The sequence below is a fragment of the Lepidochelys kempii genome, unplaced genomic scaffold, assembly GCF_965140265.1.
Source record: "Lepidochelys kempii isolate rLepKem1 unplaced genomic scaffold, rLepKem1.hap2 scaffold_61, whole genome shotgun sequence".
Lineage (NCBI taxonomy): Eukaryota > Metazoa > Chordata > Testudines > Cheloniidae > Lepidochelys > Lepidochelys kempii.
In genome coordinates, this window is record NW_027333641.1 from 261522 (window position 1) to 398665 (window position 137144).

At 58.4% G+C, this 137144-nt stretch overlaps 6 protein-coding genes across 11 annotated transcripts; 4 read left to right on the forward strand and 2 right to left on the reverse strand.

Moving 5' to 3' along the window:
* The first annotated feature begins 18083 nt into the window (after positions 1 to 18083).
* TPP1 (tripeptidyl peptidase 1) lies at positions 18084 to 31716 on the forward strand. The gene is given in 14 exon segments (XM_073327095.1): positions 18084 to 18185; positions 19193 to 19270; positions 19621 to 19760; positions 20105 to 20255; positions 25905 to 26026; positions 26785 to 26981; positions 27260 to 27458; positions 28541 to 28729; positions 28985 to 29057; positions 29809 to 29929; positions 30155 to 30199; positions 30201 to 30314; positions 30400 to 30537; positions 30856 to 31716. Coding segments are annotated over 14 exon segments (1719 nt in total). The 5' UTR covers positions 18084 to 18174; the 3' UTR covers positions 30997 to 31716.
* A 3554-nt stretch (positions 31717 to 35270) lies between these two features.
* On the forward strand, positions 35271 to 38289 carry TAF10 (TATA-box binding protein associated factor 10). The gene is made up of 5 exons (XM_073327129.1): positions 35271 to 35513; positions 36181 to 36338; positions 36722 to 36786; positions 36950 to 37064; positions 38103 to 38289. The coding sequence occupies exons 1-5, from the start codon at positions 35330 to 35332 to the stop codon at positions 38190 to 38192; spliced, it is 612 nt and encodes a 203-aa protein (XP_073183230.1). The 5' UTR covers positions 35271 to 35329; the 3' UTR covers positions 38193 to 38289.
* Positions 38290 to 39045: 756 nt separating this feature from the next.
* Positions 39046 to 50830, reverse strand: ILK (integrin linked kinase). Of its 4 annotated transcripts, none has more exons than XM_073327124.1 (13): positions 50721 to 50830; positions 47535 to 47631; positions 45147 to 45312; positions 44655 to 44750; positions 44437 to 44533; positions 42534 to 42617; positions 42165 to 42250; positions 41396 to 41505; positions 41198 to 41325; positions 40361 to 40482; positions 40189 to 40288; positions 39935 to 40065; positions 39046 to 39767 (listed from the first exon to the last, which is right to left on the reverse strand). In XM_073327124.1, the coding sequence occupies exons 2-13, from the start codon at positions 47621 to 47623 to the stop codon at positions 39618 to 39620; spliced, it is 1359 nt and encodes a 452-aa protein (XP_073183225.1). In that variant the 5' UTR covers positions 47624 to 47631; positions 50721 to 50830; the 3' UTR covers positions 39046 to 39617. The 4 variants fall into 4 exon arrangements, with proteins under 4 accessions (XP_073183225.1, XP_073183224.1, XP_073183226.1 ...); XM_073327123.1 differs by having other exon boundaries at positions 50691 to 50814; XM_073327125.1 differs by lacking the exon at positions 50721 to 50830 and adding an exon at positions 48709 to 48880.
* Positions 47406 to 57903, forward strand: RRP8 (ribosomal RNA processing 8). Of its 3 annotated transcripts, none has more exons than XM_073327127.1 (9): positions 47406 to 47461; positions 53109 to 53256; positions 53466 to 53757; positions 54232 to 54664; positions 54805 to 54934; positions 55069 to 55175; positions 56221 to 56346; positions 57258 to 57354; positions 57785 to 57903. In XM_073327127.1, the coding sequence occupies exons 2-9, from the start codon at positions 53158 to 53160 to the stop codon at positions 57896 to 57898; spliced, it is 1398 nt and encodes a 465-aa protein (XP_073183228.1). In that variant the 5' UTR covers positions 47406 to 47461; positions 53109 to 53157; the 3' UTR covers positions 57899 to 57903. The 3 variants fall into 3 exon arrangements, with proteins under 3 accessions (XP_073183228.1, XP_073183227.1, XP_073183229.1); XM_073327126.1 differs by lacking the exon at positions 47406 to 47461 and adding an exon at positions 51988 to 52047; XM_073327128.1 differs by lacking the exons at positions 47406 to 47461; positions 53109 to 53256 and adding an exon at positions 53264 to 53349.
* A 4856-nt stretch (positions 57904 to 62759) lies between these two features.
* Positions 62760 to 104953, forward strand: LOC140904662 (F-box/WD repeat-containing protein 7-like). Its single transcript, XM_073327106.1, has 13 exons — positions 62760 to 62967; positions 71126 to 71293; positions 93499 to 93825; positions 96728 to 96810; positions 97148 to 97286; positions 97539 to 97673; positions 97775 to 97898; positions 98161 to 98297; positions 102803 to 102916; positions 103137 to 103318; positions 103494 to 103719; positions 104018 to 104228; positions 104427 to 104953. Exons 1-13 carry the CDS (start codon positions 62836 to 62838, stop codon positions 104693 to 104695), a joined length of 2247 nt encoding a protein of 748 aa, XP_073183207.1. The 5' UTR covers positions 62760 to 62835; the 3' UTR covers positions 104696 to 104953.
* Positions 104930 to 106947, reverse strand: LOC140904668 (dynein heavy chain domain-containing protein 1-like). The gene is made up of 4 exons (XM_073327121.1): positions 106932 to 106947; positions 106623 to 106775; positions 105738 to 106462; positions 104930 to 105627 (listed from the first exon to the last, which is right to left on the reverse strand). The coding sequence occupies exons 1-4, from the start codon at positions 106945 to 106947 to the stop codon at positions 105265 to 105267; spliced, it is 1257 nt and encodes a 418-aa protein (XP_073183222.1). The 3' UTR covers positions 104930 to 105264.
* Between the last annotated feature and the right edge of the window lie 30197 nt (positions 106948 to 137144).

Sequence of the window (137144 nt, forward strand, 5' to 3'; positions counted from 1 at the left end):
TCCAGTTTTGGGCCCCACACTACAAGAAGGATGTGGATAAATTGGAGAGAGTCCAGCGAAGGGCAACAAAAATGATTAGGGGACTGGAACACATGAGTTATGAGGAGAGGCTGAAGGAACTGGGATTGTTTAGTCTACGGAAGAGAAGAATGAGGGGGGATTTGATAGCTGCTTTCAACTACCTGAAAGGTGGATCCAAAGAGGATGGATCTAGACTATTCTCAGTGATAGCAGATGACAGGACAAGGAGTAATGGTCTCAAGTTGCAGTGGGGGAGGTTTAGGTTGGATATTAGGAAAAACTTTTTCACTAGGAGGGTGGTGAAAAACTGGAAGGCGTTACCTAGGGAGGTGGTGGAATCTCCTTCCTTAGAAGTTTTTAAGATCAGACTTGACAAAGCCCTGGCTGGGATGATTTAGTTGGGATTGGTCCTTCTCTGGGCAGGGGGTGGACTAGATGGCCTCCAGAGGTCCCTTCCAACTCTGTTATTCTATGATTCTATGACATGGGCTGGCACCGCAGGGGGTGGGCAACATGGGCTGGAATGGCAGGGGGAGGGGGACACGGGTTGGCACGGCAGGGGGCAGGGGACAGATGCTGGCACTGCAGGGGGTGGGGCATATGGGCTGGAATAGCAGGAAATGGGGGACACAGGCTGGTACCACAGGGGTGGGGAACATGGGTTGGAATGGCAGGGGGGACACGGGCTGGCATGACAAAGGGCAAGGGACACGGGCTGGCACAGCATAGGGCAGGGGACATGGGCTGGCATAGCAGGGGATGGGAGACACCAGCTGGCACAGCAGGGGACACGGGTTGGGATGGCAGGGGGCGGGGAACACGGGCTGGTACCCCAGGAGGCGGGGGAAACGGACTGGCACAGCAGGGGATGGGGGAAACAGGTTGGTACCACAGGGGGCGGGGAACATGGTTTGGAATGGCACGGGGCGGGGGACACGGGCTGACACACGGGCCTGCACGGCAGAGGGTGGGGGACACGGGCTGGCACTGCAGGGGGTGGGGAACACTGTCACAGAGTCTCTGGGCGATAATCTGGAACTGCTCCCCATGAAGCCAGTCAGGACTCTGGGAAGTCTCCTTCCTGTGAGCAGCCTGTCTCCAGGACACACAGCTCACACAGCTTCCACCTTCCTTGGTCTGACCTCGGAGCATTTAGCCTCCTCTACCCCTCCATGCGCTTCCCCCAGCGAGTCCACCCAGGCGGGCTCCTGGGGAAGCCAGAGGGTCCTGCCCCCCAACTCCGCAGTCAGACGTGACTCTCAGCCAGCCAGTAAAACAGAAGGTTTATTAGATGACAGGAACATGGTCTAACCCAGAGCTTGTAGGTGCAGAGAACAGGACCCCTCAGCTGGGTCCATTTTGGGGGGCAGTGAGCCAGACAACCATGTCTGCACTTCACTCCATGTCCCAGCCAGCCCCAAACTGACTCCCTCCAGCCCCTCCTCCTCTGGGCTTTGTCCCTTTCCCGGGCCAGGATGTCACCTGATTCCTTTGTTCTCCAACCCTTTAGCTCTCACCTTGCAGGGGGGAAGGGCCCAGGCCATCAGTTGCCATGAAACAGGGTGTTGGCCATTCTCTGTGTCCAGACCCCTGCACACACCTGCCCTCTAGGGCTCTGCAACAATCATACGCCCTTACCCCACCCCCTAGATACTTAAGAACTGCTGAGGGGAAACTGAGGCACTCACACAGTATTCAGAGGAAACATTAAGAACAGTCCCGCTTCGTCACAAACATGGGTTGGAATGGCAGCGGGCGGCGGACATGGGCTGGCATGGCAGGGGGCATGGGAGACGGGTTGGAATGGCAGAGAGCAGAGGACACGGGCTGGCACAGCAGGGGGCAGGGGACACGGGCTGACACGGCAGGGGTGGGGAACACAGGTTGGAATGGCAGGGGGCGGGAAACACGGGTTGGAATGGCAGGGGTGGGGGACATGGACTGCCACGGCAGGGGGTGGGAGACACGGGCATTTTTGACATGCTCTTGGTAGGGATCTTCCTCCATGCTGAGGCCACACAGACCAAGGCCAGTCAGTGGCTGTATAGGCAGGTGTCTAAGCGTGTGCTGGTGGAATGACTGAAATATAATAGTCACCTGAGATCCAGTGTTGAGCCCTGCTTTACACTCGGCCCCTTTAATCCTCACCGTGACCTCTGCTCGAGGCCCTATCAGTCCTGGGGGGGATCCCAGCTGGACAGTCTCTTCTCGGGGAGCCCGCAAGTCCTGTGGGTCTGGGTGGCCCCCATCCCCAGACCCTCCGGCAGTTCCCCCAGCCCTCCCAGCTGGTCCTCAGTTTTCCCTACACTAAGGAGGGATTTTCTTCATTACGGCACTTGGCAGCACCGTGCCCATCCTGACCACATTGGTAGCAGAAGAATTGTCCTTTCCCCCTTTGCCTGGGTGGGACTATGGCTCTAAATGCTGAATTCTCCATTGCCACAGCCAGAGGCCTGGCAGTCTTACTCCGATCAATGGTGCTTTGCAGCTCATCTGTCTTTTCTGTCAGGGCCTGCCCTTGTTGGGCAAGTATCACAAAGTGTGGGGGAGTCCGGGCCCTGCACCCCTCTTCCTGGGATTCACCGTGACTCTCAGCCAGCCAGTAAAACGGAAGGTTTATTGGACAATAGGAACACAGTCTAAAACAGAGCTTATGGGTACAACCAGGACCCATCAGTCAAGTCCTTCTGGGGGGCAGGGAGCTTAGACCCCAGCCTTGGGGTTCCCTGCATTCGACCACCCAGCCCGAAACTGAAAACCCTCTCCAGCCCCTCCTCCTCTCGGCTTTGTCCCTTTCCCTGGGCCAGGAGGTCACCTGATTCCTTTGTTCTCCAAACCTTTAGCTCTCACTTCGGAGTGGGGAAGGGCCCAGGCCATCAGTTGCCAGGAAACAGGGTGTTGGCCATTCTCTGTGTCCAGACCCCTAGACACACCTGCCCTCTAGGGCTGTGCAACGATCATACACCCTGCTCCCACCACCTAGATACTTAAGAACTGCCTAGGGGAAACTGAGGCACCCCACAATATTCAGAGAAAACATTAAAAACAGTCCCACTTCATCACAGCAAGTGCCTCTCTGGCTCTCAGCATCAGTATACTGGCTGTCGGCAGGGGTGCTGTGCTGGCTGGCCCAGATGATTGGGCTTCCCAAAACTTACTGGCAGCCTGCCTTTCTTCCTCCTCTCTGACCTCTTTTATCAGTGGGGAGGAACTAGGGGGACATTCCTGTCATTCTCTTAACTGGAGATGAAGTAGAATCAGGCTCTGATATTGAGTTCCTCTTACAATCTGATCTGGTCTGGTCTGATCCATCTGCTCAGCAGTCACTGCTCCCCTCTGGACAGCTCTCTGAAGTAGCCTCTCTAGCTTCTGTATGAAAGGCTGAAACCTTCTCATCCCTTTGGTGTCAGGAATTAAGGAACTTACAATAAATGTCCTCAGAGCCCTCTATGCTCCCAAAGGTGTGATTGAGGGCCTCCAGGCAGTCCTTCACACTGTCCCCAGGGTTAGTGAGCTTCAGGGTGCAAATCACATCTAATGTGGGGGTCCCTGAGGCTCTCTACTAGACATCTTCACTTCTCAGCATCTGGTATGGCCCACTCCTGCAGCAGTTCAGTGGTATGTTCCAACCAGGGTTCAAACTCCTCCTCCCCAGGTATTAGGATTGGAGCCCCAGCAAATAACCTTAACTTATGATGGGAGCTTGACGTAGCATGGGACAACACAACCTTTTCCAGTGCTTGTCCCAGTGCTTTTGCCCACTCATTGGCCAAGGCTGCAGTCCCCAGGCTAGGGGCTTCTAAGTCAGGACCCAACAAACCTGACATATTTGCCATTATACAAACTATGATTTTGCCAAAATATAAACACAATTGTTTTTCCAACATAGTGGATCTCTCAAGATGTGCTTGCAAAAGGTACTGACCCAGAGATCCTGGATGAGCCCCCAAAATGTAACCCTTCTGCCAGGTGGAGCCGGCAGCAACTAGGGACAGGGTCACTACCTAGGGGTTCCTCTTGAACAATTCAACACAGAACCCACCCAGTAACCTGGGACAATTACTTCCCACCCCCTGGGTGCCTCTGAGAGGAAATACTTCCCCTCTCACAAGCACAGAGTCTGAATGTAGCAAAGAAAATTTTAATGAAAGGAGGGAAGTCACCCAGCGTTAATTAGGGGAAATGCCACAAGCAGGATTCAGACACACAACACTGTGAGCAGGACACCCACACCCAGAGTGCATGGGGCACAGCCTTCCGCCTCGTGTTCCCAAGTTCTACAACCAACCGTTCCTTTACTGTGCCCCTCCCTTCTCCCTCCACTGCACCCCACTCACAGTGGTTGTCCTGGGTCAGTGAGGACCCAGGATTCAGTGGTGCATCCATGTGAGTTCCCCTCCCACCCGGGGAAGATGGCACCTGGCTTGCTCTGCCATTTGAGCACTTGCTCTGGCTGGCTCCCTCACCAGCCACTTGTTCCACTGGTTACCTGCCAGTCGCCTCTCTGCTGTGACCTCTGCCGGTCTGCCGGTCAGTCTCTTAAAGCAGACTTCGACTCCCTCAGGGGACGGATGGGTAGGATCCCCTGGGGGATTAACATTAAGGGGAAAGGAGTCCAGGAGAGCTGGCTGTATTTCAAGGAATCCCTGTTGAGGTTACAGGGACAAACCATCCAGATGTGTCGAAAGAATAGTAAATATGGCAGGCGACCAGCTTGGCTTAACGGTGAAATCCTAGCGGACCTTAAGCATAAAAAAGAAGCTTACAAGAAGTGGAAGGTTGGACATATGACCAGGGAAGAGTATAAAAATATTGCTTGGGCATGTAGGAATGATATCAGGAGGGCCAAATCACACCTGGAGCTGCAGCTAGCAAGAGATGTTAAGAGTAACAAGAAGGGTTTCTTCAGGTATGTTAGCAACAAGAAGAAAGTCAAGGAAAGTGTGGGCCCCTTACTGAATGAGGGAGGCAACCAAGTGACAGAGGATGTGGAAAAAGCTAATGTACTCAATGCTTTTTTTGCCTCTGTCTTCACGAACAAGGTCAGCTCCCAGACTGCTGCGCTGGGCATCACAACATGGGGAATAGATGGCCAGCCCTCTGTGGAGAAAGAGGTGGTTAGGGACTATTTAGAAAAGCTGGACGTGCACAAGTCCATGGGGCCGGACAAGTTGCATCCGAGAGAGCTAAAGGAACTGGCAGCTGTGATTGCAGAGCCATTGGCCATTATCTTTGAAAACTCGTGGCGAACGGGGGAAGTCCCGGATGACTGGAAAAAGGCTAATGTAGAGCCAATCTTTAAAAAAGGGAAGAAGGAGGATCCTGGGAACTACAGGCCAGTCAGCCTCACCTCAGTCCCCGGAAAAATCATGGAGCAGGTCCTCAAAGAATCAATCCTGAAGCACTTACATGAGAGGAAAGTGATCAGGAACAGTCAGCATGGATTCACCAAGGGAAGGTCATGCCTGACTAATCTAATCGCCTTCTATGATGAGATTACTGGTTCTGTAGATGAAGGGAAAGCAGTGGATGTATTGTATCTTGACTTTAGCAAAGCTTTTGACATGGTCTCCCACAGTATTCCTGTCAGCAAGTTAAGGAAGTATGGGCTGGATGAATGCACTATAAGGTGGGTAGAAAGCTGGCTAGATTGTCGGGCTCAACGGGTAGTGATCAATGGCTCCATGTCTAGTTGGCAGCCGGTGTCAAGTGGAGTGCCCCAGGGGTTGGTCCTGGGGCCAGTTTTGTTCAATATCTTCATAAATGATCTGGAGGATGGTATGGATTGCACTCTCAGCAAATTTGCGGATGATACTAAACTGGGAGGAGTGGTAGATACGCTGGAGGGGAGGGATAGGATTCAGAGGGACCTAGACAAATTGGAGGATTGGGCCAAAAGAAATCTGATGAGGTTCAATAAGGATAAGTGCAGGGTCCTGCACTTAGGACAGAAGAACCCAATGCGCAGCTACAGACTAGGGACCGAATGGCTAGGCAGCAGTTCTGCGGAAAAGGACCTAGGGGTGACAGTGGACGAGAAGCTGGATATGAGTCAGCAGTGTGCCCTTGTTGCCAAGAAGGCCAATGGCATTTTGGGATGTATAAGTAGGGGCATTGCCAGCAGATCGAGGGACGTGATCGTTCCCCTCTATTCGACATTGGTGAGGCCTCATCTGGAGTACTGTGTCCAGTTTTGGGCCCCACACTACAAGAAGGATGTGGATAAATTGGAAAGAGTCCAGCGAAGGGCAACAAAAATGATTAGGGGTCTGGAACACATGACTTATGAGGAGAGGCTGAGGAAACTGGGATTGTTTAGACTGCGGAAGAGAAGAATGAGGGGGGATTTGATAGCTGCTTTCAACTACCTGACAGGTGGTTCCAGAGAGGATGGTTCTAGACTATTCTCCGTGGTGGAAGAGGACAGGACAAGGAGTAATGGTCTCAAGTTGCAGTGGGGGAGGTTTAGGTTGGATATTAGGAAAAACTTTTTCACTAGGAGGGTGGTGAAACACTGGAATGTGTTGCCTAGGGAGGTGGTGGAATCTCCTTCCTTAGGAGTTTTTAAGATCAGGCTTGACAAAGCCCTGGCTGGGATGATTTAATTGGGGATGGGTCCTGCTTTGAGCAGGGGGTTGGACTAGATGACCTCCTGAGGTCCCTTCCAACCCTGATATTCTATGATTCTATGATTTTTAGCGCTGAGCAGACTGGGCAGAAACATGCCCCACCACAACCGGCCTCAGTTCCCTTTGAACCTTTACAATAACAAAAAGGCTCCTAATAAAGCTTATTTAGCTGTGTCTTTGAACCGTGGGGAGAAACAGGTTAAACCAGACCATGGACTGGGCGCATCTCGTAGCTGGAACCCTTGTCCCCATCCCTCTTACTGTCACCGGGCTCTGGCTTTCAAGTCCCTGGCTTAACAAGGTCCTTTCAGCTGAGGGTGACCCCCTCATTTGGGACAGGTTAAGCACAGTTCTGCCCCCCTTTACTCATACAATAAATCAACAACATTGATAACAGCATTTCATACTCCTGCATTTGGTACTAAAGTGATCTGTGACCCAACACCAGCTAAAGCATCGCTGCTCTGTCTGCTAGATACCTACGCAGAGTAGGTGTGTTCACGGAAATACGGTTGGCTCCTGAAGCCTCTTCCCGGCCCAGCCAGGGAATGTGGCCTTTTATGCTAGCTATACTACTACTACTAGGCTTCAAGGTAACTGCTAGGCCTCAGGCTCACTGAAAGCCTATGCTGAAGCAATCGTTAAGTGTCTTTGCTTACTCCTACTTGCACTGGCTCTTTCTTGCCTTTGCACTAATTTAGCAACGCTCATAACTCTTTCTAATACATAAATGATTATTTACCAGGTCACCCGAGCTCAGGTGATGGGACAAAGGTCAACGTCCTGTACAAACAGGTCAGACTGTACATCAGTGTACTGAGAGTTGGTGTCCTTTGTTCTGGGGAATGGTCAGCCAGAACCCTGACCATCCCGCTGCACAGCAGGGCCTCAGTTGTCCGACAGTCCATTCATGTTCTAAAATGGAATAATTCCATTCCCTGGGGGTTCATTTTTAGCTCAGAAAGTCAGTGGGATGCTTCTCATTACCTTCCCCTGCTTGCATCAGCACCACTCCCAATCCTGTGTTGGATGCGTCCACGCCCACTCCAAACATTTTGTACCAGTTTGGACTACACAGAACCAGCTTTCCTGACAGAATTCTCTTGACATCATCAAAGCCTTCCTGAGATGCCTCAGTCCCTGCCACTTTATCAGGTCCGACTGTTTGTAAAGGTCTGTTACAGCGGCCAAATGGTGCTGAAATCCTCCACAAACCTGCAGGAAGGACAATAAGAAGGAGATTTTTAACTATATTAGGGACAAAATGAATCCTGACAATGGTACTGGTCCACTACTAGATGGGAATGGTAGGATTATCAATAATAATACAGAAAAGGCAGATGTGTTCAATAAATATTCATGTTTGTATTTGGAGAAAAATAAATGATATAGTCTCATATCATTTTTTCCATTTCACTAGTATCTCTGGATGATGTTAAACTGAAACTAATCTTGTTAGGCATTTTTAAATCAGCAGGTCCAGATAACTTGTATTCAAGAGTTTGAAAAGAGCTGGCTGATGAACTCACTGGACCATTAATGTTGATTTTCAATATGTCTTGGAGCACTGATACTGATCAATGTGGATCACTTGGTAAACAGGGCGCAAGCAAATGATATGCATTTTAATACAGATAAATGTAAATGTATGCATCTGGAAATAAGGAATGCAGGCCTTTCTTACAGGCTGGGGGACTCTATCTTGGGAAGCAGTGACTGTGAAAAAGATTTGGCATCATGGTGGATAATCAGCTGAACATGAGCTCCCAGTGCGACGCTGTGGCCAAAAAAGCTAATGTAATTCTGGGACACATAAACAGAGACATCTCAAGTGGGAGGAGAGAGGTTATTTTACTTCTATATATGGTACTGGTGTAAGCACTGCTGGAATTCTGTGTTCGGTTCTGGTGCCCACAGTTCAAAAAGGATGGTGACAAACTGGAGAGGGTTCAGAGAAGAGCCATGAGAATAATTAAGGATTAGAAAACCTGCCTGATAGTGACAGATTCAAGGAGCTCAATGTAGTTAGCTTAACAAAGAGAGGCTAAGGGATGACTTGATCGCAGTCTATCAGTAACTACAGGGGGAACAAATATTTAGTAATTGGCTCTTCAATCTAGCAGAGAAAAGTCTGACATGACCTAGTGTCTGGAAGTTGAAGCTAGAGAAATTCAGACTGGAAAGAAAGCCTAATTTTTTAACGGTGAGGTAATTAACCATGGGAACAATTTACGCAGGGGTCATGGTGGATTCTCCATCATTGACTATTTTAAAATCACAATTAGATGTTTTCCTAACAGCTCTGCTCTAATAATTATTTGGGGATGTTCTCTGGCCGATGTTGTACAGGAGGTCAGACTAGATGATCACAACGGTCCATCCCTTCTGGCCTTGGAATCTAGAAATCTTACATTTGACAATTTGACTGTCAGACTTGCATCTCTGAGTCACTTCAGCACATTTCCCATGTGAGTCTTATGATCTGCCCAGGTGTAAGCAGGGTCTGAATGAATGCTTCCCTGACAGCTAGCTGGGAGCGGAAGAGACTATGGGCATGTTTATGTAAATACAGTTTGCTCCTGCTCTGTTTACATATTCATCAGATATGTCTATGTCAAAGGATCAACTTTGGCTGGTGCTGGGCACAAATGACCTTAGTACTGAATGCAGGGGTAGTGAAATATGGTTACTAATGTTGTAATTATTTTAGGAATACAGGAAAACAGGACTGTGCTTAACCTGTCCCAAATGAGGGAGGCCACTCTCAGTTGAAAGAACCTCATTAAGCAGGGGCTTGAATGTCAGTGCCCTGTCAAAGTAAGAGATATAGGGGCAGGGTTAGTAGCCAGGAGGCTGCTCTGGCTCAAGGCCTATTCTGTAGGCTAGTTTAACCTATTTCCCCACTGTTCAAAGACTAGAGCTAAATGGGCTTTATTAGGAGTCTCTTTTGTTATTTTAATTGCTTAATCAGAGCTAAAACCACTTGTGGTAGGACTGCGTTTCTGCCCTACCTGCACAGAGCTGGAAATCCCTGAGAGCTGAAATCACTTGTGGCATGACTGTGTTTCCTGCACAGAGCTAAAATCACGAAGAGATGGGGCAGCTGGTGGGAGCGGTTGGCAGGAGCAAGCATGGTGGTGTTTACCCTACACACACACACACTTGCGGTGGGAGGAGAACTCACGCAGCTGTACTTATGACCCCTGGGTCTGCACTGACCAGGCACAACAACTGTGAGTGGCGTGTTGGAGGGGGCACACTACAGGGACTTGGGTGTTGGACTTAAGAACCTGAAGCAAAGGATGTACTCGGGGGCAGGGGGGGTGTTCTTGCTCATGCTTTTATGTTTATGAATACCATGTGTGCTGGTTTCTCAGACTGATGCTAGGTTACTTTTATTAAAGAAACTCTTTCTACCTCTGAATGCATCCGATGAAGTGAGCTGTAGCTCACGAAAGCTCATGCTCAAATAAATTGGTTAGTCTCTAAGGTGCCACTAGTTTTGCAGTACTCCTTTACATCATTCTGGACAGCTGGAAAGCTTTTCTGCAGACTCCCAGAAGTTCTCTCCTTCCCAGGTGGCCAGCAAGCAGGCAGTCATGGGCTAGTAGCAGTAGCTCCCCACAGTGTTTAGTGGGCAATATTTACTAACTGTAGGGTTCCCTGGGGCACCTGTTTTTCCCAGCTGGGGCTTCCCTGTGTATTCTGCCCTCCACCATAAAGAGCCTCCCCCTGTTTTGTCTGTCTGAGGCATTACTAACGATATCCTCCCTTATGCAACCCAGAGAACTGTCTTCACTTTGTCCACAGCAAACTCTGCTTGGCTTTTGCTTGCACTGAAGGGCTGCCTCAGGTAAGGGGGCCAGCTCCTCACCCCACTGCCCTGTGGCCATATTGCAATTCTGCTGCTAAGTGTATGGGGGTTTCACCTCTGCGTTCAGCTGCCTCCCCCTCGGCAGGGTGTGTGTCTGGGGCCCCGGGACACTCTCCCTCTTGCTGTGGGTCACAAAATTAACAGTCCTGGACAGCGAAACAATAGAATTCCCCACCAATACAGCTGCAGGTATTTTATTGTAACCCTTCTGCCAGGTGGAGTCAGCAGTGACAAAGGTTGGGTTCAATATTTAGGGGTTTCTCTTAACAATACAACACAGACCTGGCTCAAGTGCAGTTCAGTTGAGGGTAAACCCCTTGTGACGAAGTGGGACTGTTCTTAATGTTTCCTCTGAATAGTGTGGGGCTGCCTCAGTTTCCCCTAGGCAGTTCTTAAGTATCTAGGTGGTGGGGTAAGGGTGTATGATCATTGCACCTGGAGGGCAGGTGTGTGCAAGGGTCTGGACACAGAGAATGGCCGGCACCCTGTTTCCTGGCCACTGATGGCCTGGCCCTTCCCCCCGCAAGGTGAGAGCTAAAGGGCTGGAGAATAAAGGAATCAGGGAAAGCCCAGAGGAGGAGGGGCTGGAGGGTAAGTGAGTTTGGGGCTGGCTGGGGACGAGAAGTGAAGGGCAGACCTGGTTGTCTGGCTCACTGCCCCCCAAAATGGACCCAGCTGAGGGGTCCTGTTCTCTGCACCTGCAAGCTCTGGTTTAGACCATGTTCCTGTCGTCTAATAAACCCTCTGTTTTCCTGGCTGGCTGAGAGTCACGTCTGACTGCGGAGTTGGGGGGCAGGACCCTTTGGCTTCCCCAAGACCCCACCTGGGTGGACTCGCTGGGGGAAGCGCACGGAGGGGCAGAGGAGGCTGAATGCTCCCAGGTCAGACCCAGGAAGGCGGAAGCTGTGTGAGCTGTGTGTCCTGAAGACAGGCTGCTCCCCAAAAGGAGACTTCCCCAGAGTCCTGACTGGCTTCATGGGGAGCAGTACCAGAGCATCGCCCGGGGACTCCAGGACACCCCTCAATTGGGGCATGCCAAGCACAGCTCTGCTCAGGATAACACCCTTTATTACCCCTGCCCCCAATAACAAAGTGACTTGCAATCCAACACCCACCACAAGTGATACTTGGGCAAAGCAGCCCCACCACACTGCGCACCTAGGCAAGGTGGGCGTGCCCATGGAAACAAGGTCACTTCCTGAAGTCGTCTCCCCCAGCTCATCACTAGATGTCAGGGGAGAGCTCATGCAGACCCTGCTTACGTCATGAAATACCCCCTCTTCAAAGTACCTTTTAAACTGTCCCGCTCTAGTTCCATGCAAGCTAAAGGCAAGGTGGGCTTGAATTCCCCTAAGGAAAGGAGCTTTACTTTCTCTCCTGGGAGCAGATCAGATTCCTTAATCATATCATTCCTGGCCACCAGGATCTGGGCCCCTGAGTCCCTTCACCCTGTGCACATTTTGCCATTTACCCTGACACCTTTAAGAAATCCTTTGCCCACCTCCAATAGGTCCAATTAGACAAAATTAACTGGGACCCCCACAGGTACCTCTGGGGGCTTTGGATTGAAGGTAGCCACATAAACCTGGGCAAATTATAGACTGGCATCTGGATTCCAGCTACAGAGCGCATTTCAGGGTGTGTGGGAGCTAGGCTGGCACGGCAGGGGGTGTGGGACCAGGCTGGCATCACAAGAGGCACAGGACCCAGGCTGGCACAGCAGGGGATGTGGGGCCCAGGCTGGCATCACAAGGGGCACAGGACCCAGGCTGGCACAACAGGGGGTGTGGAGCCTAGGCTGGCATCACAAGGGGCACAGGACCCAGGCTGGCACAGCAGGGGGTGTGGGGCCCAGGCTGGCATCATAAGGGGCACAGGACCCAGGCTGGCATGGCAGGGGGTGTGGGACCCAGGCTGGTATCACAAGGGGCACAGGACCCAGGCTGGCATGGAAGGGGTGGGGGACACAAACTGGCATCACAAGGGACCCAGGCTGGCATGGAAGGGGTGGGGGACACAAACTGGCATCACAAGGGACCCAGGCTGGCATCACAAGGGACCCAGGACCCAGGCTGGCACGGCAGGGGGTGTGGGTCCCAGGCTGGCATAACAAGGGAGACAGGACCCAGGCTGGCACGGCAGGGGGTGTGGGTCCCAGGCTGGCATAACAAGGGAGACAGGACCCAGGCTGGTATCACAAGGGGCACAGGACCCAGGCTGGCATGGAAGGGGTGGGGGACACAAGCTGGCATCACAAGGGACCCAGGCTGGCACGGCAGGGGGTGTGGGTCCCAGGCTGGCATCACAAGGGAGAGAGGACCCAGGCTGGCACGGCAGGGGATGTGGGACACAAGCTGGCATGGTGCTGGGCATGAGATGCTGGCCGGCACCACAGGGGGCTGGAGCCGCAGGGGATGTAGGTGGCCCCTCCGGTGCAGGTGAGAACCTCTGAGCTCTTGGTGACAACTGGCTCCAACGCTGCCAGGAAGAGCTCCCTGATTAGCCAACAAGCTAATTCCCTATGGCCCCTGATATGAGTTTCCCCCTACACTTGGTGAGGGCTGGTTCCAAGGCCACACACTGCTTCCCAGAAATCATCTCCTCAGCCACAGCAGCGCTGTTTGCCAGATCAACCCCCCTCCCCAGTGCCGGGCCACAGGAACCTGCCCTGCTCTGTGGCTTCCTGGCAGGGGCCTGTCATACCCCTCCCTGCACAAGGCTTTGGAACAGGCTGCTCACATCTGTGCCATGCCCCTCACACTCAGCCGGGGGCGCTGCAGGGAGCTGGGCAGATGTGCAGACTGCGGGGTGGGCTTTCAGCTCCCCGGTTTGGCAATGCCCCTCAATCCAGCTGCCAAAGCCCTGTCTGCGATCCCAGTGGCCTGCACCACCATCACCGGGATGGGACAGCATCAGCTGCTTCCTGCTCTGGCCCAGGGTGTCGCTGGTGCCATGGCTCTGGCCCAGGAGTGCAGAGGGGGCTGGCTGGGTGTGGTGATCGGGGGGTTTCCCAACACTAGGCTGTTCCAGACGTTGGATTCTGCTCTGGCCGACACAGGGAAGTGACCGGAGCAGCTAGGGTCACAGCTCAGTGCCACGCTTTGGGAGGGGACGAGCTGTGGAGGAGCAGAGCAGGACCACTAGCCATTCCCCTCACTCCTTTCCCACCCCAGTTTGCAGCCTCTGATCCACTCGCTAGCAGAGCTGTAACATTGCTAAGGCAAGATGCTACCTAGTTCTTACGCTCCCCTCCCAGAGCCAGAGATAGAACCCAGGAGTCCTGGCCCCCACTCCCTGCTGTTTCACTAGACACCGCTCCCCACCCAGAGCCAGGGATAGAACCCAGGAGTCCTGGTTCCCAGCCTCCCCCCCCCACTAAACCCCACTCTCCTGCCAGAGCCAGGGAGAGAACCCAGGAGTCCTGGTCCCCACTCCCTGTTGCTTTCACTAGACCCCACTCCCCACCCAGAGCCAGGAACAGAGTCCAGCAGGCTCCTGCTGTCACCGCTAGCCCGCACTATCAAGGGCATTCAACACCCCCTGCTGGGCTGCGCTTGCAGGTTTGGGGTCAGGGTGAAGCAGACACAGTGTCTTCGCCTGGGAACACGCTTTAAATATTCAGTCCAAGTCTCCCAGCCACCCTTAACTCTGACCCCAGCCCATCAACAGTCTCATCCGCCGCAACGCCCTGGGCTGTGGGGGGAGCTGCAGGGCTTGTGCTCTTTGCATGCAGGGACTGCATCCTGCAGAAAACGGTGCCTCTGCAGGTTAGAGGGGTCCTAGCCCTGTGCCCTCCTGTGTCCTGACCCTGCCTGGCTAAAGCCTGGGAAGCCGCTGTCCCTTAATGGGCTCCCTGGGCCATGCAGCGGCCTCTGCAGCTGTCCCTGCGGGCGTGCCTGGCCGCGCATGGGTGTGAGTGGGGGCAGCAGCAGACAGACACACACCGGCCCTGGCAGAAGCAGCCTTTGTCACTGGAATCCCAACTGGCTATTTGCCTATCAGCCTGGCTCCTCTTGGACACATCAGCCACTGTCCTGGCCCCGAGTGCTGCCCATGGGAACGTTTCACTCGTGCTCAGAGCCTGCCTGCCCTCCACATCCCACAGCTGGGCTTAACGGGGTCTGGGTCTCAGCCCACGGACCCCCATGCAGTGCTGGCAAGGCCCCAATCCCTATCTCTGCACCATCATGGTCTGGTCAGTGCGTGGGCTGCTGAGCACACGGCTCTTCACAGGCAGGCCTGCCCCATGGACACCACTCCCCATGCAGCAGGGTGCAGACCCCACCTAACATCTCCCAGCTAGGCCCCTTCTCGATGCAATCCCCGCCGAGTGTCTCCTTGCCAGGCCCTGATGGGCACAGCCCTCCGCCCCCAGCAACCCCCCAGGCTCTGCACTCCCCAGACTGTCTTTCCCCCAAAGCCCTGGCTGGTGCCGCCCCACCCACAGGAGTGCAGCAGCAGCTGCAGCCTCTCACAGCCAGGGACCAGGGCTGTTTGGGTTACTGCTAGAACAGCTTCGTAAATATTTATCCCGGGAACCAGTGGAGGGCAGCTCCCCCCCGCCCACCTCATCCCGCAGGCATCTGCAGGGGGGTCCAGCCGGGCACCATGCTCCAGTGGGGCCGGGGCTCTGCACGCTAGCAGCTTGGCCCCGCCCCTCCTGGCCAGACCCCTTTGTGATTCAGGGCTCTCCCAGCTGGAGCAAAAGGAGAGCTCAGGCTTGACATGAAGCCCCTGCAGCCCTGAGCCCATACAATGCATTGATCCACCACTGCCAGGCCCAGCACTTTCCCACACAGTCTAGTCCTCCCCTCCAGCGTCCCCCACCCTCCTCCTGGCCCTGCTCTAACCACTACACACCCCCACCCCGAGATGGAACCCAGGAGTCCTGCCTTCCAGCCCCCCTGCTCTAAGCCCTGAACATCCCTTCCCCCACCCCGCCCAGGGATGGAACCCAGGAGTCCTGCCTCCCAGCCCTCCTGCTCTAAGCCCTGAACATCCCTTCCCCCACCCCGCCCAGGGATGGAACCCAGGAGTCCTGCCTCCCAGCCCTCCTGCTCTAAGCCCTGAACATCCCTTCCCCCACCCCGCCCAGGGATGGAACCCAGGAGTCCTGCCTCCCAGCCCTCCTGCTCTAAGCCCTGAACATCCCTTCCCCCACCCCACCCAGGGATGGAACCCAGGAGTCCTGCCTCCCAGCCCCCCTGCTCTAAGCCCTGAACATCCCTTCCCCCACCCCGCCCAGGGATGGAACCCAGGAGTCCTGCCTCCCAGCCCCCCTGCTCTAAGCCCTGAACATCCCTTCCCCCACCCCACCCAGGGATGGAACCCAGGAGTCCTGCCTCCCAGCCCCCCTGCTCTAAGCCCTGAACATCCCTCCCCCCACCCTGCCCAGGGATGGAACCCAGGAGTCCTGCCTCCCAGCCCTCCCACATGTTCCGACCACTTGACCTTCAGTGAGGGCAGCTACAGTTCCCTGGAGATATGCAGGAAAGGGGGGAGTGCAAGGGCAGGCTTACCTCAAACTTTCTCCCTGCCCCTGCCTGTCACCCCCACCCCCTCACTGCTCCCGCACCCTGCTCCACACCCTACTCCCCTCTCCCGACCCCTGCTCCACCACCCACCACTGAGCAGGACTTTGCATCCTACCTCCAACAGAACAGATCCAGCAGCCAGGAGGAGATGGAAGAGATGAGGGGAATGTGGGCAGGGAGGAGAGAGAACAGTAATAGGGGAGGGTGTGCAGAGATGGGGGTGGGAGCAGAGTTGTTGGAGGGGGCACAGGAATGGGGGTGGGAGCAGAGGTGGGGGTGGGAGCAGAGTTGTTGGAGGGGGCACAGGAATGGGGGTGGGAGCAGAGGTGATGGGGAAAAGATGGGAGGTAGAGGTGAGAGGGGCAGGGAGGGGGCTGGGGCTGAGGCCTGGAGCCCTCACCCTGGATCACCTGGGAACCCCGGCCCAGACCCTGGAGAGCGGCTGACGATTCTGCCCCACCCTGGGCCCAGCGCCCGCAACTGGAGCGTTCCTCCCGCAGCAGCCTGAGCGCCCCCTCCCCACCGCTGCCCCCGAGCAGAATTAGCCTCCGCTCCCCTCCCAAGGGAGCTGCTCCGCCCCACTCCACCCCACCACCTGCCACGCCAGGACCCCTCCCTGCCCAGCCCAGCCCAGCCTCCTGCACCATGCCCCCTCCCCTCCCGCCCCCCAGCCCACTGCACCATGCCCACCATTCCCGCCCCCTCCCCACAGCCCACCGCACCATGCCCCCTCCGCTCCCCCCCAGCCCACTGCACCATACCCCCTCCCCTCCGTTCCCGCCCCTCAGCCCACCGCACCATGCCCCCTCCGCTCCCCCCCAGCCCACCGCACCATGCCCCCTCCCCTCCGTTCCCGCCCCCCAGCCCACTGCACCATGCCCACCGTTCCCGCCCCCTCCCCACAGCCCACCGCCCCATGCCCCCTCCGCTCCCCCCCAGCCCACTGCACCATACCCCCTCCCCTCCGTTCCCGCCCCCCAGCCCACTGCACCATGCCCCCTCCCCTCCCGCCCCCCAGCCCACTGCACCATGCCCACCATTCCCGCCCCCTCCCCACAGCCCACTGCACCATGCCCCCTCCCCTCCCCCCCAGCCCACTGCACCATGCCCCCTCCCCTCCCCCCCAGCCCACTGCACCATGCCCCCTCCCCTCCTGCCCCCCAGCCCACTGCACCATACCCCCTCCCCTCCGTTCCCGCCCCCCAGCCCACTGCACCATGCCCCCTCCCCTCCCGCCCCCCAGCCCACTGCACCATGCCCCCTCCCCTCCCGCCCCCCAGCCTCCTGCACCATGCCCCCTCCCCTCCGTTCCCGCCCCCCAGCCCACCGCACCATACCCCCTCCCCTCCGTTCCCGCCCCCCAGCCCACTGCACCATGCCCACCGTTCCCGCCCCCCAGCCCACTGCACCATGCCCCCTCCCCTCCGTTCCCGCCCCCCAGCCCACTGCACCATGCCCCCTCCCCTCCGTTCCCACCCCCCAGCCCACCGCACCATGCCCCCTCCCCTCCGTTCCCGCCCCCCAGCCCACCGCACCATGCCCCCTCCGTTCCCGCCCCCCAGCCCACCGCACCATGCCCCCTCCCCTCCGTTCCCGCCCCCCAGCCCACTGCACCATGCCCCCTCCCCTCCGTTCCCGCCCCCCAGCCCACTGCACCATGCCCCCTCCCCTCCGTTCCCGCCCCCCAGCCCACTGCACCATGCCCCCTCCCCTCCGTTCCCGCCCCCCAGCCCACTGCACCATGCCCACCGTTCCCGCCCCCTCCCCACAGCCCACCGCCCCATGCCCCCTCCCCCCACCGGCCGCCCCGCCCGGCCCCCGGCCCCCGGCCCCGACCAGCGGCCACCCGACGGCGCAGGACCCGGGGCGGGAGACGGCCCCTGGCCGCGGGGCTCCCAGCGGGGCCTGGGACCCGGTCCCCGCAGCGCCGGGCGCCATGGCTCGTTCACTCTGAAACCCACCGACGGCCCCGCCCCCCCCGGAGCGCCCCGTGGCCCCGCCCCGGCTGGGCCTCTTGTCATGTGACCCCAGCAGCGGGTTCGTCACGTGGGTTCATCGGATCATGTGACCGACTCTGCTCGTGACCTCGATTCGGGCTGGGGGCAGACGGGACGGGATGGAGGCGCGGTAACGGGGGGAGGAGCGGCGGGGGGAGGGGGAACGGGGTCCCCCCGGCGGGGGAGGGGGAAAGAGCTGCGGGGGGAGGAGGAACAGGGTCTCCCTGGCGGGGGGGGAAGGAGCGGCGGGGGGGCGGGGCCTTCCCGGCGGGGGAGGGGGAGGAGCTGCGGGGGGGCGGGGCCTCCCCGGCGGGGGAGGGGGAGGAGCTGCGGGGGGCGGGGCCTTCCCGGCGGGGGAGGGGGAAGGAGCGGCGGGGGGGCGGGGCCTTCCCGGCGGGGGAGGGGGAGGAGCTGCGGGGGGGCGGGGCCTCCCCGGCGGGGGAGGGGGAGGAGCTGCGGGGGGGCGGGGCCTCCCCGGCGGGGGAGGGGGAAGGAGCGGCGGGGGGGCGGGGCCTTCCCGGCGGGGGAGGGGGAGGAGCTGCGGGGGGGCGGGGCCTCCCCGGCGGGGGAGGGGGAGGAGCTGCGGGGGGCGGGGCCTTCCCGGCGGGGGAGGGGGAGGAGCTGCGGGGGGCGGGGCCTCCCCGGCGGGGGAGGGGGGAGGAGCTGCGGGGGGCGGGGCCTCCCCGGCGGGGGAGGAGCGGTGGAGGGAGGGGGAACGGGGTCTCCCCGGTAGGGGGAGGGGGAGGGGGAACGGGGTCTCCCCGGTAGGGGGAGGGGGAAGGAGCTGCGGGGCGGGGTCTCCCCGGTAGGGGGAGGGGGAGGGGGAGGGGGAACGGGGTCTCCCCGGTAGGGGGAGGGGGAGGGGGAAGGGGAAGGAGCTGCGGGGCGGGGTCTCCCCGGTAGGGGGAGGGGGAACGGGGTCTCCCCGGTAGGGGGAGGGGGAGGGGGAGGGGGAACGGGGTCTCCCCGGTAGGGGGAGGGGGAGGGGGAAGGGGAAGGAGCTGCGGGGCGGGGTCTCCCCGGTAGGGGGAGGGGGAACGGGGTCTCCCCGGTAGGGGGAGGGGGAAGGGGAAGGAGCTGCGGGGCGGGGTCTCCCTGATCCAGCCCTGATGCTGTCCACTGTGCTTTCGGTGGCAGGTTCCTGCTTGTGGTCGCTGTGAGTCTCGCGGGCTGGTGCCTCTCCCAAGCGGGCCCAGAGCCGGACCAGAGTCTCCAGTAAGTGCTGCCCCGTGGGTGGGAACTGAGCACCCAGTGCTGGGTTCTGCTCTGCCTGAAGGCCACCCCTCCCGCCGCTCCCTTTTTCTCACCCATGCACCTGGAATATCTGGGGGCAGCGCCCTGCTGGGTGGGGCAGAGTCCTGGCTCAGGGGTGGCTGGAGCTCCCAGCGTAACTGAGTTTCCCCGCACCCTCCCAGAGGGGATGCTAGCCCATTGCGGCCTCTACACAGGAATATTTTGGGGGGCCCCCGTGAGTCGCTCTACTTATGCCTAGCACCAGCTCTGCTCATGCTGTTTGGGCCCCACTCCATCCTGCTGGGTCACCACAGGATCGCTCTTCCCCTCAGAGTCCCTGCTGGATGGAGCCACGTGGGCCGGGTCGCTCCCTTGGACGAGCTTGTGTTGACCTTTGCCCTCAGGCAGCAGAACATGGAGCATCTGGCGAAGCTGGTGGGAAGAGTCTCGGACCCCGATTCACCTCAGTATGGTAACTGCCCCGGAGACAGCAGGGACTGAGGGCGATCTTTCAGAGGGCCTTGGGGCTGTTCATGCAGCTGGCCCCTGCTTTCCCCACCCCCTTGCCCGGGGAGCATATCTTTGCCCAGCCAGTGCAGTTGCTTCTGGGCGCAGGTGCTGTGAAGAGCAGAATCTGACAACATGGGGGAAAACATGCTGTGGTGGGAGTCCAAGGGCACAAATATGGAGATGTTTCACTGGGACATCGGGAGTGCTGGACTCCTCCACAAGAGAACTGCCTTACTGCCCCCCCCCTTCCCCCACTCGCCTCCTGGGTGGGGGCCAACTAGCTGTTGCCTCTGCCCTATGCTGCAGGAAAGTACCTGTCACTGGAGGAGCTGCGCACACTTATCCAGCCATCTCTCCTCACGCTCAGCACCGTGCACAAGTGGCTGGGGGCCTACGGCATCAAGGGCTGCAAGACCATTAGCACCTTGGACTTCCTAGAGTGCGTGATGCCAGCAAGGTGAGTCCCTTGGCCGGGGGGTGGGGCTGGGGCTGAGCTGTGTGGAAGTGGTCTGTGGTCTGTGTCGGGTCAGGGATGTAACCCTGCATAGGGTCCCATGCTGTGTGCTCGTTGACCCCTGCCCAAGTGGTGGGGGCTGCGTGGCATTGGGCCATCTCTGCATCAATCTGGGGCTGGATTGTTCAGGGGAATTGCTTCCTCATGTTTCCGGTGTTGGCCAAGAAATGCCTGCAGGTCTCAAGTGTCACAGAGTTTAAGACCAGAAGAGACCACCAAATCTTCCAGTCTGATCTTCTGCATATTGCAGGCCACCGCCACTCTGTCCTTGCGGTCTGCCTTGTGGTCACTCATAAGCCTAAAATAAAGCGGCTGAACCTATGTTTCCAGGCATGTTGTTTGGTCCATCGCATGTCACCAGGGATTTGGGATTTTACATATCCTTGGCATTTTGTTAGCCAGGCTCCAGGCTGATGGTGATTATGAAAATGCTTTTGTAAATCCACAGTATTGTTTCATCAAAGCACTTGGTGCTAGGTCTCGTCTGAGTAGATTTAACTGGTCTGATGTACATCCATACGTAACTGGTGGTATGTCGTTCCAAAGCACGTCTCATACTCTGTCAGGTAGCTCTTAACAACACAGCTGTACAGGGCATTTGTTAGTGGCTTGGCTTCTCTTCCCAGTGTCACACGGTACTTCTCAGTTGTCTTATTGCTTCCAGTATCAGCTCCTGATACGTAAACCCTAATTTCCCCATCTGTACACAGCTAGCTATCCCTGGGTCACTGTGCACCCTAGTCCAGCCATCCAGGATTAATGTGACTACTTTTCCATGCAATTTGTTGCATGCTTCCACCCTCAAGCCGTCAGTAGCAACATCTAATAGTTCCCCTTCTGTCTGCTTTCGATTGGGTAGTTTGTAGCCTAACCTTCGGCAGCTGATCGTTGCTTGAAAAGTTGGATGCTCAGTGTGATGAAGTGGGGATTTTCCCTTGTTATGTTGTATGTGAGTCTTACTGTTTTGCATGAATGCTATGTGTGCCTCAGTTTCCCTGTGTATTGTGTCAATGTGTAGGTGGTGGGAATGAGGGGGTGTGACTCTTGCAGAGGCTGCTCCAGCTGCCTGCACTGATGCTATGACCGCCCCTTCGTAACTTCAGACCCAGGAAGGTCAAAGCTGTGTAAGCTTCTTGCCCTGGAGACCGTATGCTCAGAGAGAGGAGGCTCCCCCAGAGTCCTGACTGGCTTCGTATGGAGTAGTTTCAGAGCATCGCCCTGGTGACTCCGTAACACTCAGTAACAGAAAAGGGAATATTACAATGGTAAAAAAATTCTGGAATTTTCATGTCTGTCTTTTGTTTCAGTTCTGGAGTTGGTTTTGCTACAAACATAGCCATTTGTGGTTGAAGAACAGTGGTACTTCCTCCTTGTTGTCTTTGGCCGACTGAGATCTGGCTTCCTTTTGATGTACTTGGCAATGTGATATTATCAGTACCTACAGCCACAGTTGCCAAGGTGAACTGAAAAGAATGTCTAGGTTGGAGGGAAACTGGTGCTCAGATTTCTCTGGTCAGGGAAAGCATGGTCAAAGAGACTGACATATATTACCTGGCATAGGGAAAATATGGAATTTCTGTGACTTTGGCTAACGTGCATTTGGAGTGGGAAGTTCTGTAGAGTAGCTTAAAAGTTGGGGAGTTGAATTGTATTCCAATAGAAATGCTGGTAGGAAATGATATTTTGAACATGTCCAAACAGTCATACTGGGTCAGGTCAATGGTCCATCTAGCCCAGTATCCTGTCTTCCAATAGTGGCTGGTGCCAGGTGCTTCAGAAGGAATGAACAGAACAGAGCAACTTCTCAAGTGATCCATCCCCTGTTGTCCAGTCTCTTCTGGCAGTCAGAAGTTTAGGGACACCCAGAGCATGAGGTTGTGTCCCTGTCATGTTGACTAATAGCCATTAACTGACCTATCCTCCATGAATTCATCTAATTCTTATTTGAACCCAGTTCTACTTTGGCCTTCCCAATATCCCTTGACAATGATTTGCACAGGTTGACTGTTCGTTGTGTGAAAATGTGCCTCCTTAAGTTTGTTTTAAACCTGCTGCCTGTTAATTTCGCACTGATGGCCAAATCAAACAAGAGGGGTGGTATGGTAAAAATGCTTGTGACTGATCTTTTGACGTGAGGGCTGTGGTACTGGTGCTAATCCCTGTGAAAAGATACAAAATGCAGAACTCTCATGAGGGACCTTTTGAAGTGGTAGAAAGGTGCATTTGTTCACCCTGTCATTTTAAAAGCCCTCACAGTAAAACTGCCCCACGAACAGTACGTACAAATACGCTTAAAGCCAGTCACAGTAGGGAAGCAGGGCCAAATTAACCATTTGTGGGCCCAGCGCCAAACATGCTTGTGGGCTCCATGGGGGCAAAGGCCGGGGGAAATGAGTCCCTTGAGCAAGGGACCGGCTAGAGGCAACAGGCGGGGCATGGCAGGGGGGCTGGTCCGCTCAGCCCAGTGCAAGGGAACTGTTTACAAACTGGCAGCTGCTAGACATACGCAGGCCTGCCCGGTCCTGTGCAGCTAGCGTGCCCCTTCCCCTCGGGAGCGGGCCCATGCCACACCACAGCCCTTGCCCCCATCCCATTATCACCCAGACCTGCTATGCCCAGAGCCCCCCCCAGCCCTCCCACCCAAATGCACAGTGCCCTGCACATCACCACAACTGCCCAGCACCCTACACAGAACCCCCACTCCCTAGCACCCCAACACACAGATCTCCCCCACCTCCCAGTGCCCTTCCTCACAGCCCTCCCACCACAACTACACAGTGCCCTCCACAGACCCCTCAGAGACCCACTCCCCCACGCCCTGGCCCCTGGCCGCACTTATCAGACCTGCTGGAAGGTGACTGTGTCTGCCAGGCTGAGCTGCCAGCGCAGTTGGGGCCGGTCCTGATCCCAGGGCAGGGAATCGCTCCAGCCCCTCGGAGGTGGCACAATCAGCCAGGCCAGTGCCTGCTCCCAGCCAGGCTTCCTCAGGACCCACTTGCCTGGCGGGGCCCAGCCAAGCCCCCCGCATTGGCCGAGACTGGCCAGGCTTCTGCACCGGTCCCAGGTGGCTCAGCTCTGGGGAGGCAGGCGGGACCCCACAGGTGGTGAGCAGCAGAGACAGCCTGGAGCTGAAGCTGCACTGGGATGGGGTGGAGAGGAGCTGGTGGGGTGGCCAGGGGGCTGCCGGGGCCTCGGTGTGCAGCGTGAGCGGGCCAGGCCGGGGCCCCTTCTGAGTGTGGGCCCAGCGCCATGGTGCCATTGGCACCATTGTAAACCCAGTACCGCAGGGAATCAATGGTAAATGTGATTTGTTGTATTGAAGGAGAATCTGAGGTCTCCAACCTCATTGATTTGGTTACTGAATTCCAAAACGACTCATCCCGTGAAAGCATTGAGGTACGCCATAACATAACACCACTTGAACAGACAGAGGTATTGTCTGTACTGCAAGTATACAAGCAAATGTTCTCTAGCAAACCAGGACAATGACCCATAAAATCATCACTTTGACTGTTATAATTCTTGATCATAACATGAATTATAACATTCAAAAAGCAGTCGGAGAACACTTTAATGTTCCTGGTCACTCGATTACAGACCTAAAAGTTGCAATATTACAAGAAAAAAACTTCAGAAACAGACTCCAACGAGAGACTGCTGAGTTGGAATTAATTTGCAAACTGGACACCATTAAATTAGACTTGAATAAAGACTGGGAGTGGATGGGTCGTTACACAAAGTAAAATTATTTCCCCATGCTTATTTTCCCCCCCTACTGTTACTCTCATCTTCTTGTCAACTGTTGGAAATGGGCCATCCTTATTATCACCACAAAAGGTTTTTTTCTCCTGCTGATAATAGCTCACCTTAATTGATCACTCTTGTTATAGTGGGTATGGCAATACCCATTGTTTCATGTTCTCTGTCTATATGTCTGTCTTCCTACTGTATTTTCCACTGCATGCATCTGATGAAGTGGGTTTTAGCCCACGAAAGCTTATGCTGAGATAAATTTGTTAGTCTCTAAGGTGCCACAAGTACTCCTTTTCTTTTTGTTCTGTCTGTTATTACTTGAAACCACTTAGATCCTACTTTTTATACTTTATACTTTTGTTTGTTAATGAACCCAGAGTAAGTGATTAATACCTGGGGGAGCAAACAGCTGTGCATATCTCTCTATCAGTGTTATAGAGGGTGGACAATTTATGAATTTACCCTGTATAAGCTTTATACAGAGTAAAACGGATTTATTTGGGGTTTGGATCCTACTGGGAACTGGGTGTGTGGTGCCCTTGCCCTTGCCCTAGTCCATCACTGCTCCAACTGGCCCCAGCCCCCCGTTGCTGCACTGTCGGTAATGGGGAAGTCAGGCAGAGGCGTGCGTGTCTCTGTGGTGTCAGCCTTCTGGGCTACCAGCACTCTGGTGTCAGCTGGTGCTGATTCTAGTGCCTCTGCTGTGGGGAGCAAGGGACAATGTCTGTTTCACTGCTGGTAGGCTCCCTGCTATGAAACTGAGCCCTGCGCCGGGCTCCCAGCTGCCAGCTCGGGCTGTCTGCCCCGGGGTAGGGTGTGATTCCAGCTGTGAGCCCCGGAGCCAGGGGGGGATCCAGCTATGAGCCCCGGGGCAGGGGCAGGGGGCCAGGTTCCAGCTGTGAGCCCCATGCTGGGTTGACAGCCAACAGGCCCTGACTACATCGCCCTAAGCGCTGCGCCTCTCGCGGAGGTGGAGTTGTCTACGAGGCAACTTCCCTTGGCGGGAGCACCATTGTGGTGTAGACACTTACAGTTAGGGCAGATCAGCTGCCTTACCGCCCTAACTCTGTAGCATAGACCAGGCCTGAGAGTCAGCAGCCTCCAATTCCCTTCTCTCCTCCTCCATCGCTGCTCATGACATCAGCTGCTCTCAGAGCACTGAGCTAAGGGGAGGAGACCCAGCATGTGGTGAGACAGAACATTTGCTTTTCAGTTCACTTAGCTTGTTAAGTTAGGGGTGAGCTTGCGCTTTGCGCCTTTATTTTCATTTTGTAACAATCTTGAGCATCATTCCTTGAAATCACTTAAAATCTGTCTCTCTGTTGTTAATAAAAGTGTCTTATTGTTTTATCTTAACCAGTCTGTCTGGATTGCATGTGGGAAGCTCTGTTTGGGATAGCAAGGCTGGTGCATATCATTCTCCTGTGAAAGGATAGACCTTTCATGTGCCAGACGCACATTTCTGGGAGACGAGGCTGTGGCTAGGACTTTGCGGATGTCTCCCTGTACGTAGTTCATGAGGGACTGGTCAGAGGGCTCCTGTGTCTAGCGGGGAGTGAATGCACATGCTGATGGCTTTGAGCAGGCACGTGCTGATGGCTCTGACAAGCGCTGCAGTATAACAGGCCCCAGGTTTGAGAATTATGGGGACACAGCTGTTCGAGGGTCTAGCACGTACCCTGGGGAATGTCACAGTGTACAGAGTGTGAGCCGGGCCATGCCTGGGGGAGGGTAGTGTGGGGAGGGGCAGGGCTGCCTGAGTTCCAGCAGCCGCAGGGATGGAGCTGGGAGGCGGTCCCCCTCTACCCCAGGCTGATGGGTGGCGTTTGATTCTCGCAGCACAGCAGAGCGTCTCCTGCCAGGAGCCCGGTTCCATCGCTATGTGAACGGCCAGCGCAGCGCTGTGCGCTCCCCTGTCCACTACACCCTCCATGAGGAGCTGGCTGAGCACATTGACTTTGGTATGAGCTGGCCTGGGCTGGGGGGAAGGGCTGCGTGTTCCCGGCGCTGTGGAGACCTGGAGAGCTCATGCAGACTCACCTGGTGTGTGAGATGTGCTAACCCAAGCACCTGCTGCTCCCGGCTGGCTCCTGCAATTCCTCAGCCACTCCACTCTCCTTCTTGGCCGGTCAGGCCCCTCCTACTCCCAGACATGGTACCAGTGTCCCTAGGCCTGTCCTGGGGTCTCTACTCTGCAAATGGGTAAACAGGCCACGCATTATTAACTAGTGTTAGCCAAGCCTGATGCTCCCACCCCCGCCGTGCGAGGTGAAAGATATGGGGTGACGTTACCTGCCACTACCATGCAGCCACCTCTAGGGTGGGAAGCAGCAGCTACTCAGCAACCACACAAGAACACTAGGGAGCATTTTGGGATAGGAGGTGAAGAGGAGTCTTAGCTCTTCCCTGCAGGGAGGCATGGAAACGGTTTGGTTGTAGGGGTATGCTGACTCTGGGGAGCCTGCTGAGCACTGACCCCAAGGGGAGAGCGCCCATCTTGCAACACCTGGCTCTTTGTGGGTGATCTCTCATCCGCACATGGGCCAGCCCCGCCCTGCTGGGGCAGAGGTCTGGGAGGCTCCCAGTGCAGAGTGAATGAGCTTTCACTGCTCCCAGGCAGACCAGAAAGGAGGAGGGGCTAGAAGAGACCCCCCCACACACCCCCCACTGGAGACGCAGGCCCTAACCCTGCCTCTTGTGCTTTCTCCTCGGCATCCAGTGGGCGGCCTGCACCGGTTCCCTGCGGAAAGGAAGATGGTGACCAGAGCTTCGAGGAAGGAGGAGGTGATGGCACGGCACCAGCAGAGGAGGGTAGCTTTCCATCTGGGCGTGACGCCCGCTGTCATCCGCAAGAGATACAACCTGACGGATGGGGACATCGGGGCATTGCCCAATAACAGCCAGGCCTGTGCCCAGGTAACCGTGGTGACACCCTTCCGTGACAATAGCCATGCTTGAGCCCAGGTAACCATGGTTACACACACACCCCATAACCGTGGCCTACCTGTGCCCCAGGATCTATGGGAACCCCACCTGTTGACAGCAGAAGCGAGGCCAGTGTGGAGGCACCAAAGCCGGCTCAGGGACAGCCAGTGGGGATCCCAGCAGGGGGTGCGCGCTTGTCCCAGGCCTGGGGGATGGATAGTGCTCTGGGTGGGGGAGGAATGTCACACCGTCCCTGCCTGTCCCCGCAGTTCCTGGAGCAGTATTTCCATCCGGCCGACCTGGCGGAGTTCATGTGGCTCTTCGGAAGCAGCTTTGGGCACCGTTCCCAGGTTGACCAGGTGGTCGGGCACCAAGGGCTGGGCAAGGCAGGGCTGGAGGCCAGCCTGGATGTGGAGTACATCATGAGCACAGGTGCCAACATCTCCACCTGGGTCTTCAGTAATGCAGGTACTGACCCCACCCTGACACAGGCCGCGCCTTTGTGCCCCCCCTCGCATCCTCCCCATACACATACAGGCCTCCACGCAGGTACTGACCCCACCCCGACACGAGCCTGTGATCTCCTCCCCTCCCCCCCCACCATGCAAGTACCGACCCCATCCTGACACAGGCCTGTGCCCCCCAATAAACCCACGTTGATTGGCATTAATTGTTATCCTCCTTTACTTCTTTACTAATCGAGTCCTGTATCTGCCACTCCATTATCTTAACTTGGGGGTGAGGGATAGCTCAGTGGTTTGAGCATTGGCCTGCTAAACCCAGGGTTGTGAGTTCAATCCTTGAGGGGGCCGTTTAGGGATCTGGGGCAAAAATTGGGGATTGGTCCTGCTTTGAGCAGGGGGTTGGACTAGATGACCTCCTGAGGTCCTTTCCAACCCTGATATTCTATGATTCTGTGATCACCAACAAACCTATAATTTCCCAGGCTGTCCCGTTTACGGTCTCTTTGAATATTGGCACAATGTGAGCTTTCTTCCAGTCCTGTGGATCTTCCCCAGTGCTCTAGAAGTGATTGAACCACTTATGTTGGATTTCAGGAAGCTGCTTGGCCAGCTCTTTTTATCTCTCTTGGGTGCAAGAGAGATTGAAACGACTGGGAGAAGTGATACGAATGAGAGGTGACATGAGAAAAGTCTATCACTACTGATTGATCAAGAGAAGGGAGATTGTGGGCTTCTGTTTTCCCGGTCTCTCAGCAACGGGACAGGGGGACAATCAGTGACATGGAAAGGAAATATGTTTTCATGGTATATGTAATTAGCCTGTGGAACTCACTGCCATAGGATGCATCTGAGGCCAAGGACTTGGCAAGATTAAATGAGGGACGGGCCATTCGCTGACTGCAATGAGTATAGTGAGTAACAGTTCTGGCAGGCATGTTATATCGTCTCTATTAGTGCCCAGGATGAGACCTGGGGGCTAGAAGTACTCTAACCCATGTTATGTTCCTTCTCCTGGGCCTTCTCTGCTCTGCCCCATGGGGATGGAGGCTCCAGATGGGGCTGATCCTTCTCTGCTGCCCCTTTCAGGGAGGCATGAGAGCCAGGAGCCCTTCCTGGCCTGGCTGCTGCTGCTCAGTAACACGTCCTCTCTGCCCTCGGTGCACTCGGTGAGCTACGGCGACGATGAGGACAGCCTGTCCAGGGCCTACATGAAGCGTCTCAATTGGGAGTTCATGAAGGCTGCTGCACGGGGCTTGACTCTGCTCTTTGCCTCAGGTACACACAGCCTGCCTGCGCCTCTTGCCCTCAGCTGCCTTCCTCCCTGGGAGCGCGTGGATCCTGCTGGCTGTGCCCTATGGACACTGCTGAGACCCAGGAGTTCCCCTGGTCACTCCCTGCAGCACTCGGGTGGGGAGGTGGGTGCCTGGCTCCTGGCCCCAACAAGGGTCCAGGCCTCACCGGCCATCCCCTTCGGCCCCGTCTGTCACCGCCACCCATAGGCCAGGCTGACCCAGAATTCCTGCCTTGCAGGTGATGAGGGAGCTGGCTGCAGAAAGCTTGCTGGAGGGAGGCACACTTTCCGGCCCAGCTTCCCAGCCTCCAGGTAAAAGGGTGGGGAGGGCTGGGAAGTCTTGGGCAGACAATGCTGCAACCCTGGCCTCAAGCTCAGCATGCAGTGCCCTGGCCAAGCGGCATGGGGGGGCGCAGCCTGTTACAACTCCTGGCCCTGCTTGCCCTGGGCTGAGTGCTCCTGGCAGAGCCCCAGCCAGGAGGTTTGGGGCTGCTGTGGCAGAGATGGGGAGAAGCAACACAGACGAGATTGGAGGGTGAGAGCAGGGGAGGTGGTGAGAGAAGGCCGGACGGGGGCGGGCCAGGTGGGGCAGGCAGGAGGGGAAGGCTGGAAGGGTAGGCGGGTCAGGGCAGGCTGGAGGGGAAGGCGGTGGGGGCAGGCAGGAGGGGAAGGCGGGCCGGGGCAGGCCAGGTGGGGAAGGCAGGGAGGGCAGGCCTGGCTGGGAAGGCTGGAGGGACAGGCGGGATGGGGCAGACGGCAGGGGCAGACAGGAGAGGAAGGCTAAAGGGAAGGCCGGTCAGGGCAGGCAGCAAGGTTCCCCAGGGAATGGAAAGGGGCTCAGAGACCAATGCAAACTGACTGAGAACTGGGGCCTGAGCAATCCCAGGGCCATGCGGGGAGGGAGCCCTGAGAACTGCCAGCACTAGGGGGCAGTGGGGCCTGGAAGGCCCGAGAAGTGGGGGCTCCTGCAGTATTTGTGAGAGCTGTGGGAGCTGCTGGCCCCACAATGAGAAGCTGTCTCTGGTGGCCTGGCCAGTGCAGCTCCCCACACCTGTCCCCACAGCCCCTATGTGACTACAGTGGGCGGCACAGCCTTTAAGAACCCCTTCCGAGTGACCTGGGAGGTGACAGACTATATCAGTGGCGGGGGCTTCAGCAATGTCTTCCCTATGCCTGACTACCAGGTACGTGTGGCTGGGCCGGGGTGTGGGGCTGGGTGCGGGAAGTGCAGCGCAGTAGCTGCAGGTTGGGTGGGGGCTAGGTTGGGGGGGTTACTGGTGGATGGGTTAGGGGAAGAGGCAGGATGGTGGCTGGTGGGGTGGTGAGGGGCAGGATGGTGGCAGGTGGGGCGGGAGCAGGGGCAGGGCCCAGGTGCGAGGTTTCCCTCCCCATCTGTCTGTCTCTTCCAGGCTGCAGCTGTCAGGAATTTCTTGCACTCGGCCCCAAAGCTGCCACCCCCGCTCCTACTACAACAGCAGCGGCCGTGCCTACCCCGACTTGGCTGCCCTGTCCGACAACTACTGGGTGGTGACCAACCGCATCCCCCTGCCCTGGGTGTCTGGGACATCGGTAAGGAGCAGCCCTAGGCAGGGCCGTGGGCGATGAGTTCCCTGACATCTCCAGGGCCCTGACGCACCTTTCCTCCCCCCGCCAGGCCTCCACCCCTGTGGTGGGGGGCATTGTGGCCCTGATCAACGACCGCCGTTTGCAGAAAGGTCTGCCGCCCCTGGGTTTCCTGAACCCTGCGCTCTACAAACTGCAGGAGAAGGGACCTAGTACCGCCCTCTACGACGTGAGTGGGGCTGAGGGGTGAAGTGTCAGCAGCTGTGGGCTCTGTACAAGGGGAGGACGCAGGCCTGGGAGCTGGAGAGACGAGCCCTATCTGAGGGTGGAGGAAGAAGGGATCCCCCCTGGTTTGCCCTGGATCCAGGGGAGGGACGGCCTGGCTGGGGCTGCTCCAGCCCCAGCCTTGGAGTGTCCTGTAGCTGGAACTCCCCCTCTGCAGGGCAGTGATTCCCCGTTGCCTTGCTCCTGGCTCTGTGCTTGTCTGCATGCGGTCGGGGCAGCTAGCGACTGCAGCGTGCACTTACTGAGCTCTCTGACTCCCCAGGTCACCATGGGCTGCCACCTGTCGTGTCTGGATGCAGCAGTGGAAGGGCAGGGGTTCTGTGCTGGCCCCTCCTGGGACCCCGTCACAGGCTGGGGTACCCCCAACTTCCCACAGCTCCTGAGAGCTCTGCTCAACCAGTGATGCCGGCAGCAGGAGGAAAGACCTGGGGCTAGACGGGTACACAGTGGGCTAAACCACAGGACCACCCCCATTCTCGCCCCCTCCCTCCCTCCTTCCCATCACATCTATCCTGAGCAGGGGCACCTTCCTCTGAGCTGTAGGGCCAAGGGGCAGGTCACTGCTCCTCCTGCCCCTTTACCTTAGTGAGCAGGTGGGGATTCAGGGCCTCCTGGAAAGAAACAGCTCAGGCTTCCCCCTACCTCGTGCTCAGGCCTGCTGGTGCCTCCCTCCAGTTATCTCAGGCACTGCTACTCTGCAGCCCAGTGTGGCAGCTGAGCTGTGCATTCCCCTGCCTGGCCCCAGGCCCCCAGGAGGGGGTGACATGGTGGGAGCTGCTTTGGGGGAGTCCCGCGCAGGGAGGGGAGATGCTCTCACATGAACTTTCCTCAGGGGGAGCAGCGACAGCGCAAGGAAATAAGGGTCTTGGCGCTGGGAGTGTCCCCAGTAGTGCAGTGGGGTGGGCTGATTCGGGGTTGGAGCAAATAAAACACCTGGCTGCCGCTATTTACTGCTTCATGGACTCGGGGAATTTTGGCCTGCATTTTGGGATTCCTAGGTGTCTTTCGTTTCCCTCTGTGCTGTGCCCAGTTATGGACAAGGTAAAGCAGAGCTGGAGAGCTGAGGCCTGTGTGTGATTGTTTTGTGCTATGAGTGGGTCATTAAAGGACTGGCTGAAACAAACCCTGTCGCTCATGGAGTCAGGAGGTCGGGTGATTCAGCCTAGCAGGTTTCCCCATCCCTGGTACTGCCCCCAGCCAGAGAACAAAGTGGGAAGGTGTCAGTGGCTGGCTTATGAGCTGGCCTTGGGAGAGACATGCATGACTGAGACCAAGGGCTTGTTACACAGTGGTTCTCCCAGTGGTGCAGGTAATCCACCTCCCCAAGAGATGGTGTAGCTGGGGTGACAGGAATTTAGGGTGGCTTAACAATGACTCTCAATGTGGTGGGTTTTTCACATCCCTGAGGGATGTAGTTAAACTGAGTTAATATTCTAGCATAGAGCAGACCTAAGAACAAAGGGACAGAGCCAGATTGCCAAACTGGCTTTGACAGCAGCCTGGCTCAGGAGACCTGGCCATGTATGGGCCTGGCTGAACACTAAGGGCATGGCTACACTTGCAGATGTAGAGCACTTTGAGTTAAACCAGCCTTCGCAGAGCACGGCAGGGAAAGCCCTGCAGCCTGTCCATACGGACAGCTGCAAGAACACTGGCATGGCCACATTTGCGGCACTTGCAGCGGCATTGGGAGCGGTGTATTATGGGCAGCTATCCCAGCATGCAAGTGACTGCAACGTGCTTTTCAAATGGTGGGGTGGAGTGTAACAGGGAGCGTGTTGTGTGTATGTGGCGGGAGACAGTGGGTTTTTGGGGGGCTGAGAGCATGTCAGCATGCTGGCTTGTAAGTTCAGACAACAGCAGACCCCCCCCCCCAGCATTCCACACTAATGGTTGCTTTGTCTCAGAGCAGATAAGCAGCCAGCTGTCAGAAACAGAGCTTTCAAAGGGCATATCCGCGTTCCTGTAGCAGTTCAAAAACAATGACAAGAGGGGCCATGTGACTTAAGGGGATTATGGGATGTTTCCAGAGGCTGATCAGAGCGCAGTAATGCAACACCTCGTTCACACTGATGCTCGGGCGTTTCAGCTAAGACGCAGCAAGCGTCAGTCTTCTCGCCGAGGTGGAGTACCAGGAACACTCTAGCTGTGGGTGCCTTGCCAGTGTGGATGGGGAGTGAGCTGGGGCGCCCAGGGCTGCTTTAATGCACTCTAACTTGCAAGCGTAGCCAAGCCCTAAATTTCTGAGTGCTAACCTAAGGGCTCAGATGCTGTAGTCCAGGTGGAGAACAACAGTAATTTGTTCCCATGTGTGAAAAAACCCTGGGTGGGGCTGCAGCATTATGCAGTATCAGCCTCCCCCAGCAGCCTAGATTTGCTGCAGGGAGCCCCTGAATGAGATAGGGATCGCAGGTACCCAGAGGCCCTCTGGGAGCCCAATGGGTCTGCCCTCCCACCTGCCTGGAACAGGGAACCTCTCCCTCACTCCTCTGGAACAGGGTATGTGCACGGACAGGGTGCTCCCTTTCACTCCCACCTGCCTAGGGCAGGGTACCCTCCCTTTGATGAAAAGGGAATTTTGGGTAATATTTCTAGGACCTCTGGGTGTACCTCAGTTTCCTCTGGACATTGCATTGTTAATCTAGTCACCAGTGTCACCTGGCACCCAGAGCCCTAGAAGGATGACTCCCCACTCTCTGAAGAGAAGCTGAAAATAACCCAGCTTGAGAAGCAAGGCCTGGGAAGGTGTGAGTGGGGGATGGGAGTTGGGGGCTCTCACCTGCAACCTGACCAAGGAGGTCAGTTTGGGAGAGACTCAGGGCCTGGACAAAGGGTTTAAAGTAGCCTGTCTGGGCTCTGGGCTGGCCAGCGTGGTCTGTGCTTTTCTTTTCAGCTCTCTAGGCTACCCTAAGGACTCCCCCAAACCCCATTGTGTCGGCAATGCTGTGCAAGCATCGCTGCTCAGACCTGCATATCCCAGGCTTGCCCTTGACACTGCCTGCTTGGGCCTACCGAGCACAGCTCAGCCTGGCATGCAGAGGTGTTGGAGGCCAGGGCTCAGGCCGGGAGGGTGGGTGGCCTGTCCTGAAAGGAGAGGGAGACGCCAGGGGGTCTGACACATCACAGGGGCTCTTCCTAGGGACTGGTCCAAAGCTGAGGTGTAGTGCCAATCCTGGGGATCCCCAACACTCCCTCTCCCCCACCCAGAACCTCCCATCAGGAACTAGGGGTGCCCCCTTCAACCTTCCCCGCCCAGAACAGTGCAGACCCCTTTCCCCACCCAGAACAGGGTGTCCCCTCTTTCACCCTGCCCCAATTACCCTCTATCAGTGGGAACAGCTCCCCCAAAAAACAGCACACTGCCCCCCACCTGGACCAGCCCCCCCCCAAAAAACAGCACACTGCCCCCCCATCTGGAACAGCCCCCCCAGAACAGAGAACCCTACTCCCTGCCCCCACCTGGACCAGAACAGAGAACCCTGCTCCCCTTCCCCCCCCCGGAACAGAACATCCTGCCCCCACCCCTACCTGGAACAGCTCCCCCACCCCCACCTGGACCAGCCCCCCCCGAACAGAGAACCCTGCTCCCCTCCCCCACCTGGAACAGCGCCCTCACCTGGACCAGAACAGAGAACCCTGCTCCCCTCCCCCCCTGGAACAGAGCATCCTGCCCCTGCCCCCACCCCTACCTGGAACAGCTCCCCCGCCCCCACCTGGACCAGCCCCCCCCCGAGAACAGAGAACCCTGCTCCCCTCCCCCCCTGGAACAGAGCATCCTGCCCCCACCCCTACCTGGAACAGCTCCCCCGCCCCCACCTGGACCAGCCCCCCCCCCCGAGAACAGAGAACCCTGCTCCCCTCCCCCCCGGAACAGAGCATCCTGCCCCCGCCCCCACCTGGACCAGCCCCCCCAGAACAGAGAACCCTGCCCCCACCACTACCTGGAACAGCGCCCCCGCCCCCACCTGGACCAGAACAGAGAACCCTGCTCCCCTCCCCTCCCCCGGAACAGAGCATCCTGCCCCTGCCCCCCCCCGGAACAGCCCTCCCAGAACAGAGAACCCTGCTCCCCCCCCCCCCCCGGAACAGAGCATCCTGCCCCTGCCCCCCCCCGGAACAGCCCTCCCAGAACAGAGAACCCTGCTCCCCCCCCCCCCCTGGAACAGAGCATCCTGCCCCTGCCCCCCCCCGGAACAGCCCTCCCAGAACAGAGAACCCTGCTCCCCCCCCCCCCCCCGGAACAGAGCATCCTGCCCCTGCCCCCCCCCGGAACAGCCCTCCCAGAACAGAGAACCCTGCTCCCCCCCCCCCCCTGGAACAGAGCATCCTGCCCCTGCCCCCCCCCGGAACAGCCCTCCCAGAACAGAGAACCCTGCTCCCCCCCCCCGGAACAGAGCATCCTGCCCCTGCCCCCACCCGGAACAGCGCCCCAGCCCCCGGACACGGCACCCCGGACCCCCGATGCACTTCCGGTCTGCGTCACGTGGGGGCCGCCCGGCTGCGGCGCCATGTAAGGCGGGTCCCCGCGACTCTATGGTTCCGCCGGGCGCCGCTCTGCTCCCGGCTCGAGAGCGGGCGGGAGCGGAACCCGCGTTCTCCAATCAGAGAGCAGCAGGGCGGGAGTTGCTTTGTGTGACAGCTCCCTTGGCCAATCCAGGCGGCAACGCTGCGCAAAGCACGTAGCGCTACGCACCCGGCGCAGGCAGGGAGGCGCGCGAACCCCGCCCGGCCCCGCCATGAGCGGCAGCGCGGAGCCTGACCCCGCCCCCGCGGCCCCGGCGCCCCCCGCCCCGGCCCCGCTCCCGGCCGGCGAGAGCAAACCCAGCCCGGCCGCCGCGGGCAGCGCGGCCCCGGGGCCTCCTGTGCCGGCGGGGGGCGGGGCGCGGGGGGCCGAGGGGGGGCCCGGCGGCCGGGGGCCCGGTGAGGGGGGACTCTGGCGGGGGGCCGAGGGGGGGACCGGGCTCCCGAGGGGGAGGGGCCTGGCGGGGGGGGACTCTGGCGGGCGGCGGGGGGCCGAGGGGGGGCCCGGTGAGAGGGGGCAGGGACCGGGCTCCCGAGGGGGAGGGGCCTGGCGGGGCGCGGGGGGCCGAGGGGGGCCCGGTGAGAGGGGGCAGGGACCGGGCTCCCGAGGGGGAGGGGCCTGGCGGGGGGGGACTCTGGCGGGCGGGGGACCGAGGGGGGGGCCCGGTGAGAGGGGGCAGGGACCGGGCTCCCGAGGGGGAGGGGCCTGGCGGGGGGGGACTCTGGCGGGCGGGGGACCGAGGGGGGGCCCGGTGAGAGGGGGCGGGGACCGGGCTCCCGAGGGGGAGGGGCCTGGCGGGGGGGGACTCTGGGGGGTGGGGCGCGGGGGGGGGACTCTGGCGGGCGGGGGACCGAGGGGGGGCCCGATGAGAGGGGGCGGGGACCGGGCTCCCGAGGGGGAGGGGCCTGGCGGGGCGTGGGGGGCCGAGGGGGGGCCTGGGGGCGATCCCCGGGCGGGAGGGGCCCGGCGGGGGGGCTCCCGAGGGGTCGGGTCCCGGTGTGGGGAGGGGCGCGGGGTGCTGCTGCTTGTCCCTGGCTAGCCCTGACCTGTGTGTGTATCTCTCAGGGCCCATCTCCACAGTGGTGGCTGCAGCTGCCTCCGACGGGCCCATGGCAAACGGGGTCTACGTGCCCCCCAGCGCGGCCAACGGAGATGTCAAACCCGTCGTCTCCACCACTCCCCTGGTAGACTTCCTGATGCAGCTGGAGGACTATACCCCCACGGTAGGGGCTCTGGGAGCTAGGACTCCTGGGTGCCATCCCTGGCTCTGGAGGGGGGTGGGATCCAGGACTCCTGGGTTCTATTCTCAGTCTGGGTCTGGGGATTGGGTGTTTGAGCCGTGTTAGTCTGTATTCGCAAAAAGAACAGGAGGACTTGTGGCACCTTAGAGACTAACACATTTATTGGCGCATGAGCTTTCGTGAGCTACAGCTGAACTGAGCTATAGCTCACGAAAAGTTATGCTCCAATAAATGTGTTAGTCTCTAAGGTGCCCCAAATACTCCTTTTCTTTGAGCCTTGTTAGTGCCACTGTGTGAATGGTTTAGGGCAAGGGGTGGGAGGTAGCTAAAAGCTGGTCCCTTTTAATGCTTTCCTGTCTTCCCAGATCCCAGATGCTGTCACAGGCTACTACCTCAACAGAGCTGGATTTGAGGCCTCCGATCCACGCATGTAAGTGATGCATGGTTCTATTTGGAAAATCCCCAACCACCCTGAGTAGGAGACCCCCTGTGTCAGGTCTTTGTGTTGTGGGGTCCAGCAGACACTCCTCAGCCCTGGCTGCTTATGCTCGGTGTTCTGTCTCAGGCTGCTCCGTTGCTTTCTCTGACTGCAGCATTCGACTCATCTCACTGGCTGCCCAGAAGTTTATTTCAGATATTGCCAACGATGCCCTGCAGCACTGCAAGATGAAGGGCACAGCTTCTGGCAGCTCCCGCAACAAGAGTAAGGTGAGGGTCTGCCCTGGGAAGGGGATGTGAGGGGACAGTCAGCAGGGCTGGGTATGACCCTGTCCCAGGGGGGCTGTTCCTCTGGCTTGGGCGCAAGGCCCTCCCACAGTGGTGGCCAAATTAAATTCAGCAGGGTTAAATGCAGAGTAAAGCCACTGGAGAACAGTACACCTCACAGGGTTTAAATTGTATTGGCTCAGGGAAGGGAGCTGGGTGTCAGTGCAGGCAGTGGAATGGAGACCTCTGCTTCGTGTACAACTGCAGGCAAAACAAGCAAACCATGTTCAGCTGTATAAGGAATAGGATGGAGAATATTCTAATGCCTTTGAAACAAGCTGTGATGTGGCCCCCTCTGGATGCTGCTGGACTGGTACCCTGTCTCCCACAGGGTAGGGCGGAACGAGAGGGGCTCAGAAAAGGGCACCAGGAATGGCCAAGGGCCTGGAAAAACTCTTCTTTCTAGTATGCAGTGTTGGTCCCAGGATATTAGAGAGACAAAGATATTAGAGAGGTAAGGTTTTTTATTGGACCAGCTCCTGTTGATGAGAGAGTCGAGCTTCCACAGAGCTCTTCTTCAGGTCTGGGAAATCCAAACCAAGCAAAGCTTGTATTTAGCCGTGACACTTGGAGTTCATGTTAAATGGCTGTCATCAGGCTGGTTTGGATTTCTTGCATGATTTCCAGGTAACTTTCCTGACTCACTTTCTTCCAGTGTGTGGGAGCACGTGGTGATTTCTTGTTGGAGTGTGTGGTTCCTTAGGCTTTCTGAAGTCCAGCTGCAGAGCTGTAGGTAGTGGTCAGAGGGGTCTAGCCACTGAGATCTCTGGGGACGATGTGCTGTTTCTTGCCTTTGCTCAGGAAGTAAAGGTCACTGTTAGAGCTGTTGAGCTCTGTGTAACCTGGATAGCTTGTCTCTCTCCAACAGAAGGTGGTCCAATAAAAGCGATACCTTCTCCAAGGAGAGACAAGGTTGGGGAGGGTGAGGGTACCTGGCAGCAGCTCCCCTACTTTTGCTGACCCTGCCTCCTGTCCCTACAGGATAAGAAGTACACACTGACCATGGAGGACCTGATGCCGGCGCTTGCAGAGTATGGCATCAACGTGAAGAAGCCGCACTATTTCACCTAGTGCCTGAACTGAGCCTGCAGGCCATACCTTGGGCCTAGCCCCTCGTTGGGTGAAAGCAGGAGCTCTTCTCTGGTCTGTTATTAAACAGTTGATTTTGGCTGGTGGTTTGTGTGTGAGGGGCTTTTTGCTTCCTCTGGCAGTGATAATGCCCTGCCCTGGCCCAGGGGTTGGTGTCAGGGGAACAGCCCTCAGGCTCTGCTCTGGGAATGGATATGCCATTCACTGGGCCTGTGGGGGGGCTGCTTGTGCAGGTGCTGTATGTCAATGCAGGGAGCTAACCTCATCCCCACACACTGGTGGGGGGAGGGTAGTGGGCTGGAGAACTCCCCCCCCCCCCCCTTGGGTTCTGTGTCTAACACTTGGGGGCAGCAACTGGGCGTGTTCAACTGGGGGTGGCCTTGGGCTGGGACTGGGAGGTGGGTGCACTTGACCTCTGGATCCTACAGATGGTGCTGCTGTTGTGGGCCTGCAGGCCAAGTGGCTGAACTTTGGGGGCTCCCCATGCCCTGCATTGCTTGGCGCCGGGTATGTGGAATGAGGGGCTGGCCCCACCCCGTAGTGGGGAAAGGGTTGTGCGAGCTGTGTGCATGGCTAGGTGCTCCCATGGCCCACAAGGGTAAGCAGTGCTCGAGGTTCATGGTGCGGCAAGAGCCCAGCTCCTCCTTAAAACTCCTGCTGAGCTCCCTGGCCTGTGATCCTTCCCTAGTCATGTGTCCCCCTAGCCAAGGCCAGACAGGCCCATTGTGATCACTAGCCTGACCCCCTCTCTAACAGGCCTGAGCCCTTCCCCCAAGAACTCCTAGAGCTTCTCTTTGGGAACAGTGTTGTCGCCAGGTGAGTGACACAGGGCCAGTTTTCATAACAAATGTTTATTTCAGATGCTGGCAGCTCTTCTGTGTGGCCTGGCTGGAAATGACTTAAAAAGGTGAAGCACAAAGCCAGAGCAGCACTAGGTGCAGGCAGACAAGTGAGGCCCTGTCCTAGGGGGAGACCACGGGGACAGGGGTAATTTATATATAATATAAAGAGGGGTGGGGCATTGTTCTGGGCCCGTGAGAGCGAGGAGAGGCATAAGGTGCTGGGTGGCTCCAAGGCCTGACCCTAGCCCTGCGGCTAGTAAAAGCCACCCTCACCCCTTAGCAGGTGCTGGCTCAGGCCAGGCCTTAAGGCCAGCCTGTACCCACAGCTGTGGGGGAGGATGGAGGTGGCTGCTGTGCAGTGGGTCCTGGAAGCCTCAGGGTTGGTGTCTGGAGCAGGAAGCTTGCAGGGTAGCTCCAGGGGAGATAGCACCATCCGTACCATGGGTCTGTGGCCGGCTCAGGTTTGCGGGGACTGGGAAAGCACCAGCACCGCCTGCTGGGAAGGGCGGGGCACCTCCTGAAGGCACTTGGAGGGGGCAGCAGCAAGCAGCAGGGGGCCTGGCCCCTATTTCTCCTGCATCTTCTCCAGAATGGGGACGATCATGTCGAATTTGGGCCGTTTCGCAGGGTCCTCATTCATACAGATCTTCATCAGCTTGCAGATGTGGGGGGAGATGCCAGGCGGGATGGTCGGGCGCAGCCCCTCCAGGGCCACCTGGGGGCAAGCAGGATGAGAGCTGGGGACAGGCATGCACCAAGGCCACAGCCCCCTGCTGGATCCTTCCCACCCACTCCCCGTGGGCGACATGAGGAGCTGGGCCTGTCAGACACCCCAGCCTTTCCAGTAAACGTCGGAGGGCCGGGCCCTGCCTTCCCACTCACCTTCATGCCAATCTCCATGTTGGACAGGTCTGCGAAGGGCACCTCACGGGTCACCAGCTCCCACAGCAGCACCGCAAAGCTCCACATGTCAGCTGAGCGCCGGTTGATGTCCTCGGGCTTCTTCTGCAGTGCTGCAGGGGAGCCAGCGGGGGAGCGATGAGCATGGGGGGAGGGGTCGGGAGCACGCACCTCAGGAAGGGGCAGCACAAGGAGACAGCAGCCCCCGGCTACCCCCACAGGTGCTTGGCACTCACCCTCAGGCGCCACCCAGGCTGGGGCATACATCCTGCCTGGGCACTGGAAGGAGAACTTCACATCAGCCATGCTGATACGCGCTGTCATGTCCTCGTCAATCTGCGGGGAGAGAGGTGGTCAGCCAGCAGCCTGGCCCCCGAAGTGCTAAGAGCCCCGTCCCTCTGCACTCACCATGATGCTGCGGCTGTTGAGATTGTGGCGTGGGATGAGGGGCTCCAGCGTGTGCAGGAAGGCCATGCCCCGGGCAATGTCCAGAGCAAACTTCACTGCTTGCATCTGATCCACCACAAAGTCTGCAGGGAGACAGTGAGCATCAGCGCTGGGGGGTGGGATGTGGGGCTGGCGATGGACGGACAGACAGATGGACAAGGGGAGCGGATACAGGACTGAGGCTGGTGCTGGGGAAGGTGGCGAATGGGAGGGGGGCATGCAGGGCCATCCCTAGCTATTCTGGGGTGCTGGCAGACCTCTGTGAGGGGAGAGCGGGGTGTTGGCCCCTGGACTCCGTGGGAGCATGGGGCTGGGCTGGTTTGGGGAATGGGGGGAACCACCCCTCAGCACTCACCGGCAGTGCGGCTGGGGCCGGGTTGCTGTACTTCCCGCTGCCAGTGAGTGCAGGCCCTGTCCTACTGCAGAGTTATGAGTGGGGGGCGGAGCAGGGGCGGGGGCTGGAGCAGCATGCTGCTGCGCAGGGCACCAGGAAATGTGGTGCCCCAAATTTCCTGGTGCCCTACACAGCTGCATACTTTGCGTATGGCTAAGGACGGCCCTGGGGGCATGTCTGTGCTGTGTGTGTAGAACACAGGGTGAGGCGCCGGAGGCTGGGCCTGGATAAGGCAAGTGTATCATGGGCTACGACTCTTCCCCCACCCCCAGCACTGAGGACCAGGTAGGACAGGCCCCAGGGGAGAATTCTGGGCCAGTTCTAGTACCAAAGTTGTCCCCCTGCCCCCAGTAGCGATTTTCATTAGCACTTCCTCTCCCCGCGTTCCCTGCCCTGACACTCACTCGTCCCCTCGTGTAAGACATTGTAGAGGGAGCCGTAGGGCATCCAGTGCGTGATGATGATGGGGTGGGGGGCAGGGGGCGACTGGCAGGCCCCTAGCACCGGCAGAACATTGGGGTGTGAGAAGATCCTGGAAGAGAGAGGAATGTGAGAACAGTGGGCTCCCTGCCCCTGCCAGCCCCAGGCTCCCCAGCACCTACCGGAGCTTGGGATGCTCCTCATTGAAGTCTCGGCTTTTCCGCGTTGTCCAGTCCCGAATTTTCATCACTTTGATAACGATGTCATTGCCCTGCCAGCGCCCCTTCCACAGCTGCAGGGGGACAGAACAGAGTCAGCTGGGGGTGGGGTGGAGCTGGGGACAGAGCAGAGACCAGACAGGGTCAGCTGGGGGCAGGGTGGGGAGAGCCAGGGAAGAGCCTGGATGGGGGGAGGTAGGGACAGAGAAGGGATGAGACAGGGTCAGCCGGGGTATCAGTCAGGGATGCGGGGAGCCGGAGGGCAGGGCAGAGCTGGGGGAGAGCAGGGACGGAACAGGGGACGGGGTTATCTGGGGGACTAAGGGTGGGCTCAGAGGCTGGGGTGAGCCGGGGGACAGCAGACCGGGGTAGTTGGGGACTAAGGCTGGTCAGGGTTAGCCAGGGGGCAGGGACACAGCCTGACTGGTAGGTACTTACATGCCCCACCCCCACACTGGCAGCGGCCATGTCCCATTTGTTAATGGAGTCTCCTCTCCCACCCCCGAGGGAGGCAGGGAAGGGCTCCTACCCCATGGCCCCGAGGGGAGTTGGGCAATGAGATGCTGAGGGCTGGTCCCAGGCCCAACAGCATCCATGCTGCACCAGGGACCTGCGCAGGGAGCATCCCCACTGTGGGTCTGGCCCCCTCCCCCTGGCCAGGCCCCCCTGCTGTGGCTGCCTAGAGAGTCTCCTATGCCCCGCCCCGGGGCCCACTGCAGAGGCTCCCGCCCACCTCTCCTGACTGGTTCTCGTTGAGTTTGTGACCCAGGCTCAGCTGCTTGAAGTCTATGCCTGCCAGTTTGTTCAGGGTCCCGTTTCCTGCCATGAGAAAGGGAGACACTGTCACACCCCAGGGATCCCTGCATGCAGCCCTCCCCCTGCCATTCTCTGTGCCAAGAAGAGTGAGGGGGGGAGGAGCTGGGGGATCCCCACAATACGAATCAACTGCCCACATTCAGTCTCCCCCACCCTGAGGCTCCCTCCCTGATGGAGAGACTTTGCCCTCCTCCCCCTACGCAAACCCACTGGAGGTGCCCCAAGCAGCCTCCTGGGAGACACCCACACGTTCCTCCCCAATCCCAGCCAGGGCCCAGGTCCTTACGGGGCCGCGTGCGGGTGGTGCCCTTCCAGAAGGTGTCCTTGTAGGGGATCTTGGTCAGGTTCTGGCCCAGCTTCTCTGCACGCTCTGGGGAGATGGAGACACTCAGCACTAGGGGGCTGGGGTGGAGCAGCCAGAACTGAACCTGAGGGCTCTTGTGACCGGTAATTTTTGCCTGCTGGGGAACTAACTGCAGCAAATTGGTCAAGCAGTTTTCCTACAGACTGTGAAACCAGATGCCAGAGCAGCACCCAGTCTGCGCTGGGCCAGGCAGAGGCCAAGCTGACATGGCTCAAGGGCCGTGAGGTGCCCTTAACGTGGGAAAGAAGCTCCCTACGTCAAGTCCAGCCGCACAGAGGTGGGTTTAACTGGTGGACGAAATAATAAGCTGGACTATGCTGGCCCTTTGCCGTCTCCACTGGGGTATGAAAAAATTCTCAGCTGCTCATTCCTGCTCCCTGGCCAGCCCTCACTGGACCTCTTTGATTGTCAGAGGCATGTAAGAGCCGTTCTGTCTCCCACCCTTGTGTTACTTTCTGCCCCCCATCCCTTTCTTGCTTTTCACTGGATCCTGAAATCAACTGTACAGCACACATCAGCCCAGGGAGATGAGACAGCCCTGCCCTGCCTGAGGAGAAATGATCCAGCTGAGCGACATTCCTTGCACGAGCCAGGGTCCAGAGCTACATGGGTCGTAGTCAGGAGCCACTTCCTCACTGTTCCATTGTCCTACTGGTCTTATAGATGCCTTGGGAGGTCATGGAAGCTCCTTGGCTGGAGGTTTCCAAAGGAGGCTGGAGCCAGCTGTCTGGGATGGGTTAGACCCAACAAATCCTAGTGGGCCCTTCTAACCTGCCATCCCAAAGCATCTAACAGCCGCCCAGTGTTCCACGAACCGCAGCGAAAGCTGTATGCCCCCACCTTTTCTATCCTTTCTTCTCCACGCTGGGTCTGTTTCTAACAAACAGGAGAAGTGGATCCCTTCGCAGAGCAGGACAGAGTAAAATTAACCTCTTCCTTTCTCGCAAAGACAGGTGGCTGGTAAAATAAAACTCACATAGTCTGCCTCCAAAATGACTCAGGGTTTGATTATGCAAAACAAACACAAGGTCAGTTTGGCTTGTTTTGGTTTCTTGTTCTCTCTGGGTTTTGATCAACAAACTTCCAACTTTGGAATGGATGCACTGGCATCTGCTAGGAAGAACAAAGCCCTGAGCCTGGGTACTGTTCTCAGGTCAGACCATGCTCTTGGAGAGCAATACAGCAGAGCCCTGGGGTAGCAACAGAGCTGGGGGAGCATGGCAAGACGGGGGTGGGGGGGTGGCAGGATCAGGAACGAGGGGGGAGGTTGGAGACAGGATAGTTGGGGGGGGTGACTTGGTGGTGTGGTTGGGGCAAAGGGATTGGGGGGTGGGGATCATTGGAGCAGAGGTTGGAGGTGCAGGGCAAGGTGGGTGGTCACCAGGTGGTGAGGGTGCAGGGCAGGATGGGGGTTGCAGGGGTGAGGAGTGCAGGGCAGGATGGGGGGTCACCAGGGGCAGGGGGTGCAGGGCAGGATGGGAGGGTCACGGGGGGGTGGGCATGCAGGGTGGAATGCGGGGTTGCCAAGGCAGGGGGTGCAAGGCAGGGGGTGCAGGGCAGGATGGGGGGTCACCAGGGGCAGGGGGTGCAGGGCAGGTGGGGTGCAGGGCAGGATGGGAGGGTCACGGGGGGGTGGGCATGCAGGGTGGAATGCGGGGTTGCCAAGGCAGGGGGTGCAGGGCAGGATGGGGGGGTCACGAAGGGGTGGGGGTACAGAGCAGGATGGAGGGTCACCAAGACAGGGGATGCAGGGCAGGATGGGGAGGTCACCAGGGGGTGGGGGTGCAGGGCGGGATGGGTGGTTGCCAGGGCGGGGAGCTCCTACCTTTCAGCAGTTCGCGCAGTGGTACCTTGGCCTTATCCACAGGCATCTCGCCATATTTGTTGGAGATGCTGACGAGGGCCCCGCTGCTCACCAGGTCCTGGGGGCAGGGACAGGGTGAGAACTTAGTGCCCAGCCCCCACTCCCACCAACCCCTATCTTCTGCCCCCCTGCCCAGTCCCCCCATGCCACCCTGCCACCACCCATGGGGCCCTCCTCACCTCGGCCACCTGGTCATGCCCCCAGAAGCAGGCGTAGTGCAGCGGCGTGTTCCCATGCTCGTTTACTGCGTTGATGTCTGCCTTGAACTGGATCAGCTGGGAGGGAAGAGACAGCAGCCTCAGCTGGGGGGAACTTCGGGGACACGCTCCCCCCCACCTCTAGACACCCCAGCTCCAGCCTCTCCACGCTGGGGGAAAGGGCAGGGGACTGGCTGGGGGGAGGGGGCTGCCAGCAGGGGCACAGGGAGGAGGGGGGAGAAACAGGGGCTGAGTGTAAAGTGGATGCTCCCAGTAGGGGGTGCTGCAGGGAGGGGGCAGGGCACCAGGGTGGGGGCGGGGAACTATCCCCATAGGGGGTGCTCGCTGTGGGGAGCCCCAGCATAGGGGCGGGGGGCTGGCTGAGGGGCTTGGCAGGGGAAGCCCCCACACAGGGACAAGGGGTGGCTGGGGGGCTCAGCGTGGGACTCAGCAGGGGGCAGCACCACCCCCTACCTTCTGCACAATGTCCCGGTGCCCATGGCTGGCTGCCAGATGCAGCGGGGTGTCGTCGCCGCGGTTCATGACGTTGATGCGGGCGCCCCGCATGATGAGCATGTCCACCACGGTGGAGCGGCCCTCACGGCAGGCCCAGTGCAGGGGGCTGAACCCGTGGTCGTCCCTGGAGAGGGAGGGGGTGAGTTCTGGGGGGACAGGGCCAACACCATGCTCCAGCAGCCCCTCCCCTGCCCGGGCTGGTTCAGGGACCCCCAAGGCGCATGCACGCATGGGTGCTGGGAGCAGGGAGCCAGCTGGCCTGAGCCCCATGCCTGTGGGGCTGGGTGGCAGGGAGCAACCAGAGAGGGAGGGGTCACAGATCAAGGAGGACGGGAGGGGTAACAAGGCAGTATGGGGGGAATCAGGCTGAGTTTGGGGAACCCCAAGCCCTGGCAATGGGCTGTGGGAAGTGAGGGGTCTGGGGGGGCTGTCTCCAGTCCTCTCTCGACCCCCAAGCACAGGGGGATCCGGCGGCCCTGTCCCTGTCCCAGTCCCAGCTGCTCCCGGCTGAGTCGGCCTGGAATCCCCCCACCCCCCTGCCAGTAAGGGAGGCTGAGGGAGGCCAGACCTTAAAAGGAGATTCCATTCTGGTGTGGGGGGAGCTCTCCTGCCTGGCTCAGCCCCCGCCCAGCTCAGCCCCGTGGAGTGCGCCCTCCACCCAGCCCGGTCCCACAGCCCCAGGAAGGCCCCCCACCAGTCCAGCCCCAGAGAGTTCCCCCTCTCCACCCCACCCAGCTCCAGGGAGCCCCTCCCCAACCAGTCCAGCCCCACAGCCCCGGGGGAGCCTCCCCCAACATGTCCAGCTCCATAGCCTTAGGGAGCCCCCCCACCCTCCACCCAGTCCAGCCCCACGGAGCTCCCCCCTCCACCCAATCCAGCCCCACAGCCCCAGGGAGCCCCACGCTGTCCTGCCCACAGCTCTGGGGGCTCCCCCACCTGGCTATCTGAGAGAGTGCCTGCCCCCCGGGGACACAGCACTGGTGACCCGTCCACACTCCACAACCTCCCCTGCAGCTCCCCATTCCCCACCCTAAGCCAGCCCCTGCTCAGGGCCCTGCCCCGATACACCTGCCGCCCGTGTGCCCAGACTAGAACCGACCCCAGGGCCCTGCCCCCCACCCCCGTGTTCCCTCCAAACACAGTGACAGCTAAGCCCAAGGGGTGGGAGCATGGGGGACAGAACAGACCCAGGGTATGCAGCTCCCTGCCCGACCCGCCACAGCCCCTCAGGAGCCCCTGGGGCTGGCATCTGCCAGGGAGCGACCGACCCAGTGCCTGGCTGGGGACTCTCCCAACCCTCCCGGGGCGGAGCACAAGCCAAAGTGGAGCTGCACGAGGGAGCATATGGGGAACTAGTGTTTGTCCCCAGGCCCCTTCACTCAGCCCTGGGCCCCTCCCTGCTGCGGCACCTGTCCTGCCAGACCCCCCGCCCCGGCTTCCAGCCCTGGGCCCCTCCCTGCTGCGGCACCTGTCCTGCCAGACCCCCCGCCCCGGCTTCCAGCCCTGGGCCCCTCCCTGCTGCGGCACCTGTCCTGCCAGCGCCCCCCCAGATGCCAGCCCTGGGCCCCTCCCTGCTGGGGCATCTGTCCTGCCAGCACGCCCCCTCCCCAGCAGCCAGCCCTGGGCTCTTCCCTCCAAGGGGACCGAGTCCCGGGACAGAGCAACAGAACAAAACCTGCCCCACTTGGCTCAGCAGTGGCTCCTGAGGGGCTGAGCCCTGGGTGTAGGGAGGCTGGGGGCAGTGGGATGGATGCGGTGGGGGCAGCAGCTTGGGGGCAGCCCCTGTGTGCAGGGTCAGGCAGAGCTCTGATGATGGGGTAGGGCTGGCTCAGGGGCAGAGATGGATCAGACGGACCTGAGACGCTTCCCTGCAGGATTTGCAACACCAGCAGCTCACTAGCTGCACGCTAAACGGCCCAGGCTGGGCTCCCGGGGCGAGCAACGCTACCAGGCAGGGACACAGGAGGGGAGACCACTGCGCCTACTGCCTGGCCCAGGAGCCATCGCTCCGGCTTGGGCACAAAGAGAACAGCCGATTCCCTCGGGCCCCAGCCCCCTAAGGGCCCCCCAGGGCCAGAGAAATGGCGCTGCCCATGCCTGGGGGCCAGAAGCCAGCTGCTCCTCCTGCGGCCCCAGCTGCAGGCATGTGCTGCTGAGCCCGTGCCTTAGCGATGTCGTAACTTCCTGCTCCGGCGGAGCGCTGAATTCCTCCCTTCCCGCAGGCTGCTGGTGGGGCGCAGGCAGCTGAGCCGCTGCGTCACTTACAGCCCCAGGTAGCCCAGCTGAGCCCCCTCCCCGGCAGGGTGCCCCCCCCCCGTGCAGGGTGCCCACGCCCGCCCCAGTCACCCCTGGTTCAGGTCGTTCTCAGTGTTGTCCAGCCAGAGGCGCACGGCCACGGCGTTGCCCTCCCGGCACTGCGTGAAGATGTCGTCCATCCCGGCTCCTGCAAGGGAGAGGGGCCCCGTCAGCAGAGATGGGGGCTGGGCCCCACGGACCATCCCAGGGACTCTGAGCCCATTTGCTGCCCCCCCACCAGGCCTGGCCCTGCAGCCCATCCCCTGGGCTCCGACCCCCTTCCTCCCGCACTGCCCCAGGCACTGCCAGACTCACGGCCCATCCTGCAGGCTCCAACCCCATTCCCACCTCTGCAGGACCAGCCCCCCCCAGCCCATCCTCTGGCTCTGTGCAACCCTGAACACTGGGGCTCTCCCAGGAGCCAACTCCCTCCCTTGTGTTGCTGCCAGTGAGGGGCTGGGGGCCCAGCAGCCCCCTCCTCTGCCTCACGCTGGTTCAGTGCAGCAGAGCAGGACCAGGGAGGTTCTGTGCAACGGCTGGCAAGGGAGGAGGGGAAGTTCCTGGCTGACACGGGTGTCACGAGTGGCTGTGCTCAGCCCCACTGTGAGCAGCTTCCCTTCCACAGGCTTATCTCTGCACAGAGCCAGCCACTCGCAGCCACCGGGGAGGAAGTGTGAGGCCTTGGGGGCGGGAGAGTGTGGGGGACACTTCCTGCTGTGGTGGCCATCCCCCTTCCCAGCAAAACCACAAGAGGCCTGGCAAGGCCACAGGGCAAGTGGCTGGCACTGGGACACAGTGAGTGTAGAACCCAGGAGTCCTGATCCCCATCCAGCCCCCAGTGCCCTCCCAGAGCTGGGGAGGGAACCTAGGAGTCCTGGCACCCGGCTTTTCATTGCTTGACCATGCTCCTCCTTGCCTTCAGGGCAGATGGGCACCCCGCCCTGCCAGGGACACGGTCAGCGAGCAAAGCGCTTCTGTAGCTAAAACCGTGGGGTGCAGGGAGTGGTGCGGGGCACGGCACTCTGCTCTTGCACTCACTGCTGGCCCCAGGGCCCAGCACGGTGCTGGGGTGACTGGGGCTGGCCCCAGCAAGGGGGCACCCCACAATAAATGCTAACAGATGCTCTGCTTTCCTCTCCTGGGCGCAGCTTCTAATGCAGACACACAGGGAGTGCCGGGGACAGAGGGGAATCCAGGGGCCTTATTGTCCCCACAGAGCACATACCCCACAGGGACAGGAACCAGAGAGAGGGGAGCAGGGGGTGCTGGGTCACTGATCCCCTGGGCGTGATAAACAGCCTGGAGCCCCACCCAGTCACCCTGCCCCATCACTGTTGATCTGCAGCCTGCCTGCCCCATCTGTGCCTCATCCCCTGACCCTGGCTGTTTGGTCATGCGCCCCCAGCTCACCCTGTGCCCCCCCCCCACTCTCCTGTCTGTGCCCACTCAACCATGCACCTGCCACTTGCTACCCGTGGGCTCGCTCGGCTGCGCCCCCCACTTTCCCAGGCCCGCTCCGCTGCGCACCCCCCCTCGCCTTCCGCCACGCGCCCCCTGCTCTGCTGGGCCCTCTCCGCCATGGGCCCCCCACCCCAAGCTCTCCGCTCCGCCATATGTCGCTGGCTCCCCTTCTTGCGTGCGCCTCCAGCTCCCCCCACCCTCTCTACCACCCCCCCCGCAGGCCCACTTGGCCGCACTCCCCCCCTTTCCAGGCCTGCTCCACCACGCGCCCCCCACTTCCCCTCTGCCACACGCCCCCAGCTTCCCCGGGCACGCTCTGCCACCTACCCCCCACCGGACCCCCCCCACTCGCGTGGACCCCCTCCGCCACACGCCCCCCTCTGCCCTGGGCCCGCTTGGCCTCACTCCCCCATCTCAACCCCCTCAACCCATCTCTCCGTGTACCAGCGCCACTGTAGGGCCCCAAGCTGCCCTCGGCCCCCCTCTTCCCTGCCATACCCCCCTTTCACCCCTTGACCCCCCCAGCTCGCCCCATGTCCCCCCACTCTCCTCCCAGCACTGCATCCATGGGGCAGGGACTCGTTGACCGCCCCCCGCAAACTCAAAATGGCCCAGCCTGCCTGGGGGCAGCATCAGCCCACGGATACACCCTCCCCCCCACCCCCGCCGCTACTCGCCCAGCCCCACGGATACACCCTCCCCCCCACCCCCGCCGCTACTCGCCCAGCCCCACGGATACACCCTCCCCCCCACCCCCGCCGCTACTCGCCCAGTCCCACGGATACACCCTCCCCCCCACCCCCGCCGCTACTCGCCCAGTCCCACGGATACACCCTCCCCCCCACCCCCGCCGCTACTCGCCCAGTCCCACGGATACACCCTCCCCCCCACCCCCGCCGCTACTCGCCCGGCCCCACGGATACACCCTCCCCCCCCCCGCCGCTACTCGCCCGGCCCCACGGATACACCCTCCCCCCCCCCCCGCCGCTACTCGCCCGGCCCCACGGATACACCCTCCCCCCCCCCCCCGCCGCTACTCACCCGGCCCCACGGATACACCCTCCCCCCCCCCCCCGCCGCTACTCGCCCGGCCCCACGGATACACCCCCCCCACCCCCGCCGCTACTCGCCCGGCCCCACGGATACACCCTCCCCCCCCCGCCGCTACTCGCCCGGCCCCACGGATACACCCCCCCCCCGCTACTCGCCCGGCCCCACGGATACACCCCCCCCCGCTACTCGCCCGGCCCCACGGATACACCCCCCCCCGCTACTCGCCCGGCCCCACGGATACACCCTCCCCCCCCCGCCGCTACTCGCCCGGCCCCACGGATACACCCCCCCCCCGCTACTCGCCCGGCCCCACGGATACACCCCCCCCCGCTACTCGCCCGGCCCCACGGATACACCCCCCCCCGCTACTCGCCCGGCCCCACGGATACACCCTCCCCCCCCCGCCGCTACTCGCCCGGCCCCACGGATACACCCTCCCCCCCCCCGCCGCTACTCGCCCGGCCCCACGGATACACCCTCCCCCCCCCGCCGCTACTCGCCCGGCCCCACGGATACACCCCCCCCCCGCTACTCGCCCGGCCCCACGGATACACCCCCCCCCCGCTACTCGCCCGGCCCCACGGATACACCCCCCCCGCTACTCGCCCGGCCCCACGGATACACCCTCCCCCCCCCGCCGCTACTCGCCCGGCCCCACGGATACACCCTCCCCCCCCCGCCGCCGCTACTCGCCCGGCCCCACGGATACACCCTCCAACATACGCCCGCCCCGCTCCCGGCCACTGCGCTCCAGGCGGCTCCGAGTCCGACTCGGGGAAGCGACGGGCCCCGGCCCCGGCCCCGCCCGCGGAAGCGGCCCGAGCGTAGCGGCCCCTAGCGGCGGCTCTGGGATTTGCAGGGAGAGACCGCAAGGGGCCGGCCCCGATCCCGCCCCCCGCCGGCCCAGGTTCCGCCCCCCGCCGGCCCCTCCCCGGCCCCGATCCCGCTCCCGCCGGCCCCTCCCCGGCCTCAGGTCCCGCCCCCTCCCCGGCCCCAGGTTCCGACCCCCCGCCGGCTACTGCCCAGCCCCGATCCCGCCCCCCCGCCGGCCCCGATCCCGCTCCCCGCCGGCCCCTCCCTGGCCCCAGCTCCCGCCCCCTCCCCGGCCCCGATCCCGCCCCCCCGCCGGCCCCTCCCCGGCCCCGATCCCTCTCCCCGCCGGCCCCTCCCTGGCCCCAGCTCCCGCCCCCGATCCCGCTCCCCGCCGGCCCCTCCCCGGCCTCAGGTCCCGCCCCCCCGCCGGCCCCAGGTTCCGACCCCGCCGCAGGCCCCTCCCCGGCCCCAGCTCCCACCCCCTCCCCGGCCCCAATCCCGCCCCCCGGCGACCCCTCCCGGTCCCAGGTCCCGCCCCCCCCCCGCCGGCCCCTCCCCGGCCCCGATCCCGCCCCCCCGCCGGCCCCAGGTCCCGCCCCCTACAGAACCCCGCCCTGCCCAGCGGGGAGGAGCCGGCTCCGTCCCGCCCCCAGCTCAGGACTTCCGGCCTTCTGGCTGCGGGGGGCCGCTCTAGCCGCGTGTTTCCACGGCTCTATGGGGCTGTGGGAGCCGCCGAGAGCGGCCACGTGAGGGTCACTCGGAGCAGGTCGGGAGCCGGGGGCTGCGGGTCGGGAGTGAGGGGCACCGGCAGGGCTGGGGGGCAGGGGGCTGCGGGTCGGGAGTGAGGGGCACCGGCAGGGCTGGGGGGCAGGGGGCTGCGGGTCGGGAGTGAGGGGCACCGGCAGGGCTGGGGGGCAGGGGGCTGCGGGTCGGGAGTGAGGGGCACCGGCAGGGCTGGGGGGGGGCAGGGGGCTGCGGGTCGGGAGTGAGGGGCACCGGCAGGGCTGGGGGGCAGGGGGCTGCGGGTCGGGAGTGAGGGGCACCGGCGGGGCTGGGGGGGGGAGCAGGGGGCTGCGGGTCGGGAGTGAGGGGCACTGGCAGAGCTGGGGGGGTCAGGGGGCTGCGGGTCGGAAGTGAGGGGCGCCGGCGGAGCTGGGGGGGGGGAACAGGGGGCTCCACGGCTCTATGGGGCTGTGGGAGCCGCCGAGAGCGGCCACGTGAGGGTCACTCGGAGCAGGTCGGGAGCCGGGGGCTGCGGGTCGGGAGTGAGGGGCACCGGCAGGGCTGTGGGGGGGCAGGGGGCTGCAGGTCGGGAGTGAGGGGCACCGGCAAGGCTGTGGGGGGGCAGGGGGCTGCAGGTCGGGAGTGAGGGGCACCGGCGGGGCTGGGGGGCAGGGGCTGCGGGTCGGGAGTGAGGGGCGCCGGCGGGGCTGGGGGGGGAGCAGGGCTGTGGGTCGGGACTGAGGGAACCAATGTAATGCTCCCTGGTTCCAGGGTGTGAGGCTTTTGGGGGATTGTGTCAGATGTTGGTGCAATATCCTGGAGAAAGCTTAATAAATAGTTTTACCCCCTTTGGGGTCCATTATTTTTAAAATGTGGCTGTGTATGTGGATATGTCAACACTTACAGTGCGGGCAGGGAGTTCTCCCCTGGCTGTGGTGAATCCCGTCCCCAGGGCGCTGTCAGCTTGCTCTGGGGAGTGGATTTTTCACAGCGCTGAGCAACCTCGTTATCAGCCCTTTGACGCCAACTCCAAATCCAGTTTGTACCCAGGGTGTAGTTTAAACTGGGTTCTCCACTGACTGACTGACAAAGAGTTTGTGGATAAATTGCCTTGTTTTAAACGGGCTCTAGTCTTTTTCCTGATCTGCCCGATGGGCTGGTTCTGGTCCAGAGAGGGCCCCGATCCTTTGGGTACAGTTGAAGGCCTGGGCTCCTGAGGCCTATAGGCTGAGTGGCTGTTCTGAGCCGAAGCCAGCCTGAATTTGTGACCACAGAGGAGACCCTTGGCAGGGGGTGAAAGGCGGCTCCTGCCAGAGCACGTAGATTCTTGGAGTGTCATGTGGTGCCCTACGAAGGAAAGAGCTGGGGTCCCCCCTCACTGCCGACAGTCACTCTGTGCCCAGCACCCTGTTGCTGGGAATCGCAGGGACCGGGCAGCCTGCGCAGGAGGGGGAGATGTGGGTATTGCCCACGAAATGCAGCTGCTGGGGCGCCCAGGGGAAATACGGGAGCCATTGGCCCTGACTCTCCAGGGAAACACAGCTTGGAGGCCTCACCACTGTTCTTCTGTTCTAGGCCAGTGGGAGCCGCCTGGGGAGACAGCCGGGTTCCTGGCAGCTGCACCATGTTTGACGAAGGGGGGTGGAACAAGGAGGATGGCGGGGAGGCTCTCAGCCAGGCTCTCCTGCGCCCTCGGCACCGCCCTGCCCAGCACTGCACCCTGGTGAGCCCCCCCCCGCCCGCCCCATCTTTACAGAGATGTGGACTCATCTGGCGGGTGGCACGGATCAGGATGGGGGCAGGAGCTGAGGAGGGGGTAAGCTCCATGGGCGGGCGAGAGGGATGCCTTTTGCCTCAGGTGGGGTGGGAGCAGCGCAGACCCCTTGGGCCCCCTTAGCTCTGGGGGCAGCACTGATGCCCTGCTGTCTCCAGGCTCCTAGAGGCTCCTTGCAGAAGCAGCGCAGACGGCTCCTCGCGACCCTGCAGCGCCTAGAGGCCTCGAGCTGCACGGACCCTCCTCAGAGCCCTGGGCCCCTGTCTGGGGACAGCGAATCTGAGTCTGACTCTGTGGGCCGGGCAGGGAGGAAACAGCCCAGGAAACAGAGACAGGGCCTGAAACCCAGAGCTGCCTCCTCCCCCGGTGTCGCCCCAGGGGCTCCAAGCGGCTCCGGCGCTCCCCACCCAGGACCGGAGGCAGGCCCCGCTGGCAGGAGACGGAGGAAAGGTATGGAGCGGACCTGTAGAGCTCCCCCTCCCAGGGGGACTCCAGAGTGGGGGGAGCCAAGTCGAGTCTTGGGATCTTCCTGCAGGGAGATGCACCCGCCTGGGGCCACGTCTCAGGAGGGGGGACCGAGCTGGGGGGTCCGGCTGGGAGCAGCTGGCACTGCACCTGGGCTTTGTGGGCAGGGCTGCGTGGAGCAAGCAAGCCCTGTAGCAGAGGGGCTGGATGGGCTGTACCCTGAATCCCTTGAGCTGTGCGCACTGAGCGGGTGCCTCACCCTGAAGCCAGGCTTCCAGGCCCATCCCGGTGTTGCTACGTCGCTCGGGGAGTGGGACCTGTGTAGCCACCTCCGGCAGGCAGGCTGAGTGCGCCAACTCTCCTGTCGGCCTTGGAGCATCCTCGCCAGAGCTAAGTGGTGTGGGGGCCGCTGGGCCAATGCAGCAGTTAAGCGTCAGCCTGCCCTGTCTCTTCCCCTAGATTCTGCAGCAGAGGCCCCCGGGGACAGCGCGCCTGCACCCAGCAAAGAGCAGCCGAGCCGGGAGCTGGGCGCAGCCGCTGGCAGGCCGGTTCCATTGCTGACCAGGAAGCAGTGGAGGAACAAACAGAAGAATAAAAGGCGACAGAAGAACAAGTTCAAAGCGGGTGCGGGGCAGGATGTGGGGCAGGGGACCTCGGCACTGCCCGCGTCTGAGCTCTCGGGGGTGCTGCGGGCCCGGATGGAGGAGCGGCTCCAGTCAGCCCGTTTCCGCTACATCAACGAGCAGCTCTACACGTCCAGCAGCCAGGAGGCAGCCCAGCTCTTCCAGCGCGACCCTGCTGCCTTTGCCATCTATCACCGCGGCTTTGCCCGGCAGGTGGGGCGCTGGCCTGAGAATCCGGTTCACCGCATTATCCAGTACCTGCGGGGTCGGTGAGTGCAGGGGCCGGGTGGGTGCTGCAGGGGGACCTCGGCCCTGCGCAGGGGTCGGGCATGGCTGAGCCCTGGTGGGGACCCTGTGGCCAGGGTGGGGGGGTCCATGGCCTGGCACTGACTCTCTGCTTCCCCCTCAGGCCGGCCTCGCTGGTGGTGGCAGATTTTGGCTGCGGCGACTGCAAGATTGCGACCAGTGTCAGGAACAAGGTTCATTCATTCGACCTGGTGGCGCTGAGCCCACGTGTCACTGTGTGTGACATGGCCAAGGTAGGGGAGGTGGGGGGGTACCAGAGGTTGGGCGTGGGCCTGCAGGGAGCAGGTACAGGTATGCGTGGGGGAGGCGGGGTGTCTCCCTCTGTCACATTCGCCCCCGGGGCTCATGCTGCTGGCTGGCCTTGCAGGTGCCGCTGGCAGATGAGTCTGTGGATGTCACCGTGTTCTGCCTGGCGTTGATGGGCACCAATCTGCAGGAGATCCTGGAAGAGGCCAACCGGGTGCTGAGGCCAGGGTAACGGGGGCCTGGGATAACCTGGGAGGCCCTGGAGGGGCTGCGTGGCAGCACAACGCTGAGGGGTGGAGGCATAAAGCTGGAGCATGAGGGTGGGCCGTGAGGCACCAGGGCACAAACCCAGGAGAGCACATCTCTGACTGATGGGCCTGGCCTCCCGAATCACAGCAGGGTGCCAAGGGGGACAGAGTGTTGCTGGGGGAACTCCCCCCCCCTCCCCCCGGGCGGGCTCTGTGCGGCTTGAAAGCTGGTATCCCACACCAACCAAAGTGGGTCCAATAAAAGTTCTTGAGGCCTTGTGTCTCTAACCTCCCAGGACCAACAGCCACAGCTCCCCGCACGCAGCCACACTTGGGCTACTCTTCCACTCAAAGGGCCCATCACCTAGCCCAGGTCAGCTGCTCTTTGGGTTTCATGTAGCCAGTCCTGGGATAGACTCTTCAGATGTCAATGGGAGAGAGATTCCCCAGGTTAGAGCAGCCAGCCAGGCACAGGAAAGCGTTGCAGTCTTTGTTTTTTAAAGCTACTGCAGGCTCCGTACCCAGCAAGCTCCCTTTGTCCTTAGGACTAACCCGGGCTAAGCAGCTGGGGATCCCTGCTCATGCCAAGTCACCCCCGTGCGCCCACCTCCGCCTCTGCCCCCCCACCCCCGTCCAAGCAGCAGTGAGCTAGGTAGTTTGGTTAGTTTGGGAATTTTACCCTCCTCCTGTGGTGTGCTCAGAGGGGGCAAACTCAGCTGTTGAGAGGAGTCCACTCTTCACAGCAGCAGGAGTCCTCTTGTTGCTGCTTTCTGAGCCCAGATGTGGGGAGTTTCCAGCTGTAGGATCCCCCAGAGCCCATTTGGGATCGGAGGGCTGCTCTTTGGGGGGGAAGGGTTTAGGATGGAGCAGCAGCTGGTCCCCACCTGTACGGAGACTCGACAGTCACATGGGCTCGAGTATTACAGTCCGACACACAGCACAGACAGTACAATGCAGCCAGCAACTCCCATATTAACACACGGCTGAGCCACCCCGATTCCAGCTCTGTCTCTGCCCGTGCCCAGGGCAGACACTGGGATCTGGGGATCAACGGGCATCTGGTCTGCCAGCAGCACAGTAGCTGTGGCCACTCAGAGAGCAAAGGAGAGCAGGATAAAGCAGAAGCCGTGGTGGGGAAATCGCAAAGATGGGTGAGTGTGGGTGTGGGGGTAGAGGGACTGCTAACTGGGGGGTTAAAGGGGTGGAGGGGAGCTGCACAGAGCAGTAGCTGTGGGGGATTGTCACGGAGTCCCCGGGCAATGCTCTGGAATGGCTCCCTACAAAGCCAGGCAGAACTCTGGGGGAGTCTCCTCTCTCTGAGCAGCCTGTCTGCAGGACACCCAGCTCACACAGCTTCCACCTTCCTGGGTCTGACCTCGGAGCATTCAGCCTCCTCTGCCCCTCCGGGCGCTTCCCACACCGAGTCCACCCAGGCGGGGTCCTGGGGAAGCCAGAGGGTCCTGCCCCCCAACTCCACAGTCAGATGTGACTCTCAGCTAGCCAGGAAAACAGAGGTTTATTAGACGACAGGAACATGGTCTAACACAGAGCTTGTAGGTACAGAGAACAGGACCCCTCAGCCAGGTCCATTTTGGGGGGCAGTGAGCCAGACAACCCCGTCTGCCCTTCACTCCATGTCTCCAGCCAGCCCCAAACTGAAACTCCCTCCTGACCCCCCTCCTCTGGGCGTTGTCCCTTTCCCAGGCCAGGAGGTCTCCTGATTCCTTTGTTCTCCAACCCTTTAGCTCTCACCTTGCAGGGGGGAAGGGCCCAGGGCATCAGTTGCCAGGAAGACAGAGTGTCGGCCATTTATGTACCCTGGCCCTTTACTCTGCAACAATCACACCCCCTTATCCCACCCCCTAGAGACTTAAGAAATGCCTAGGGGAAACTGAGGCACCCCTACAGTATTCAGAGGAGATATTAAGAACAGTCCCACTTCGTCACAGGGATATGGGCACTGGCAGAGGGGTGGAGGATTGCTGCACAGAGCAGGAGTTGTGGGGGATACGGGCAGTGGCTCAAGGAACCAGCCCTCTCCCCTCACCTGGCATCTCCCCAGGGGCACGCTGAAGGTGGCAGAGGTTGCCAGCCGCTTCGGAGACATCCGGGCCTTTGTGAGCGCCGTGACTCAGCTGGGCTTTCAGATTGTCTCCAAGGTGAGTCCTACCCCCTCTCTGCGTGATGTGAGCAGGACTTGCCCCAGGGTCCAGCAGGGCAGGGTGGGGCCTGCCTCTGCCCCTGAGCTGTTGCTGCCCCCTGCCCCTAGGACAAGGTAGGGCAGGGAAGCTTGCTGAGTTGCTCTTGGCCTGTGTCTGGCTAGGAGGCCCACTGGCAGGGCTGGGCTTTGGTGGCAGGTGCCGGGGAGGGGGAGGTTGTGGCGGGGGTGCAGCAGGGAGGTGGGTGGTAGATGCAGGGGGAGGTTGGGGGCTGGTGAGGAGCAGGTGTGGGGAGGGATAAGATGGGTTGTGGGGGTGCAGCAGGGAGGTGTTCGGCAGTGGCAGGAGCCAGTGGGCAGAGGGCAGGGAGGTGTCCTGGAGGGATGTGCGGGGCTGGCCTAGCGCCCATCAGCTGTTTCTCCCCTTGCAGGACCTGGGCAATCCGTTTTTCTATATGTTTGATTTCTCCAAGACGGGGCAGCCCCGGGCTGGGGGGAGCCTGCCTGGCCTGGCGCTGAGACCCTGCCTCTACAAGAAGCGCTGAAGGGCCCCTCAGCTGGTGTCTGCCTGGGGCCTGCACCGCGCCCGGCCTGCCCTGGAGCCCCCACCCCTGCACCGGGCCCCGGGGCAGGGTGGGGTGCCTGTGCCTGAATACTGGCCTGCCCTGGAGCCCCCACCTCGCCCGGCCCTGGGGCCCCTGCGCCTGGATCCCACCCCTGCGCCCTGCCCTGGGGCCCCCACCTCGCCCGGCACCTCGCCCGGCCCTGGGGCCCCTGCGCCTGGATCCCACCCCTGCGCCCTGCCCTGGGGCCCCCACCTCGCCCGGCACCTCGCCCGGCCCTGGGGCCCCTGCGCCTGGATCCCACCCCTGCGCCCTGCCCTGGGGCCCCCACCCCTGCACCGGGCCCCGGGGCAGGGTGGGGTGCCTGTGCCTGAATACTGGCCTGCCCTGGAGCCCCCACCTCGCCCGGCCCTGGGGCCCCTGCGCCTGGATCCCACCCCTGCGCCCTGCCCTGGGGCCCCCACCTCGCCCGGCACCTCGCCCCGCCCTGGGGCCCTGCGCCTGGATCCCACCCCTGCGCCCTGCCCTGGGGCCCCCACCTCGCCCGGCACCTCGCCCGGCCCTGGGGCCCCTGCGCCTGGATCCCACCCCTGCGCCCTGCCCTGGGGCCCCCACCTCGCCCGGCACCTCGCCCGGCCCTGGGGCCCCTGCGCCTGGATCCCACCCCTGCGCCCTGCCCTGGGGCCCCCACCTCGCCCGGCACCTCGCCCCGCCCTGGGGCCCCTGCGCCTGGATCCCACCCCTGCGCCCTGCCCTGGGGCCCCCACCTCGCCCGGCACCTCGCCCCGCCCTGGGGCCCCTGCGCCTGGATCCCACCCCTGCGCCCTGCCCTGGGGCCCCCACCTCGCCCGGCACCTCGCCCCGCCCTGGGGCCCCTGCGCCTGGATCCCACCCCTGCGCCCTGCCCTGGGGCCCCCACCTCGCCCGGCACCTCGCCCCGCCCTGGGGCCCCTGCGCCTGGATCCCACCCCTGCGCCCTGCCCTGGGGCCCCCACCTCGCCCGGCACCTCGCCCCGCCCTGGGGCCCCTGCGCCTGGATCCCACCCCTGCGCCCTGCCCTGGGGCCCCCACCTCGCCCGGCACCTCGCCCGGCCCTGGGGCCCCTGCGCCTGGATCCCACCCCTGCGCCCTGCCCTGGGGCCCCCACCCCTGCACCGGGCCCCGGGGCAGGGTGGGGTGCCTGTGCCTGAATACTGGCCTGCCCTGGAGCCCCCACCTCGCCCGGCCCTGGGGCCCCTGCGCCTGGATCCCACCCCTGCGCCCTGCCCTGGGGCCCCCACCTCGCCCGGCACCTCGCCCCGCCCTGGGGGCCCCTGCGCCTGGATCCCACCCCTGCGCCCTGCCCTGGGGCCCCTGCCCAACCTCGGGGGTCCCACTCCATTTGTGGGGTGGGGAGGGGAGCTGTTGAGTCTCCTGGACTCGGCTGTGGGGGGGCAGTGCGGGGGGGGGGGGCTGGTGCGGGGGAGGCGGAGTGTATCGGCTGCAGTGTGTGTGTGTGTGTGTCCCCCGAGAGGAGGGGGGGCGGTGTGGGGCGGGGTGTGTGTGTGTGTGTGTGTCCCCCGAGAGGAGGGGGGGCGGTGTGGGTCGGGCTGTGTGTGTGTGTGTGTGTGTGTGTGTGGGGAGAGGAGGGGGGGCGGTGTGGGGCGGGCTGTGTGTGTGTGTGTGTGTGTGTGTGCCGAGAGGAGGGGGGGCGGTGTGGGGCGGGCTGTGTGTGTGTGTGGGGAGAGGAGGGGGGTGGTGTGGGGCGGGCTCTGTGTGTGTGTGTGTGTGTGTCCCGAGAGGAGGGGGGCGGTGTGGGGCGGGCTCTGTGTGTGTGTGTGTGTGTGTGTGTCCCGAGAGGAGGGGGGCGGTGTGGGGCGGGCTCTGTGTGTGTGTGTGTGGGGAGAGGAGGGGGGGCGGTGTGGGGCGGGCTGTGTGTGTGTGTGGGGAGAGGAGGGGGGCGGTGTGGGGCCGGCTGTGTGTGTGTGTCCCGAGAGGAGGGGGGCGGTGTGGGGCGGGCTCTGTGTGTGTGTGTGTGTGTGTGTGTCCCGAGAGGAGGGGGGGCGGTGTGGGGCGGGGTGTGTGTGTGGGGAGAGGAGGGGGGCGGTGTGGGGCGGGGTGTGTGTGTGTGTGTGTGTGCCGAGAGGAGGGGGGGCGGTGTGGGGCGGGCTCTGTGTGTGTGTGGGGAGAGGAGGGGGGGCGGTGTGGGGCGGGCTGTGTGTGTGTGTGTGTGTGTGTGTGGGGAGAGGAGGGGGGGCGGGGTGTGTGTGTCCCGAGAGGAGGGGGGGCGGTGTGGGGCGGGGTGTGTGTGTGGGGAGAGGAGGGGGGCGGTGTGGGGCGGGCTGTGTGTGTGTGTGTGTGTCGAGAGGAGGGGGGGCGGTGTGGGGCGGGCTGTGTGTGTGTGTGGGGAGAGGAGGGGGGGCGGTGTGGGGCGGGCTGTGTGTGTGTGTGTGTGTGTGGGGAGAGGAGGGGGGGCGGGGTGTGTGTGTCCCGAGAGGAGGGGGGGCGGTGTGGGGCGGGGTGTGTGTGTGGGGAGAGGAGGGGGGCGGTGTGGGGCGGGCTGTGTGTGTGTGTGTGTGTGGGGAGAGGAGGGGGGGCGGGGTGTGTGTGTCCCGAGAGGAGGGGGGCGGTGTGGGGCGGGCTGTGTGTGTGTGTGTGTGGGGAGAGGAGGGGGGGCGGGGTGTGTGTGTGGGGAGAGGAGGGGGGCGGTGTGGGGCGGGCTGTGTGTGTGTGTGTGTGGGGAGAGGAGGGGGGGCGGGGTGTGTGTGTGGGGAGAGGAGGGGGGGCGGTGTGGGGCGGGCTCTGTGTGTGTGTGTGTGTGTGTGTGTGTGTGTGTGGGGAGAGGAGGGGGGGCGGGGTGTGTGTGTCCCGAGAGGAGGGGGGGCGGTGTGGGGCGGGGTGTGTGTGTGGGGAGAGGAGGGGGGCGGTGTGGGGCGGGGTGTGTGTGTGGGGAGAGGAGGGGGGCGGTGTGGGGCGGGGTGTGTGTGTGTGTGTGTGTGGGGAGAGGAGGGGGGGCGGTGTGGGGCGGGCTCTGTGTGTGTGTGTGTGTGTGTGTGTGTGGGGAGAGGAGGGGGGGCGGTGTGGGGCGGGCTCTGTGTGTGTGTGTGTGTGTGTGTGTGGGGAGAGGAGGGGGGGCGGGGTGTGTGTGTCCCGAGAGGAGGGGGGGCGGTGTGGGGCGGGCTGTGTGTGTGTGTGTGTGTGTGGGGAGAGGAGGGGGGGCGGGGTGTGTGTGTGTGGGGAGAGGAGGGGGGGCGGGGTGTGTGTGTCCCGAGAGGAGGGGGGGCGGTGTGGGGCGGGGTGTGTGTGTGGGGAGAGGAGGGGGGCGGTGTGGGGCGGGCTGTGTGTGTGTGTGTGTGCCGAGAGGAGGGGGGGCGGTGTGGGGCGGGCTGTGTGTGTGTGTGTGTGTGGGGAGAGGAGGGGGGGCGGGGTGTGTGTGTCCCGAGAGGAGGGGGGGCGGTGTGGGGCGGGCTGTGTGTGTGTGTGTGTGTGGGGAGAGGAGGGGGGGCGGGGTGTGTGTGTGTCGAGAGGAGGGGGGGCGGTGTGGGGCGGGCTGTGTGTGTGTGTGTGTGGGGAGAGGAGGGGGGGCGGGGTGTGTGTGTCCCGAGAGGAGGGGGGGCGGTGTGGGGCGGGCTGTGTGTGTGTGTGTGTGCCGAGAGGAGGGGGGGCGGTGTGGGGCGGGCTCTGTGTGTGTGTGTCTGTGTGTGTGTGGGGAGAGGAGGGGGGGCGGTGTGGGGCGGGCTCTGTGTGTGTGTGTGTGTGTGTGGGGAGAGGAGGGGGGGCGGTGTGGCGCGGGCTGTGTGTGTGTGTGTGTGGGGAGAGGAGGGGGGGCGGGGTGTGTGTGTCCCGAGAGGAGGGGGGGCGGTGTGGGGCGGGGTGTGTGTGTGGGGAGAGGAGGGGGGCGGTGTGGGGCGGGCTGTGTGTGTGTGTGTGTGGGGAGAGGAGGGGGGGCGGGGGTGTGTGTGTCCCGAGAGGAGGGGGGCGGTGTGGGGCGGGGTGTGTGTGTGTGTGTGTGTGTGTGCCGAGAGGAGGGGGGGCGGTGTGGGGCGGGCTCTGTGTGTGTGTGTGTGTGTGTGGGGAGAGGAGGGGGGGCGGTGTGGGGCGGGCTCTGTGTGTGTGTGTGTGTGTGTGTGTGGGGAGAGGAGGGGGGGCGGTGTGGGGCGGGCTCTGTGTGTGTGTGTGTGTGTGTGTGTGGGGAGAGGAGGGGGGGCGGTGTGGGGCGGGCTGTGTGTGTGTGTGTGGGGAGAGGAGGGGGGGCGGGGTGTGTGTGTCCCGAGAGGAGGGGGGGCGGTGTGGGGCGGGCTGTGTGTGTGTGTGGGGAGAGGAGGGGGGCGGGGTGTGTGTGTCCCGAGAGGAGGGGGGCGGTGTGGGGCGGGCTGTGTGTGTGTGTGGGGAGAGGAGGGGGGCGGGGTGTGTGTGTCCCGAGAGGAGGGGGGCGGTGTGGGGCGGGCTCTGTGTGTGTGTGTGTGGGGAGAGGAGGGGGGGCGGTGTGGGGCGGGCTGTGTGTGTGTGTGGGGAGAGGAGGGGGGGCGGGGTGTGTGTGTCCCGAGAGGAGGGGGGGCGGTGTGGGGCGGGCTGTGTGTGTGTGTGTGTGTCGAGAGGAGGGGGGGCGGGCTGTGTGTGGGGGCGGCTGGGGGCTGTCACTGCTCGGTCGGGGAGAAGGGCGGGCGGCCCCCCGAGCCCGCCGCCGGGAGCCTGTCGTTTTCACTGTTCACTTTATACCAATAAAGTTTTTGTTCAATCGCCTCGCAGTGCCTTGTGGGGATTGTAGTTCGGCGGGGCACAAGCTGCGCCGGTTGCGCGCATGCTCAGACTGGCCGGCGGCTGCTCCCTTCCGCGGCGGGGCCTGTTCGGGCGCGTGCGCAGTGCGGCTGTCCGCGAGGGCCTCGGGCGCGTGCGCAGTGCGGACGGGCCTGCGGGGCCGCGGTGTTTCCTGCCCCGCGATGTCGGGTCCGGGGGGCCCGGGCCCCGGCGGGGGGAAGCTGGACATCAACCGCGCCGGGGTGTCCGAGCTGGAGGGGGCGCTGAGCGGCATCGGCCGGCGCCGGGCCCGGGGCATCGTGCGCAAGAGAGAGGTGGGGGGGGCTGTGCGGGGGGGCCCGGGCCGTGGGGAGGGGGGGGCTGTGCGGGGGGGCCCGGGGGCAGAGGGGGGCTGTGCGGGGGGCCCGGGCCGTGGGGAGGGGGGGGCTGTGCGGGGGGGCCCGGGGGCAGAGGGGGGCTGTGCGGGGGGGCCCGGGGGCAGAGGGGGGCTGTGCGGGGGGCCCGGGCCGTGGGGAGGGGGGGGCTGTGCGGGGGGGCCCGGGGGCAGAGGGGGGCTGTGCGGGGGGGCCCGGGGGCAGAGGGGGGCTGTGGGGGGGTACCGGGCCGTGGGGAGGGGGGGGCTGTGCGGGGGGCAGAGGGGGGCTGTGCGGGGGCCCGGGGTGTGGGGGGAGCCGTGGGGAGGGGGGCTGTGGGGGGGTACCGGGGGACGAAGGGGGGCTGTGCGGGGGGGCCCGGGGAGTGGAGAGAGGGGGCTGTGCGGCGTCCCGGGCCGTGGGGAGGGGGGGGCTGTGCGGGGGGCAGAGGGGGGCTGTGCGGGGGCCCGGGGTGTGGGGGGGGCCGTGGGGGGGTACCGGGCCGTGGGGAGGGGGGGGCTGTGCGGGGGGGCCCGGGCCGTGGGGAGGGGGGGGCTGTGCGGGGGGGCCCGGGGTTTGGAGGGGGGCTGTGCGGCGTCCCGGGCCGTGGGGAGGGGGGCTGTGCGGGGGGCAGAGGGGGGCTGTGCGGGGGCCCGGGGAGTGGAGAGAGGGGGCTGTGCAGGGGGATACCGGGGGACGAAGGGGGGCTGTGCAGCGTCCCGGGGAGTGGAGAGAGGGGGCTGTGCAGGGGGATACCGGGGGACGAAGGGGGGCTGTGCGGCGTCCCGGGCCGTGGGGAGGGGGGCTGTGCGGGGGGCAGAGGGGGGCTGTGCGGGGGCCCGGGGGCAGAGGGGGGCTGTGCGGCGTTCCGGGCCGTGGGGAGGGGGGCTGTGCGGGGGCCCGGGGGCAGAGGGGGGCTGTGCGGCGTCCCGGGCCGTGGGGAGGGGGGGGCTGTGCGGGGGCCCGGGGGCAGAGGGGGGCTGTGCAGGGGCCCGGGGAGTGGAGAGAGGGGGCTGTGCAGGGGGATACCGGGGGACGAAGGGGGGCTGTGCGGCGTCCCGGGGAGTGGAGAGAGGGGGCTGTGCAGGGGGATACCGGGGGACGGAGGGGGGCTGTGCGGCGTCCCGGGCCGTGGGGAGGGGGGCTGTGCGGGGGCCCGGGGGCAGAGGGGGCTGTGCGGGGGCCCGGGGAGTGGAGAGAGGGGGCTGTGCAGGGGGATACCGGGGGACGAAGGGGGGCTATGCGGCGTTCCGGGCCGTGGGGAGGGGGGCTGTGCGGGGGCCCGGGGGCAGAGGGGGGCTGTGCGGCGTCCCGGGCCGTGGGGAGGGGGGCTGTGCGGGGGCCCGGGGGCAGAGGGGGGCTGTGCGGGGGCCCGGGGAGTGGAGAGAGGGGGCTGTGCAGGGGGATACCGGGGGACGGAGGGGGGCTGTGCGGCGTCCTGGGCCGTGGGGAGGGGAGCTGTGCGGGGGGCCGTGGGGAGGGGGGGTTCTGCGGGGGGGCCCGGGGGCGGAGGGGGGCTGTGCGGGGTATATAGCACAAGTCATGGACAGGTCGCAGTCCTACATTTTTGTTTTCTGCCGTGACCTGTCCATGACTTGTACTAAAAGTACCTGCGACAAACCCGTCGCCTTAGTTACGGCCCTTGAGCATCTCCATCCTCCGGTGGCCTCAGTGGTTGTTGAGCAGCTTCCTGCTTCTGATGGACATAAAAATTGTTTGCTGTTACTTTTTGAGTCTTTAGCTAGGTGTTCTTCAAATTCTTTTTTGGCCTTCCTAATTATATTTTTATATTTCACTTGCCAGAGTTTATGCTCCTATCTATTTTCCTCACAAGGATTTAACTTCCACTTTTTAAAGGATGCTTTTTTGCCTCTCACTGCTTCTTTTACTTTGTGGTGACACTTCTGTTGTTCTCTTTCTATGGTTTTTAATTTGGGGTATACATTTAAGTTGAGCCTCTGTTATGGTGTCTTTAAAAAGTTTCCATGCAGCTTGCAGGGATTTCACTTTTGGCGCTGGACCTTTTAATTTCCGTTTCATTAACTTCCTCAGTGTCGTGTAGTTCCCCTTTCTGAACTGCAGTGGGCTTCTGTCATCTTATTAGTCGAGCATGGAATCACTATCCATAAGGATTCTATGGCACAATTTGGATATGAGCTCAGGTGCAGGTTTAAACTACTCTAGTTCTACCGGTCTAACCCCCTGCGTAGACACTCTTGTTCTAGTATAAGAGAGCCTGTTTTCAACACTGATTTTGTCGCTTGAGAAGTGGTTCAAGGTAAACCGAATAAAGCCACCTTTGTACTGGAGTAAGAGTGTCCCCATGGGTGTTTATACTGGTGTACCTAGATCAACTACACCAGTGCAACTGGTTAAACTTTCTTGTGCAACCTCAGGCTCCCCTCCCTGCTGCATGCTCATCCCCATCTCAGAGACTCCCAGAAATGTAGGGCAGGATTGACCTCAAGAGGTCATCTCGTCCAGCCCCTTGTTCGGCCATTCCCTGGGAGCTGTGGAAGGCCTGCTCTGCCTCTCTTCCTCCCACAGTCACTGTGGCTACATGGCCCTTCTGAAAGTCAGAGGGCAGGCTGGAGGTGGGCTGTGCTGGGACTTGAGTCTGATGTGCAGGATGTGGAGAATGCACAGGAGAGAGCAGCAAGGGAGGTGGGTGGGTAGGCTGGGGAGGGGGGCTGAGTATTTGTGGGATGGGGGAGCCAATGAGATTGAAGGATGATACTGACTGCTGAGGTTGGGAGCAGCGGGACGGACGGGACAGGTGGGGAAGTTGTCATTGGAGGCGAGTGAGCAGGGCTGCCCTGTGGGGTTTGATGTCCCCAGCAGGGTGGGGAAGGCTCTGTTTGGGGTTTGACTTCCTGGAGGGGGTGGGAGGCTGGCGTCCCTTGGGGGCAAGTGTGGTGGTTTGGCTGTGGGGAGAGCGTATATATAAGTAGCTGATGATAGTGGGAAGGCTGCTGGTGCCCCTGCCTGCTCTGCCAGAAATTGCCAGGTGCTCAGTAGAGTTCTCACCTCTCCTTCCAGGGTGGCTTTCAGTGCCTGACTGGGATTGGCCCTGCTGCACATGGGCCCCTGCCTCCTTGGCTGGGCCCAGCCTGCACACGCATGGGACCGCTCCATGGCCTCCCCAGAGCTACTATGGGCTTATGCTGCCATCGCTGCAAATAGAGTCTGGCCACAGAGAGGTGGGGTCCCGTTGAAATCAGTGTGCAGTCCTGTCGTTAGGCTGCACGTGTGCCGGGGAGCGGAGCTGGGGCCATGTGTGACCAGGTGCAATTCTGGCTGCATGGGCAGCGTTACCACTGACCCTCCCTGGAGTGCCTGGGCCTCTCTTTGCAGCCTGCTGTGTGTGTTTAAAAAGAAACTGAGCTTAGAAGGAATGAGCCTGAGGGTAAGGCTAATGCTGTGGCGTGGTCCCCCAGAATGGCAAGAGGGGTTCATTCCTGGGTGCTGTCGGAGGCCCGCTGTATGGTGCAGGGATCAAAGACCCTGTAGGCACGTGAGAACTGAGTTAAGGAAATGATTGTTCACAGTGTAACAAACTGTCGCTGAAAGCATAGGAGCTTTAACCTCTGTTACGTGGGTGGAGAGCTCCTCAAGGGGCGTGCTATTTCAGAACTTCCCATGGCTGCACTCCTGTCTTGGAAGCAGTAGGGTCTGGCCCCAACGGAGGCAGGAGGCTGGGCTGGATGGGCCCCTGGGTGAATCCTGGCCAGCCACTCTTGTGGGGACAGACCGTGCTACTAGGAGACTCCAGCTGATGTCTCTCACCTGTAAGAAGTGTCAAAGAGCCAGGCTTTATTGTCCCTCTAGCAGGGACCCTTCCTGTTTCAGTCCCTCCCGACCCCAGATCTCCGCTCTTGGTACCCTAGAGCAGGGGCAGGCAAAGTTTTTGGCCTGAGGGCTACATCGGGTTTCTGAAATCGTATGGAGGGCCAGTTAGGGGAGGCTGTCCGCACCCCGGCCCCCTGAGCACAACCCCAAACTTCCCTGCCCTCTATTCAACCCCCCCGCTCCCTGCCCCCTTACCGCACTGCTTGGAGCATTGGTGGCTGGCGGGGCTACAGCCGCGCTGCCCAGAGCACCAGGACAGGCAGCCGCGCCGCCCCGCTGGAGCCAGTCACACCACTGCGCAGCACAGAGCACCAGGACAGGCAGCCGCGCCGCCCGGCTGGAGCCAGTCACACCACCGCACCGCCCCGAGCACCAGGACAGGCAGTCGCACCGCCCCGCTGGAGCCAGTCACACCACTGCGCAGCACAGAGCACCAGGACAGGCAGCCGCGCCGCCCGGCTGGAGCCAGTCACACCACCGCACCGCCCCGAGCACCAGGACAGGCAGCCGCGCCGCCCCGCTGGAGCCAGTCACACCACTGCGCAGCACAGAGCACCAGGACAGGCAGCCGCGCCGCCCGGCTGGAGCCAGTCACACCACCGCACCGCCCCGAGCACCAGGACAGGCAGCCGCGCCGCCCCGCTGGAGCCAGTCACACCACTGCGCAGCACAGAGCACCAGGACAGGCAGCCGCGCCGCCCGGCTGGAGCCAGTCACACCACCGCACCGCCCCGAGCACCAGGACAGGCAGTCGCACCGCCCCGCTGGAGCCAGTCACACCACTGCGCAGCACAGAGCACCAGGACAGGCAGCCGCGCCGCCCGGCTGGAGCCAGTCACACCACCGCACCGCCCAGAGCACCAGGACAGGCAGCCGCGCCGCCCGGCTGGAGCCAGTCACACCACCGCGCAGCACAGAGCACCAGGACAGGCAGCCGCGCCGCCCCGCTGGAGCCAGTCACACCACTGCGCAGCACAGAGCACCAGGACAGGCAGCCGCGCCGCCCGGCTGGAGCCAGTCACACCACCGCACCGCCCCGAGCACCAGGACAGGCAGTCGCACCGCCCCGCTGGAGCCAGTCACACCACTGCGCAGCACAGAGCACCAGGACAGGCAGCCGCGCCGCCCGGCTGGAGCCAGTCACACCACCGCACAGCACAGAGCACCAGGACAGGCAGCCGCCCCGCTGGAGCCAGTCACACCACCGCGCAGCACAGAGCACCAGGACAGGCAGCCGCGCCGCCCGGCTGGAGCCAGTCACACCACCGCACCGCCCAGAGCACCAGGACAGGCAGCCGCGCCGCCCGGCTGGAGCCAGTCACACCACCGCGCAGCACAGAGCACCAGGACAGGCAGCCGCGCCGCCCGGCTGGAGCCAGTCACACCACCGCACCGCCCCGAGCACCAGGACAGGCAGTCGCACCGCCCCGCTGGAGCCAGTCACACCACTGCGCAGCACAGAGCACCAGGACAGGCAGCCGCGCCACCCGGCTGGAGCCAGTCACACCACCGCACAGCACAGAGCACCAGGACAGGCAGCCGCCCCGCTGGAGCCAGTCACACCACCGCGCAGCACAGAGCACCAGGACAGGCAGCCGCGCCGCCCGGCTGGAGCCAGTCACACCACCGCACCGCCCAGAGCACCAGGACAGGCAGCCGCGCCACCCGGCTGGAGCCAGTCACACCACCGCACAGCACAGAGCACCAGGACAGGCAGCCGCCCCGCTGGAGCCAGTCACACCACCGCGCAGCACAGAGCACCAGGACAGGCAGCCGCCCTGCTGGAGCCAGTCACACCACCGCACAGCACAGAGCACCAGGACAGGCAGCCGCCCCGCTGGAGCCAGTCACACCACCGCGCAGCACAGAGCACCAGGACAGGCAGCCGCGCCACCCGGCTGGAGCCAGCCACACCACCGCGCAGCACAGAGCACCAGGACAGGCAGCCGCTCCGCCCGGCTGGAGCCAGTCACACCGCCGCACAGCACAGAGCACCAGGACAGGCAGCCGCACCGCCCGGCTGGAGCCAGTCACACCGCCGCGCAGCACAGAGCACCAGGACAGGCAGCCGCGCCGCCCGGCTGGAGCCAGTCACACCAGCGCGCAGCACAGAGCCCCGCGTCAGGCTGCGGCTCTGCAAGAGCCCTGTCACCCAGAGCACTGCGCCGGTGGCGCAGTGAGCTGAGGCTGCAGGGGAGGGGCCGGGGGCTAGCCTCCCGGGCCAGGAGCTCAGGGGCCAGGCAGGAGGGTCCCGCGGGCCGTAGTTTGCCCACCTCTGCCCTAGAGCATGGGGCACCAGGGGGTGGCAGCACCAATGACCGGTGGTATTTGGCACTGAACATCAGAGTCTGGGCTGCTGTCTGAGGGGTCAGCGGGGGACCTCTCTTAGCACAGCTCACCTGGCCAGTGGCCTCAGAGGTGGGAAGTCCCTGCAGGCCAGGGCACAGTGGGTGAGCAGTGCAGAGGACACTGTCTGCAGCTGGTGAGCCAGCGCTGCTCAGTAGGTCCTTGCACTCCCTCTCTGGGTGGGGGAGGCTGAGCAGGGCTGTCAGTGCGGCGGCAGTGCTGGGCCAGGCTGTGCACCCTGGCTGGCAGGGCCTCACATGGCATGCAGCTCTGGCTCCATTTGCTGTGGCTGAGGGGCCCTGGGACAGGCAATGTGCATGGGAGGATGCCTGCATAGATTACCATGGAGGGGGCTTGCCTGGCTGTCAGCATACGGAGCCTCTGGCCTAGTCCCTGCTCCTTCCTGTCAGAGCCAGTCTTGAAGGCAGATTCTCTTCAGTGCAAGCCATCCAGCCTAGCTTGTGCTGGCTATTGGGCTGTGCCCCCTGACTCTGTGCCAGGGGTGAGGGGGAGAAGAGGAGGGAAGGGACCATGCAGGCCATGGATCCTTCTACCCTGGTGACACCAGAACAAGGAATTTGCGGCATGCTCCTCACCATGGTGCCATCAGGCAGATGGTGCTCTCGTTTTCAGGGTATTGAGTACCACGAAGGACTCGGGGGCCTGTAGTCCCCCTCTATCAGTCTGTTTGTCCTGCCTGCAGACACTTGGTGGGGAAGGTGGGCAGTATGGGGACCCTGGTAGGTTCTGGGCAGCAGCCTCCTGCTCCCTCAGCGCCCTCTCCACAGAGACCATAGGCCTAGCCGACTGTGCAGCCAGGTGCAGGGCCATGGCATGGTGTGCAGGGAGCGGGGCCCCCAGCATGCAGTGTGGCCCCAGTCCTGGTTCCATGAGACCTGTGTTCCTGGCATGCCATCCAGCCCACAGAGAGCCAGACGTGAGGGTTTGTGCGAGGCCCGGGTGTGCCCTGGGGTCAGAGCCTGGGCCTGTCTCCCTCAGTTTCCTAGCAAAGGCGCTTGAGCCTGAGGGACTGGGGTGGGGTGGGGTGTGGGATTTGTGAGAGATTGTGGGTGTGGTAGGTGTCACAGATGCTTGGATTCCAAACTGCCCTGTCTGGGCACCTGGACGGCATCTGCCAGCCACCAGCTGCCTAGAGACGAGCCGGCAGGGAGCTTCCCCCTGTATCCTGGGAGGGTGTCCCCTCCCCAGGGCAAGTCCCTGTCTATCTGTGAAGTAGACACCTTCTCCCCCAGACCCCTAGAGGATCCCCTCTCCTCAGCTCCCTGTCTAGGCCTCTCTGCTGCTGGATCCTGTTTGGAAACCTGGAGAAGTGTGCTTGTACCCAGGAGGGCGCAGTGTGGGCCCCAGCCCCGGGGGTTTTTTCCACTCCCCTTTGGGAGGTTGGTTCCTGTTCCCAGGAGTGGGAGGGGTAAGGGGGCAAAGAAACGTGGGGCAGAAGATCTGGGGCTGGGTCAGGGGCTTGTCAGGTAGAGAGACAAAATTCCTCTTCCCAGGTGTTTCAGCCCCTCCTCTGCCCCCATCCCCGCCACAGTCCCAGCTCAGGGCGCCTCCCCCAGAGGAGCATGCAGTTGGGCTCACCTAGGCATTGTGAGGGCCAGGGAGGGCGTGAGGGGAGAAGCATGTGTGGCGTGGGCATAGGGTCCTGGATCTGCGGGAGGGCAGCTGGGCAGCAGGGCCCACGGATGACCAGGTGTGAGCTGAGCTGTGCTGGCTGGGGGTAATCGGGGTGACTGCAGGGGAATCTCGGGTGAGCACCCTGCAGAGAGAGGGCTCCAGTTGGGAAGTATCTTCCTGGGAGGGCACAGAGAGCCCTGGGGAGAAGGGGGGGCTCCAGGTAAGCTCTGGTGTGGGGCTGCCCAAGCTCGGCCCGACGCCAAGCTGAGTCCTGCTTGTTCCCTGGCAGGAGCTGAAGGGCTTCAACTCACTGGATGACCTGCTGCACGTCAAGGGCATCACCACCCGGATCCTGGAGCTGAACAGCCAGCGCATGACCTGCAGGAGGAGGCCAAGCAGCGAGGAGGCTCCTGGTGGGAGCCCCAGCCAACAGGGGCACAGTGCCCCCGCGCCTCAGGTAGGGAGCCGCGGGCCATGCTCTGCCTCTGCTGCGGGGGTGCCCAGTGGGTGCCCAGTTGGGGGAGGGTGTCTGGCTCTCCGAGTCGGAGGAGTCCAGCCATTATTGTGAAGGGAGGCAGGTACCCATGGGAGTTTCATTTGCACAGAATCTTTTTCATCATTTTAATGCGGGGAGGGATAGCTCAGTGGTTTGAGCTTTGGCCTGCTAAACCCAGGGTTGTGAGTTCAGTCCTTGAGGGGGCCATTTAGGGATCTGGGGCAAAAATTGGGGATTGGTCCTGCTTTGAGCGGGGGGTTGGACGAGATGATCTCCTGAGATCCTTTCCAACCCTGAGATTCTATGATTCTGTGATTCTCTGTCTTAGCCTCCTGGGTGGGGGAGGCACTGAAAGTTGCTGAGACTACTGATCCATCTGTAACATCCCTGGTAGCCTGCCAGGGACGTTACCTTCCTCTCTGGTGTGGCGCCCCAAAGAGAGCATGGCGCTGGCATTGCTGGGGGGGGGGGGGGCTGAGCCACACCCCTTGGCACCAGAGCTCAAGGGCTGGCTCCTGTGAGTGCTCTGCCTCTGGCGAGGGTGATCCATGGCAGCCTGCTCCGCCCCAGAGTCCCCGACCAGGGCTGTGCTCTGGCCACAGAGAGCGCTTCTGGCCCCAAGACCTGGCACTGCTGTACTGGCCCGAGAGCAGCTATGCCCTGGCTTCCTGAGGTTGTTGCCCAGACCAGACCCCGCCCAGGCTAGTGCACAGGGGCAGGCGTGCCAGCTCTGGGCAGCAGCCTGCTCAGGCCTGGAGCAGACTCTGCGTCTCAACCCTGCAGTCACTCCCCAGTGCTCCCTTATCCAGGCATCACTCCCCGGCAGAGGCCGAGGAAACGCTTCCCCAGAGCAGAAACAGCCCTTTCTGTTTGCCCTGCACGGGGAGGGCAGGCTGGGCCGTCCGGGCTGGAGCCATCCCGCTGCCGCTCGGAGCAGCTCACAGAGTGTCTGCACCCCAGCTGGCATCCCCTACCACTTCGCTCTGGGAGGTCCCTGGGGCAATGTCTCCTGCAGCCTGCTCCTGATGCCCAGTGGGAAGAGAGGGCAGTCCCTGGTTGCTGTGCTAAGCACTCCTTTACCCCAGAGCCAGCAGGCAGTGTTCGGGGTTCAGCAATGGCTCCCCTTCCTCGACCCACCTTGGCAGGTGTGGCCTTTCTCTGGAGGCAGCATATGAGAGAAGGGGGCTGAGGAAGCCTGGTCTTCATGTCCTGTGCCCCTCCCTCTCCCTGTGCAGGCACAGCTCTTTGAGCCCCATTGCATGCAGGAGCCCCGCAGCCTGCCCTCCTTGTACAGTGGGGTCCTGAGCTGTAGCCCCTTCACCCTCCAGCCGCCGAAGTGAGGAGCAGGGTGATGGGCTCGGAGCACCTATGCCCCTTCCATGGTCGGTCTCTGTCAGAGCGTGGGGCAGTAGGAAAGGCCTCTCTGCCATCCCACAGTCTGCCCGGTCTTCACATGGAGGAGCCTGCACTGAGCCGGGAGATGGCAGCCAGACAGCAGAGCATGCCAGGCAGGCTGGGGGGGGCTGCCATAGTATCTTCACTGAGAATGAGGGGAGTAAGGGCAGATTCATAGATTCAAGTCCAGAAGGGACCATTAAATAATCTATTCACCTGAGGCAAGAGGTCAGGGTGGTGTTCTGCACAGGCGGAGGCAGATGAGGTGGACGGGCTGTGACCGCCGGAGAGAAGAGGACAAGGAGGAATTCCGATAGCAAGTCCTCAGCATGATTACTGTTTAAGAGATCTGTTTCAGAGTAACAGCCGTGTTAGTTGCTGTTTATTTATTTGAGCATAAGCTTTCGTGAGCTACAGCTCACTTCATCGGATGCATACTCATAAGAGATCTGTGAGAGTCTAGCTTGGTGACAGGAATGGTGAGGTGTACAGGGCACACCTGTGGATGGCTGCCCAGCCCAACCTGCAAGAAAATCCAGTGTGCCCACAAAGAGAGTTTCAGACTGCTTCTTTTGGGGAGTCCGGAGGGTTTTAAACCAATACCAGCAGGGGGGGCGGGTAAAAAGAGGGAAGATCTGACCACTCGGCAGATGATAATGTGGAGAACAAAGGATGCGAAGAGAAGAAAGGATTGAATTGCCTATATGCCAATATTGGGAGCCTGGGAACAAGTAAAAAGAATTGGAATTGGTCATTCCTGAGCGTAAATTGGATCTAGTTAGTGTTACAGCAACTTGGTGGGATATCAAAATCAATGGGACCAATAAAGAGAGGGCAGGGTGGCACTTAATGTCAAAAATGGCATTGCCTGTTCCCAAATCATTAACAGCTAGAAAGAAAATGATCTTAAATGCTCATGGATCAATGTCCTAATAGATAAAGCACAAGATAGGATACTAGCCGTGACTCTGAGAAAAAGTTGGGGGGGACATGGAAATATTGAATGGTAGGATTGGAAGGGACTGTGAGAGGCCATCTGGTCCAGTCACTTGCAATCATGGCAGGACCAAGTATTATCTAGACCAGAGGTGGGCAAACTACAGCCCGCGGGACCCTCCTACCTGGTCCCTGAGCTCCTGGCCCAGTAGGCTAGCCCCTGGCCCCTCCCCTGCTGTTCCCCCTCCCCTGCAGCCTCAGCTCACTGTGCCGCCGGCACAATGCTCTGGGTGGCAGGGCTCTTGCAGAGCCACGGCCTGACCCGGTGCTCTGTGCTGCGCAGTGGTGTGGCTGACCACCAGTGCTCCAGGCAGCGCAGTAAGGGGGCAAGGAGCAGGGGGGTTGGAGAGAGGGCAGGGGAGTTTGGGGTGGTGCTCAGGGGGCGGGGGTGTGGACAGCCTCCTTTAACCAGCTCTCCATACAACTTCGGAAACCCAGTGTGGCCCTCAGGCCAAAAAGTTTGCACGCCCCTGATCTAGATCCTCCTTGACAGGTGTTTGTCTAACCTGTTCTTAAAAATCTCCCATGGTAGAGATTGCACAACCTCCAGAGGTAATTTATTCCAGTGCTTAACCACCCTGACAGTTAGGAAGTTTTTCCTAATGTCCAAACTAAACATCCTTTGCTGCAATTTAAGCCCATTGCTTCTTGTCCTATCCTGAGCTGTTAAGAAGAACAATTTTTCTCCTTCCTCCTTGTAACAACCTTTTATGTACTTGAAAACTGTTATCCCGTCCCTTCTCAGTCTTCTCTTCTGCAGACCAAACAAACCCAATTTTTTCATCTTCCCTCATAGGTCATGTTTTCTAGACCTTTGATCATTTTTGTTGCTTTTCTCTGGACTTTCTCCAATTTGTCCACATCTTTCCTGAAATTTGGCTCCCAGAACTGGACACAATACTCCAGTTAAGGCCTAATCAACGCAGAGTAGAGCAGAAGAATTACTTTTTGTGTCTTGCTTACAACACTCCTGCTAATATATCTGTCACGGGGTCCCCGGGCCGTGCTCTGGAACTACTCCATACGAAGCCAGGCAGGACTCTGGGGGAGCCTCCTCTCTCTGAGCAGACTGTCTCCAGGGCAAGAAGCTCACATGGCTTCCACCTTCCTGGGTCTGACCTTGGAGCATTCAGCATCCTCTGCCCCTCCGTGCGCTTCCCACAGTAAGTCCGCTCAGGCGGGGCTCCTGGAGAAGCTAGAGGGTCCTGCCCCCCAACTCCGCAGTCAGACATGACTCTCAGCCGGCCAGTAAAACAGACGGTTCATTAGACGACAGGAACATGGTCTAAAACAGAGCTTGTAGGTACAGAGAACAGGACTGCTCAGTCAGGTCCATCTTGGCGGGAGGGAGGCCAGAGACCCATCTGGGCCTCCCTCCATTTTCCCAGCAGCTCCAAACTGAAACTCTCCAGCCCCTCCTTTCTTTTGTCCCTTTCCCAAGCCAGGAGGCCACCTGATATCTTTGTTCTCCAACCCCTTCAGTTGCCACCTTTGCAGGGGAGGGCCCCAGGCCATCAGTTGCCAGGAGACAGGGCATCGGCCATGCTCTTTGCAGACACCATCCCACTGGCCCTCTAGGGTTCTGCAACAATCACACCCCCTTATCCTCCCACCTAGATACTTAAGAACTGCCTAGAGGAAACTGAGGCACACACACAGTATTCCGAGAAAAAGTTAAGAACATTCCCACTTCATCACAATATCCCAGAATGATGTTTGTTTTTATTTGCAACAGCGTTACACTGTTTAGCTAGTGATCCACTATGACCCCCAAATCCCTTTCTGCAGTACTCCTTCCTAGGCAGTCATGTCCCATTCTGTATGTGTGCAACTGATTGTTCCTTCCTAAATGGAGTATTTTGCATTTGTCCTTATTGAATTTCATCCTATTTACTTCAGACCATTTCTCCAGTTTGTCCAGATCATTTTGAATTTAAACCCTGTCCTCCAAAGCCTTGGTAACCCCTCTCAGCTTGGTATCGTCCGCAAACTTTATAAGTGTACTCTCTATGCCATTAGCTAAATTATTGGTGGAGACACTGGACAGAACCGGACCTGGAACTGATCCCACGTGGTGGATAATCAGCTGAGCATGAGCTCCAGTTGCAATGCTGTGGCCAAAAGGGCTGATGTGCTGTTAGGGGGCTTATTCCTTCACCCACTTACTTCCCTGGTCCTTCTCGCATGAACAGAGAGCAACAATACCCAAAGTCCAAAGGTGAAACAATTTGATGTTTATTGGGGTGAACTTCCAGCAAGGATGATTCCAGTTTCCTTCCTTAGTGTCCCCCTTCCCAACTCACCACAGAGCCTTACACCTGTGTCCCTGTTCCCATTCCTGCCCTTAGCCAAACATGATTCCAACTTTCTTACTCCCATTCCCTGTTCCCATTTCCCCCTTTAGCAAAACATGATTCCAATTTCCCCACCCCTGTTCCCATTTCCCACCCACACACCCCCCACTTCCTGATTGACTGCAGACTATATAGTGACAGGTTTCAGAGTAACAGCCGTGTTAGTCTGTATTCGCAAAAAGAAAAGGAGTACTTGTGGCACCTTAGAGACTAACCAATTTATTTGAGCATAAGCTTTCGTGAGCTACAGCTCACTTCATCGGATACTGCATCTGATGAAGTGAGCTGTAGCTCACGAAAGCTTATGCTCAAATAAATTCGTTAGACTATATAGTAAAACTTGAGTTCTGCTTAGCTGTACGTTAACCAATCATTTTCCTGAAATTTAACTAATCAATCCTAACATATTTCAGAGTAACAGCTGTGTTAGTCTGTATTCGCAAAAAGAAAAGGAGTACTTGTGGCACCTTAGAGACTAACCAATTTATTTGAGCATGAGCTTTCGTGAGCTACAGCTCACTTCATCAGATGTCTCTAAGGTGCCACAAGTACTCCTTTTCTTAATCCTAACATATTGTAACATGATTATTTAACCAATTATATCCCACCACCTTAATTAGTTTACACCCAGCAAAATTAATTATACAGCAGACAAGAACAATCACAAAACCAGACAGAGATTATACAGACAAACAATAGCAAAGTGGGAACTATAATGACAAAACAATACAGAAGTGAGGATTTCACATCCCAGCTATTGATAAGTGAGTTCTTGCCAGACAGGATGCTATCAAACTAAGTTTCCTTTTACATCTTCTAGGCACTTCTCTTTCTCTGGAGGTGATAGGCATTATCAGGACAGGATTGTATTCCTAACAGCCCAATAGCACCTTATTTCAATGTGACTAGGTTGGAATGTGAGGAGGTGACCCTACACTTCCCAGCTTATGGCTGCATCTGTTGCTTAGCCAGAGATCTCAGCCTAAGAACAGGCCTCAGACTGTCACAGTGAGAAAAGGCCTTATACAGTCAGACAGTGATTTTGATTCTTTCTTTTATACCTCTATAACTAGCCAAGTGATAAGAATACACCTAAATTCTTAGAGTCTAAGCCTTTACAGACAGACCTGAATATCTGTATCCTAACATGTGCTCCTTGGATGTAGAAACAGAAGAATCCCGTGTAGGAGGAAGATGTTCTGTAACCTGCATCTGGCACTGGTGCGACTGCCACTCAAATATTGTTTCCGGTTCTGCTGTCCACAATTCAAGAAGAGCCATTAGAATTACTGCTGGATTGGAAATTCTGTCTTCTAGAGAGAGCGCTCAGGATCTCAGTCTGTTTGGCTTGATAAACAGCAGGTTAAGGGGTTGTGAGAAAATGGGAATTTTCTGTAGTGTTTTTATGAGTCCTGTGTGTGCCTCAGTTTCCCCTGTATGTTGCATGGTTACCCAGTGGTTGGGGGGAAGGGATTAAGTTTGCTCTCAGGACAGACTAAGAGACAGGAGTGTGTGTTTCACCTCTCTCTCTAGGTGGAACTCAGTGTCATTAAGGACCTAGTTAAAACCAGACCAGAGCAAAAAGAGGCCAGAGAGACAATGTAAGCGCCAGTGACTCCTGGATTTCCCTGCCTCTCAGCAGAGGTGCTGAGCAAGGGCCCCAGCTTGAGAACAAAAGACTGGGCAGTGTGAGGTGGGGAGTAAGTGTGAGCTCTGGAAGAAGGCTGGGAGCTCTCTCACCTGGGAACTGATCAAGGAGGTCAGACTGAGCAGGAACTGGAGTCACTACGGCTTGGCTGGGCTCTGGACTGACCAGGATCGTCTGTGTTTTGTACTTCTCTGTGCTGACCTAAGGGCTTCCTGTGCTGTGTGCCAGATGGCTAATAAACTCAACTGTTCTGAAAACGCGGCTTGAGTGGCACTGCCAATACTAGTGCCGTGCACTGACCCTGCAGAATGCACATTCTCTGGCAGGAGTCTGTCTCGGTGGGACTGGCTGAACAGAGCTCACGGCGTGAAGCGGGAAGTCCCAGAGGTCCAGTCTCAGGAGGCAGTGATGCCACCTGGCCTGCCCTGAAGAGAGAGTGAGACCCCTTGGGTCTGGCACATGGGAGGGCTTCTTCCTAGAAGCTGGGGGTGTAGCAGCGATCTTGCGGCTCCATGTTGGGATGACTTGATCATAGTTAATAAACACCAAAACTTTATAATAGAGGGCTCTTCAGTCTAGGACACAAAGGTATAACAAGATCTAATGCCTAGAAGTTGAAGCCAGACAAATTCAGAATAGAAATGGGATGCAGATTTTTAACACTGAGGGTAATTTAACCATTGGAGCAGTTTACCCAGGGATATGGTGGATTCTCCAGCACTGGCAATTGTTAAATCAAAATTGGTTGAGATCTGCTGTAGTTCAAACAGGGACTTAATTCAAGGAAGTCCAATGGCCTATACCCTGTGTCGTACAGGAAGTCAGATTAAATGATCGCAGCAGTCCCAGAGATGTCATTACCTGTTTCCAAGTCACTGATGACTTGGAAGAAAATGGTGGTTCTTCGAGTGCTTATTCATGTCCATTCCAATAAGGTGTGTGCGTGCTGCGTTCATGGTAGCCGGAGAATTTTTCCCTTAGCAGCGTTCATGGGTTGGCCTTGGCGCACCCTGGAGTCGTGCCTTCATGGCACTCAATAGAGAGCCCTGCCGACCCACTACCTCCTCAGTTCCTTCTTCCCGTCAGTGACGGTAGCTGGGACTTCCCCTTGCTCTTGCATCAGCAAGCGGCTGAGCAGTTCCTTCATTACTTATGTGAGCCAGGAGGGCCCGCTCTGTGTTTGCTAATCCCATGATTTAGTCAGTTTTTAAAAGGGCTCGACAGGCTATACCCTCACGTCCGTCAGCCTGTCCTGGCCTGTGACCTCAACCTGGTCCTGGCCTCTCTCATGAGACCGTCCTTCGAGCCCTTGGCACGTGCCCACTGCTCTACCTCTCGTACAAGGTGGCGTTCCTGGTGGCCATAACCTCAGCCAGGATGATGTCTGAGCTCAGGGCCCTAATCTCAGAGCCTCCCTACACTGTGTTCTGTAAGGACACTGTTCAGCTCAGGCCCCATACTGCTTTCCTCCCAAAGGTTGTGTCGCAGTTCCACATCAACCAGGACATCTTTCTCCCAGTATTCTACCCGAAGCCTCATTCCAGCAGCAGGGAGCAGAGACTACACACTGTGGATGTCCGCAGGGCGCTAGCCTTCTACATCGAGAGAACGAAGCCATTCAGAAAATTGGTCCAGTTATTTGTGGCAGTGGCGAACAGAATGAAAGGTCTGCCTGTGTCATCACAGTGCATTTCACCATGGATCACGTCCTGCATCCAGAAGTGCTACAACCTGGCGGCGGTTCCCGTATCCCCAAGCACTGTGCACTCCACCAGGGCGCAGGCTTCATCAACAGCATTTCTGGCTCAGGTTTCCACTCAGGGAATCTGTAGAGCAGCAACATGGTCCTCCATCCACACTTTCATCATGCACTATGCAATTACCCAGCAGGCCAGAGACGATGCAGCCTTCAGACGAGCCGTGCTCCAATCAGTGGAAGACTCCAACCCCAACTCCTGAACTTAGGCTTGTGAGTCACCTGATTGTAATGGACGTGAACAAGCACTCAGAGAAGAAAAAACCGGTTACTCACCTTCTCATAACTGTTGTTCTTTGAGGTGTGTTGTTCATCTCCATTCGAATACCCACCCTCTTACCCCTCTGTCAGAGTAGCCGGTAAGGGGGTGGTGGGTCAGGAGGGCTCTATGTTGAGCGCCATGAAGGCGCGACTCCAGGGGGTGGCCAGACCAACCCGACAGATGCTTCTGGGGGAAAAATCTTCCGGCTACCATGCACATGTGTGCGCGCACACACCTAATTGGACTGGACATGAACAACACATCTCGAAGAACAACAGTTACGAGAAGTGAGTAACTGGTTTTTGGGTTTTTTTTGGATGCTTATGTATCAATATACCAAAAGTTAAAACACAAGGTGGGGTATTAGATAGTGCAGAGGTGGGCAAACTTTTTGGCCCGATGGCCATATTGGTGTTCCAAAACTGTATGGAGGGCCGGGTAGGGAAGGCTGTGCCTCCCCAGACAGCCTGGCCTCTGCCCCCTATCCACCCCCTCCAACTTTCCGCCCCCGACTGCCTTCCTTAGAACCCCCAACCCATCCAACTCCCCCTGCTCCTTGTCCCCTGACTGCCCCCTCCTGGCACCCCCTTTCCCTAACCGTGCCCCCCCCCCGGGACTCCCATGCCTATCCAACCCCCACCGCTCTCCCTGTCCCCTGACTGCCCCCCGGAACCTCCTGCCCCTTATCCAGCCCCCGCGCTCCCCACCCCCTTACCATGCCACTCAGAGCACCAGGACTGGGAGCCGTGCCGCCTAGCCGGAGCCAGACACACCGCCACACTGCCTGGCAGGAGCTCGCAGCCCCGCTGGGCACAGCACTGGCTGCACAGCGAGCTGAGGTTGCAGGGCAGGGGGACAGCAGGGGAGAGGCTGGGGTTTAGCCTTCCCGGCCAGGCGCTCAAGTGCCAGGCGGGACGGTCCCATGGGCTGGATGTGGCCCGCGGGCCGTAGTTTGCCCACCTCTGAGATGGACTCTGCTGCAGATTACCACATCCCACCATGGAACAGGATGACCTGCTCCTTAATCACCAATCTATAATGTATCAGAAAAAAACTGCGTGATCACAGTGAACTTCAATTTGAGTGACATATGCTGGAGGTCTCATGCTGCCAGTACTAAAACATCTTTGGAAAATCTAAACCTTATACGTGATAATTTCCTAACTCAAAGACGTGTTGTGGGGATTCTGTATTAGACCTCGTCTTGCCAGATAAAGAGGAACTGAATACAGAACTAAAAATTGGAAGCCGGGAACAAAAAGAACAAAAAGAAAGTGGTTCTGTTGTTCCCTTCTGGCTTTGGAATCTTTGTGATCGTCTAGTCCTGTGGCTCTCAACCTCTCCAGACTCCTGTACCCCTGTCAGGAGTCTGATTTGTCTTGCGCACCCCAAGTTTCACCTCACTTAAAAACTACTTGCTTACAAAATTGGGCATAATACAAAAGTGTCATAGCCACTGTTACTGAAAAATTGCTTAATTTCTTATAATTATATGGTAAAAATTGCTTAATTTCTTATTTTTACCTCCGCTGACAGGATCAAGTATATCTAGACCATCCCTGACAGGTGTCTGTCTAAGCTGTTCTTAAAAACCTCCAATGATGGGGATTCCACATCTTCCCCTGGAAGCCTTTTCATGATTCATAGATTCTAAAGCCAGAAGGGACCATTGGAATCTCGTCTGACCTGCTTTATAGCACAGGCCACAGAACTTCCCCAAAATAATTCCCACAGCCGATCAGTTAGAAAAACATCCTGTCTCGGTTTAAAAAGGGTCAATGGTGGGAGAATCCACCGTGAGCCTTGGTAAATTGCTGCTCTGAAACCTGTTCCAATTACCTCACTGTAAAAAAATGTATGCCTTATTTCCAGTCTTATATTCCAGGGCCTATCCTTATAGTTAGAAAGTTTTTCCTAATATCTAACCTACATCTCCCTTGCTACAGATTAAGCCGGGGATGGACAAACTTTTTTGCCCAAGGGCCACATCTGGGAATAGAAATTGTACGGTGGGCCAGGAATGCTCACAAAATTGGGGTTGGGGTGTGGGAGGGGGGGTGAGAGGTCTGGTTGGGGGTGAGGGCTCCAGGATGGGGCCAGAAATGAGTTCAGGGTACGGGAGTGGGCTCCGGGCTGGGATGGGGGAGTAGGGTGCGGGGGAGCTCTGGAGTGGGGCTGGGGATAAGGAGTTTGGGGTGCAGAAGGTTGCTTTGGGCTGGGACCAAGGGGTTTGGAGGGCAGGAGTGGGATCAGGGCTGGGGCAGGGGTTGGGGTGCAGGGAGAGGCTCAGAGGTGCAGGCTCTGGGCAGTGCTTACCTCATGTGGCTCCCGGAAGCAGCGGCCATGTCCCCACTCCGGCTCCTACGTGGAGGCACAGCCAGGCTGCTCTGCATGCTGCCCCGTCTGGAGGCACCACCCGCAGCTCCCATTGGCCGCAGTCCCTGGCTAATGGGAGCTGCGGGGGCGGCACTTGGGGCAGGGGCAGTGTGCAGAGCAGAGCCCGCTGGCTGCCCCTATGTGTAGGAGTCAGAGCGGGGCCATGTTGCTGCTTCCGGGGGTGGCATGGAGCGGCCTCCGACCCCGCTCGCCGGCTGGAGCGCTGGAGCAGGGCAAGCCCCAGACTCGGCTTCCCAGCGGGAGCTCGAGGGCCAGCTTAAAACGGCTGGCAGGCCAGATGCAGCCCATAGTTTGCCCACCCCTGGATTAAGCTCATTACTTCATGTCCCTGCCTTCAGTGAACATGGAGGACAACTGATCACCATCATCTCTGTAACAGCCCTTAACATATATGAAGACTGTTATCATGTGTGTCCTGTCCCCTTGTGTCTCGTCTCCCCCCCGTTCTTTTTCTTAGTCTCAAGACTAATCATCCCCCATTTTTTAACCTATCTCCATAAGTCAGATGTTCTAAACCTTTTATCACTTGTGTTGCTCTTTTCTCAACTGTCTCCAATTGTCATATCTTTCTTAAAGTATGGCACCCAGAACTGGACACAGTAATCCAGCCAAGGCCTCACCAGTGCTGAGTAGAGTGGGACATTGTCTTATGTACAACACTCCTGTTATACACCCTGAAACATTAGCCTTTTTCATAACTGCATCACTTTGTTGACTCATATTCAATTTGTGATCCACCGTAAAGCCAGATTCTTTTCAGCAGTGCTACTACCTAGCCATTTCTTCCCCATGCCATAGTTCTGCATTTGATTTTTTCTTTCTAAGTGCAGTACTTTCACTTGTCTTTATTGAATTTCATCTTGCTGGTTTCAGACCAATTCTCCAGTTTCTCAATGTTATTTTGAATTCTAATCCTCTTCTCCAAAGTGCTTACAATCCCTCCGAGCTTGGTGTCATCATAAGAACATGAGAACAGCCATATTGGGTCAGACGAAAGGTCCATCAAGCCCAGTATCTTGTCCTCTGACAGTGGACAATGGCAGGTGCCCCAACGGGAATGAACAGACAGGTTATCGTCAAGTGATCCATGCCCTGTTACCCAATCCCAGCTTCTGGCAAACAGAGGCTAGGGACACCATTCCTGCCCATCCTGGCTAATAGCCATTGATGCACTTATCTTCCATGAATCTATCTAGCTGCCTTTTGAACCCTATTATAGTATTGGCCTTCACAACACCCTCTGGCAAGCAGTTCCAGAGGTTGACAGTGCGTTGCGTGAAAAAATACTTTCTTGTGTTTGTTTTAAATCTGCCAGCTATTAATTTCATTTGGTGGCCCCTTGTTCTTGCATTATGAGAAGGAGTAAATAACACTTCCTTATTTACTTTCTCTATACCACTCATGACTTTATAGACCTTTATCATATCCCCCCTTAGTCGCCTCTTTTCCAAGCTGAAAAGTCCCAGTCTTATTAATCTGTCCTCATACAGAAGCCGTTCTATACCCTTAATCATTTTTGTTGCCCTTTTCTGAACCTTTTCCAATTCTAATATATCTTCTTTGAGATGGGGCGACCACATCCGCATGCAGTATTCAAGGTGTGGGCGTACCATGGATTTATATAGAGACAATATGATATTTTCTGTCTTATTATCTATCCCTTTCTTAATGATTCACAACATTCTGTTCGCTTTTTTCACTGCTGCTGCATATTGAGTGGATGTTTTCAGAGAACTATCCACAATGACTCCAAGATCTTTCTTGAGTGGTAACAGCTAATTTAGACCCCATCATTGTATATGTATAGTTAGGATTACGTTTTCCAGTGTGCATTACTTTGCATTTATCAACATTAAATTTCATCTGCCATTTTGTTACCCAGTCACCTAGTTTTGAGAGATCCTTTTGCAACTCTTCGCAGTCTGCCCGGGACTTAACTATCTTGAGATAGGACTGGGCCCAGTACAGACCCCTGGGGGACACCACTATTTACCTCTCTCCATTCTGAAAACTGACCATTTATTCCTACCCTTTGTTTCCTATCTTTTAACCAGTTACCGATCCATGAGAGAACCTTCCCTCTTATCCCATGACTGCTTATTTTGCTTAAGAGTCTTTGGTGAGGGACCTTGTCAAAGGCTTTCTGAAAATCTAAATACACTAGATCCACTGGATCTCCTTTGTCAGCATGCTTGTTGACCCCCTCAAAGAATTCTAGTAGATTGGTGAGGCATGATTTCCCTTTACAAAAACCATGTTGACTATTTATCAACAAATTGTGTTCATCTATGTGTCTGACAATTTTGTTCTTTACAATAGTTTCAACCAGTTTGCCCGGTACTGAAGTCAGGCTTATTGGCCTGTAGTTGCCAGGGTCTCCTCTGGAGCCCTTTTTAAAAATTGGTGTCACATTAGCTATCCTCCAGTCATTTGGTACAGAAGCTGATTTAAATGATAGGTTACAGATGACAGTTAGTAGTCCTGCAATTTCACATTTGAGTTCCTTTAGAACTCTTGGGTGAATCCCATCCAGTCCTGGAGACTTACTATTGTTTAGTTTATCAATTTGTTCCAAAACCTTCTCTAATGATACGTCAATTTGGGACAGTTCCTCAGATCTATCACCCAAAAAGAATGGCTCAGGTTTGGGAGTCTACCTCATTTCCTCAACAGTGAAGACGAGTTGCTGAATCTCCCTCACATCTACAAAACTGTATTCTCCACTCCATTATGTAAGTCATTTATGAACCCAGGACTGACCCCTGCCGAACCTCACAGTGACCCATTGATAAATACTCCTTGAGTCTGGTCTTTCAACCAGTTGTGCACTCATCTTATAGTAATTTAATCTAGACTACATTTCCCTAGTTTGCTTATGAGAATGGCATGTGGAACTGTGTCAAAAGCCTTGCTAAAATCAAGATACATCACGTCTAGAGCATTCTCCCATCCACTAGGTCAGTCACTCTGTCAGAGAAGGAAATGAGGTTGGTTTGCCATGATTTGTTCTTGACAAATCCATGTTGGCTAGTCCTTATAATCTTATTATCCTCCAAGTGCTTACAGGGTTGGTTGCCGAATAGCTTGTTCCGATGTCTTTCCAGGTATCAAAGTTAGGTTGACTGGTCTATAGTTAATTCTCTAGGTCCTTTGTTCCCCTTTTGCCCTTCTCCAGTCCTCTGGGACTTCACCCCTCCTCCAGGAGTTCTCAAAGACCATCTCTAACAGTTCCAAGATTGCTTCAACTAGTTCCTTAACTACCCCAAGGTGAATTTCATCAGGCCTTGCTCATTTGAATACATCTCACTTATCTAAATATTCTTTATCATAGAATCATAGAATATCAGGGTTGGAAGGGACCCCTGAAGGTCATCTAGTCCAACCCCCTGCTTGAAGCAGGACCAATTCCCAGTTAAATCATCCCAGCCAAGGCTTTGTCAAGCCTGACCTTAAAAACCTCTAAGGAAGGAGATTCTACCACCTCCCTAGGTAACGCATTCCAGTGTTTCACCACCCTCTTAGTGAAAAAGTTTTTCCTAATATCCAATCTAAACCTACCCCACTGCAACTTGAGACCATTACTCCTCGTTCTGTCATCTGCTACCATTGAGAACAGTCTAGAGCCATCCTCTTTGGAACCCCCTTTCAGGTAGTTGAAAGCAGCTATCAAATCCCCCTTCATTCTTCTCTTCTGCAGGCTAAACAATCCCAGCTCCCTCAGCCTCTCCTCATAAGTCATGTGTTCCAGTCCCCTAATCATTTTTGTTGCCCTTCCCTGGACTCTCTCCAATTTATCCACATCCTTCTTGAAGTGTGGGGCCCAAAACTGGACACAGTACTCCAGATGAGGCCTCACCAATGTCGAAGAGAGGGGAACGATCACGTCCCTCGATCTGCTCGCTATGCCCCTACTTATACATCCCAAAATGCCATTGGCCTTCTTGGCAACAAGGGCACACTGCTGACTCATATCCAGCTTCTCGTCCACTGTCACCCCTAGGTCCTTTTCCGCAGAACTGCTGCCTAGCCATTCGGTCCCTAGTCTGTAGCGGTGCATTGGATTCTTCCATCCTAAGTGCAGGACCCTGCACTTATCCTTATTGAACCTCATCAGATTTCTTTTGGCCCAATCCTCCAATTTGTCTAGGTCCCTCTGTATCCTATCCCTCCCCTCCAGCGTATCTACCACTCCTCCCAGTTTAGTATCATCCGCAAATTTGCTGAGAGTGCAATCCACACCATCCTCCAGATCATTTATGAAGATATTGAACAAAACCGGCCCCAGGACCGACCCTTGGGGCACTCCACTTGACACCGGCTGCCAACTAGACATGGAGCCATTGATCACTACCCGTTGAGCCCGACAATCTAGCCAGCTTTCTACCCACCTTATAGTGCATTCATCCAGCCCATACTTCCTTAACTTGCTGACAAGAATACTGTGGGAGACCGTGTCAAAAGCTTTGCTAAAGTCAAGAAACAATACATCCACTGCTTTCCCTTCATCCACAGAACCAGTAATATCATCATAAAAAGCTATTAGATTAGTCAGGCATGACCTTCCCTTGGTGAATCCATGCTGGCTGTTCCTGATCACTTTCCTCTCATGCAAGTGCATCAGGATTGATTCTTTGAGGACCTGGTCCATGATTTTTCCAGGGACTGAGGTGAGGCTGACTGGCCTGTAGTTCCCAGGATCCTCCTTCTTCCCTTTTTTAAAGATTGGCACTACATTAGCCTTTAACCTGTTCCTTCCCTATTCTGGCTTCCTTTCCTCCCCCTTGTTGTTGTTGTTAATTGCGTTGAGTGTTTTTAGTGAAGGCTGAAGCAAAGTAGGTATTAAGTGTGTCAGCTTTCTTGAAGTTGTCCATTATTAACTCTCCTTCCCTGCTAAGTAGAGGACCTACAGTTTTCTTTGTCTTTTCTCTTGCACCTAATGTATTTATAAATCCTTGTCCTACTGCCTTTTATATCCCTTTCTAGGTGTAACACATTTTGTTCCTTAGCCTTTCAGATTTTGTCCCTACATGCTTGTTCCACTCTTTTGTACTCCTCCTTAGCAGTTTGTCCATGTTTCCACTTTTTGTAGCATTCCCTTTTGTTTTTCAGGCCATTCAGGAGTTCCGGATGGAGCCATATTGGCCTCTTACTATCTCTCCGATCTTTGCACCTTTAATGTTGTCTCTCTCAGAAACTGCCAGGTCTCCTGAACTCCTTTATCCCTTAGATTTTCTTCCCATGGGACCTCACCTACCAGTTCCCTGAGTTTGTTACTGTCGACTTTTAGACGTCCATTGTCTTTATTCTGCTGCTCTCATGCCTTTCTTTCCTTACCACGGTGGTTTTCAACCTTGTCTTGTCTGTGGACCCCTAAAACATTTCAAATGAGGTGCAGACCCTTTGGAAATCTTAGACATGGTTGGTAGACCCCCAGGGGTCCTCAAACCACGAGTTGAAAACCACTGCCTTAGAATCATTAAATCCCTCATTTCAGGATCACTTTCACCCACATTGCCTCAACCTTCAGATTCACAGGCAGTTCTTCCCCGATAGGCAGAATCACGTCTGAAATGGCCGTTCCACTGGTTACTTCCTTCACTGGAAACTAAGAGTTGTCTCCAGTACGTTCACAGAACTTACTGGAGGTTGTGTGTTTTCCCGTATGACATTCCCAGTAGATGCCTGAGTAGTTCAAGTCCCCCATTACTACCTGGTCTTGTATTTCAGAGATTTTTGTTATTCTAAAACGCCTCATCCACCTCCTTGTCCCGATGATCTGGTCTGTGTTAGGATATAGATATTCAGGCCTGTCTGCAAAGGCCTGTACTTTAAGAATTTAGGTGTATTCTTATCACTTGGCTAGTTCCAGAGGTATAAAAGAAAGAATCAAAACCACTGTCTGCCAGTGTAAGGGCCTTCTCTTACTGTGACAGTTTGTGGCCCTGTGGTTAGGCTCAGGCCTTTGGCTAAGCAGCAGAGGCAGCCATAAGCTGGGAAGCAAACAGTCACATCCTCACATTCCAAACTAGTCACACTGAAATAAGGTGCTATTCGGCTGTTAGGAATACAATCCTGTCCTGATAGTTCCTATCACCTCCAGAGAAAAGGAAGTGCCTAGAAAATGTAAAAGGAAACTTAGTTTGATAGCATCCTGTCTGGCAAGAACTCACTTATCAATAGCTGGGATGTGAAATCCTCACTTCTGTATTGTCTTGTCATTATAGTTCCCACTTTGCTGTTGTTTGTCTGTATAATCTCTGTCTGGTTCTGTGATTGTTCCTGTCTGCTGTATAATTAATTTTGCTGGGTGTAAACTAATTAAGGTGGTGGGATATAATTGGTTACATAATCATGTTACAATATGTTAGGATTGGTTTCAGAGTAACAGCCGTGTTAGTCTGTATTCGCAAAAAGAAAAGGAGTACTTGTGGCACCTTAGAGACTAACCAATTTATTAGAGCATAAGCTTTCGTGAGCTACAGCTCACTTAGAATCATAGAATCATAGAATATCAGGGTTGGAAGGGACCCCAGAAGGTCATCTAGTCCAACCCCCTGCTCAAAGCAGGACCAATTCCCAGTTAAATCATCCCAGCCAGGGCTTTGTCAAGCCTGACCTTAAAAACCTCTAAGGAAGGAGATTCTACCACCTCCCTAGGTAACGCATTCCAGTGTTTCACCACCCTCTTAGTGAAAAAGTTTTTCCTAATATCCAATCTAAACCTCCCCCACTGCAACTTGAGACCATTACTCCTCGTTCTGTCATCTGCTACCATTGAGAACAGTCTAGAGCCATCCTCTTTGGAACCCCCTTTCAGGTAGTTGAAAGCAGCTATCAAATCCCCCCTCATTCTTCTCTTCTGCAGGCTAAACAATCCCAGCTCCCTCAGCCTCTCCTCATAAGTCATGTGTTCCAGTCCCCTAATCATTTTTGTTGCCCTTCGCTGGACTCTCTCCAATTTATCCACATCCTTCTTGAAGTGTGGGGCCCAAAACTGGACACAGTACTCCAGATGAGGCCTCACCAATGTCGAATAGAGGGGAACGATCACGTCCCTCGATCTGCTCGCTATGCCCCTACTTATACATCCCAAAATGCCATTGGCCTTCTTGGCAACAAGGGCACACTGCTGACTCATATCCAGCTTCTCGTCCACTGTCACCCCTAGGTCCTTTTCTGCAGAACTGCTGCCTAGCCATTCGGTCCCTAGTCTGTAGCTGTGCATTGGGTTCTTCCGTCCTAAGTGCAGGACCCTGCACTTATCCTTATTGAACCTCATCAGATTCCTTTTGGCCCAATCTTCCAATTGGTCTAGGTCCTTCTGTATCCTATCCCTCCCCTCCAGCGTATCTACCACTCCTCCCAGTTTAGTATCATCCGCAAATTTGCTGAGAGTGCAATCCACACCATCTTCCAGATCATTTATGAAGATATTGAATAAAACCGGCCCCAGGACCGACCCTTGGGGCACTCCACTTGATACCGGCTGCCAACTAGACATGGAGCCATTGATCACTACCCGTTGAGCCCGACAATTTAGCCAGCTTTCTACCCACCTTATAGTGCATTCATCCAGCCCATACTTCCTTAACTTGCTGACAAGAATACTATGGGAGACCGTGTCAAAAGCTTTGCTAAAGTCAAGAAACAATACATCCACTGCTTTCCCTTCATCCACAGAACCAGTAATCTCATCATAAAAGGCGATTAGATTAGTCAGGCATGACCTTCCCTTGGTGAATCCATGCTGGCTGTTCCTGATCACTTTCCTCTCATGCAAGTGCTTCAGGATTGATTCTTTGAGGACCTGCTCCATGATTTTTCCAGGGACTGAGGTGAGGCTGACTGGCCTGTAGTTCCCAGGATCTTCCTTCTTCCCTTTTTTAAAGATTGGCACTACATTAGCCTTTTTCCAGTCATCCGGGACTTCCCCGGTTCGCCACGAGTTTTCAAAGATAATGGCCAGTGGCTCTGCAATCACAGCCGCCAATTCCTTCAGCACTCTCGGATGCAACTCGTCCGGCCCCATGGACTTGTGCACGTCCAGCTTTTCTAAATAGTCCCTAACCGCCTCTATCTCCACAGAGGGCTGGCCATCTCTTCCGCATTTTGTGATGCCCAGCGCAGCAGTCTGGGAGCTGACCTTGTTAGTGAAAACAGAGGCAAAAAAAGCATTGAGTACATTAGCTTTTTCCACATCCTCTGTCACTAGGTTGCCTCCCTCATTCAGTAAGGGGCCCACACATTCCTTGGCTTTCTTCTTGTTGCCAACATACCTGTAGAAACCCTTCTTGTTACTCTTGACATCTCTGGCTAGCTGCAGCTCCAGGTGCGATTTGGCCCTCCTGATAACATTCCTACATGCCCGAGCAATATTTTTATACTCTTCCCTGGTCATATGTCCAACCTTCCACTTCTTGTAAGCTTCTTTTTTATGTTTAAGATCCGCTAGGATTTCACCATTAAGCCAAGTTGGTCGCCTGCCATATTTACTATTCTTTCGACTCATCGGGATGGTTTGTCCCTGTAACCTCAACAGGGATTCCTTGAAATACAGCCAGTATGCATCCTTGAAATACTTCATCGGATGCATACCATGGAAACTGCAGCAGACTTTATATACACACAGAGAATATGAAACAATACCTCCTCCCACCCCACTGTCCTGCTGGTAATAGCTTATCTAAAGTGATCATCAGGTTGGGCCATTTCCAGCACAAATCCAGCACATGTTAGGATTGGTTAGTTAAATTTCAGGAAAATGATTGGTTAAGGTATAGCTAAGCAGAACTCAAGTTTTACTATATAATCTGTAGTCAATGAGGAAGTGACTGGGGGTGGGCATGGGCATGTGGGTGTGGGAAATGGGAGCAGGGAATGGGGGTAAGAAAATTGGAATCATGTTTTGCTAAAGGGGGAAATGGGAACAGGGACACAGGTGTAAGGCTCTGTGGTGTCAGAGCTGGGAAGGAGGATACTAAGGAAGGAAACTGGAATCATGCTTGCTGGAAGTTCACCCCAATAAACATCGAATTGTTTGCACCTTTGGACTTCGGGTATTGTTGCTCTCTGTTCATGCGAGAAGGACCAGGGCAGTAAGTGGGTGAAGGAATAAGCCCCCTAACAGTCTGTAGCAGACCCCTAATGACATCCCCCTTCTTTTTTCCCACTTTACCTTCACCCTAAGCCTTTTAGCTGGTCTGCCTGTCCCCTCCTTCTGGACCTCAGAACACGTGAATATATTCTTGGTGTGTAAGGCAACCCTTCTGCCCTCTTCCCTTCCTGGCCGTCCTGTACCCCTGCGTGCCAGTATTCCAATCAGGAGAGTTATCTTACCAAGTCACTGGGAGGCCACTTGAGTCATCATTTAGCTTGTGTACTAACACTTCCTGTTTATCCCCCATGCTCCTTGCATTTATGGGCAGACATCTAAGATGTGGAGCAATTCCCTCTTGTTGCTGCTACATCTGTCTTGTCATTTTCCATCCCCCTTCTGCCCCAGCCAAACACTTATCCCTTTGGTAAGGTCAGAGAGAGACTTTTTTATACCTCCCTGGGGGTTTTGTCCCCTGCCCCCTGGGAACTTAGTTCAAAGCCCTCTTCACTGAGCTGGCAAGTCGGTGTGCAAAGCTGCTCTTCCCCTTCTTGGTCAGGTGAGCCCCATCTCTTCCCAGCACAGTATCCCACGGTCAAGGAGGCCAGAGCCTTCCATCTACACCATCTGTGCAGCCGTGCATTCATCTTCAGGACTCGCCTGTTCCTGTCGGGGCCCTCACCTTCCACTGGGAGGGTGGACAGGAACACAGCGTGTTCCCCCTTGCTCCCAAAGCCCCCAACCTCACTGCTGATCTGCTCCCGCTCAGACCTGCCAGTGTCGGGATGATGGGCAAAGGGCAGGGCGTCTTGGGTGCCTCCTGGGACATTGTGTTGTACTGATTGCTATAGATTTCCCCCGTTCCCATGCGTTCTGTGCTGCTGTTTGATGTCTGATTGCTCCCTTCACTTCCCCACTGAACAGGGCGGGTTGCGAGCCAAGTAAACTCTTCCTTGGGGACATTGTGGCTTTTTGGCCATCTAACAACCTCTTCGAGAGCTCCCCGTTTCTATTCACGTTTCTCTGTCCACATTTTCCCTAGGCTTTGGGAACTAGCCCTTCTGAGGAGCCAAGTGTTTATTACTGGTTGGGGCATGTCTCTCTTTGCCCTCATCAAATGTAACTGGCTGATGATCCTGGTCCGTAGGCCACGGCCCACTTCCAGGCTAGCGATGGTTTGGCTGTGTCAGTATGCAGTCCGGGATAAGAAAAGGGGTACTTGTGGCACCTTAGAGACTAACCAATTTATTTGAGCATAAGCTTTCGTGAGCTACAGCTCACTTGATCGGATGCATACCGTGGAAACTGCAGAAGACATTATATACACACAGAGATCATGAAACAATACCTCCTCCCACCCCACTCTCCTGCTGGTAATAGCTTATCTAAAGTGATCACTCTCCTTACAATGTGTATGATAATCAAGTTGGGCCATTTCCAGCACAAATCCAGGTTTTCTCACCCTCCGCCCCCACCACACACAAACTCACTCTCCTGCTGGTAATAGCCCATCCAAAGTGACCACTCTCTTTACAATGTGTATGATAATCAAGGTGGGCCATTTCCAGCACAAATCCAGGTTTTCTCACCCCCCCTCCCCTTTCTGGTGTTGGGTGTTAGAAAGTTATCTATCGTTTTTGGAAGATCCAGTTTCTCAAGATCTAAGGAGAGTCCAGAGCAAAGTCTGTGCCCTGCCCTGGTCTGAAGGGGAGGTCACTCTGTCCCACCCGGCATCTACCCTTTGGCAACCACCTGGTGCAGGGCCCAGCTTGCTGCCAAGGGCCAGGCAAGAGGAGCTGGACCTGCAGGACTCTGGGGGGGCTGCTCCAGTCTGGGACGGGTCCCAGCTCCGCTGTTAGTGCTGCGGAGAGCTGTTAAAGCAGCTAAACGCTGCTGGGTTGGGAGCACTGGGGTTACCGCATTAGCAGAGTGCGTGTGACTTCCAGCCCTGTGTTACGGGGGCTCTGGGGCCCTGCTAGGTGGCTGCAGGCCCTGACAGCCTTTGAATAGGGCACTGGTGCTGTCCACTCATGCCAGGTGCCTGTGGCCCTTCCCCCTGGCTGGGTCTGGCTGTGGAAGAAGGGACCCGTTGGCCCTCATGTCCTCAGAACAGGGCTCCGTGCGTCATTGTGGTGCCTGCCATCCCTGCGCTCTGCCATGCAGCACCTGGCTGTCAGCAGGAGAAGCTGTTCCCCACCCAGACCCCACCAGTGAGCTGCCTGGGGGTGCGCAGACCCCTGACCCCATGCCGCTGTGTCTTGCAGGTGCTGGCTGAGGAGGAGAACGGCGTCCAGGCTGCCTGGGAGTCGGAGGAATCGGATTGCTCAGGTGTTGAAGGGGGTTCTGGTCCAGAGTCCAATGGCTCCAGAGTGCGAGTGGGGCAGGAGCCCGAGGAGCTGGCCGGCCATGGGGGGCTGGAGCCTGCCAGCTCCAGAGTCTGTGGGGCACAGGAGGAGGAGGAGGGGAGCTGCTGCAGCGATGAAGGGGAGGACGGCAGTGACGTCTATTTCTATTACACCATTGGGGAGCGCTGGATTGACTATCTGGAGAGGACCGAGGAGGGCAGCCTCATCCGACATGTGCGGCCAAAGGTAACGGGGGCAGGGCAGCCACGAGCCCGTCGGGGCTTCCCTGCACGATAGGGATGAGCGCGTACAGGTCTGGGGGCTGCCACGGGGCACCGGCTGATGGCTTCTCCCAAGAACAAGGGAACCTCCCCGCAGGCCCAGGGCCAGCCCTGCCCCGAGTCTCTGTACCGAGTCTCTGTACCCCATGAGGAGGGCTGGAGGAGAAGCTGGACAGCACCTGACTAGGGCAGAGATTAAACCTGGATTTCCCCACAGCCTGAGAGTGGAACAATGAGCCCTGTGGGGCAGGGCCAGCTCTAGATTGGGAGTACTGGGTTGGTCTGTCTGTTGAGGGTTGGGGATGGTACTGGGTCTCTATCAGGGATGGGTGTGGTACAGGGTCTGTCGAGGGATGGAGGGATATGGCGGGGGTCTGTCTGTCAAGTGCTGTGGCGGTACGGGGTCAGTCTGTCTGTCGAGAGGTAGGGGTGGTACAGGGTTTGTCTGTCGGCGGTGGGGATGGTACGAGCTCTCTCAGGGTGGGGGTGGTATGGGGTGTCTGATGGGGGTCTGTCTGTAAGGGGTGGTACAGGGTCTGTCTGTCAGCGGTGGGGATGGTACGAGCTCTCTCGGGGTGGGGATGGTATGGGGTGTCTGATGGGGGTCTGTCTGTCGGCGGTGGGGATGGTACGAGCTCTCTCGGGGTGGGGATGGTATGGGGTGTCTGATGGGGGTCTGTCTGTAAGGGGTGGTACAGGGTCTGTCTGTCGGCGGTGGGGGTGGTATGGGCTCTTTTGGGGGATGGGGGTGGTATGGGGTATCTGATGGGGGGCTGTCAGGGGTGGTACAAGGTCTGTTGGGGGCAGTACCGGGTCTGTGGGGGGGGCACAGGGGACGCTCTATCGGGGGGGTCGGCACAGGGTCTGTGAGTTGGGGGTGGATTGGGGTCTGTGGGGGGTGGCACGGGGTCTGTGGGGGGGGTGGCACAGGTTCTGGGGGGGGGCACGGGGGTCTGTCAGCTGTGTTCCCTCTAAACCGCGCCCCATCTAATCTGCGCCCCAGGAGTGATCGAAGTGCCCTGCGATTGGTTAGCAGAGAGGCTCCATCAGGCTGGCAGCCCATGTTCAGATGCCCTGCCCCCGCTGCTCAGCAGCCCTCTGCCCCGGAGCCCCTGCTGGCTGTGCAGGGGCGGAGTGTTGATGTCAGGGTGTCCCCCTCCCCGTGCACCCCAGCACAGGGCGGGAACAGCCCCAAGGGTCTGAGGTCTGAAAGCTGGTGAGCGAGTGCCTTTAACTTAAGGAAACAGCGCACGGTCTCTCAGAGACTTCCCCAGCGCACACAATCTCTCTCTCTCACACACACAGATATGCGCGTGTGCAGAGTCTGTGTCTCTGCAAACAGACACACACACGTACACAGTCTCTCTGCACGCGCACACACACGTACACACGTACACACACAGTCTACACACACACAGTTTGTGTGTCTCTATACACACACGCAGTCTGTCTCTGCACACACACACAGAGCCTGTCTCTGCGTGCACATGCGCGCACGCACACACACGTCTACACACACACAGAGTTTGTGTGTCTCTATACACACACATACACAGAGATTTCAGAGTAGCAGCCCTGTTAATCTGTATCCACAAAAAGAACAGGAGGACTTGTGGCACCTTAGAGACTAACACATGTATTTGAGCATAAGCTTTCGTGGGCTACAGCCCACTTCACACAGAGTCTTTCACACTCATCTCCGAACACATATTTGTGTTATTTTTGTTTGTTGTTACTTCTTGGTAGTTCTAGCAATGCACATATATTCTCTGTAATTTTATTCTTTCAAATTTTATTTTAGTGTTTTGACTGGTCTGTGCATTTCATAATTTTTTTTCTCTCTTACACTTAAATTTAATTTTTTGAGTAATGAGTTCTAAAATTCCTAACCTGTCCTGTCTGAAGTAATTATCCCTATGGTAACTTTTTAAAAATATATATTATATCTAGATTTTTTGTTCCTACTGGTGACGCACATCCACACATACCTCGGTGCACATAACAAAATTTGTTCCACACATGGATGGAAAAAATTAGAGGGAACATTGTCTGTCTGTGGGTGGTAAGGGGTCTCTGTCTGCCTGGGGGTGGTACGGGGTCTCTGTCTGTTTGGGGGTGGTGCGGGGTCTATGGGGGTAGTATGGGGTCTCTGTCTGCGTGGGGGTGGTACGGGGTCTCTGGGAATGGTACAGGGTCTCTGTCTGTCAGGAGGTGGTATGGGGTCTCTCTGTCTGTTGGGGGTGGTATTGGGTCTGGGTGGAGGAGGGCAGGGGGTCCCTGAGGGTCTCTCCAGAAGCCAGCTGGCTGCGCCATGTGGGGTCGCCATTCTTCAGCTCCTGCCAGCATTTGCTGTTCGTCCTTTGCTTCTTGTCCTGGCCTTTGGGGCTGGGATTCCCGCTCCCGAGAAAGCTGCCTCGGGAGGGGTGAGTGTCTGAGACTGCACCGTGGCCCTGCCTGGCCTCAGGCCCAGCCTCCCCGGAGAGTAGCCTGGGCCTGGAGTGGAGCTGTTCTCCGGCCTGGTGTAGGGACTGCTCTGGGCCTGACACATGTTGCCTTGGGAGCTAGTGAGCTGGGAAGCTCCAGCCCTGAGGGGTGCAGCATGGGGCGTCTCCTCCCTGCTGGGCCAGGCTTGGGGCTCAGGCCCCCAGGCTCCTGTGCTGCCAGGGGTCCCCCGAGTCCCCTGCTGCTGCCTGAGTCAGGCTCATGCTCCTCCTCTGCTGGGAGCTGGCCCTCAGGCTGTCTTCAGCCTAGATGCCTCCCTAGTGATCCCTGCCCTCCCCCTCCCCCAGGGACTCCCCTAGCCCTCTGGGGGGCTATACTGTGGGTCCCCCTGGCCTAACAATCTCCCCCCTCCCATCCGCTTGCAGATGAAGCGGAAGTCGGAGCATGGCCTGGACAGCAGGGCCCTGTCCCCTGGCAAGAAGCTTTGCAAGGGCTCAGAGTACGGCAGGTGAGCTTTGGGCTGTCCTGGGGCAGCAGGAAAAGGGGTCACCACTTACCAATACACACACACACACCCTGCCCGCCAGACAGCCTGCACCAGCTCGCGGCCCCCAGGGTGCTCGGCTGGGCGAAGGGGAACCGTGCGGAGCGGGGCTGGGATGTATGGGGCAAGGGGGCGGTGGGTAGTGGGGGGTGAATGCAGTTGGTTCTTGGGGTGGGGGAGCCTGGCAAGTGGGGGGGTCTGGTGGCTGGGGGTTGGCTCTTGAGAATGGGGGGTGGAGGGGTCTAGATAACTCCCCCAGTGCTGTTGTGTCTCACCTGACGGGTCTCTCCATGGTGACCAGGACGCTGGGCCCCTGCATTCCCAGCCCCACCACCACCTTTGGGGACCTGCGCAACGCCAAGCCAGGCCAGGGCCGCCGGCGCCGCATCCCCTCAGTCGCCCCGCCCCCAGAGCTGCAGGACTGGCTCCGCACCTTCCAGGTAGGGGACCGGCTCCTCCCCATCAGCGCAGCGGGGCCGGCCCAATGGGCCCTCCTCTGTCACAGACAGGGAAAGCATGTGTGGTGAGGTGATGGAGCCGTGGGGAAGAGGGGGCAGGGGCGGCTGGCCAGGGGGCTGGGACCGTGCGGGGAGGGGCGGCTGGGCGGGGGGCTGGGCTTGTGGGGGGGGCAGTGAGGGTGGGGCGCAGCTGCCGGGGTACACAGCCCTTCCCATGCGCTCTCTCCTGCCCAGAGGTGGAGTGGCCCGGAGAAGCTGGTGGCCCTGGACGAGCTCATCGACCGCTGCGAGCCCTCCCAGATCAAGTACATGATGCAGGTGATTGAGCCGCAGTTCCAGAGAGACTTCATCTCCCTGCTGCCCAAGGAGGTGAGTGGGGCGAGGGAGGGGCCAGCCTGGGGGACAGCAGGAGCCACTGGCCCCGTGGGGCTTGGCCCCTGACTGGCCCCTGACCTGCCCCCTCTGTGCAGCTGGCGCTTTACGTCCTGTCCTTCCTGGAGCCCCGGGACCTGCTCCGCGCCGCCCAGACCTGCCGCTACTGGAGGGTCCTGGCTGAGGACAACCTACTGTGGAGGGAGAAGTGCAGGGAGGAAGGTAGGAGCTCCGCCCCCTTCCAGGCCACGCCCCCTGCCGAGCCACTCCCTCTCCCTGCAGGAGGCAAAGTGGGGCAGGACCCTACAGGCTCCTGGCACCCGCTCCTGCAGGAGCTCCCCCGCCCTGAGGCTCCCAGCCTGGCCCCTCCGCCCGCCTGCCCTGGCTCCCTGGTGGCCTGTTCTCCTACCGGAGAGGGCAGCGCAGCCCCTGCTCTGCTGCTGGGAGTCCTGTGCCCACGTCTCGCTGCCTTCCCCTGCCACAGGCATCGAGGAGCCCCTGAACCTGCGAAAGCGGCGCCTGCTGAGTCCCGGCTTCATGTACAGCCCCTGGAAATTCGCCTTCATGCGTCAGCACAAAATCGACATGAACTGGCGCAGTGGAGACCTCAAAGCGCCCAAGGTGGGTGAGCGTGAGCCATCCCCCAGCAGTGCCCCCTGCTCAGAGCCCCTGCCAATGGGTAGGGTGAACTAGGCCCTGTGAGGCGCACAGATGCGATAGGGGGAGTGGAAGCAATCCATGGCCAGGAACAACAGGGGGCATTGTAAGTATCTGGGAAGAAAAGAAATCTGGCTCCGGTCTAGACCCATGACTGGCTGGAGCTGGTCACTGCGAGTGATGCCGCAGGCCGACGAGGCGTCTTTGAGGAATCGCTCGGTGCTGTCTGTCAGCAGAGCACATGCTCAGTGCAGGAAGGGCAGGCTGGCTTGCTGGCAATGGGGAATTGCCATCCATGGGGTGTTCCCAATGAGCATCTGCAGAGCGTGGTGCTGCCTGGCCCTGGTCAGCGTTTTCACTGTGACCTGGAAACGTGCCTGTAAGACATGTGGGTGGCAGAGCTGCAGAGGCGAGTGGGGCAGTCAGTGACCTGGCTCTCTTGGGAAGTGGGGCCCATTTAAAGGAGAGTTTTCGAGTGGTAAGATGCAGTTACCTATCAGCGGGGAGTGCTGGCTGTCCCTCCAGGGGGCTTGGGGACTGTCCTGGAAAGCAGCCACTGTTCAGAGGTCTGGGGATCAGCAGACACACGATGGGAGCTCCTTGTGCGACACTGTGGCACAACTGGCAAATGCGGCCCTTGGATGCACACAGGGGAGCAGTGTGTAGGGCCAGGGAGGGGATTTTCCCCTCTGTACGGCTCTGATGACACTGACAATGACCACGGCCGGAAGCTGAAGCCAGACAAGCTCAGTGGAAACAAGGCCCCAATGTCTAACGCTGAGACTAACTCCCAAGGCCGTGGTGGATTCCCCATCTCTCGGTGGATCAGTGCCGGCCCTGGCCTCTTTCTGCAGCAAGCTCTGGACACGAGCTGTCGGGCTCAGTGCGGGGGGAACCAGGGAGGGGGGTTTAGACACGAGCCGTCAGGCTCAGTGCGGGGGGAACCGGGGGAATTAGACACGAGCCGTCGGGCTCGTGCGGGGGGAACCGGGGAGGGGGGTTTAGACACGAGCCGTCGGGCTCAGTGCGGGGAGAACCAGGGGGGGGGGGGGGGTAGACACGAGCCGTCGGGCTCAGTGCGGGGGGAACCGGGGAGGGGGGTTTAGACACGAGCCGTCGGGCTCGGTGCGAGGGGACCCGGGGAGGGGGGTTTAGACACGAGCCATCGGGCTCGGTGCGAGGGGACCCGGGGAGGGGGGTTTAGACACGAGCCGTCGGGCTCGGTGCGGGGAGAACCGGGGAGGGGGGTTTAGACACGAGCCGTCGGGCTCGGTGCGGGGGGAACCGGGGAGGGGGGTTTAGACACGAGCCGTCGGGCTCGGTGCGGGGGGAACCGGGGAGGGGGGTTTAGATACGAGCCGTCGGGCTCGGTGCGGGGGGAACCGGGGAGGGGGGTTTAGACACGAGCCGTCGGGCTCGGTGCGGGGGGAACCGGGGAAGGGGGTTAGACACGAGCCGTCGGGCTCGGTGCGGGGGGAACCGGGGGGGGGCGGGGTTAGACACGAGCTGTCGGGCTCAGTGCGGGGGAAACCGGGGGGGGGTTTAGACACGAGCCGTCGGGCTCGGTGCGGGGGGAACTGGGGAGGGGGGTTTAGACACGAGCTGTCGGGCTCGGTGCGAGGGGAACCGTGGGGGGAGGTTCTCTGGATCACAGGATCTAATGGCCCTTTGTGGCCTCACGGTCTCTCCTGGGATGATCTGAGCTCCTCTGAACCCGCTGCTCCTGCGCCCTGCAGAGGAACCGTCAGCCTGGCCTGCCTTTCCCCAGTGACCCTGGCCGGAAGTAGAGTCTGGTCTGTCTGCCTGCAACCCATCACCCCAGTGTCTGGGTGGCAGGACAGGACCGTGATCCCCACTGCAGAGAGGGGAAACTGAGGTACCGAGCTGCTGAGTGACAGCATTGAACTGAGATCTCTGAGCACCTAGGCCAGTGTTCTGCCTTGAGGCTTTCCCCCATAGTCTGACAGTGCAGCTGAACACGGCCTGTCAGGCAGGGTCAAACTCAGGTCCAGCCTGCCTCGTACCTGGTGCCTTGCAGGACAGCACCATGTGCCTCGGCGGAAGACGCAGGAACCCACAGGAGGTAGTTCTAGGGAACCTGGGCTCTAATGGGCACAGATGGGCTTAAGCCCTGATGCAGGAGGAGCCCTTCCCTTCCCTTCCTTGCAGAGTTGCTGTAGCGGGTTGATCTCAGGGCGTTAGAAAGACGAGGTTGGTGAGGTCAGAGCAGCTTTCGAGCCATTCAAAGGCCAGCTTGGAAGATCTGTGGCAGTGAGTTCCACAGGCTAATTGCACAGTGTCTCTCCTTTCCGTGTCATTGACTGTCCCCTTGTCCCAGTGCTATGGGACTGGGAGAACGGAAGCCCCTGGTTTCTTTCCCCGTCAGGATCTATAGACATTTTCCATGTCCCTCTTGTTCTCTGCCTTCTCAAGTAATGATCCCAATCTTTTCCATCTCTCTCCATAGGAGAGTTGTTCCCAGCCCTTGGTGATTCCTGCCAGCCCGTTAGCACTGCCCTGGGGGATATGGGGGCCAGTACTGTGCGGCATCCAGACGGGGCTGCACCATTGAGTGACCTGAAGGCATTCGCATCCCATCCCTGGTGCAGCCAACAGCTTCTGGCAGTTTTGCCTGCAGGGCTCCATTGGGCTGCCTATAGTGGCACCCAGCACCCATCCCTGAGCTGAGGGGGTTAATTTACCTCCTGTGAGGTGTCCTGGTTTACGGACACCCCCCGCCCGTGCACATTACTCTGCACTTATTGACATGGGATTTCATGGCTGTCGTCCTGTCCATTCCCCAGCTGGATTCAGTCTCTCTGCTCTCGACTGACCCCAGTGTTTCCCCTCCCTGCTCCCCCACTTTCCTGATCACTAATAAATACATCACCCAAGATGGGAGCTAGTCCAGAACCTTCAGCTCCCGCTCGCGGGTGGACGAACCAGTGACCTGGCTCTTCGCTTTCTGTCTCCTGGCCGCTTTGTACTTGTGATGAAGTGGGAATTTTTTGTAATATTTTTATGAAGCTTTGTGTGCCTCAGTTTCCCCCGTATCCTGCATTGTCCCCTGCTTTCTGGGCAGGGTAAGACACGGGTGTGAATAGCACCTCCCTGTCTGGGGCCTGAGGATCCACAGCAGCGGCGCTCTTGGGAGGACCATGGCAAATCCAGCTGCCCAGACAGGGACACTCAGAGAGATCGGGACTCCCCACCTCTCCGCAGGGGGCTGAGCCGCCTCCCCCAGCTTGGGACCAAGGGGCTGGGGGGTGAGGCGGGAGTTAAGAGTTGGGCTGTGGGAAGCAGTCGGCACACACCTGAACTGGGACAGAGGGGGGGCCTGGGGCTCTGGGCTGACCAGATGGACTGTGGTGTAACGTTCTGTTCTCTGTCCTACCAAGGGCTTCACCGCAGCCTCAGTCAACAAACACACTCTTTTGCTGGGGAACCCTGGCTGCACACCTGCAGACGCTGGTGGGGGGGTGTGCGGCTCCCTCAGGCCTCTGCCTCGCACTTGCTGAATGAAACTCATGTGTGCTGCAGGTGCCCGGAAGTCCAGGCTGAGGCAGCAGTGAGGACACGTGGCTGACCCTGGAGGAAGAGTGAGACCCCCCCGGGGTCCTCCCAGAGACTGGTCCAAAGCTGGGCCATAGCACTGATCCAGGGCAGAACTTTGCTTTGTACCCCCCTGGTGACTTCACTTCTGTAGCAGCCTCTTGGGGGGGCCTGGGGAAGGCCATTTGCAGTCTAGGTGGATGTTACTCTGAGTCTGGAGTGGAGCCCTGTCACAGATCCCCAGGTCGGGGCTACGCCCCCAGCATTGGAACGTCTCTTGGAGAAACCCTTTGCACATGCCAAGGGGTCTCTCGCTTCCTTCAGGGTGTGCCACGCCGCCGCCTCGCGGCCTGAGACAGCCTCTGCGTGCCCTCCTGCATCCCGCCGCGAGCTCTGCCCTGGCAGGCTGTTTGCCATGACAGCAGGCAGAGTTCAGACCAGTCGGGTTTGTGGGGCTGCTGGACACAGCGCAGGGAGTCCGGTGAGCCAGAGACATGAGGGTAAAAGCATAGACCGTGCTGGTCAGTGTCCCAGAGCCCAGCCAAGCTGCTCTCCCTCCGACCAGCTCCCTCCAGCAGCCAGCACTTCTCCCCTCCCTCCCACCCTCCCTTCTCCACTCCCCTGCACGGCCAGAAACTCAAGGGCTCTCGGGCCCCTTGTCAATTTGGGTGGGTTCCAAGCACATCTTCCATGACAGGCAGGTGACACCCAACTATGTCCCCTCACCTGCCCCAAGAGCAAACTCAGTCCCTTCCACCACCACCCTAAGGAGACTGAGTCACCCAGGGAAAACAGGCACACATGGGGTCATGAAAATATTCCAAAAAATTCCCACTTCTTCCAGTGCTGGTTGTTTCCTTTGGGAGGGGGAGGTCTGTCCAGGCTGGCTCCCTTGTTACCAGCTCTTCCCTCCACAGGTCCTGAAGGGACATGACGACCATGTCATCACCTGCCTGCAGTTCTGTGGCAACCGTATTGTCAGTGGCTCCGACGACAACACCCTGAAGGTCTGGTCAGCCGTCACCGGTGAGGTGAGCCCGGCCTGCAGCTGGGGCTGCTGTGTCCCTGGGCCCCACAGGGGCGGGTGGCTGAGCAGCCTGGCTGGCTGCTCCCACGCTGCTGTTCCTAATGGGGCATCTGCTCCCTCTGCAGGGGGCTGGGGGGTGGCCTCAGCCTGGGCCTGGCTGTTCTCACACCTGGGGTTTCCGCCTGTGGCTGCCCACCCCCCTGACTTTCTCGTGCTCTCTGCAGTGTGTGCAGACCCTGGTGGGTCACACGGGGGGAGTCTGGTCCTCCCAGATGAGGGACAACGTCGTCATCAGCGGCTCCACGGACCGGACGCTGAAGGTGTGGAACGCGGACACGGGCGAGTGTGTGCACACGCTGTACGGACACACGTCCACTGTACGCTGCATGCACCTGCACGGGAGCAGGTAACCCCGGGGTGGGGGCGCCGGGATGGGAGCAGGGGGGCAGGGCACCTGCCTGGGGGCAGGCAACTTTGGAGCTCATCCGTGGGGCAGGGGAAGCCCACACAGGAGGGGGCGGGCAGAGGGGCCCATCCCGGGCGGGGCTGCTGCTGCTGCTCAGCGTGCCTGTCGTCTGCAGGGTGGTGAGCGGCTCGCGGGACGCCACGCTGCGCCTCTGGGACATCGAGACCGGGCAGTGTCTGCACGTGCTGATGGGGCACGTGGCTGCCGTGCGCTGTGTCCAGTACGATGGGCACAAAGTGGTGAGCGGCGCCTACGACTACACGGTGAAGGTGTGGGACCCAGAGAGTGAGAGCTGCATCCACACACTGCAGGGCCACACCAACCGCGTCTACTCCCTGCAGGTGAGATCCCGCCCCTGGGTGCGACCCTGCCCAGACCCCAACCCCTGTCCCCTGCCTAGGCACCATCCCCAGGCAAGACCCTGCCCAGAAACTGCCCCTTTTCCAGGCGCCGCCCCTAGGTGAGACCTGCCCCCTGCCTAGGCACCGCCCCTAGGCGAGACCCTGCCCCTTTCCCAGGCCCTGCCCCTAGGTGAGACCCCCCCCGCCCCCCCCAGGGTTGCCTGGGCCGTGCCTGCTCCCTGCTGAAGGGGCAGCCCTGGGGGTGTGCCCATGGCTCACCCGGTCTCTTTCCGGGCAGTTTGATGGGACGCACATCGTGAGTGGCTCTCTGGACACGTCGATCCGGGTGTGGGACATGGAGAGCGGTAACTGCCTGCACACGCTGATGGGGCACCAGTCGCTCACCAGTGGCATGGAGCTGCGGGACAACATCCTGGTCTCGGGCAACGCAGATTCTACCGTCAAGATCTGGGACATCAAAACAGGCCAGTGCCTGCAGACGCTGCAGGGTAAGTGGGGCGGGGTGGGGGCAGCCCTGTCCTCAGACAGCACATGGGGCGACTCTCTGCCCGGCTGGGCCGGGGTAGATACTGCTGGGGGTGTGGTGCGGACCCAGGCCGCGGGGGTGCAGTGAGGTTCGCTGCGTCAGCCTCCTGCGAGGCCGGGGACAGCGCAGCAGGTTAATGTTAATGGTGCTTTTCCCCCAGGGCCCAGCAAGCACCAGAGCGCCGTCACCTGCCTCCAGTTCAGCTCCAAGTTCGTGGTGACCAGCTCAGATGACGGCACCGTCAAGCTCTGGGACCTCAAGACGGGCGAGTTTGTGCGCAACCTGGTGGCCCTGGAGAGTGGGGGCAGCGGGGGGGTGGTGTGGCGCATTCGCGCCTCCAACACGAAGTTGGTGTGTGCTGTGGGCAGCCGCAATGGCACCGAGGAGACCAAGCTGCTGGTGCTGGACTTTGACGTTGACCTGAAATGAGCCCCAGCCAAGCCGGGATGGGATGGAGGATCCCGCAGGCCGGGCACAGCACCTGGGCTCCGCAGGGCAGGCCCCGGAGCAGGCCTCAGCCCCTCTGCAGGGCTGTAAATACTGTATCCAGCCTGCCTCAGCCTTATTTATATGTGTGCGCGCCTGGACATGGGACTGGCAGGGAGGGCCCCGCACACAGCCAGGGGCCTGGACAGAGAGCAAAGGCAGCATGTTTTGTACACACTAATATATCAATCTATTTCTGTACCTGGGGCTGCGTCTGGGGAGCTGCACAAACCGCGCTGCCAAACTGCCCCCTTGAGTATCTTCCACTGATGTGGCCACAACCCCAGAGGGGCCCATGGGGGTCTGGCTGCAGCTGCTGATGGGGGGATCGCAGCTGCAGCCTGTTCCTTTGGGCAGTCCCAGAGCCGTGCTGTGTGATTCCTGCTGGTCACCCGAGCCGAGTCCTGAGCCCTCGTGGGGCTGCGCTGGAGTGTGGGGGCAGGGTAACAGGGTGGCCTGTGGCTGCTCTTCCCCCGAGGGCCATGCTGCGTCCCACACAGCAGCTCTCTCCTCTATTCCAGGCAGGGCAGCGTGCTGACAATGTGCACCCGGTGCTGGGCACACAGGGCGGGTGGCATCTTGCAGGGCAGCGCCAGGTGCATCACGGCCCGCTGGCTACTCAAGCGCACAGGCCGCTGAGGCAGGCCAAGGTAGATAGGGCAGCTGTACTGCAGCAGGGAAGCGTTGGGCCTTGGAGCGCGCCAGGCCTCCCCCACAGCCTGCACCCAGATGGGCGGCAGCAGGCAGGGCTGGGCCGAGAGCGTCTCCTGGAGCAGGGCTGAACGCGTGTCCCACAGGGCGTGGTGCAGCTCCAGGCCGGTCAGGTAGAGCCCGCTTTCAGGGGGGGAGCTGGGCGGTAGCAAGCAGGGCAGCACCTGGAAGAGCAGCGGAGGATCAGGAGGGCCGGTGCCGGCCCTGGGGAGGGGCCAAGGAGGATTTCCCAGGAGCAGCGAGCCTGCCCTGCGCGTCAGAGGGGTGGCATTACCTGCTGGTCCAGGTGGTAGTGGTCCAGGTCCTTCTTCTCGACCCGGGCTGCTTCCTGGAGCAGTGCCAGCAGGAGGCGCCGTGGGTACTGGAAGGCAGAGAGGTGGTAGAGCAGCGCAGGCTGCCCAGCCGCCATCCCCAGGTACCCACACAGCAGCTGGCAGCGACACTTCAGGGTCTGCAGCCACCTGCGTGGGTCCTGGGGGCCAGTGGGGGCATAGGGCAGCCAGGGGCGGGGGAGGCGTCCCCGCTCCAGTGCCCGCAGGATGGTGGAGCAGCGTGGGATCTGGCAGGGCCGCCCCTTCAGCTGCTCCTGAGCACAGAGCAGGTCCCGATCCACCTGCTGCAGCAGGGCCAGGAAGCTGCCACACTCCTCCAGCAGGAAGCGAAGCAGGGGCCGGGGCTTCGGCCGTGTGCACCCACTTGGGAGATGCCCTCTGGCCCCCACCTCCCAGCCTCGCTGCTGCAGCGTGTCCTGCAGCTCCCGCACCAGCTGCAGCCCCTGCTGCACCAGCTGCCCCAAGGCCCCCTGCTGGGTGCTCGGCGGGGGGGTGGGCTGCCAGAGGTCCTGAGAACGCAGCAGGTCTGCGAGCAGGCTTGAGCTCTGGCTCTCGAACAGCTGCTGCTGTAGGTCCTTGTGCAGCCCACAGGAGGCTGGGTCTGCTGGGCCCGGGAGCTGCTGTATGCGGGCCCGGGTGTCTGCGATCACGTCCTCTTCCGGCAGAGCTGGGGGCAGAAAGCTACAGTCAGTCGCAGCCCCCTTCGTCCCCGTGTCCCTGCTCCTCCAGCTCCAGCCCCATTCTCTGCCCGCCGGGGGCATGCAGCGCCCTCAAGGGCTCCCTGCACCCCTGGGGGAGCAGACTGGGCAGCAGGGGCACTTCCTTACCCAGGTTGGAGCCCCTGATGAGGGCAGTGAGGAGGGTCTGCAGCCCCCGGGGGGGCAGCAGACGCCAGGCACTGCCCAGGCACTGCTGGCTCAAGCTCTGCACGGCCTCTGTGTCCCCAGCATCCAGGATGTAACCGCCGTAGAGAATCGACCCTGAAACAGCAAGGAACCGTCACGGCCCTGACCCGCGGCCCTGGGCCCAGCCAGCCTGAGCTCCGGGGCACCGCGCGGAGGGCGAGGGCAGGGATGGGCCCAGCTGCTGCCCCAAGTGTTCCTGGGAGGCAGGATGGGCTCTGGCCACCTCCCTACCTGCCAGCTCCTGCATGGCCTCCTCAGGGTTGGACACCACCTTCGCCAGCCGCTCCTGCAGCCTCAGGCCTGCGAACAGCTCCGCCTCGCTCCTGGGGGACACAGCGAGCGGTGAGATCTCGGGCAGCTGGGGAAGGGGGGGGTCGGGCCGGCCGCACTCACCAGGGGTAGAGCCGGGCCTGGGCCAGGCTGCCGTAGTGCTGTCTGTGCAGCAGCACTGCGTGCAGCACCAGCAGGGCCAGCCCGTGCTCCTGTGCGGCACGCCAGGCCGGCTGGCCCAGCAGCTGGCCGTAGCTGCGCTGCAGGCTGCTCTTCAGCTCCTGGGGGGTCTCGCAGAAGAGCGTCACTGCTCTGCGGCGCACAGCTCCTGCAGGGGTACAGACGGGCGTCACCCCTCCGCGCCTGGCCCCCACATGGCACCACTTAGGGACTAACGCAGGCGCCCCAGCGCGCTGACGGCAGGGCCTGCTGCCGCCCAGAGCGCACGTTGCACCCGGCGCCTCCCCCCACAGCCCACAGGGCCCGGCCCATGGGTGGCTTGGGCTTGGCCTCACCCCACACGGTGTGCTGCGCCCTGTGAGGAAGGGGCACCGTGTGCTGGGTAGGCAGAGCTCAGGTCTGGCAGACGCAGCAGGGTACCAACGCACCTGGCACGGCCCCTGTGGCATCAGCTGCAGCGATGAGCCAGAGGCGGAATTTGGGGTGGATCTCGTCCCCTTTCATGTCTGCCAGCTGCAGATCAGGGGCCTTCGCCCCCCCTGCAGTAAGAGACAAAGGCACAGAAATCCTCATGCCGCGGTTGCGGGGCGGGCAGGACATGGAGGGGTGGGAGTCTGCTCACAGGACGGGGATGGGGAGGTCTGGGAGGCGGCTGGAGGGGAAGCTGCCGTGGGGGTGCAGGCAGACAAGCGACTCCCAGGAGCAGCCAGGCGCAGGGGAGGCCGTGGTGGGACCGCATTTGGGGTCCGGGGCGGGGGGGGAGGTGAGGTTCCCTCACCTTCAGGGGCTCTCTGGAGCTTGCTGAGCTGCGCGAGCACCGCCGGGGGCCAGCACTCCTGGCGGTGGCAGTTGTTCAGCACCAGCCAGTGGCCCAGCTTGGGGCAGGTGCCGAGGGCTTCGGCCACATGGTGCATGCAGCCCGGGGTGCCAAGGGAGATGACGACGATGCCCAGCTGCAGAAGAAGCAGGTTACACCGGCCTGGCCTCAGGGCCCTGCCCCCCAGCTCCCCGCAGGGCAGTGCAGCCGGCCTGGCCCTTGCCCAAGCAGGGGTGTGGGATCCACGGGAGGGGGGTCTCAGGCCTGCTTGGGTCAGTCGCCCAGCAACCAGCACGGGACACCCTGCCCCCGCCGCACCCCAGTGCCCACCCCAGCACCCTTAGTGGCCATCCCACCTTGCTGTCCCCCCAAGCCATGCCCTCCCCTGCACCAACCTCCCTCCATTGGCCCCGCCCACCAGGCCCCTCCCCCACCCCACCTCGCTGCCCCTCTTCCACCAGTCTCCCTCCATGCTGCCCCCCAGGTGCGGCCCCAGCAGGGGCTGGCATTACGCAGTGCCGTTGCTTGGCCATCTGCCGGATCCAGTGCAGCGGGTGTGTGGCCGCTCCGGGCAGGCCCCAGCGTGGGGTGAGGAAGAGCAGGGGCAGGTCGGTTTGGCTGCTGGCGTAGATGCTGGCAGCGCTGTAGCTGGCATCCTCGGCGATAGGGCGGCCGAGCAGGCAGGTGGCGAGGTCGCGGAGCACGCCGCTCAGCTTCTCGGGGCAGAAGATGCGCCACAGCACGGCCCGCTGGAAGAGGCTGAGGTGGGCCTGGCTGGGGCACAGGGCGGGGCCCACCACCGTGGCGGGACGGCGAAAGTACTCCTGCCACTGGGCAGCCTGCTTGGCCAGGGAGGCCCGCAGGCCCCGGAAGCCAGGCAGGCACTCCAGCAGCCCGCCCTCGCGCCAGGCTGCGGCACGCACCCAGCCCGGCCTCGCGGCCCTGGCTGGCTGCAGCAGCTGCTCGGCTGCAGGTGCCTGCAGGCCCTGGCAGAAGGCCAGCCAGTCCAGCGGGCTGAGCTGGCCGGCCAGACGGAGGGGTGCCAGGGCCCCCAGGAAGCTGAGGAGCAGGTTGTGCGGCTCCTGCAGGCGTGGCTGAGCGTGGGCCAGCAGCTGGCGGGACAGGCGTGTGCTGAGCTCCAGCAGCCGCGCCTCCAGCGCCTCCAGCTTGCTGGCGTCTGCGCGCTTGGTGGCGAGCAGGGCCCTGCGGGCGAGGGCCACGCAGCGGGCCGGGCAGCAGCGGTAGGAGGGGTGCAGGCGGCACACCTGCCGCAGGGCCTGGTGCAGCGCTGCCCCCAGGCACGCCACCTGCCGGTACTTGGCCTGCAGGGCCAGGGGGTGCTGGCGCAGGGAGAGCAGGTGCTGGTGGCTGGCGCGCAGGGTCGCAAGCTGGACTTGCAGCAGCCGCACGAGGGGCAGGAACTTCTCCTCCTCCAGCAGGGGGCCCGAGGGCTGCAAGATCAGCTCCAGCAACTCCTCCTGCACAGAGAGCAGGGGGTGGGTCCCAGCGTTGGGGGTGGGGGGTGTCACAGAGACTGGGGGAGCTCAGGAGTCATGGGGGGGCAAAGCTGTCCTGTGGGGGGGGCTCGGTGTCACAGGGACACAGGGGGGGGGTCAGGTATCACGGGGGCGTGGCGGGGAGCTCAGGTGTCACAGGGACACAGTGGGGGGGGCTCGGTGTCACTGGGGCGTGGCGAGGGGCTCAGGTATCACAGGGGCGTGACGGGGAGCTCAGGTGTCACAGGGACACGGTGGGGGGGCTCAGGTATCACGGGGGCGTGGCGGGGAGCTCAGGTATCACGGGGGCGTGGCGGGGAGCTCAGGTGTCACAGGGACACTGGGGGGGGCTCGGTGTCACTGGGGCGTGGCGAGGGGCTCAGGTATCACAGGGGCGTGGCGGGGGTCTCAGGTGTCACAGGGACACAGTGGGGGGGGCTCAGGTATCACAGGGGCGTGACGGGGAGCTCAGGTGTCACAGGGACACAGTGGGGGGGGCTCAGGTATCACGGGGGCGTGGCGGGGGTCTCAGGTGTCACAGGGACACAGTGGGGGGGCTCAGGTATCACGGGGGCGTGGCGGGGAGCTTAGGTGTCACAGGGACACGGTGGGGGGGCTCAGGTATCACGGGGGCGTGGCGGGGGTCTCAGGTGTCACAGGGACACGGTGGGGGGGCTCAGGTATCACGGGGGCGTGGCGGGGAGCTCAGGTGTCACAGGGTGCGATGGGGGGCTCGGGTGCCATGGGGGGGCAGGCCCAGCATCAGCCAGGGAGCAATGCCCATGTGGCTAAGAACAGGCTGAGGCTCCTCCTCCCGCCGGGGCAGGGGCAGTTGGGGGCTGGGGCTGCTCCCGCGGTGCCCGCAGCACCCTCCAGGCAGGCCTGGCATCGGGGGGAGGCGTGAGCTGGCCCCAGCAGGGAGCCATTCTCCGTGCTGGGCCAGTGACGCCTTCTCACCTCCGTGTCCTGCAGCTTGTCCTCCAGCTGCAGGATGCTGAGCTGCAGTGTGCGCCAGTGGGTCTGGGCCTCCAGCCTCTCGGCATGCAGCACCTCCTCCAGCAGCAGATCCTCCAGCGCTGACTGGCTAAGGCTCAAGTCAATCACAGTCAGGCCCTTCAGGAAGGCGTGGTCCATTTCTGCAGTGAAGCAAGCCCAGGGCAGGCAGTGAGGGCACAGGGGGCCTGGGGCTGTGGTGGGGGCAGTGGCCAGAGGCCCAAGGAGCAGCCCCACACCTCTCACTGATGGGCCTGGGTGGGCTGCCCACGACACTGGCCGTCGGCGGCACTGGACCAGGCTGATGTTGCAGCTGAGGAATGCTGGGCCTTGGGGGGAAGAGGAGGAGCAGGGGGCAGGGCCCTGTGGCGAGGTGGGGGGTCTAAGGCCCAACTCAGACCCCCACACTGGTAAGAGGCTGCACTGCTAGCAGGAGCATCAGCTCCCTCCGGCAGGAAGCACAGCCATTGCCACTCCACACCTGCCCGAGGCTACTATGCCCATGATAAGTGGGGGAGGCCCTAACCCCCTGTTCTGGTACCCCTGGGCCTCCAGGCCATGGGGGGCCTAAATGCTCTTTGTACCCAGGGCTCCATAAATCTTAATTGTCTCTGCTGAGGAGAAGGCCTGAGGGAGCTGGGACTCGGAGAGACACCAGCACAGCGGCATGAAACGGTGGTAACTCTTCCGTTCAATGCGTGCCCGGACGTTTGTCCCGTAGCGACAGCCGGCGGGCAGTGCGTAGGCCTTTGTGCTGCCAGCCCAGGGTATAAAGGGCTGGCGCCGTTCTGACCCTGCCAGAAGCCAGTATTACAGTGAGCCTGATGCAGAGGGGAGGGAGGTGGGGCGGGGCTGCAATATGCATTGTACTCTGAGTGCCTCCCAAGCACTGCCAGCCAGAGGCGGGTATGGGAGCCCATCTAAACCAGGGGTGTAGTACTGCTCGCCCAGACCCAGCCCTGCCCTGGAGGCCAGGGAGAGACACAGCCAGGGTGACCGTAGGAACCGGAGCCCACCTAGCAGCCTTGCAAAGGTCACTGATGGACCGGGACCCAGGAAAGCTGCTGCTGCTTGGGCCCCTGTAGAATGTGGGACCACTCTCGGAGAGAGAGGAGTATTAGCAACAGGCAAATGCCTGAAGAAATCCCAGGGAAGTCACAACTTTTCCTTTCATTCTTTCAGCCAAGGAACTAGCTGTAGCGATAACTGAAATGCCGTAGTCCTGTCACATAAAACGCTAGTGTGCTGACCATCGAGGGCCTGCAGCTTTCCCACAGCTGTGTGAGGGGGAGGTTTGGGCAGATGGGTGGCAGCAGATTCTTATGAAAAGCCAAAACCATTTGGTGAGGCATTTGGGGTGTGGCTGAAGGGCCAGTTTGTCCTTGTAGAAAACCGTACCGGGAGGGTCGGCCAGACAGGCTTGGGACACTGCTGCCTGCCTCACAGAAGTGACAGCTGTTAAACGCTAACTACACTGAGAGATGAACCAACAAGCAGGTGGCCAGGGGGCAAATGGAGGTCCTGGCAATGGAGCTTCACGAGGAGGGAAAAGTCTGTCCAGACCTTTCAGAAACCTGGATGTCCTGGGGTTGGAGACCACAGCCCTGCCCTCTGTAGGGAGCTGAAATGCTGAGATAGCAGCCAGGTGACCCCTTACTGAACTCATGGCAGGAAAGGCCTTGCTCTTTTAAGTGACCCAGATAACACAGATAAACTGCTAGGAGCCTGTGAAGACAGAGTGCTTTGCTAGGACGGCAAGCAGAGCTGGTAGACGAGTCTCTGCTGTTCGAAGGAACATGTTGACCCACAGCACAGCAGGCAGCTAGTGATGATCTAATCCTTGCGCAGCCAGGAGAGGGCTGGGCTGCAGAGTCTGGCCATAGTCCTGAGGAATGATTTTTGGTTCCTGAGGGAGAGGCCTTAGATTAGAGCAGCGGAGAACCAGCTGAGCAGCAGGGACAGCAGAGCAGCTCACAGCAGGAGTTTGCCTGGGAGTTCGCCTGGAGTGAGCCCAGTGAGGCTTACGTCTTGCAAACTGCTCTGAGGAAGCTCGTAGTAGGAAGGTGATATGGAAGGGGGGGGTTCAGCTGTTGTGACCTGCACAGGATGTGCCATGTTTGTCTTTCTTCCACAGGACAGAAGCAACTTTGTCTGTACAAAGTGCAAGCTGGTCTCCATATTGGAAGAGAAGATTGAAGGTCTGGAGCAACAGATAACGACCCTGCGTTGCATACGGGAAACTGAGGATTTTCTGGACAAAACTCAGGATAGGCTTCTAGGGGCACAAAGCTCTACAGATATAGAGCAGGTTGCACAGAGGAGCCAAGAGGCCAGTGAAGAAGCTTGGCAACATGTGACCTCCAGAAGAGGTAAGCGGAATGTCCGGGTTCCAGTAACACAGACACAGGTAACTAACCGCTTTCATGTTCTCTCCACAGGTATCGTTGCGGAGAGTGGACCAGATGATATGTCTGGGGCGAGAAAGCAGAAGGAGACTCCGCTGGTTGGAAGGCATGAGATGCGATGTCCTGAGGTTGGGGGTTCCACGACCACCACTCCCAAGAGGAGAAGGCGGGTGGTGGTGGTCGGGGACTCTCTCCTCCGGGGGACTGAGTCATCTATCTGCCGCCCTGACCAGGAAAACCGAGAAGTCTGCTGCTTGCCAGGGGCTAAGATTCGTGATGTGACAGAGAGACTGCCGAGACTCATCAAGCCCTCGGATCGCTACCCCTTCCTGCTTCTCCACGTGGGCACCAATGATACTGCCAAGAATGACCTTGAGCGGATCACTGCGGACTATGTGGCTCTAGGAAGAAGGATAAAGGAGTTGGAGGCGCAAGTGGTGTTCTCGTCCATCCTCCCTGTGGAAGGAAAAGGCCGGGGTAGGGAGCGTCAAATCGTGGAAGTCAACGAATGGCTACGCAGGTGGTGTCGGAGAGAAGGCTTTGGTTTCTTTGACCATGGGATGGTGTTCCATGAAGGAGGAGTGCAGGGCAGAGACGGGCTCCATCTTACGAAGAGAGGGAAGAGCATCTTTGCCAGCAGGCTGGCTAACCTAGTGAGGAGGGCTTTAAACTAGGTTCACCAGGGGAAGGAGACCAAAGCCCTGAGGTAAGTGGGAAAGCGGGATACCGGGAGGAAGCACAGGCAGGAATGTCTGTGAGGGGAGGGCTCCTGCCTCATACTGGGAATGAGGGGCGATCAACAGGTTATCTCAAGTGCTTATATACAAATGCACAAAGCCTTGGAAACAAGCAGGGAGAACTGGAGGTCCTGGTGATGTCAAGGAACTATGACGTGATCAGAATAACAGAGACTTGGTGGGTTTCAGAGTAACAGCCATGTTAGTCTGTATTCGCAAAAAGAAAAGGAGTACTTGTGGCACCTTAGAGACTTAGTGGGATAACTCACATGACTGGAGTACTGTCATGGATGGTTATAAACTGTTCAGGAAGGACAGGCAGGGCAGAAAAGATGGGGGAGTAGCACTGTATGTAAGGGAGCAGTATGACTGCTCAGAGCTCCGGTACGAAACTGCAGAAAAACCTGAGTGTCTCTGGATTAAGTTTAGAAGTGTGTGCAACAAGAGTGATGTAGTGGTGGGAGTCTGCTATAGACCACCGGACCAGGGGGATGAGGTAGATGAGGCTTTCTTCCGGCAGCTCACGGAAGCTACTACATCGCATGCCCTGATTCTCATGGGTGACACTAATTTTCCTGATATCTGCTGGGAGAGCAATACAGCGGTGCATAGACAATCCAGAAAGTTTTTGGAAAGCGTAGGGGACAATTTCCTGGTGCAAGTGCTAGAGGAGCCAACTAGGGGGGGCGCTTTTCTTGACCTGCTGCTCACAAACCGGGTAGAATTAGTGGGGGAAGCAAAAGTGGATGGGAATCTGGGAGGCAGTGACCATGAGTTGGTTGAGTTCAGGATCCTGACGCAGGGAAGAAAGGTAAGCAGCAGGATACGGACCCTGGACTTCAGGAAAGCAGACTTCGACTCCCTCAGGGAACGGATGGCCAGGATCCCCTGAGGGACTAACCTGAAGGGGAAAGGAGTCCAGGAGAGCTGGCTGTATTTCAAGGAATCCCTGTTGAGGTTACAGGGACAAACCATCCCAATGAGTCGAAAGAATAGTAAATATGGCAGGCGACCAGCTTGGCTTAATGGTGAAATCCTAGCGGATCTTAAACATAAAAAAGAAGCTTACAAGAAGTGGAAGGTTGGACATATGACCAGGGAAGAGTATAAAAATATTGCTCGGGCATGTAGGAATGTTATCAGGAGGGCCAAATCGCACCTGGAGCTGCAGCTAGCCAGAGATGTCAAGAGTAACAAGAAGGGTTTCTTCAGGTATGTTGGCAACAAGAAGAAAGCCAAGGAATGTGTGGGCCCCTTACTGAATGAGGGAGGCAACCTAGTGACAGAGGATGTGGAAAAAGCTAATGTACTCAATGCTTTTTTTGCCTCTGTTTTCACTAACAAGGTCAGCTCCCAGATTGCTGCGCTGGGCATCACAAAATGCGGAAGAGATGGCCAGCCCTCTGTGGAGATAGAGGTGGTTAGGGACTATTTAGAAAAGCTGGACGTGCACAAGTCCATGGGGCCGGACGACTTGCATCCGAGAGTGCTGAAGGAATTGGCGGCTGTGATTGCAGAGCCACTGGCCATTATCTTTGAAAACTCGTGGCGAACCGGGGAAGTCCTGGATGACTGGAAAAAGGCTAATGTAGTGCCAATCTTTAAAAAAGGGAAGAAGGAGGATCCTGGGAACTACAGGCCAGTCAGCCTCACTTCAGTCCCTGGAAAAATCATGGAGCAGGTCCTCAAAGAATCAATCCTGAAGCACTTGCATGAGAGGAAAGTGATCAGGAACAGCCAGCATGGATTCACCAAGGGAAGGTCATGCCTGACTAATCTAATCACCTTCTATGATGAGATTACTGGTTCTGTGGATGAAGGGAAAGCAGTGGATGTATTGTTTCTTGACTTTAGCAAAGCTTTTGACACGGTCTCCCACAGTATTCTTGTCAGCAAGTTAAGGAAGTATGGGCTGGATGAATGCACTACAAGGTGGGTAGAAAGCTGGCTAGATTGTCGGGCTCAACGGGTAGTGATCAATGGCTCCATGTCTAGTTGGCAGCCGGTATCAAGTGGAGTGCCCCAAGGGTCGGTCCTGGGGCCGGTTTTATTCAATATCTTCATAAATGATCTGGAGGATGGTGTGGATTGCACTCTCAGCAAATTTGCAGATGATACTAAACTGGGAGGAGTGGTAGATACGCTGGAGGGGAGGGATAGGATACAGAAGGACCTAGACAAATTGGAGGATTGGGCCAAAAGAAATCTGATGAGGTTCAATAAGGATAAGTGCAGGGTCCTGCACTTAGGACGGAAGAACCCAATGCACGCTACAGACTAGGGACCGAATGGCTCGGCAGCAGTTCTGCAGAAAAGGACCTAGGGGTGACAGTGGACGAGAAGCTGGATATGAGTCATCAGTGTGCCCTTGTTGCCAAGAAGGCCAATGGCATTTTGGGATGTATAAGTAGGGGCATAGCGAGCAGATCGAGGGACGTGATCGTTCCCCTCTATTCGACATTGGTGAGGCCTCATCTGGAGTACTGTGTCCAGTTTTGGGCCCCACACTTCAAGAAGGATGTGGATAAATTGGAGAGAGTCCAGCGAAGGGCAACAAAAATGATTAGGGGTCTAGAACACATGACTTATGAGGAGAGGCTGAGGGAGCTGGGATTGTTTAGCCTGCAGAAGAGAAGAATGAGGGGGGATTTGATAGCTGCTTTCAACTACCTGAAAGGGGGTTCCAAAGAGGATGGCTCTAGACTGTTCTCAATGGTGGCAGATGACAGAACGAGGAGTAATGGTCTCAAGTTGCAGTGGGGGAGGTTTAGATTGGATATTAGGAAAAACTTTTTCACTAAGAAGGTGATGAAACACTGGAATGCGTTACCTAGGGAGGTGGTAGAATCTCCTTCCTTAGAGGTTTTTAAGGTCAGGCTTGACAAAGCCCTGGCTGGGATGATTTAACTGGGAATTGGTCCTGCTTCGAGCAGGGGGTTGGACTAGATGACCTTCTGGGGTCCCTTCCAACCCTGATATTCTATGATTCTATGATTCATGGTTCAGGAGTGACTCAAAATGCTCCTTCTCTCTGGCTTTGATGGCTTCACTGTCCTTAAACCACGTTGACCTGTCTTGGGCTCGGAGTGGTGTGGGACCATGGGAGCTTGGACCATAAATGACCCTTATTGCCTGAAAAAAGCTTCTCATGTCATGTTTATCAGCATAAAGCTCAATTTCCTTGGCCTTTTTCGCCACCACTTATTTTTGATGATGTGGATTTTCCTTTGGGCTTCAGCCTTGAGTTGCTTGTACGACTCTTTCTTTTGCTGGTGTGATATGTTGTGTTGCCACATGCAATGAGCTTTTCTTTTCTTTTCTCATCGAGCAGACCCTGAATCTCAGCATCGTTCTCATCAAACCAATCTTGGTGATGCTGGGTGACATAGTCCATGGACTCAGCACATGCCGAGAATGGCAGCCTTTAATCCCTTCCAGAAACTTTCATCATAATCATCAGCTGTAGGCATAGCGGCGAACCTCTCTTGGAGACACTGCTGAAGTTTCTTCCAAGTCACTATATCTCGAAGGGACTTGACACTGAATTTCTATCGTACTGATTTTGCCTATTTGCGATGCCTTCAGGCGATCTGGAAAGTCATGATTGATCTAACAAGTCGATGGTCTGTCCAACAGTCATCGGTTCCATGCATGACCACCGTGATGTGGACATCCTTCCGATCTCGAGCTCTAACAATAACATAGTCAAGAAGGTGGTCTTACATGTCTCACCTTGTCTAAAGAGGGTGTTCGTGATGATCAGGCCATGTTCTACACATTTGCTCAGAAGGAGAATGCCGTTGGAGTTAGCCTTTCCTACTCCTTCTTTTCCGATTGAGCCACTCCAGAGATCTGACTCATGCCTGACTGTAGAGTTAAAATCTCTGAGGAGAATGGTCTTGTCCTCCTTGGGAATGTTGGTCAAGACTCTGTCAAGATCTGTATAGAACTGCTCCTTGATATCCTCGATAGAATCAAGTGTTGGGGCATACGAGTGTTGCTGAGCTCAGGACGAAGAGTCATAAGACATTCATTGATTCCTACCGGCAATTCTGTAAGCTGAATGACAAATTTATTCCTAACAGCAAAACCGACACCATGAATGCGCCTGTCCTCTACAGATTTTCCTTTCCAGAAAAACGTGTAGCCTCCACCTTTTCCTCTCAGTTGACCTTCATCTGGGCACCCTGTCTCACTCAGGGCAGTGACACTGATGTTATTATATCTCACAAGTTCCCTGGCGTCGACAGCAGTTCTTTCTGGCCATACATTATCTTTGTTATCCATCGGGTGAGAACATTCCATGTAGCAAAAGTCACCGTCTTTTATGGTTTATGGTAAAAGCTCTCACAAAACTAAGTGATTGGGCAACAAAATGGCAAATGAAATTTAATGTGGATAAATGTAAAGTAATGCACATTGGAAAAAATAACCTCAACGATACATACAATATGATGGGGGCTAATTTAGCTACAAATAATCAGGAGAAAGATCTTGGAGTCATCGTGGATAGTTCTCTGAAGACATCCACGCAGAGTGCAGTGGCAGTCAAAAAAGCAAACGGGATGTTTGGAATCATTAAAAAAGGGATAGAGAATAAGACGGAGATTATCTTATTGCCCTTATATAAATCCATGGTATGCCCACATCTTGAATACTGCGTACAGATGTGTTCCCCTCAACTCAAAAAAGATATACTGGCATTAGAAAAGGTTCAGAAAAGGGCAACTAAAATTATTAGGGGTTTGGAACGGGTCCCATATGAGGAGAGATTAAAGAGGCTAGGACTTTTCAGCTTGGAAAAGAGGAGACTAGGGGGATATGATAGAGGTCTATAAAATCATGAGTGGTGTGGAGAAAGTGAATAAGGGAAAGTTATTTACTTGTTCCCATAATATAAGAACTAGCAGCCACCAAATGAAATGAACTGGTAGCAGGTTTTAAACAAATAAAAGGAAGTTCTTCACACAGCGCACAGTCAACCTGTGGAACTCCTTGTCTGAGGAGGTTGTGCAGGCTAGGACTATAACAGGGTTTAAAAGAGAACTAGATAAATACATGGAGGTTAAGTCCATTAATGGCTATTAGCCAGGATGGGTAAGGAAGGGTGTCCTTAGCCTCTGTTTGTCAGAGGGTGGAGATGGATGGCAGGAGAGAGATCACTTGATCATTACCTGTTTGGTTCACTCCCTCTGGGGCATCTGGCATTGGCCACTATCAGCAGACAGGACACTGGGCTGGATGGACCTTTGGCCTGACCCAGTATGGCCATTCTTATGTTCTTATAGCTTCAACCACAGGCACAGTGATCCCACTGACTGCGGTAATCCAGCCAGGAGTGGGTGAGAGAGCCTAGGTTTAGGGGCACCTTTTCTAGCCCTCTCCCCCTGAGGGGTGAGCAGAGGGGATGCTAAAGAGGACCGCTCAGTTGCAATAGCAGCTGCCAAATTGCACCTGTCTCAGTTCAGGTGCCAGATGACCATCTAACTACCACCCGCCTATGCACAGATTCGTGGCTAGGCACTGCCAGTCACTAATCCCGTCCCTGTCACAACCAGTCCATCGCTGCAGGGCTGGGAAGGTTGCAAAGATGTTATTTCCCCTGGTAGAGGCCTGCGCGCGATTTCTTTTAACGTGGGGAAGCTGGTGCACCTACAGCGACCACGCCATCATGACAAGCTGAAGATCTGGGGCCCAGTGGCAGAGAAAGTCTGAGACGACTGGAGATCTCCAACTTGCTGCAGCCTTCATCTGCTTTCACAGCCGTTGAGATCCGAAGATCTTCTTCTGCTTGATCTACTGTTGAGGACTTGGGGGATTGGATCATGCTTTGTCTGGGACCTCCCCTCAGACCCGTTTGCCTTGGGAGACCCTCCCAGGAGCGTAAAGCTCCCGACCATATAGCTCTGAGGATGGACCCCTGTACTACTGTGTACTCCTGTGCATGCTGCCAGCTGACATCAAGAAGTCCGTCAGTCACTGATCTAATGGTCCCTTCTGGCCTTAATGCTATTAATCCCCTGTGCCAGGCACAGCACTGAACAGCTGCTGGAGAGAGAACAAAAGTCAGCACCGTGCCTCTCCACTGTCGCCCCCTTTTGACCTCAGGGTCCTTCTCCCCCAGCCAGGAGGCCAAAAGCCAATGTCCAGTTAGGTCCCAGCTCCTCTCCAGAGCCACTGGGAACTCTGGACCACTCCTGGTAGAACTAAGGCTGTTTATAATGCGCTGTGTCTTTGGAGTAGGGATATCTCTGGGCAGCACTGGATGGCCCTTATGCTAAAGCCCATACAAAGAGCCAAAACCCGCCATGAGATGGGGACTGCACCAGGAGCAGGGAGATGGAGCCCCTCTCAGCAGGGCTCTGGGAAGTCACCCTCCAGCAACCTGTGCTCAGCCCTGCCCCTCCTTCCCCAAAAGGCCCAGCCAGGCCAAGTCCTGGAAGAGAGGAGAAGAGCTAACCCTGCCTCACACCGCTCAGCACGAGCTATGGGGGGGGTCTGTCGCTGGTCCCTGGTAGGGAGCCCCAGGGGGAGGAGCAAAGGGGAAGCAGGGGGTTTAAAGATGACAGGCAGTGTTCCCTGGAGGGTGGGAAGCCCCAGCGCTTGGCTTGCCCTGTCCCGCTTACCTTTCCCCAAGTCACGGAGCGGCAGGGTGGTGCTCAGGTAGAGCCGGAAGGAGGGCAGCACCTCCACAGCCCCGAGCGATTCTGAGCGCAGGGTGCAGCCCCCCACACCCAGCAGCGTCTCCTTCTGCAGGAGCTGCAGGAGAACCGGGCAGCTGGGGCTCTTCTCAAAGTCCAGGAGCAGGACGGGCAACCCTGGGGAAACAGCCTCAGTTATCCCCCTGCTGCGCCACCAGGGCCCAGCTCCTGCCCCACCACCGGCCCAGCTGGACCCCCACTGCCTGCCCAGCCCCCCACCGCCTGCCCTCCATTGCCTGCCCAGTTCCCCTCAGTCTGCCCAGCCCCGCACCGCCTGCCCAACACCTGCCCAGCCCCCCAAGCCTGACCCCCATCACTTGCCCAGCCCCCCAGAGCCTGACCCCCATCACCTGCCCAGCTCCCTACCCCATCTCCTCCCCGGTCTCCCACAGCCTGACTCCCATCGCCTGCCCAGCCCCCCACAGCCTGCCCGCCATCACCTGCCCAGCCCCCCAGAGCTTGACCCCCATCGCCTACCCAGCCCCCCACCGCCTGACCCCCCCATCATCTGCCCAGTCCCCCTCAGCCTGCCCAGCCCCCCATAGCCTGCCCTCCATTGCCTGCCCAGCCCCCCATAGCCTGACCCCCATCGCCTGCCCAGCCCCCACCACCTGACCCCCGCATCATCTGCCCAGTTCCCCATAGCCTGCCCAGCCCCCCATAGCCTGACCCCCATCATCTGCCCAGCCCCCAACCACCTGACCCGCCATCATCTGCCCAACCCCCCACCGCCTGACCCCCCCCTCATCTGCACAGTCCCCCTCAGCCTGCCTAGCTCCCCATAGCCTGTCCTCCATCGCCTGCCCAGCCCCCCACCGCCTGACCCCCGCATCATCTGCCCAGTCCCCCTCAGCCTGCCCAGGCCCCCATAGCCTGCTCTCCATCACCTGCCCAGCCCCCCATAGCCTGACCCCCATCGCTTGCCCAGCCCTCCTCAGCCTGCCCAGCTCCCTACCTACTGAGGGTGCGGGTCCCCAGCATGCAATAACCATCTGACTCAGAGAATGCAGGCCTGGCCCTAGTGTCTCTGGGGATCCCCGCTGGGCCCCCAGCACGGTGGAGGCCAGTTGTCTGCAGGGGGTGTACGCTGGGGGCCCAGAGTCTCTGGAAGCCAGGTCAGGCCCAGTGGCATGCTGGGGGCATGCCGTGTCGACCCCACGCCCTGCACTGCAGCTGGTCACGGCTCACACGCCCGCCCTTACCAGTGCTGGCTGCAGCCAGGAGGTTCTGCTCCAGCCTGGGGTCTGCAGCCGACAGCACCTGGAGATTTTTCTCAGGTGACTCTTCATTGCTTCCTGGCTCCTCGGCGCTGGACAGCGTCTCCAAGCCGGCGAAGAGCAGGGACTCGTCTGCAGGAGACAGGAGACGGTTCCTACTCAGAGCCTGAAAAGGGGCTCGCAGAAGGGGCCTTCCTTCCCTGAGGCCCCGGATGGGGCTGGGGAAACTTTTCATAGAATCATAGAATATCAGGGTTGGAAGGGACCTCAGGAAGTCATCTAGTCCAACCCTCTGCTCAAAAGCAGAACCCATCCCCAATTAAATCATCCCAGCCAGGGCTTTGTCAAGCCTGACCTTAAAAACTTCTAAGGAAGGAGATTCCACCACCTCCCTAGGCAACGCATTCCAGTGTTTCACCACCCTCCTAGTGAAAAAGTTTTTCCTAATATCCAACCTAAACCTCCCCCACTGCAACTTGAGACCATTACTCCTTGTCCTGTCCTCTTCCACCACTGAGAATAGTCTAGAACCATCCTCTCTGGAACCACCTCTCAGGTAGTTGAAAGCAGCTATCAAATCCCCCCCTCATTCTTCTCTTCCGCAGACTAAACAATCCCAGCTCCCTCAGCCTCTCCTCATAAGTCATGTGTTCCAGACCCCTAATAATTTTTGTTGCCCTTCGCTGGACTTTTTCCAATTTATCCACATCCTTCTTGTAGTGTGGGGCCCAAAACTGGACACAGTACTCCAGATGAGGCCTCACCAATGTCGAATAGAGGGGGACGATCACGTCCCTCGATCTGCTCGCTATGCCCCTACGTATACATCCCAAAATGCCATTGGCCTTCTTGGCAACAAGGGCACACTGCTGACTCATATCCAGCTTCTCGTCCACTGTCACCCCTAGGTCCTTTTCCGCAAAACTGCTGCCGAGCCATTCGGTCCCTAGTCTGTAGCTGTGCATTGGGTTCTTCCGTCCTAAGTGCAGGACCCTGCACTTATCCTTATTGAACCTCATCAGATTTCTTTTGGCCCAATCCTCCAATTTGTCTAGGTCCCTCTGTATCCTATCCCTGCCCTCCAGCATATCTACCACTCCTCCCAGTTTAGTATCATCTGCAAATTTGCTAAGAGTGCAATCCACACCATCCTCCAGATCATTTATGAAGATATTGAATAAAACCGGCCCCAGGACCGACCCCTGGGGCACTCCACTTGACACTGGCTGCCAACTAGACATGGAGCCATTGATCACTACCCGTTGAGCCCGACAATCTAGCCAACTTTCTACCCACCTTATAGTGCATTCATCCAGCCCATACTTCTTTAACTTGCTGACAAGAATACTGTGGGAGACCATGTCAAAAGCTTTGCTAAAGTCAAGAAACAATACATCCACTGCTTTCCCTTCATCCACAGAACCAGTAATGGAAGTATGGGCTGGATGAATGCACTACAAGGTGGGTAGAAAGCTGGCTAGATTGTCGGATAGGATAGGATACAGAAAGACCTAGACAAATTGGAGGATTGGGCCAAAAGAAATCTGATGAGGTTCAATAAGGATAAGTGCAGGGTCCTGCACTTAGGACGGAAGAACCCAATGCACAGCTACAGACTAGGGACCGAATGGCTAGGCAGCAGTTCTGCGGAAAAGGACCTAGGGGTGACAGTGGACGAGAAGCTGGATATGAGTCAGCAGTGTGCCCTTGTTGCCAAGAAGGCCAATGGCATTTTGGGATGTATAAGTAGGGGCATAGCGAGCAGATCGAGGGACGTGATCGTTCCCCTCTATTCGACATTGGTGAGGCCTCATCTGGAGTACTGTGTCCAGTTTTGGGCCCCACACTTCAAGAAGGATGTGGATAAATTGGAGAGAGTCCAGCGAAGGGCAACAAAAATGATTAGGGGACTGGAACACATGACTTATGAGGAGAGGCTGAGGGAGCTGGGATTGTTTAGCCTGCAGAAGAGAAGAATGAGGGGGGATTTGATAGCTGCTTTCAACTACCTGAAAGGGGGTTCCAAAGAGGATGGCTCTAGACTGTTCTCAATGGTAGCAGATGACAGAACGAGGAGTAATGGTCTCAAGTTGCAGTGGGGGAGGTTTAGATTGGATATTAGGAAAAACTTTTTCACTAAGAGGGTGGTGAAACACTGGAATGCGTTACCTAGGGAGGTGGTAGAATCTCCTTCCTTAGAGGTTTTTAAGGTCAGGCTTGACAAAGCTCTGGCTGGGATGATTTAACTGGGAACTGGTCCTGCTTTGAGCAGGGGGTTGGACTAGATGACCTTCTGGGGTCCCTTCCAACCCTGATATTCTATGATTCTATGATTAATCTCATCATAGAAGGCGATTAGATTAGTCAGGCATGACCTTCCCTGGGTGAATCCATGCTGACTGTTCCTGATCACTTTCCTCTCATGTAAGTGCTTCAGGATTGATTCTTTGAGGACCTGCTCCATTATTTTTCCGGGGACTGAAGTGAGGCTGACTGGCCTGTAGTTCCCAGGATCCTCCTTCTTCCCTTTTTTAAAGATTGGCACTACATTAGCCTTTTTCCAGTCATCCAGGACTTCCCCCGTTCGCCACGAGTTTTCAAAGATAATGGCCAATGGCTCTGCAATCACAGCCGCCAGTTCCTTTAGCACTCTCAGATGCAACTCGTCCGGCCCCATGGACTTGTGCACGTCCAGCTTTTCTAAATAGTCCCTAACCACCTCTATCTCCACAGAGGGCTGGCCATCTATTCCCCATGTTGTGATGCCCAGCGCAGCAGTCTGGGAGCTGACCTTGTTAGTGAAGACAGAGGCAAAAAAAGCATTGAGTACATTAGCTTTTTCCACATCCTCTGTCACTAGGTTGCCTCCCTCATTCATTAAGGGGCCCACACATTCCTTGGCTTTCTTCTTGTTGCCAACATACCTGTAGAAACCCTTCTTGTTACTCTTAACATCTCTGGCTAGCTGCAGCTCCAGGTGCGATTTGGCCCTCCTGATTTCATTCCTACATGCCCGAGCAATATTTTTATACTCTTCCCTGGTCATTTGTCCAACCTTCCACTTCTTGTAAGCTTCTTTTTTATGCTTAAGATCCGCTAGGATTTCACCGTAAAGCCAAGCTGGTCGCCTGCCATATTTACTATTCTTTCGACACATCGGGATGGTTTGTCCCTGTAACCTCAACAGGGATTCCTTGAAATACAGCCAGCTCTCCTGGACTCCTTTCCCCTTCATGTTAGTCCCCCAGGGGATCCTACAAATCCATTCCCTGAGGGAGTCGAAGTCTGCTTTCCTGAAGTCCAGGGTCCGTATCCTGCTGCTTACCTTTCTTCCCTGTGTCAGGATCCTGAACTCAACCAACTCATGGTCACTGCCTCCCAGATTCCCATCCACTTTTGCTTCCCCCACTAATTCTACCCGGTTTGTGAGCAGCAGGTCAAGAAAAGCGCCCCCCCTAGTTGGCTCCTCTAGCACTTGCGCCAGGAAATTGTCCCTTACGCTTTCCAAAAACTTCCTGGATTGTCTATGCACCGCTGTATTGCTCTCCCAGCAGATATCAGCAAAATTAAAGTCACCCATGAGAACCAGGGCGTGCGATCTAGTAGCTTCCGCGAGCTGCTGGAAGAAAGCCTCATCTACCTCATCCCCCTGGTCTGGTGGTCTATAGCAGACTCCCACCACGACATCACTCTTGTTGCACACACTTCTAAACTTAATCCAGAGACACTCAGGTTTTTCTGCAGTTTCGTACCGGAGCTCTGAGCAGTCGTACTGCTCCCTTACATACAGTGCTACTCCCCCACCTTTTCTGCCCTGCCTGTCCTTCCTGAACAGTTTATAACCATCCATGACAGTACTCCAGTCATGTGAGTTATCCCACCAAGTCTCTGTTATTCCAATCACATCATAGTTCCTTGACATCACCAGGACCTCCAGTTCTCCCTGCTTATTTCCAAGGCTTCAGGAGACTCCTGGAACCTGAGCTGTGCTGCTTGGAGGGTCCTGGAGCTGCTGGCAGAAGGAATTACCTCTCTCTCTAGAGCCACTGGTCCCCAGTAGCAGAGGGCTCATTCACTACCCACCCGAGGCAGAGGGTCAGGTGCTGGGGTGGGGGGTTAGCTGGTCCCAGGCCTGGCTTCTCATTCACCTCACTCACCCTCATCCACTGTCTGTGCCATGAGGAGCCAGGTGAGGGCCTGCTGGTCAGGGTCGAGCAGCAGGGGCCAGCCGCGGGAGCAGGCGCGAGTGTCTGTGCAGAGCAGCAGGGCGGCCTGGCGCCCGGCCAAGTCCTGTGGCTTCCGGGCCCTGTCCCAGGCACGCTGCTCCCTCTCTGAGCTCAGCATGGTCAGCAGGCAGAAGTCCTGTCGCACAGGGAGCAGGGCTGGGCCACGGGGGGCCGGGCCAGGGCAGGGCAGCTCCTTCTCCAGCACCCTCCGCACGTCGTCTGGCCCCAGGGAGCTTTGGCGCCTGGCACAGATATCCTGCCACTTCTCCAGCAGCTCCTGGCGCCGCGGTGGGGGGAAGGCACCCAAGTAGGAGACAGCGGCTGCACAAAGGAGTGCGTCCCCCTGGGCCGTGCTGCAGTTCTGCTCCAGGAGCTGTCAGGAGACAAGGCAGGGTCAGCAGGGAATCCCACCCCTAGGAGAAGGCCTGACCCCAGAACCCGATCCCTGACCCCGGGGGGGAGCCCCACACCCAGACCCCACCCCCAGAGGGAGCCCTGCTCCCAGATCCTGTTCACCCCAATCTCCACTCCTAGAGACCCCTGCATCCAGAGTCTATACTCATATCTCCAACCCTCACACCAAGACAGACTAACTCGACACACGGCCCCTCCCTCCAGCCAGGGGGAGCAGATCCTGGAGGTGGGCACTGGCAGCACCAAGAGGTGCCGCGGGCTGGCTCTGACTGCCGCAGCCCCGGGCAGCGCTGGACTTGGCCTACAGGAGTCCCAGCGTACAGGGCAATGAGAGAAGGGGAGTCCCAGGAACGGGTGGAGAGATATGTCCCCAAATCCTTAGCACTGGCTCTTTGGCTTCCTGAGACACTGGCTGCCCCAGGCGTCGGGGAGGGGACGTGACGAGGCAATCCCAGTCGTTACCTTCACTGCCGCTGTCCAGTTGGCCACGTGCATTGCCAACAAGCTCTCAACAGTGCCAGCCTTCTCCTTCTCCTGCAGGACGTGACGGAGCTCGCGGTCCACCGCCTCCTGATGCTCAGTGGCCTTCAGCAGCTCCACGCCCCAGTCCGAGCTCAACTCTCTCAGCTTCTCAGCCTGCAGGTGCCGGTCGCCCAGCCGCCCCTTCTCCGCCCGAATCTGGAGTTGGCAGTGCTGCAGCTGCATCAAAGTGGGCTCCCAAATGCGCAGAGCCCGGTGGTACCAGTAGATGGCGCAGATCCACTGGCACAGGGCAGCCGCGGATTTGCTGATACTCTGCAGGGAGGCAGCGCAGAAGCTCGCATCCGACACCACCTGGCCCAGAGCCTGGAACAGGTCGCTGGGGAGCTCGTCCTTCGGGTAGAAGAGCAGCTCCTGGAGAGCAGAGAGGAGACGGGTGAGGCTGGACTCGGGGGGGGGGGGGCCTCAGGCAGCCAGGCCCCCTGGACTCATGGCACACCCCAAAGCCAGACCCTGACCCCCCATAGTAGAGCCCTGGATTTTTTAATCCCGCTCCTGCCCCACACTGGTTCTTGCATTTTTATCCCACTTCCACCAGCCAAACCCGTGGCCCCCCAATTCCCGCAAGAGAGCACGCACAAGCCGCCTCCCCCACCCCGTGCTATGAACACACAAACCCAAACACACCAGGCCACATATGAGCCGTAGACACGGAATGCAGACACACGTTGTACATGCTAAACTGAGGAGAGTTTTACTGGTTTCCTGCAAATTCCTGCCACGTGGTTGTTTTGCCCACCCAATCCCGCCCACTACAATTTTATCTACCCTACTATTTTATCTACCCTACTATTATGGCAGGCAGGGTTGCCAGCCCTCCAGGACTGTCCTGGAGTCTCCAGGAGTTAAAGATGACTCTTTAATTGAAGCTTATGTCATGGGATAGCCCCTCCAGGGATACGTCCAGCCAAGACTGGCCACCCTAACAGCAGCGGGCGCGGTGGTCTCACAGGGGTAGGCGAGGGAGCCCATGGTATGGCATGCTTGAGAGACGTGGGGCACGTGATGAATGTGGGAATGGTTGGGAATGGTTTTATGAACAATCCCTCTGTCACTCTTGTCTATGTCCTTGGGAGTGACTCAGGACCCACACAGCTCCATGGGGGCAGGCCTAGGACCTCCAGCACTCCAATATTGGGCCTTCGGGTGCCAGCAACCAGATCGTAACCCCCATGGGGGGGAGAAGGCAATGCTGGGGGGCAGGGCCCTGCCACCTAGAGCCTGATGGCGTGTGGCCACCGCCAGAGCAAGTGTCTGACCTGCGGCATCCCTGCAGCGCAGCCAGCTGGGCAGGGCCTGGGCCATGTGAGGGACAGACCGTGAACTGCCCTGACATCCAGCCACGGCTGTCTGGGGTTCCCCCGGGCCACAGAGCGGGGTGACGGCTTTTCCTTCCACCTTTCCCAGTTTCTCCTCATTTTTAATGACTTGCTGTGGAATAAATCGTGTTTTCTTTGAACGGTCTGTGATGATGAGTGGGTCAGGGAAGCGCCTGGCGTGGACAGAGCACCCCGGAGTGGGGACACCCGAGCCCTGTCCTAAGTACAACAGCCAGATTGGGGGTCAAGCCCCAGGAATCCTGGGCCCACCCTGGTCGGGGCTACGAGGACTCTGCCACCCAGGAGAGTGGAAGGAGACCCCTCGAGTCAGGCAGGCCTCTGGGTAAGGGAGCGGGAGCGAGGACTCAGATCCTTTCACTAGCCCATTTCACCGGGGTAGTGTATAAGCCACGAAAGTTCCCCGCAAGAACAGGACCATTCCCTTTCTTACACTCTTAATGAGTATGTGCAGCACCACCAGGCAGCCTTTCCAAACAAGGTAACAATTTATCAGTCACCTGAAAGTCCTTAAGTCATCGCAGAGAGGCAAGGCTAAGGGAGTTCAGACTGGCCCACGCCAGGGCTCCCTGGAGCCAGGCTGCTGTAGGTACCATCTATCCTTCCTCTGTCTTGGTCCCTTTCTCTGTCTGTAGCCAGCCCCCTGTGTCTCTGAGAGCTTGCCCTGACCCCTCTCCTTGTTTCTCCAGCTTGGGGCCTTTGCGTTGCTTTCCTGCCAAGAGGTGGGGGAAATCGCCGTCCTCTTAGCTGGGGTTGCTAGGTGTGACTGTCCCAGCCATTGGGATTTCTATTGTGTCTTCAGATTCTCCATTCACATGTGTAGACTTTATTCAATTTGTTATTGACTTGGGTCTCCAATCAGGCTGCTGCTTGAGTCAAATGACCTCATTCCTTCCCATTCCACGCTGGGCTTGTCGCCACAGAAACATAGAATCATAGAACTGAAAGGGCCCTTGAGAAGTCAGCTACTCCAGTCCCCTGCACTCGTGGCAGGACTAAGTATTATCTAGACCATCACTGACAGGTGTTTGTCCAACCTGCTCTTAAAAATCCCCAATGATGGAGATTCCACCACCTCCCTGGGCAATTTATTTCAGGGCTTAACCTGACAGTTTGGAAGTTTCCCCTAATGTCCAACCTAAACCTCCTTTGCTGCAATGTAAGCCAATTGCTTCTTGTCCTATCCTCAGAGGTTAAGAAGAACAATTTACCTCCCTCCGTGTAACAACCTTTTATGTACTTGAAAACTGTTCTCATGTCCCCTCTCAGTCTTCTCTTTTCCAGACTAAACAAACCCCATTTTTTCAATCTTCCTTCACAGGTCATGTTTTCTAGACCTTTAATCATTTTTGTTGCTCTTCTCTGGACTTTCTCCAATTAGTCCACATCCTTCCTGAAATGTGGCACCCAGAACTGGACATAGTACTCTAGCTGAGGCCTCATCAGAGTGGAGTAGAGCGGAAGAATTACTTCTTGTGTCTTGCTTACAACACTCCTGCTAATACATCCCAGAATGATGTTCACTTTTTTTGCAGCAGCGTTACACTCTTGATTCATATTTATCTTGTGATCGCCCTGACCTGTACGTTCCACATTAAGATTCCATGGGGGAGGGGGTTAGCTTATCAGAGGGAAAACTCTTAGAAGATCTTTCACAAACTTTTTGACTGAAGGATGAGAAACAACAGCATGATCTTGAATTGGTGAATGACGTCCAGAGAAAGCAGCCAAATGAACACACAATGTGCTTCGTGACAAAGAGGAGGTGTTTAAAGGTAATAGACACTCAAGGATATAAGGAACTGATGTCTCTCAGGGAGAAAGGTCATGTTGGGAAGCTCTGGATGAAGAATGTTTTCATTCTGCAGTACAAATTGTCCTTGCAGACTGCTTTCTGTGCTTAATCAATAGGCTCTGTACATCAACGGAACAATTCTTCTCCATTGCATGACAATACATCAGGATGAAATGTTTTCCCATTGTTCTGAGTGATCAAGTCTGACAGAAACATATCAATACTGGAGGTATCACTGAGAGATTTCTGATTTCCATGAACCACTGCTGAGGCCCTGAACTGTTTGACCTTCCTTCACACATGGAATTGGAGGAATAGCATACGACAGGCCCTGAGTCCAAGAGATCAGAAGGCATCTCTTTGAGAACTTGGTCTCTGTCCTCTCTTGGAACAAAATACTTGGCTTTCCTGTTCTGTTCAGCTACAAAAAGATCTATGTGGGGCGCACCCTCTGATTGATAATGGACTTGACGCCTGAATCCTCTATGAACAATTTCTGATTCTGAAAATGCTGCTTAGATGGTCTGCGAGCATGTTGTGTAGGCCTGGAAGATGAACTACATTAGTGTTACAGTGTTCATTGCTTCCCTGCACCAGATCATTGATCTGGTTCCTCCCTGTTTACATAAAACATGGCGGTGGCATTGTTTGTTCTTTCATGCACACTCAGATCTTTGATATGAGGGAGAAAGGTTACTCCTGGGGGCATTCTGTACCACTGCGCATGTGCAGAATTCATGTGTCTCCCCCCCCCCCCCCCCGATTTTTTTCTCTGCAGAAAATACATTCTGCCACAGAGGTGATACAGGTTTCAGAGTAACAGCCGTGTTAGTCTGTATTCGCAAAAAGAAAAGGAGGACTTGTGGCACCTTAGAGACTAACCAATTTATTAGAGCATAAGCTTTCGTGAGCTACAGCTCACTTCCTCAGATGCATATCGTGGAAACTGCAGCAGGCTTTATATATACACAGAGAATATGAAACAATACCTATTCCCACCCCACTGTCCTGCTGGTAATAGCTTATCTAAAGTGATTTCCAGCACAAATCCAGGTTTTCTCACCCTCCACCCCCTCACACAAATTCACTCTCCTGCTGGTGATAGCCCATCCAAAGTGACAACTCTTTACACAATGTGCATGACAATCAAGCTGGGCTATTTCCTGCATAAATCCAGGTTCTCACATCCCCCCCCACCCCCATACACACACAAACTCACTCTCCTGCTGGTAATAGCTCATCCAAACTGACCACTCTTCAAGTTAAAATCCAAGTTAAACCAGAACATCTGGGGGGGGGGGGGGGGGTTAGGAAAAAACAAGAGGAAACAGGCTACCTTGCATAATGACTTAGCCACTCCAAGTCTCTATTTAAGCCTAAAATAATAGTATCCAATTTGCAAATGAATTCCAATTCAGCAGTTTCTCGCTGGAGTCTGGATTTGAAGTTTTTTTGTTTTAAGATAGCGACCTTCATGTCTGTGATCGCGTGACCAGAGAGATTGAAGTGTTCTCCGACTGGTTTATGAATGTTATAATTCTTGACATCTGATTTGTGTCCATTTATTCTTTTACGTAGAGACTGTCCAGTTTGACCAATGTACATGGCAGAGGGGCATTGCTGGCACATGATGGCATATATCACATTGGTGGATGTGCAGGTGAACGAGCCTCTGATAGTGTGGCTGATGTTATTAGGCCCTGTGATGGTGTCCCCTGAATAGATATGTGGGCACAGTTGGCAACGGGCTTTGTTGCAAGGATAAGTTCCTGGGTTAGTGGTTCTGTTGTGTGGTATGTGGTTGTTGGTGAGTATTTGCTTCAGGTTGCGGGGCTGTCTGTAGGCAAGGACTGGCCTGTCTCCCAAGATTTGTGAGAGTGTTGGGTCATCCTTTAGGATAGGTTGTAGATCCTTAATAATGCGTTGGAGGGGTTTTAGTTGGGGGCTGAAGGTGACGGCTAGCGGCGTTCTGTTATTTTCTTTGTTAGGCCTGTCCTGTAGTAGGTAACTTCTGGGAACTCTTCTGGCTCTATCAATCTGTTTCTTTACTTCTGCAGGTGGGTATTGTAATTGTAAGAAAGCTTGACAGAGATCTTGTAGGTGTTTGTCTCTGTCTGAGGGGTTGGAGCAAATGCGGTTGTATCGCAGAGCTTGGCTGTAGACGATGGATCGTGTGGTGTGGTCAGGGTGAAAGCTGGAGGCATGCAGGTAGGAATAGCGGTCAGTAGGTTTCCGGTATAGGGTGGTGTTTATGTGACCATTGTTTATTAGCACTGTAGTGTCCAGGAAGTGGATCTCTTGTGTGGACTGGACCAGGCTGAGGTTGGTGGTGGGATGGAAATTGTTGAAATCATGGTGGAATTCCTCAAGGGCTTCTTTTCCATGGGTCCAGATGATGAAGATGTCATCAATATAGCGCAAGTAGAGTAGGGGCTTTAGGGGACGAGAGCTGAGGAAGCGTTGTTCTAAATCAGCCATAAAAATGTTGGCATACTGTGGGGCCATGCGGGTACCCATAGCAGTGCCGCTGATCTGAAGGTATACATTGTCCCCAAATGTGAAGTAGTTATGGGTAAGGACAAAGTCACAAAGTTCAGCCACCAGGTTTGCCGTGACATTATCGGGGATAGTGTTCTTGACGGCTTGTAGTCCATCTTTGTGTGGAATGTTGGTGTAGGGGGCTTCTACATCCATAGTGGCCAGGATGGTGTTATCAGGAAGATCACCGATGGATTGTAGTTTCCTCAGGAAGTCAGTGGTGTCTCGAAGGTAGCTGGGAGTGCTGGTAGCGTAGGGCCTAAGGAGGGAGTCTACATAGCCAGACAATCCTGCTGTCAGGGTGCCAATGCCTGAGATGATGGGGCACCCAGGATTTCCAGGTTTATGGATCTTGGGTAGTAGATAGAATATCCCAGGTCGGGGTTCCAGGGGTGTGTCTGTGCGGATTTGATCTTGTGCTTTTTCAGGAAGTTTCTTGAGCAAATGCTGTAGTTGCTTTTGGTAACTCTCAGTGGGATCAGAGGGTAATGGCTTGTAGAAACTCGTGTTGGAGAGCTGCCGAGCAGCCTCTTGTTCATATTCCGACCTATTCATGACGACAACAGCACCTCCTTTGTCAGCCTTTTTGATTATGATGTCAGAGTTGTTTCTGAGGCTCACCAGGGGCTGCTGTGGCACCAGAACAGAGGGCAGCCGGATCACCAGCCATAGCAGCCAGCTGCAGAGAAGGAAGAGAAGAGGCTGCGTTCATAGAATCACAGACTATCAGGGTTGGAAGGGACCTCAGGAGGTCATCTAGTCCAACCCCCTGCTCAAAGCAGGACCCATCCCCAATTTTTGCCCCAGATCCCAAATGGCCCCCTCAAGGATTGAACTCACAACCCTGGGTTTAGCAGGCCAATGCTCAAACCACTGAGCTATCCCTCCCCCCATGTGCCCTGCCTGTGGGGCCAGGGGAGGAGACATGGGATATGGGGCGGCGGGGGGGGGGACAGAGCAGGACACATGGGGCTACTGGGGGGGGTCACAGACTGAGGTTCAGAAGGGCTAGTGGAGGGGACAGAGTGGGGAGGGAGCTTAATGGGAGTGGAGGTGAAGTGCCACATGGGGAAGGCGCATGCATGGTCACTTTGGGATGGGCTGGCTAACTGAGGGAGTGCAGGGCCACATGGGGACAAGGGGCGGTGGGTGCATGGGGACAGCTGAGTGGTGGTGCAGAGAGACACATGGGACGGGGGGTGGGGGATACAGGTCCACATTGGGATAGGGGCAGACTGATTGGGAGAGGCTAGGGGTCAGCCAGGGTCTTCCATACTTCTCCCACCCACAACCAACAACCCTCCAGGTTCACACCCAGGCTCCTTCCCAGCAATTTACTTCCCTCTCCCTCAGCAACTCAGTTACCCCGATTCCCCAAGCCTTTGCATTGCTTCTGAGTGGGGCGGGAAATCTGGTTCTGTATTGTAGTTTAAATGAATTATTACTCAGTGTTCTGTATTAATATACCTAGTAAGGAACCTATTTCCCAAAAAAACATTTATTTTTTGTTGTCTGTATTGTTACAGACAAACTTGCTGACAGGTATTTTGAAATAAATTACCAAAATAATTGAAACTGGCGCGATGATATGGTGTTATTTTAACCAAATAAAATATATAGAATTTTGCAGAATTTTAAAATATTGTATGCAGAATTTTTAATTTGTTGGAGCAGAATTGCTCTGGGCGTAAAATACCATGCAAGTAAGCGACACACAAAAGGAGCACTTAAAGACAATAAAGTCACTGCGGAGAAACTAAATGAATTCTTTGCTTCGGTCTTCATGGCTGAGGATGTTAGGGAGATTCCCAAACCTCAGCCATCCTTTGTAGGTGACAAATCTGAGGAACTGTCACAGATTGAAGTGTCACCAGAGGAGGTTTTGGAATTAATTGAGAAACTTAACAGTAACAAGTCACCAGATGGCATTCACCCAAGAGTTCTGAAAGAACTTGTGACGATGTGAGGCAGCAGGGAGGGGGGAGTGTTGACCTGGGAATGTGCCCTGGGGATGGGAGACCTGAGAACCTGTCCCCTGAGCCAGGAGGGGGAGGGGGAGGGGGAGGTAACACCTCTGCCCAGGAATGTGAACAGAGGCTGCAGCAGGGAACCTGCTGGGTGGGTTTAGTTTCAGTTTGGGGCTGGGTGGAGGAACACAGGGAACCCCAGGGCTGGGGTCTAAGCTCCCTGCTCCCCTAGAAGGACGTGATTGAGGGGTCCTGGTTGTACCCACAACCTCTGTTTTGGACTGTGTGCCTGTTGTCCAATAAACCTTCTGTTTTACTGGCTGGCTGAGAGTCTAAGTGGATCCCAGGAAGAGGGGTGCAGGGCCCGGACTCCCCCACACTCCGTGACAACTGGTGGCAGCGGTGGGATGTACTGCACCCCGTGAACGGCGCTTCCTGCAGTAAGTGACTGGGAAACAGTTAAATGAAGGGGGATTGACGGGGACCGGGCGTGCTGAAGATTCAGAGAGAGACGGTTTCAGGGGGCGTTTAACCCCTGGGAGTGTGTGACCAGAGAGAAGGACTTTTGCAGTAACAGGGTCTCCCAGGGGATCGCAGCGAGCGGTCCCAGGGGCGGAGGAGTCTGCAGCTCGACCCTGGCAAAGAGGTGGTGACCTCAAGAAGGACTGGCACACGAGGGGCTTTTCCTGGAAACCGTGGAAAGCTGCCCAGCCTGCGAGTGGCCAGCAGGGAGATGTACGCTAAACGCCTTAAGAGCGACCTGGTGGAGCTGTGCAGGCAGAGGGGGCTGCGCATTGGGAGGTCCATCAAGGAACAGCTGATTGCCCAGTTGGAGGAGAGGGATCGCTTGGATGACCCGATCCCTGTCCCTGAGGGAAGCCCCCCGGCGGACGCAGCGTGGGCCCTGGGGCCTGACCGGGCTGGGAGGGGTCAGACTGCTGCCCAGGACATCCCGAGACCCTTCCTACCTAGGCCTGGGGGAGGGGTTGGGGGAAGCCCAGCGAATACCAAGGGCACCCTGACCCCAGCAGCCAGCAGGGGATCCTCCCGGCGGAGCTCCCCATCCCTGGAGCAGATGTGGCTGGAACGGGAGAGGGAGATGAAAATGAGGGAGCTGGAGGATCATGAGAAACAACATCAACATGAGGAGAAACAACGTCAACATGAGCAGGAGGAGAAGGAGAAACAACGTCAACATGAGCAGGAGGAGAAGGAGTGGGAACATCAGGAGAAGGACAAACAAAGACAGCATGAACTGGAGCTGGCCAGGCTGAGGAGCAGTGGGGCCCCGGCTGCGGTGAGTGAGGGGGGACCCAAGACTGCAAGGAGCTTTGATAAGTGCTTCCTGGCCCAGCGGAAGGAGGGGGAGGACACAGATAGCTTCCTGACGGCCTTTGAGAATGCCTGCGAGATGCACAGGGTTGACCCCGCAGACAGGCTCCAGTTTCTCACCCCCTTACTGGACCCCAAAGCCGTGGAGGTGTACAGCTGGATGACAGGGGCGGAGGCAGGGGACTATGAACTATTCAAACAGGCCCTGCTCCGTGAGTTTGGGCTGACCCCCGAGATGTGCCGGAGAAGGTTCCGGAGTCAGCGTAAAACGCCTGAGGTCACCTACCTACAACTGGTCAACCGCATGCAGGGATATACCCGCAAGTGGACAGCTGGGGCCCGAGCTAAAGAGGACCTGCTTGACCTAATCGTACTGGAGCAACTGTATAAACAGTGCCCTTCCGACCTGAGGCTGTGGTTGGTGGACAAAAAGCTCGAGAACCCCCAGCACGCAGGGCAGCTGGCCGACGAGTTTGTGAACAGTCGGTCAGGGGTTAGCCGGGAGGAATCCCAAAAGAACAGGCCGCCCCCAATGCAGAGAGAGAGTCACCACGGGACCTCCCAGTGGGGAAATAGGGAGAACCCCCTCCAAAGGGGAACGCCTGGCGTCGGGCCCCTCCAACCCGCTCGAGGGGACCAACGTGACCTGAGCTGCTATCACTGTGGCCAGAGAGGCCACGTACGGACCCAGTGCCCCGGGCTCAGGGACAGACTGAGCAGACCCAACCTACCCAGGGTTAACTGGGTAGGGGCTCAGCTGGACGAGGGGAAGACGACCTAGGAAAGGGGGGCTACCAGTTTACCACCTGCCCCGGAGGGAAGAGTACCCCAGGCCAGCTCCACCAGAGGGCTGGAGGCTCTGGACTCAGGGTGCTCGGTTTACAGGGTGGGCGCGGGGCTGTCCCTCCGGAGAGAGTGCCTTGTTCCCCTGGAGGTGGATGGGAGGAAGGTCAATGGATACTGGGATACAGGCGCGGAGGTGACGCTGGCCCGGCCCGAGGTGGTGGCCCCAGATCGGGTGGTGCCCAACACCTACCTGACCCTGACGGGGGTGGGTGGGACCCCATTTAAGGTGCCCGTGGCAAGGGTACACCTGAAATGGGGGGCCAAGGAGGGCCCCAAGGATGTGGGGGTACACCACCATTTGCCCACTGAAGTTTTGATGGGGGGAGACCTAGAGGACTGGCCAAGCAAGCCCCAGACCGCCCTGGTTGTGACCCGTAGCCAGAGCCGGCGAGGGGCACTGCACCCTGACCTTGGGGAGGGTACCACACCGGAGGTGCAGGACCCTACCCTGGTGGGGAGGGAGCACCGAGGGGCACAGCTCAGAGAGGCGGAGGCCTCAGACCTGGCCACTGAGGGGGAACCGGGCCCCATCCCTTCCCCAGCTGCTGAGTTCCAGGCTGAGTTGAGGAAAGATCCCTCCTTGCGGAAGCTCAGGGACCTGGCCGACCTCAGTGTGGTACGGACCGTGAGGAG

What these genes read in the sequence shown, in the direction of transcription:
- TAF10 (XM_073327129.1), top strand. Translation starts at nt 35,330, where the DNA reads ATGAGCGGCAGCGCGGAGCCTGACCCCGCCCCCGCGGCCCCGGCGCCC. An exon ending in GCCCGGCGGCCGGGGGCCCG is followed by an intron (nt 35,514 to 36,180) that starts GTGAGGGGGGAC and finishes TGTATCTCTCAG; the next exon opens with GGCCCATCTCCACAGTGGTG. An exon ending in GAGGCCTCCGATCCACGCAT is followed by an intron (nt 36,787 to 36,949) that starts GTAAGTGATGCA and finishes CTCTGACTGCAG; the next exon opens with CATTCGACTCATCTCACTGG.
- ILK (XM_073327122.1), bottom strand. Translation starts at nt 47,743, where the DNA reads ATGGGCTGCAGGGCCAGGCCTGGTGGGGGGGCAGCAAATGGGCTCAGA. An exon ending in GAGAACGACCTGAACCAGGG is followed by an intron (nt 45,313 to 47,534) that starts GTGACTGGGGCG and finishes CTCCCTCTCCAG; the next exon opens with GGACGACCACGGGTTCAGCC. An exon ending in ACTGCGCGAACTGCTGAAAG is followed by an intron (nt 42,618 to 44,436) that starts GTAGGAGCTCCC and finishes CCATCTCCCCAG; the next exon opens with AGCGTGCAGAGAAGCTGGGC.
- RRP8 (XM_073327127.1), top strand. Translation starts at nt 53,158, where the DNA reads ATGTTTGACGAAGGGGGGTGGAACAAGGAGGATGGCGGGGAGGCTCTC. An exon ending in ATCCAGTACCTGCGGGGTCG is followed by an intron (nt 54,665 to 54,804) that starts GTGAGTGCAGGG and finishes CTTCCCCCTCAG; the next exon opens with GCCGGCCTCGCTGGTGGTGG. An exon ending in GCTTTCAGATTGTCTCCAAG is followed by an intron (nt 57,355 to 57,784) that starts GTGAGTCCTACC and finishes CTCCCCTTGCAG; the next exon opens with GACCTGGGCAATCCGTTTTT.
- LOC140904662 (XM_073327106.1), top strand. Translation starts at nt 62,836, where the DNA reads ATGTCGGGTCCGGGGGGCCCGGGCCCCGGCGGGGGGAAGCTGGACATC. An exon ending in AAGGGCTCAGAGTACGGCAG is followed by an intron (nt 96,811 to 97,147) that starts GTGAGCTTTGGG and finishes CATGGTGACCAG; the next exon opens with GACGCTGGGCCCCTGCATTC. An exon ending in ACCGCGTCTACTCCCTGCAG is followed by an intron (nt 103,720 to 104,017) that starts GTGAGATCCCGC and finishes CTTTCCGGGCAG; the next exon opens with TTTGATGGGACGCACATCGT.
- LOC140904668 (XM_073327121.1), bottom strand. An exon ending in CATCAGGGGCTCCAACCTGG is followed by an intron (nt 106,463 to 106,622) that starts GTAAGGAAGTGC and finishes TTCTGCCCCCAG; the next exon opens with CTCTGCCGGAAGAGGACGTG. An exon ending in ACTACCACCTGGACCAGCAG is followed by an intron (nt 105,628 to 105,737) that starts GTAATGCCACCC and finishes CTGCTCTTCCAG; the next exon opens with GTGCTGCCCTGCTTGCTACC.